Source organism: Gorilla gorilla, chromosome 19, assembly GCF_029281585.2.
Source record: "Gorilla gorilla gorilla isolate KB3781 chromosome 19, NHGRI_mGorGor1-v2.1_pri, whole genome shotgun sequence".
Lineage (NCBI taxonomy): Eukaryota > Metazoa > Chordata > Mammalia > Primates > Hominidae > Gorilla > Gorilla gorilla.
The window spans coordinates 1,349,592-1,493,770 of record NC_073243.2 but is presented as its reverse complement, the minus strand read 5'-3'; positions in this window follow the sequence as shown (position 1 = coordinate 1,493,770).

Here is a 144,179-nt window from a genome sequence, read left to right as displayed (position 1 = left end):
TATTTCCATGTTTATAGAGATAGTGGTGTAGATATTTCCATGTTCATCCAGATGGCTGTGTAGATATATCCATGTTCATACAGATAGCGGTGTAGATATTTCCATGTTCATACAGATAGCGGTGTAGATATTTCCATGTTCATACAGATAGCGGTGCTGATATTTCCAAGTTTATACAGGTAGCAGTGTAGATATTTCCATGTTTATACAGATAGCGGTGTAGATATTTCCATGTTTATAGAGATAGTGGTGTAGATATTTCCATGTTTATAGAGATAGTGGTGTAGATATTTCCATGATTATATAGATTGTGGTGTAGTTATTTCCATGTTTATAGAGATAAAAGTGTAGAAATTTCCCTGTTTCACAGAAAGCAGTGTAGATATTTCCATGTTTATACAGATAGCGGTGTAGATATTTCCATGTTTATACAGATGGCAGTGTAGATATTTCCATGTTTATAGAGATGGCGGTGTAGATATTTCCTTGTTTATACAGATAGCAGTGTAAATATTTCGATGTTTATAGAGATAGGTTTGTAGGTATTTCCATGTTCATACAGATAGCGGTGTAGATATTTCCATGTTCATACAGAAGGCGGTGTAGATATTTCCATCTTCATACAGATGGCGGTGAAGATATTTGCATGTTCATACAGATGGCGGTGTAGATATTTCCATGTTCATACAGATGTCGGTGTAGATATTTCCATGTTCACACAGATGTCTGTGTAGTTATTTCCATGTTCATACAGATGACGTTGTTGATATTTCCATGTTCATACCGAGGGCGGTGTAGATATTTCCATGTTTATAGAGATGGCGGTGTAGATATTTCCAAGTTTATACAGATGGCAGTGTAGATATTTCCATGTTCATACAGATAGCATTGTAGATATTTCCATGTTTATGGAGATATCGGTGTAGATATTTGCATGTTTATACAGATAGTGGTGTAGATATTTCCATGATTACACAGATAGCGGTGTAGATATTTCCATGTTTATATAGATAGCGGTGTAGATATTTACATGTTTATACAGATAGCGGTGAAGATATTTCCATGTTTATACAGACAGCAGTGTAGATATTTCCATGTTTATACAGAGAGCATTGTAGATATTTCCATGTTTATAGATTTAGCGGTGTAGATATTTCCCTGTTTTACAGATAGCAGAGTAGATATTTCCATGTTTATACAGATAGCAGTGTAGACATTTCCATGTTTATACCGATAACGGTGTAGATATTTCTGTGTTCATACATATAACGGTGTAGATATTTCCATGATCATACAGATGGCGGTGTGGATATTTCCATTTTGATACAGACTGGGTGTAGATATTTTCTTGTTTTTACAGATGACGGTGTAGATATTTACATGTTTATAGACATGGCGGTGTAGATATTTACATGTTTTTACACATAGCAGTGGCGATATTTCCATGTTTATGGAGATATCGGTGTAGGTATTTCCATGTTTATAGAGAGAGCGTTGTAGATATTTCCATGTTTATACAGATAGCGGTGTAGATATTTCCCTGTTTTACAGATAGCAGTGTAGATATTTAAATGTTTATACAGATAGCGGTGTAGATATTTCCATGTACATACAGATAGCGGTGTAGATATTCCCATGTTTATTCAGATGGCAATGTAGATATTTACATGTTTATAGGGATGGCGGTGTAGATATTTCCTTGTATTGACAGATAGCTGTGTAGATATTTCCATTTTTATACAGATAGCGCTGAAGATATTTCCATGATTATACAGATAGTGGTGTAGAAATTTCCATGTTTATACAGATAGCGGTGTAGATATTTCCATGTTTATACAGATAGCGGTGTAGATATTTCCATGTTTATGGAGATGGCATTATAGTTATTTACTTGTTTATACAGATGGTGGTGTCGATATTTCCATGTTCATACAGATAGCGGTGTAGATATTTCCATATTTATACACATGGCGGTGTAGATATTTCCAAGTGCATACAGAAGCTGGTTTAGATATTTCAATGTTTATAGAGATGACGGTGTAGATATTTCCATGTTTATACAGATGGCGGTGTAGATATTTCCATGTTTGTACCAATAGCGGTATAGATATTTCCATGTTTATAGACATAGCGGTATAGATATTTCTATGTTTACAGAGATATTGGTGTAGATATTTCCATGTTTATAGAGATAGTCGTGTAGATATTTCCATGTTTATAGAGATAGCGGTGTCGATAATTCCCTGTTTCACAGACAGCAGTGTAGATATTGCCATGTTTATTCAGATAGCGGTGTAGATACATCCATGTTTATAGAGATAGCGGTGTAATTATTTCCATGTTTATAGAGATGGCGGTGGAGATATTTCCATGTTTATAGAGATGGCGGTGTAGATATTTCCATGTTTATACAGATGGCGGTGTAGGTATTTCCATGTTTATACAGATAGCGGTGTAGGTATTTCCATGCTCATACAGATAGCGGTGTAGATATTTCCATGTTCATACAGATAGCGGTGTAGATATTTCCATGTTCATACAGATAGCCGTGTAGATATTGCCATGTTCATACCGATAGCGGTGCTGATACTTCCATGTTTATACAGGTAGCGGTGTACATATTTCCGTGTTTATACAGGTAGCGGTGTAGATATTTCCATGTTCATACAGATAGCAGTCTAGATATTTCCATGTTTATACAGATAGCGGTGTAGATATCTCATTCTTCATACAGATGGCGGTGTAGATATTTATATGTTCATACAGATGGCGGTGCAGATAATTCCATGTTCATACAGATAGCGGTGTAGATATTTCCATGTTGATACAGATAGCGGTGTAGATATCTCATTCTTAATACAGATGGCGGTGTAGATATTTATATGTTCATCCAGACGGCTGTGTAGACATATCCATGTTCATACAGATGGCGGTGAAGATATTTCCATGTTCATACAGATGGCTGTCTAGATATATCCATGTTCATGCAGATGGCGGTGAAGGTTTTTCCATGTTCATACAGATGGCGGTGTAGATATTTCCATGTTCATACAGATAGTGGTGCAGATATTTCCATGTTCATACAGATAGCGGTGTAGATATTTCCATGTTCATACAGATAGCCGTGTAAATATTGCCATGTTCATACCGATAGCGGTGCTGATACTTCCATGTTTATACAGGTAGCGGTGTACATATTTCCGTGTTTATACAGGTAGCGGTGTACATATTTCCATGTTCATACAGATAGCAGTCTAGATATTTCCATGTTTATACAGATAGCGGTGTAGATATCTCCTTCTTCATACAGATGGCGGTGTAGATATTTATATGTTCATACAGATGGCGGTGCAGATAATTCCATGTTCATACAGATAGCGGTGTAGATATTTCCATGTTGATACAGATAGCGGTGTAGATATCTCATTCTTAATACAGATGGCGGTGTAGATATTTATATGTTCATCCAGACGGCTGTGTACACATATCCATGTTCATACAGATGGCGGTGAAGATATTTCCATGTTCATACAGATGGCTGTCTAGATATATCCATGTTCATGCAGATGGCGGTGAAGGTTTTTCCATGTTCATACAGATGGCGGTGTAGATATTTCCATGTTCATACAGATAACGTTGTAGATATTTCCATGTTCATACAGATAGCGGTGTAGATATTTCCATCTTCACACAGATAGCGGTGTAGATGTTTCCATGTTCATACAGATAGCGGTGTATGTATTTCCATGTTCATACAGATAGCGGTGTAGATATTTCCATGTTCATACAGATAGCGGTGTATGTATTTCCATGTTCATACAGATAGCGGTGTAGATATTTCCATGTTCATCCAGATGGCTGTGTAGATATATCCATGTTCATACAGATAGCGGTGTAGATATTTCCATCTTCATACAGATAGCGGTGCAGATATTTCCATGTTCATCCAGATGGCTGTGTAGATATATCCATGTTCATACAAATGGCGGTGAAGATATTTCCATGTTCATACAGATAGCGGTGTAGATATTTCCATGTTCATACAGAAAGCGGTGTAGATATTTCCTTGTTCATACAGATAGCGGTGTATGTATTTCCATGTTCATACTGATAGCAGTGTAGATATTTCCATTTTCAAGCTGATAGCGCTGTATATATTTCCATGTTCAAACAGATAGCGGTTTAGATATTTCCATGTTCATACAGATAGCGGTGCATGTATTTCCATGTTTATACATGTAGCGGTGTAGATATTTCCATGTTTATACAGATAGCGGTGTAGATATTACCATGTTTATACACATAGCGGTGTAGATATTTCCATGTTTATACAGATAGCGGTGTAGATATCTCCATCTTAATACAGATGGCGGTGTAGATATTTATATGTTTATTCAGATGGCGGTGCAGATATTTCCATGTTCATACAGATGGCGGTGTAGATATTTCCATGTTCATACAGATAGCGGTGTAGCTATTTCCATGTTCATACAGATAGCGGTGTGGATATTTCCATGTTCATAGAGATAGCGGTGTAGATATTTCCATGTTTATACAGGTAGCGGTGTAGATATTTCCATGTTTATACAGATAGCGGTGAAGATGTATGCATGTTTACACAGATAGCAGTGTAGATATTTTCATGTTCATCCAGATGGCTGAGTAGATATTTCCATGTTCATACAGATAGCGGTGTAGATATTTCCATGTTCATCCAGATAGCTGTGTAGATATATCCATGTTCATACAGATGGCGGTGAAGATATTTCCATGTTCATACAGATAGCGGTGTAGATATTTCCATGTTCAAAGAGATAGCGGTGTAGATATTTCCATGTTCATACAGATAGCAGTGTAGCTATTTCCATGTTCCTACAGATAGCGGTGTAGATATTTCCATGTTCATCCAGATGGCTGTGTAGATATATCCATGTTCATACAGATGGCGGTGAAGATATTTCCATATTCATACAGATAGCGGTGTTGATATATCCATGTTCATACAGTTAGTGGTGTAGATATTTCAATGTTCATACAGATAGCGGTGCAGATATTTCCATGTTCATACAGATAGCGATGTAGATATTTCCATGTTCATACAGATAGTGGTGTATGTATTTCCATGTTCATACAGATAGTGGTGTAGATATTTCCATTTTCCTGCAGATAGCGGTGTATATATTTCCCTGTTCAAACAGTTAGCGGTGTAGATATTTCCATGTTCATAAAGATAGAGATGTAGATATTTCCATGTTTATACAGATAGCGGTGAAGATGTTTGCATGTTTACACTGATAGCGGTGTAGATATTTCCATGTTCATCCACATGGCTGTGTAGATATATCCATGTTCAAACAGATGGCGTTGAAGACATTTCCATGTTCATACAGATAGCGGTGTAGATATTTCCATGTTCATAGAGATAGCGGTGTAGATATTTCCATGTTCATACAGATAGCGGTGTATGTATTTCCATGTTCATACAGATAGCGGTGTAGATATTTCCATGTTCATCCTGATGGCTCTGTACATATTTCCATGTTCATACAGATAGCAGTGTAGATATTTCCATGTTCATACAGATAGCAGTGTAGATATTTCCATGTTCATCCAGATGGCTGTGTACATATATCCATGTTCATACAGATGGCGGTGAAGATATTTCCATGTTCATACAGATGGCGTTGTAGATATTTCCATGTTCATACTGATAGCCGTGTAGATATTGGCATGTTCATACCAATAGCGGTGCTGATACTTCCATGTTTATACAGGTAGCGGTGTACATATTTCTGTGTTTATACAGGTAGCGGTGTAGATATTTCCATGTTCATACAGATAGCGGTGGAGATATTTCCATGTTTATACAGATAGCAGCGTAGATATCTCCTTCTTAATACAGACGGCAGTGTAGATATTTATATATTCATACAGATGGCGGTGCAGATATTTCCATTTTCATACAGATGGTGGTGTAGATATTTCCATGTTTATTGAGATACCAGTGTAGTTATTTCCATGTGCAAAGAGATAGCTGTGTAGATATTTCCATGTATATGCAGATAGCTGTGTAGATATTTCCATTTTCATGCAGATAGCGGTGTAGATATTTCCATGTTCAAACAGATAGCGGTGTAGATATTTCCATGTTCATACAGATAGCGGTGTGGATATTTCCATGTTTATACAGATAGCGGTGAAGATGTATGCATGTTTACACAGATAGCGGTGTAGATATTTCCATGTTCATACAGATAGCTGTGTAGATATTTCCATGTTCATCCAGACGGCTGTGTAGACATATCCATGTTCATACAGATGGCGGTGAAGATATTTCCATGTTCATACAGATGGCTGTGTAGATTTATCCATGTTCATACAGATGACGGTGAAGATTTTTCCATGTCCATACAGATGGCGGTGTAGATATTTCCATGTTCATACAGATAGCGGTGCTGATATTTCCATGTTTATACAGGTAGCAGTGTAGATATTTCCATGTTTATACAGATAGCGGTGTAGATATTTCCATGTTTATACACATAGCGGTGTAGATATTTCCATGTTCATACAGATAGCGGTGTAGATATCTCCATCTTAATACAGATTGTGGTGTAGATATTTATATGTTCATAGAGATGGCGGTGTAGATACTTCCATGTTCATACTGATTGCGGTGCTGATATTTCCATGTTTATACAGGGAGCGGTGTAGATATTTCCATGTTTATACAGATAGCGGTGTAGATATTTCCATGTTTATAGACATAGCGGTGTAGATATTTCCATCTTTATACTGATAGCGGTGTAGATATCTCCATCTTAATAGAGATGGCGGTGTAGATATTTATATGTTCATTCAGATGGCGGTGCAGATATTTCCATGTTCATACAGATAGCGGTGTAGATATTTCCCTCTTCATACAGATAGTGGTGTATGTATTTCCATGTTCATACAGATAGTGGTGTAGATATTTCCATTTTCATGCAGATAGCGGTGTATATATTTCCCTGTTCAAACAGTTAGCGGTGTAGATATTTCCATGTTCATAAAGATAGAGGTGTAGATATTTCCATGTTTATACAGATAGCGGTGAAGATGTATGCATGTTTACACAGATAGCGGTGTAGATATTTCCATGTTCATCCACATGGCTGTGTAGATATATCCATGTTCAAACAGATGGCGTTGAAGGCATTTCCATGTTCATACAGATAGCGGTGTAGATATTTCCATGTTCACAGAGATAGCGGTGTAGATATTTCCATGTTCATACAGATAGCGGTGTATGAATTTCCATGTTCATACAGATAGCGGTGTAGATATTTCCATGTTCATCCTGTTGGTTGTGTACATATTTCCATGTTCATACAGATAGCGGTGTAGATATTTCCATGTTCATACAGATAGCGGTGTAGATATTTCCATGTTCATCCATATGGCTGTGTACATATATCCATGTTCATACAGATGGCGGTGAAGACATTTCCATGTTCATACAGATAGCGGTGCAGATATTTCCATGTTCATACAGATAGCCGTGTAGATATTGCCATGTTTATACCGAAAGCGGTGCTGATACTTCCATGTTTATACAGATAGCGGTGTACATATTTCCATGTTTATACAGATAGCGGTGTAGATATTTCCATGTTCATACAGATAGCGGTGTAGATAATTCCATGTTCATAGAGATAGCGGTGAAGATATTTACATATTCATACAGATAGCGGTGCTGATATTTCCATGTTTATACAGGTAGCGGTGTAGACATTTCCATGTTTATACAGATAGTGGTATAGATATTTCCATGTTTATACAGATAGCGGTGTAGATATTTCCAAGGTTATACAGATAGCGGTGTCGATATCTCCATCTTAATACAGATGGCGGTGTAGATATTTATATGTTCATACAGATGGCGGTGCAGATTTTTCCATGTTCATATAGATGGCGGTGTAGATATTTCCATGTTTATAGAGATAGCGGTGTAGATATTTCCATGTGTAAAGAGATAGCTTTGTAGATATTTCCATGTGTATGCAGATAGCTGTGTAGATATTTCCATTTTCATGCAGATAGCGGTGTAGATATTTCCATGTTCAAACAGATAGCGGTGTAGACATTTCCATGTTCATACAGATGGCGGTGTAGATATTTCCATGTTCATACAGGTGGCGGTGTAGATATTTCCATGTTCATACAGATACCGGTGTAGTTATTTCCATGTGTAAAGAGATAGCTGTATAGATATTTCCATGTATATGCAGATAGCTGTTTAGATATTTCCATTTTCTTGCAGATAGCGGTGTATATACTTCCCTGTTCAAACAGATAGCGGTGTAGATACTTCCATGTTCATACAGAGAGTGGTGTAGATATTTCCATGTTCATACAGATAGCGGTGTAGCTATTTCCATGTTCATACAGATAGCGGTGTAGATATTTCCATGTTCATCCAGATGGCTGTGTAGATATTTACACGTTCATACAGATAGCGGTGCGGATATTTCCATGTTTATACAGGTAGCAGTGTAGATATTTCCTTGTTTATACAGAAAGCGGCATAGATATTTCCATGTTTATACAGATAGCGGTGTAGATATTTCCAAGTTTATACAGATAGCGGTGTAGATATCTCCATCTTAGTACAGATGGCGGTGTAGATATTTATATGTTCATACAGATGTCGGTGCAGATATTTCCATGTTCATACAGATGGCGGTGTAGATATTTCAATGTTTATAGAGATAGCAGTGTAGTTATTTACATGTGTAAAGAGATAGTTCTGTATATATTTCCATGTATATGCAGATAGCTGTGTAGATATTTCCATTTTCATGCAGATAGCGGTGAAGATGTATACATGTTTACACAGATAGCGGTGTAGATATTTCCATGTTCTTACAGATGGCTGTGTAGATATATCTATGTTCTTACAGATGGCGGAGAAGATATTTCCATGTTCATACAGATAGCGGTGTAGATATTTCCATGTTCATACAGATAGCGGTGTAGATATTTCCATGTTCATACAGATAGCGGTGTAGATATTTCCATGTTCATCCAGATGGCTGTGTAGATATATCCATGTTCATACAGATGGCGGTGAAGACATTTCCATGTTCATACAGATAGCGGTGCAGATATTTCCATCTTCATACAGATAGCCGTGTAGATATTGCCATGTTTATACCGAAAGCGGTGCTGATACTTCCATGTTTATACAGATAGCGGTGTACATATTTCCATGTTTATACAGATAGCGGTGTAGATATTTCCATGTTCATACAGATAGTGGTGTAGATAATTCCATGTTCATAGAGATAGCGGTGAATATATTTACATATTCATACAGATAGCGGTGCTGATATTTCCATGTTTATACAGGTAGCGGTGTAGACATTTCCATGTTTATACAGATAGTGGTGTAGATATTTCCATGTTTATACAGATAGCGGTGTAGATATTTCCAAGTTTATACAGATAGCGGTGTAGATATCTCCATCTTAATACAGATTGCGGTGTAGATATTTATATGTTCATACAGATGGCGGTGCAGATATTTCCATGTTCATACAGATGGCAGTGTATATATTTCCATGTTCATACAGATAGCGGTGTAGTTATTTCCATGTGTAAAGAGATAGCTGTGTAGATTTTCCCATGTATATGCAGATAGCTGTGTAGATATTTCCATTTTCAAGCAGATAGCGGTGTATATACTTCCCTGTTCAAACAGATACCGGTGTAGATATTTCCATGTTCATACAGATAGCGGTGTAGATATTTCCTTGTTCATATAGATATCGGTGTAGCTATTTCCATGTTCATACAGATAGCGGTGTGGATATTTCCATGTTCATAGAGATAGCGGTGTAGATATTTCCATGTTTATACAGGTAGCGGTGTAGATATTTCCATGTTTATACAGATAGCGGTGAAGATGTATGCATGTTTACACAGATAGCGGTGTAGATATTTTCATGTTCATCCAGATGGCTGTGTAGATATTTCCATGTTCATACAGATAGCGGTGTAGATATTTCCATGTTCATCCAGATGGCTGTGTAGATATATCCATGTTCATACAGATGGCGGTGAAGATATTTCCATGTTCATACAGATAGCGGTGTAGATATTTCCATGTTTATACAGATAGCGGTGTAGATATTTCCATGTTCATACAGATAGCAGTGTAGCTATTTCCATGTTCATACAGATAGCGGTGTAGATATTTCCATGTTCATCCAGATGGCTGTGTAGCTATTTACATGATCATACAGATAGTGGTGCTGATATTTCCATGTTTATACAGGTAGCAGTGTAGATATTTCCTTGTTTATACAGAAAACGGCGTAGATATTTCCATGTTTTTACAGATAGCGGTGTAGATATTTCCAAGTTTATACAGATAGCGGTGTAGATATCTCCATCTTAATACAGATGGCGGTGTAGATATTTATATGTTCATACAGATGTCGGTGCAGATATTTCCATGTTCATACAGATGGCGGTGTAGATATTTCCATGTTTATAGAGATAGCAGTGTAGTTATTTCCATGTGTAAAGAGATAGCTTTGTAGATATTTCCATGTATATGCAGATAGCTGTGTAGATATTGCCATGTTTATACCGATAGCGGTGCTGATACTTCCATGTTTATACAGGTAGTGGTGTACATATTTCCATGTTTATACAGATAGCGGTGTAGATATTTCCATGTTCATACAGGTAGCGGTATAGATATTTCCATGTTTATACAGATAGCGGTGTAGATATATCCTTCTTCATACACTTGGCGGTGTAGATATTTATATGTTCATTCAGATGGCGGTGCGGATATTTCCATGTTCATCCAGATGGCTGTGTAGTTATATCCATGTTCATACTGATGGCGGTGAAGTTATTTCAATGTTCATAGAGATAGCGGTGTAGATATTTCCGTTTTCATGCAGATAGCTGTGTATATATTTCCCTGTTCAAACAGTTAGTGGTGTAGATATTTCCATGATCATAAAGATAGCGGTGTAGATATTTCCATGTTCATACAGATAGCGGTGCAGATATTTCCATGTTCATCCAGATGGCTGTGTAGTTATATCCATGTTCATACTGATGGCGGTGAAGTTATTTCAATGTTCATACAGATAGCGGTGTAGATATTTCCATGTTCATACAGATAGCGGTGTAGATATTTCCATGTTCATACAGATAGGGGTGTATGTATTTCCATGTTCATACAGATAGTGGTGTAGATATTTCCATTTTCATGCAGATAGCGGTGTATATATTTCCCTGTTCAAACAGTTAGCGGTGTAGATATTTCCATATTCATAAAGATAGCGGTGTAGATATTTCCATGTTTATACAGATAGCGGTGAAGATGTATGCATGTTTTCACAGATATCGGTGTAGATATTTCCATGTTCATCCACATGGCTGTGTAGATATATCCATGTTCATACAGATGGCGGTGAAGATATTTCCATGTTCATGCAGATAGCGGTGTAGATATTTCCATGTTCATACAGATAGCGGTGTAGATATTTCCATGTTCATACAGATAGCGGTGTATGTATTTCCATGTTCATACAGATAGCGGTGTAGATATTTCCATGTTCATCCTGATGGCTGTGTAGATATTTCCATGTTCATACAGATAGCGGTGTAAATATTTCCATGTTCATACAGATAACGGTGTAGATATTTCCATGTTCATCCAGATGGCTGTGTAGATATATCCATGTTCATACAGATGGCGGTGAAGATATTTCAATGTTCATACAGATACCGGTGCTGATATATCCATGTTCATACAGATAGCGGTGCAGATATTTCCAAGTTCATACAGATGGTGGTGTAGATATTTCAATGTTTATAGAGATAGCGGTGTAGTTATTTCCATGTGCAAAGAGATAGCTGTGTAGATATTTCCATGTATATGCAGATAGCTGTGTAGATATTTCCATTTTCATGCAGATAGCGGTGTAGATATTTCCATGTTCAAACAGATAGCGGTGTAGATATTTCCATGTTCATACAGATAGCGGTGTAGATATTTCCATGTTCATCCAGACGGCTGTGTAGACATATCCATGTTCATACAGATGGCGGTGAAGATATTTCCATGTTCATACAGATGGCTGTGTAGATATATCCATGTTCATACAGATGACGGTGAAGATTTTTCCATGTTCATACAGATGGCGGTGTAGATATTTCCATGTTCATACAGATAGCGGTGCTGATAATTCCATGTTTATACAGATAGCGGTGTAGATGTTTCCATGTTTATACACATAGCGGTGTAGATATTTCCATCTTTATACAGATAGCGGTGTAGATATCTCCATCTTAATACAGATGGCGGTGTAGATATTTATATGCTCATACAGATGGCGGTGCAGATATTTCCATGTTCATACAGATAGCGGTGTAGATATTTCCATGGGTAAAGAGATAGCTGTGTAGATATTCCCATGTATATGCAGATAGCTGTGTAGATATTTCCATTTTCAAGCAGATAGCGGTGTATATACTTCCCTGTTCAAACAGATAGCGGTGTAGATATTTCCATGTTCATACAGATAGTGCTGTAGATATTTCCATGTTCATACAGATAGCGGTGTAGCTATTTCCATGTTCATACAGAGAGCGGTGTGGATATTTCCATGTATATAGAGATAGCGGTGTAGATATTTCCATGTTTATACAGGTAGCGGTGTAGATATTTCCATGTTTATACAGATAGCGGTGAAGATGTATGCATGTTTACACAGATAGCAGTGTAGATATTTTCATGTTCATCCAGATGGCTGTGTAGATATTTCCATGTTCATACAGATAGCGGTGTAGATATTTCCATGTTCATCCTGATGGCTGTGTAGATATATCCATGTTCATACAGATGGCGGTGAAGATATTTCCATATTCATACAGATAGCGGTGTAGATATATCCATGTTCATACAGATAGTGGTGTAGATATTTCCATGTTCATACAGATAGCGGTGCAGATATTTCCATGTTCATACAGATAGCGGTGTAGATATTTCCATGTTCATACAGATAGTGGTGTATGTATTTCCATGTTCATACAGATAGTGGTGTAGATATTTCCATTTTCATGCAGATAGCGGTGTATATATTTCCCTGTTCAAACAGTTAGCGGTGTAGATATTTCCATGTTCATAAAGATAGCGGTGTATATATTTCCATGTTTATACAGATAGCGATGAAGATGTATGCATGTTTACACAGATAGCGGTGTAGATATTTCCATGTTCATCCACATGGCTGTGTATATATATCCATGTTCATACAGATGGCGGTGAAGATATTTCCATGTTCATACAGATGGCTGTGTAGATAAATCCATGTTCATAGAGATAGCGGTGTAGATATTTCCATGTTCATCCACATGGCTGTGTAGGTATATCCATGTTCAAACAGATGGCGGTGAAGATATTTCCATGTTCATACAGATAGCGGTGTAGATATTTCCATGTTCATAGAGATAGCGGTGTAGATATTTCCATGTTTATACAGATAACGGTGTAGATATCTCCATCTTAATACAGATGGCGGTGTAGATATTTATATGCTCATACAGATGGCGGTGCAGATATTTCCATGTTCATACAGATAGCGGTGTAGATATTTCCATTGGTAAAGAGATAGCTGTGTAGATATTCCCATGTATATGCAGATAGCTGTGTAGATATTTCCATTTTCAAGCAGATAGCGGTGTATATACTTCCCTGTTCAAACAGATAGCGGTGTAGATATTTCCATGTTCATACAGATAGTGCTGTAGATATTTCCATGTTCATACAGATAGCGGTGTAGCTATTTCCATGTTCATACAGATAGCGGTGTGGATATTTCCATGTTCATAGAGATAGCGGTGTAGATATTTCCATGTTTATACAGGTAGCGGTGTAGATATTTCCATGTTTATACAGATAGCGGTGAAGATGTATGCATGTTTACACAGATAGCAGTGTAGATATTTTCATGTTCATCCAGATGGCTGTGTAGATATTTCCATGTTCATACAGATAGCGGTGTAGATATTTCCATGTTCATCCTGATGGCTGTGTAGATATATCCATGTTCATACAGATGGCGGTGAGGATATTTCCATGTTCATACAGATAGCGGTGTAGATATTTCCATGTTCATCCAAATGGCTGTGTAGATATATCCATGTTCATACAGATGGCGGTGAAGATATTTCCATATTTATACAGATAGCGGTGTAGATATTTCCATGTTCATACCGGTAGCGCTGCTGATATTTCCATGTTTATACAGATAGCGGTGTAGATATTTCCATGTTTATACAGATAGCGGTGTGGATATTTCCATGTTTATACACATAGCGGTGTAGATATTTCCATGTTTATACAGATATCGGTGTAGATATTTCCGTGTATATACAGATAGCGGTGTAGTTATTTCCATGTTCATACAGGTAGCGGTGTATGTATTTCCATGTTCATACAGATAGCGGTGTAGATATTTCCATTTTCATGCAGATAGCGGTGTATATATTTCCCTGTTCAAACAGTTAGCGGTGTAGATATTTCCATGTTCATAAAGATAGCGGTGTAGATATTTCCATGTTTATACGGATAGCGGTGAAGTTGTATGCATGTTTACACTGATAGCGGTGTAGATATTTCCACATTCATCCAGATGGCTGTGTAGATATATCCATGTTCAAACAGATGGCGGTGAAGATATTTCCATGTTCATACTGATAGCGGTGTAGATATCTCCATCTTAATACAGATGGCGGTGTTGATATTTGTATGTTCATACAGATGGCGTTGCAGATATTTCCATGTTAATACGGATGGCGGTGAAGATATTTCCATGTTCATACAGATGGCGGTGTAGAAACTTCCATGTTCATACTGATAGCGGTGCTGATATTTCCATGTTTATACAGGTAGCGGTGTAGATATTTCCATGTTTGCACAGATAGCAGTGTAGACATTTCCATGTTTATACACATAGCAGTGTAGATATTTCCATGTCTATACAGATAGCGGTGTAGATATTTCCATGTTCATACAGATAGTGGTGTATGTATTTCCATGTTCATACAGATAGTGGTGTAGATATTTCCATTTTCATGCAGATAGCGGTGTATATATTTCCCTGTTCACACAGTTAGCGGTGTAGATATTTCCATGTTCATAAAGATAGAGGTGTAGATATTTCCATGTTTATACAGATAGCGGTGAAGATGTATGCATGTTTACACAGATAGCGGTGTAGATATTTCCATGTTCATCCACATGGCTGTGTAGATATATCCATGTTCAAACAGATGGCGTTGAAGACATTTCCATGTTCATACAGATAGCGGTGTTGATATTTCCATGTTCATAGAGATAGCGGTGTAGATATTTCCATGTTCATACAGATAGCGGTGTATGTATTTCCATGTTCATACAGATAGCGGTGTAGATATTTCCATGTTCATCCAGATTGCTGTGTACATATATCCATGTTCATACAGATGGCGGTGAAGTTATTTCCATGTTCATACAGATGGCGTTGTAGATATTTCCATTTTCATACAGATAGCCGTGTAGATATTGGCATGTTCATACCGATAGCGGTGCTGATACTTCCATGTTTATACAGGTAGCGGTGAACATATTTCTGTGTTTATACAGGTAGCGGTGTAGATATTTCCATTTTCATACAGATAGCGGTGGAGATATTTCCATGTTTATACAGATATCGGCGTAGATATCTCCTTAATACAGACGGCAGTGTAGATATTTATATGTTCATACAGATGGCGGTGCAGATATTTCTATTTTCATACAGATGGTGGTGTAGATATTTCCATGTTTATAGAGATAGCGGTGTAGTTATTTCCATGTGCAAAGAGATAGCTGTGTAGATATTTCCATGTATATGCAGATAGCTGTGTAGATATTTCCATTTTCATGCAGATAGCGGTGTAGATATTTCCATCTTCAAACAGATAGCGTTGTAGATATATCCATGTTCATACAGATAGCGGTGTGGATATTTCCATGTTTATGCAGATAGCGGTGAAGATGTATGCATGTTTACACAGATAGCGGTGTAGATATTTCCATGTTCATACAGATAGCTGTGTAGATATTTCCATGTTCATCCAGACGGCTGTGTAGACATATCCATGTTCATACAGATGGCGGTGAAGATATTTCCATGTTCATACAGATGGCTGTGTAGATATATCCATGTTCATACAGATGACGGTGAAGATTATTCCATGTTCATACAGATGGCGGTGTAGATATTTCCATGTTCATAAAGATAGCGGTGTATATATTTCCATGTTTATACAGATAGCGATGAAGATGTATGCATGTTTACACAGATAGCGGTGTAGATATTTCCATGTTCATCCACATGGCTGTGTATATATATCCATGTTCATACAGATGGCGGTGAAGATATTTCCATGTTCATACAGATGGCTGTGTAGATATATCCATGTTCATAGAGATAGCGGTGTAGATATTTCCATGTTCATCCACATGGCTGTGTAGGTATATCCATGTTCAAACAGATGGCGGTGAAGATATTTCCATGTTCATACAGATAGCGGTGTAGATATTTCCATGTTCATAGAGATAGCGGTGTAGATATTTCCATGTTTATACAGATAACGGTGTAGATATTTCCATCTTAATACAGATGGCGGTGTAGATATTTATATGCTCATACAGATGGCGGTGCAGATATTTCCATGTTTATACAGATAGCGGTGTAGATATTTCCATTGGTAAAGAGATAGCTGTGTAGATATTCCCATGTATATGCAGATAGCTGTGTAGATATTTCCATTTTCAAGCAGATAGCGGTGTATATACTTCCCTGTTCAAACAGATAGCGGTGTAGATATTTCCATGTTCATACAGATAGTGCTGTAGATATTTCCATGTTCATACAGATAGCGGTGTAGCTATTTCCATGTTCATACAGATAGCGGTGTGGATATTTCCATGTTCATAGAGATAGCGGTGTAGATATTTCCATGTTTATACAGGTAGCGGTGTAGATATTTCCATGTTTATACAGATAGCGGTGAAGATGTATGCATGTTTACACAGATAGCAGTGTAGATATTTTCATGTTCATCCAGATGGCTGTGTAGATATTTCCATGTTCATACAGATAGCGGTGTAGATATTTCCATGTTCATCCTGATGGCTGTGTAGATATATCCATGTTCATACAGATGGCGGTGAAGATATTTCCATGTTCATACAGATAGCGGTGTAGATATTTCCATGTTCATCCAGATGGCTGTGTAGATATATCCATGTTAATACAGATGGCGGTGAAGATATTTCCATATTTATACAGATAGCGGTGTAGATATATCCATGTTCATACAGATAGTGGTGTAGATATTTCCATGTTCATACAGATAGCGGTGCAGATATTTCCATGTTCATACAGATAGCGGTGTAGATATTTCCATGTTCATACAGATAGTGGTGTATGTATTTCCATGTTCATACAGATAGTGGTGTAGATATTTCCATTTTCATGCAGATAGCGGTGTATATATTTCCCTGTTCAAACAGTTAGCGGTGTAGATATTTCCATGTTCATAAAGATAGCGGTGTATATATTTCCATGTTTATACAGATAGCGATGAAGATGTATGCATGTTTACACAGATAGCGGTGTAGATATTTCCATGTTCATCCACATGGCTGTGTAGATATATCCATGTTCAAACAGATGGCGGTGAAGATATTTCCATGTTCATACAGATAGCGGTGTAGATAGTTCCATGTTCATAGAGATAGCGGTGTAGATATTTCCATGTTCATACAGATAGCGGTGTATAGATTTCCATGTTCATACAGATAGCGGTGTAGATATATCCATGTTCATACAGATGGCGGTGAAGATATTTCCATATTCATACTGATAGCGGTGTAGATATATCCATGTTCATACAGATAGTGGTGTAGATATTTCCATGTTCATACAGATAGCGGTGAAGATATTTCCATGTTCATACAGATGGCGGTGTAGATATTTCCATGTTCATACCGGTAGCGCTGCTGATATTCCCATGTTTATACAGATAGCGGTGTAGATATTTCCATGTTTATACAGATAGCGGTGTGGATATTTCCATGTTTATACACATAGCGGTGTAGATATTTCCATGTTTATACAGATATCGGTGTAGATATTTCCGTGTATATACAGATAGCGGTGTAGTTATTTCCATGTTCATACAGGTAGCGGTGTATGTATTTCCATGTTCATACAGATAGCGGTGTAGATATTTCCATTTTCATGCAGATAGCGGTGTATATATTTCCCTGTTCAAACAGTTAGCGGTGTAGATATTTCCATGTTCATAAAGATAGCGGTGTAGATATTTCCATGTTTATACAGATAGCGGTGAAGTTGTATGCATGTTTACACAGATAGCGGTGTAGATATTTCCACATTCATCCAGATGGCTGTGTAGATATATCCATGTTCATACAGATGGCGGTGAAGATATTTCCATGTTCATACTGATAGCGGTGTAGATATCTCCATCTTAATACAGATGGCGGTGTTGATATTTGTATGTTCATACAGATGGCGTTGCAGATATTTCCATGTTAATACGGATGGCGGTGAAGATATTTCCATGTTCATACAGATGGCGGTGTAGAAACTTCCATGTTCATACTGATAGCGGTGCTGATATTTCCATGTTTATACAGGTAGCGGTGTAGATATTTCCATGTTTGCACAGATAGCAGTGTAGACATTTCCATGTTTATACACATAGCAGTGTAGATATTTCCATGTCTATACAGATAGCGGTGTAGATATTTCCATGTTCATACAGATAGTGGTGTATGTATTTCCATGTTCATACAGATAGTGGTGTAGATATTTCCATTTTCATGCAGATAGCGGTGTATATATTTCCCTGTTCACACAGTTAGCGGTGTAGATATTTCCATGTTCATAAAGATAGAGGTGTAGATATTTCCATGTTTATACAGATAGCGGTGAAGATGTATGCATGTTTACACAGATAGCGGTGTAGATATTTCCATGTTCATCCACATGGCTGTGTAGATATATCCATGTTCAAACAGATGGCGTTGAAGACATTTCCATGTTCATACAGATAGCGGTGTTGATATTTCCATGTTCATAGAGATAGCGGTGTAGATATTTCCATGTTCATACAGATAGCGGTGTATGTATTTCCATGTTCATACAGATAGCGGTGTAGATATTTCCATGTTCATCCAGATTGCTGTGTACATATATCCATGTTCATACAGATGGCGGTGAAGATATTTCCATGTTCATACAGATGGCGTTGTAGATATTTCCATGTTCATACAGATAGCCGTGTAGATATTGGCATGTTCATACCGATAGCGGTGCCGATACTTCCATGTTTATACAGGTAGCGGTGAACATATTTCTGTGTTTATACAGGTAGCGGTGTAGATATTTCCATTTTCATACAGATAGCGGTGGAGATATTTCCATGTTTATACAGATATCGGCGTAGATATCTCCTTAATACAGACGGCAGTGTAGATATTTATATGTTCATACAGATGGCGGTGCAGATATTTCCATTTTCATACAGATGGTGGTGTAGATATTTCCATGTTTATAGAGATAGCGGTGTAGTTATTTCCATGTGCAAAGAGATAGCTGTGTAGATATTTCCATGTATATGCAGATAGCTGTGTAGATATTTCCATTTTCATGCAGATAGCGGTGTAGATATTTCCATCTTCAAACAGATAGCGGTGTAGATATATCCATGTTCATACAGATAGCGGTGTGGATATTTCCATGTTTATACAGATAGCGGTGAAGATGTATGCATGTTTACACAGATAGCGGTGTAGATATTTCCATGTTCATACAGATAGCAGTGTAGATACTTCCATGTTCATCCAGATGGCTGTGTACATATATCCATGTTCATACAGATGGCGGTGAAGATATTTCCATGTTCATACAAATGGCGTTGTAGATATTTCCATGTTCATACAGATAGCCGTGTAGATATTGGCATGTTCATACCGATAGCGGTGCTGATACTTCCATGTTTATACAGGTAGCAGTGAACATATTTCTGTGTTTATACAGGTAGCGTGTAGATATTTCCATGTTCATACAGATAGCGGTGTAGATATATCCATGTTCATACAGATGACGGTGAAGATTTTTCCATGTTCATACACAAGGCGGTGTAGATATTTCCATGTTCATACAGATAGCGGTGCTGATATTTCCATGTTTATACAGGTAGCATTGTAGATATTTCCATGTTTATACAGATAGCGGTGTAGATATTTCCATGTTTATACACATAGCGGTGTAGATATTTCCATGTTCATACAGATAGCGGTGTAGATATCTCCATCTTAATACAGATTGCGGAGTAGATATTTATATGTTCATACAGATGGGGGTTCAGATATTTCCATGTTCATACAGATGGTGGTGAAGATATTTCCATGTTCATACAGATGGCGGTGTAGATACTTCCATGTTCATACTGATAGCGGTGCTGATATTTCCATGTTTATACAGGTAGCGGTGTAGATATTTCCATGTTTATACAGATAGCGGTGTAGATATTTCCATGTTTATAGACATAGCGGTGTAGATATTTCCATCTTTATACAGATAGCGGTGTAGATATCTCCATCTTAATAGAGATGGCGGTGTAGATATTTATATGTTCATTCAGATGGCGGTGCAGATATTTCCATGTTCATACAGATAGCGGTGTAGATATTTCCATGTTCATACAGATAGTGGTGTATGTATTTCCATGTTCATACAGATAGTGGTGTAGATATTTCCATTTTCATGCAGATAGCGGTGTATATATTTCCCTGTTCAAACAGTTAGTGATGTAGATATTTCCATGTTCATAAAGATAGAGGTGTAGATATTTCCATGTTTATACAGATAGCGGGGAAGATGTATGCATGTTTACACAGATAGCGGTGTAGATATTTCCATGTTCATCCACATGGCTGTGTAGATATATCCATGTTCAAACAGGTGGCGTTGAAGACATTTCCATGTTCATACTGATAGCGGTGTTGATATTTATATGTTCATAGAGATAGCGGTGTAGATATTTCCATGTTCATACAGATAGCGGTGTATGTATTTCCATGTTCATACAGATAGCGGTGTAGATATTTCCATGTTCATCCAGATGGCTGTGTACATATATCCATGTTCATACAGATGGCGGTGTAGATATTTCCATGTTCATACAGATAGCGGTGCTGATATTTCCATGTTTATACAGGTAGCAGTGTAGATATTTCCATGTTTATACAGATAGCGGTGTAGATATTTCCATGTTTATACACATAGCGGTGTAGATATTTCCATGTTCATACAGATAGCGGTGTAGATATCTCCATCTTAATACAGATTGCGGTGTAGATATTTATATGTTCATACAGATGGCGGTGCAGATATTTCCATGTTCATACAGATGGCGGTGAAGATATTTCCATGTTCATACAGATGGCAGTGTAGATACTTCCATGTTCATACTGATTGCGGTGCTGATATTTCCATGTTTATACAGGTAGCGGTGTAGATATTTCCATGTTTATACAGATAGCGGTGTAGATATTTCCATGTTTATAGACATAGCGGTGTAGATATTTCCATCTTTATACAGATAGCGGTGTAGATATCTCCATCTTAATAGAGATGGCGGTGTAGATATTTATATGTTCATTCAGATGGCAGTGCAGATGTTTCCATGTTCATACAAATAGCGGTGTAGATATTTCCCTGTTCATACAGATAGTGGTGTATGTATTTCCATATTCATACAGATAGTGGTGTAGATATTTCCATTTTCATGCAGATAGCGGTGTATATATTTCCCTGTTCAAACAGTTAGCGGTGTAGATATTTCCATGTTCATAAAGCTAGAGGTGTAGATATTTCCATGTTTATACAGATAGCAGTGAAGATGTATGCATGTTTACACAGATAGCGGTGTAGATATTTCCATGTTCATCCACATGGCTGTGTAGATATATCCATGTTCAAACAGATGGCGTTGAAGACATTTCCATGTTCATACAGATAGCGGTGTAGATATTTCCATGTTCATAGAGATAGCGGTGTAGATATTTCCATGTTCATACAGATAGCGGTGTATGTATTTCCATGTTCATACAGATAGCGGTGTAGATATTTCCATGTTCATCCTGATGGTTGTGTACATATTTCCATGTTCATACAGATAGCGGTGTAGATATTTCCATGTTCATACAGATAGCGGTGTAGATATTTCCATGTTCATCCTGATGGTTGTGTACATATTTCCATGTTCATACAGATAGCGGTGTAGATATTTCCATGTTCATCCAGATTGCTGTGTACATATATCCATGTTCATACAGATGGCGGTGAAGATATTTCCATGTTCATACAGATGGCGTTGTAGATATTTCCATGTTCATACAGATAGCCGTGTAGATATTGGCATGTTCATACCGATAGCGGTGCCGATACTTCCATGTTTATACAGGTAGCGGTGAACATATTTCTGTGTTTATACAGGTAGCGGTGTAGATATTTCCATTTTCATACAGATAGCGGTGGAGATATTTCCATGTTTATACAGATATCGGCGTAGATATCTCCTTAATACAGACGGCAGTGTAGATATTTATATGTTCATACAGATGGCGGTGCAGATATTTCCATTTTCATACAGATGGTGGTGTAGATATTTCCATGTTTATAGAGATAGCGGTGTAGTTATTTCCATGTGCAAAGAGATAGCTGTGTAGATATTTCCATGTATATGCAGATAGCTGTGTAGATATTTCCATTTTCATGCAGATAGCGGTGTAGATATTTCCATCTTCAAACAGATAGCGGTGTAGATATATCCATGTTCATACAGATAGCGGTGTGGATATTTCCATGTTTATACAGATAGCGGTGAAGATGTATGCATGTTTACACAGATAGCGGTGTAGATATTTCCATGTTCATACAGATAGCAGTGTAGATACTTCCATGTTCATCCAGATGGCTGTGTACATATATCCATGTTCATACAGATGGCGGTGAAGATATTTCCATGTTCATACAAATGGCGTTGTAGATATTTCCATGTTCATACAGATAGCCGTGTAGATATTGGCATGTTCATACCGATAGCGGTGCTGATACTTCCATGTTTATACAGGTAGCAGTGAACATATTTCTGTGTTTATACAGGTAGCGTGTAGATATTTCCATGTTCATACAGATAGCGGTGTAGATATATCCATGTTCATACAGATGACGGTGAAGATTTTTCCATGTTCATACACAAGGCGGTGTAGATATTTCCATGTTCATACAGATAGCGGTGCTGATATTTCCATGTTTATACAGGTAGCATTGTAGATATTTCCATGTTTATACAGATAGCGGTGTAGATATTTCCATGTTTATACACATAGCGGTGTAGATATTTCCATGTTCATACAGATAGCGGTGTAGATATCTCCATCTTAATACAGATTGCGGAGTAGATATTTATATGTTCATACAGATGGGGGTTCAGATATTTCCATGTTCATACAGATGGTGGTGAAGATATTTCCATGTTCATACAGATGGCGGTGTAGATACTTCCATGTTCATACTGATAGCGGTGCTGATATTTCCATGTTTATACAGGTAGCGGTGTAGATATTTCCATGTTTATACAGATAGCGGTGTAGATATTTCCATGTTTATAGACATAGCGGTGTAGATATTTCCATCTTTATACAGATAGCGGTGTAGATATCTCCATCTTAATAGAGATGGCGGTGTAGATATTTATATGTTCATTCAGATGGCGGTGCAGATATTTCCATGTTCATACAGATAGCGGTGTAGATATTTCCATGTTCATACAGATAGTGGTGTATGTATTTCCATGTTCATACAGATAGTGGTGTAGATATTTCCATTTTCATGCAGATAGCGGTGTATATATTTCCCTGTTCAAACAGTTAGTGATGTAGATATTTCCATGTTCATAAAGATAGAGGTGTAGATATTTCCATGTTTATACAGATAGCGGGGAAGATGTATGCATGTTTACACAGATAGCGGTGTAGATATTTCCATGTTCATCCACATGGCTGTGTAGATATATCCATGTTCAAACAGGTGGCGTTGAAGACATTTCCATGTTCATACTGATAGCGGTGTTGATATTTATATGTTCATAGAGATAGCGGTGTAGATATTTCCATGTTCATACAGATAGCGGTGTATGTATTTCCATGTTCATACAGATAGCGGTGTAGATATTTCCATGTTCATCCAGATGGCTGTGTACATATATCCATGTTCATACAGATGGCGGTGTAGATATTTCCATGTTCATACAGATAGCGGTGCTGATATTTCCATGTTTATACAGGTAGCAGTGTAGATATTTCCATGTTTATACAGATAGCGGTGTAGATATTTCCATGTTTATACACATAGCGGTGTAGATATTTCCATGTTCATACAGATAGCGGTGTAGATATCTCCATCTTAATACAGATTGCGGTGTAGATATTTATATGTTCATACAGATGGCGGTGCAGATATTTCCATGTTCATACAGATGGCGGTGAAGATATTTCCATGTTCATACAGATGGCAGTGTAGATACTTCCATGTTCATACTGATTGCGGTGCTGATATTTCCATGTTTATACAGGTAGCGGTGTAGATATTTCCATGTTTATACAGATAGCGGTGTAGATATTTCCATGTTTATAGACATAGCGGTGTAGATATTTCCATCTTTATACAGATAGCGGTGTAGATATCTCCATCTTAATAGAGATGGCGGTGTAGATATTTATATGTTCATTCAGATGGCAGTGCAGATGTTTCCATGTTCATACAAATAGCGGTGTAGATATTTCCCTGTTCATACAGATAGTGGTGTATGTATTTCCATATTCATACAGATAGTGGTGTAGATATTTCCATTTTCATGCAGATAGCGGTGTATATATTTCCCTGTTCAAACAGTTAGCGGTGTAGATATTTCCATGTTCATAAAGCTAGAGGTGTAGATATTTCCATGTTTATACAGATAGCAGTGAAGATGTATGCATGTTTACACAGATAGCGGTGTAGATATTTCCATGTTCATCCACATGGCTGTGTAGATATATCCATGTTCAAACAGATGGCGTTGAAGACATTTCCATGTTCATACAGATAGCGGTGTAGATATTTCCATGTTCATAGAGATAGCGGTGTAGATATTTCCATGTTCATACAGATAGCGGTGTATGTATTTCCATGTTCATACAGATAGCGGTGTAGATATTTCCATGTTCATCCTGATGGTTGTGTACATATTTCCATGTTCATACAGATAGCGGTGTAGATATTTCCATGTTCATACAGATAGCGGTGTAGATATTTCCATGTTCATCCTGATGGTTGTGTACATATTTCCATGTTCATACAGATAGCGGTGTAGATATATCCATGTTCATACAGATGGCGGTGAAGATATTTCCATGTTCATACAGATGGCGTTGTAGATATTTCCAAGTTCATACAGATAGCCGTGTAGATATTGGCATGTTCATACCGATAGCGGTGCTGATACTTCCATGTTTATACAGGTAGCGGTGAACATATTTCTGTGTTTATACAGGTAGCGGTGTAGATATTTCCATGTTCATACAGATAGCGGTGTAGATATTTCCATGTTTATACAGATATCGGCGTAGATATCTTCTTCTTAATACAGACGGCATTGTAGATATTTATATGTTCATACAGATGGCGGTGCAGATATTTCCATTTTCATACAGATGGTGGTGTAGATATTTCCATGTTTATAGAGATATCAGTGTAGTTATTTCCATGTGCAAAGAGATAGCTGTGTAGATATTTCCATGTATATGCAGATAGCTGTGTAGATATTTCCATTTTCATGCAGATAGCGGTGTAGATATTTCCATCTTCAAACAGATAGCGGTGTAGATATTTCCATGTTCATACAGATAGCGGTGTGGATATTTCCATGTTTATACAGATAGCGGTGAAGATGTATGCATGTTTACACAGATAGCGGTGTAGATATTTCCATGTTCATACAGATAGCTGTGTAGATATTTCCATGTTCATCCAGACGGCTGTGTAGACATATCCATGTTCATACAGATGACGGTGAAGATTTTTCCATGTTCATACAGATGGCGGTGTAGATATTTCCATGTTCATACAGATAGCGGTGCTGATATTTCCATGTTTATACAGGTAGCAGTGTAGATATTTCCATGTTTATACAGGTAGCGGTGTAGATATTTCCATGTTTATACAGATAGCGGTGTAGATATTTCCATGTTTATAGACATAGCGGTGTAGATATTTCCATCTTTATACAGATAGCGGTGTAGATATCTCCATCTTAATAGAGATGGCGGTGTAGATATTTATATGTTCATTCAGATGGCGGTGCAGATATTTCCATTTTCATACAGATAGCGGTGTAGATATTTCCATGTTCATACAGATAGTGGTGTATGTATTTCCATGTTCATACAGATAGTGGTGTAGATATTTCCATTTTCATGCAGATAGCGGTGTATATATTTCCCTGTTCAAACAGTTAGCGGTGTAGATATTTCCATGTTCATAAAGATAGAGGTGTAGATATTTCCATGTTTATACAGATAGCGGTGAAGATGTATGCATGTTTACACAGATAGCGGTGTAGATATTTCCATGTTCATCCACATGGCTGTGTAGATATATCCATGTTCAAACAGATGGCGTTGAAGACATTTCCATGTTCATACAGATAGCGGTGTTGATATTTCCATGTTCATAGAGATAGCGGTTTAGATATTTCCATGATCATACAGATAGCGGTGTATGTATTTCCATGTTCATAGAGATAGCGGTGTAGATATTTCCATGTTCATCCAGATGGCTGTGTACATATATCCATGTTCATACAGATGGCGGTGAAGATATTTCCATGTTCATACAGATGGCGTTGTAGATATTTCCATGTTCATACAGATAGCCGTGTAGATATTGGCATGTTCATACTGATAGCGGTGCTGATACTTCCATGTTTATACAGGTAGCGGTGAACATATTTCTGTGTTTATACAGGTAGCGTGTAGATATTTCCATGTTCATACAGATAGCGGTGTAGATATTTCCATGTTTATACCGATATCGGCGTAGATATCTCCTTCTTAATACAGACGGCAGTGTAGATATTTATATGTTCATACAGATGGCGGTGCAGATATTTCCATTTTCATTCAGATGGTGGTGTACATATTTCCATGTTTATAGAGATAGCGGTGTAGTTATTTCCATGTGCAAAGAGATAGCTGTGTAGATATTTCCATGTATATGCAGATAGCTGTGTAGATATTTCCATTTTCATGCAGATAGCGGTGTAGATATTTCCATCTTCAAACAGATAGCGGTGTAGATATTTCCATGTTCATTCAGATAGCGGTTTGGATATTTCCATGTTTATACAGATAGCAGTGAAGATGTATGCAAGTTTACACAGATAGCGGTGTAGATATTTCCATGTTCATACAGATAGCTGTGTAGATATTTCCATGTTCATCCAGACGGCTGTGTACACATATCCATGTTCATACAGATGGCGGTGAAGATATTTCCATGTTCATACAGATGGCTGTGTAGATATATCCATGTTCATACAGATGACGGTGAAGATATTTCCATGTTCATACAGATAGCGGTGTAGTTATTTCCATGTGTAAAGAGATAGCTGTGTAGATATTCCCATGTATATGCAGATAGCTGTGTAGATATTTCCATTTTAAAGCAGATAGCGGTGTATATACTTCCCTGTTCAAACAGATAGCGGTGTAGATATTTCCATGTTCATACAGATAGTGGTGTAGATATTTCCATCTTTGTACAGATAGCGGTGTAGATATCTCCATCTTAATACAGATGGCGGTGTAGATATTTATATGTTCATACAGATGGCGGTGCAGATATTTCCATGTTCATACACACGGCGGTATAGATATTTCCATGTTCATACAGATAGTGGTGCAGTTATTTCCATGTGTAAAGAGATAGCTGTGTAGATATTTCCATGTATATGCAGATAGCTGTGTAGATATTTCCATTTTCATGCAGATAGCGGTGTATATATTTCCCTGTTCAAACAGATAGCGGTGTAGATATTTCCATGTTCAGAAAGATAGCTTTGTAGATATTTCCATGTTTATACAGATAGCGGTGAAGATGTATGCATGTTTACACAGATAGCGGTGTAGATATTTCCATGTTCATCCAGATGGCTGTGTAGATATATCCATGTTCATACAGATAGCGGTGTAGATATTTCCATCTTCATACAGATAGCGGTGCAGATATTTCCATGTTCATCCAGATGGCTGTGTAGATATATCCATGTTCATACAGATGGCGGTGAAGATATTTCCATGTTCATACAGATAGCGGTGTAGATATTTCCATGTTCATACAGAAAGCGGTGTAGATATTTCCTTGTTCATACAGATAGCGGTGTATGTATTTCCATGTTCATACTGATAGCTGTGTAGATATTTCCATTTTCAAGCTGATAGCGCTGTATATATTTCCATGTTCAAGCAGATAGCGGTTTAGATATTTCCATGTTCATACAGATAGCGGTGCATGTATTTCCATGTTCATACAGATAGCGGTGTAGATATTTCCGTGTTCATCCAGATATCTGTGTAGATATTTCCAGGTTCATACAGATAGCGGTGTAGATATTTCCTTGTTCATGCAGATAGCGGAGTAGATATTTCCATGTTCATCCAGATGGCTGTGTAGGTATATCCATGTTCATACAGATGGCTGTGAAGATATTTCCATGTTCATACAGATAGCGGTGTAGATATTTCCATGTTCATACAGATAGCCGTGTAGATATTGCCATGTTCATACCGAAAGCGGTGCTGATACTTCCATGTTTATACAGGTAGCGGTGTACATATTTCCATGTTTATACAGAGAGCGGTGTAGATATTTCCATGTTCATACAGATAGCAGTGTAGTTAATTCCATGTTTATAGAGATAGCGGTGAAGATGTATGCATGTTTACACAGATTGCGGTGTAGATATTTCCATGTTCATCCAGATGGCTGTGTAGATATATCCATGTTCATAAAGATAGCGGTGAAGATATTTCCATGTTCATACAGATAGCGGTGCAGATATTTCCATGTTCATCCAGATGGCTGTGTATATATATCCATGTTCATACAGACGGCGGTGAAGATATTTCCATGTTCATACAGATAGCGGTGTAGATATTTCCATGTTCATACAGATAGCGGTGTAGATATTTCCATGTTCATACTGATAGCGGTGTATGTATTTCCATGTTCATACAGATACCAGTGTAGATATTTCCATGTTCATCCAGATGGCTGTGTAGATATATCCATGTTCATACAGATAGCGGTGTAGATATTTCCATGTTCATCCAGATGGCTGTGTAGCTATTTCCATGTTCATACAGATAGTGGTGTAGATATTTCCATGTTCATACAGATAGCGTTGTAGATATTTCCATGTTCATACAGATAGCCGTTTAGATATTGCCATGTTCATACCGATAGCGGTGCTTATACTTCCATGTTTATACAGGTAGCGGTGTACATATTTCCGTGTTTATACAGGTAGCGGTGTAGATATTTCCATGTTTATACAGATAGCGGTGTAGATATCTCCTTCTTAATACAGATGGCGGTGTAGATATTTATATGTTCATACAGATGGCGGTGCAGATATTTCCATGTTCATACAGATGGTGGTGTAGATATTTCCATGTTTATAGACATAGCGGTGTAGTTATTTCCATGTGCAAAGAGATAGCTCTGTAGATATTTCCAAGTATATACAGATAGCTGTGTAGATATTTCCATTTCCATGCAGATAGCGGTGCAGATATTTCCATGTTCAAACAGATAGCGGTGTAGATATTTCCATGTTCATACAGATAGCGGTGTGGATATGTCCATGTTTATACAGATAGCGGTGAAGATGTATGCATGTTTACACAGATAGAGGTGTAGATATTTCCATGTTCATACAGATAACGGTGTAGATATTTCCATGTTCATCCAGACGGCTGTGTAGACATATCCATGTTCATACAGATGGCGGTGAAGATATTTCCATGCTTATACAGAAGCTGTGTAGATATATCCATGTTGATACAGATGGCGGTGAAGATTTTTCCATGTTTATACAGATGGCGGTGTAGATATTTCCATGTCCATACAGATAGCGGTGCTGGTATTTCCATGTTTATACAGGTAGCAGTGTCGATATTTCCATGTTTATACAGATAGTGGTGTAGATATTTCCATGTTTATACACATAGCGGTGTAGATATTTCCATGTTTATACAGATAGCGGTGTAGATATCTCCATCTTAATACAGATGGCGGTGTAGATATTTATATGTTCATACAGATGGCGGTGCAGATATTTCCATGTTCATACAGATGGCGTTGAAGATATTTCCATGTTCATACAGATGGCGGTGTAGATACTTCCATGTTCATACTGATAACGGTGCTGATATTTCCATGTTTATACAGGTAGCGGTGTAGATATTTCCATGTTTATACAGATAGCGGTGTAGATATTTCCATGCTTATACACATAGCGGTGTAGATATTTCCTTGTTTATACACAAAGCAGTGTAGATATCTCCATCTTAATACAGATGGCGGTGTAGATATTTATATGTTCATTCAGATGGCGGTGCAGGTATTTCCATGTTCATACAGATGGCGGTGTAGATATTTCCATGTTCATACAGATAGCGGTGTAGTTATTTCCATGTGTAAAGAGATAGCTGTGTAGATATTTCCATGTATATGCAGATACCTGTGTAGACATTTCCATTTTCATGCAGAGAGCGGTGTATATATTTCCCTGTTCAAAGATTAGCGGTGTAGATATTTCCATGTTCATAAGGATAGCAGTGTAGATATTTCCATGTTCATACAGATAGCAGTGTAGTTATTTCCATGTGTAAAGAGATAGCTGTGTAGATATTTCCATGTATATGCAGATAGCTGTGTAGACATTTCCATTTTCATGCAGATAGCGGTGTATATATTTCCCTGTTCAAACAGTTAGCGGTGCAGCTATTTCCATGTTCATAAAGATAGCAGTGTAGATAATTCCATGTTTATACAGATAGCGGTGAAGATGTATGCATGTTTACACAGATAGCGGTGTATATATTGCCATGTTCATCCAGATGGCTGAGTAGATACTTCCATGTTCATACAGATAGCGGTGTAGATATTTCCATGTTAATACAGATAGCGGTGCAGATATTTCCATGTTCATCCAGATGGCTGTGTAGATATATCCATGTTCATACAGATGGCGGTGAAGATATTTCCTTGTTCATACAGATAGCGGTGTAGATATTTCCGTGTTCATACAGATAGAGGTGTAGATATTTCCATGTTCATACAGATAGCGGTGTATGTATTTCCATGTTCATACAGATAGCAGTGTAAATATTTCCATGTTCATCCAGATGGCTGTGTAGGTATATCCATGTTCATACAGATAGCGGTTTAGATATTTCCATGTTCATCCAGATGGCTGTGTAGCTATTTCCATGTTCATACAGATAGTGGTGCAGATATTTCCATGTTCATACAGATAGCGGTGTAGATATTTCCATGTTCATACAGATAGCCGTGTAGATATTGCCATGTTCATACCGATAGCGGTGCTGATACTTCCATGTTTATACGGGTAGCAGTGTACATATTTCCGTGTTTATACAGGTAGCGGTGTAGATATTTCCATGTTCATACAGATAGCGGTGTAGATATTTCCATGTTTATACAGGTAGCGGTGTAGATATCTCCTTCTTAATACAGATGGCGGTGTAGATATTTATATGTTCATACAGATGGCGGTGCACATATTTCCATGTTCATACAGATGGTGGTGTAGATATTTCCATGTTTATAGAGATAGCGGTGTAGTTATTTCCATGTGCAAAGAGATAGCTGTGTAGATATTTCCATGTATATACAGATAGCTGTGAAGATATTTCGATTTCCATGCAGATAGCGGTGTAGATATTTCCAGGTTGAAACAGATAGCGGTGTAGACATTTCCATGTTCATACAGATAGCGGTGTGGATATTTCCATGTTTATACAGATAGCGGTGAAGATGTATGCATGTTTACACAGATAGCGGTGTAGATATTTCCATGTTCATCCAGATGGCTGTGTAGATATATCCATGTTCATACAGATAGCGGTGTAGATATTTCCATGTTCATACAGATAGCGGTGCAGATATTTCCATGTTCATCCAGATGGCTGTGTAGATATATCCATGTTCATACAGATGGCGGTGAAGATATTTCCATGTTCATACAGATAGAGGTGTAGATATTTCCATGTTCATACAGATAGCAGTGTAGATATTTCCATGTTCATACAGATAGCGGTGTAGATATTTCCATGTTTATACAGATAGCGGTGAAGATGTATGCATGTTTAAACAGATAGCGGTGTAGATATTTCCATGTTCATACAGATAGCGGTGTAGATATTTCCATGTTCATCCAGACGGCTGTGTAGACATATCCATGTTCACACAGATGGCGGTGAAGATATTTCCATGTTCATACAGATGGCTGTGTAGATATATCCATGTTCATACAGATGGCGGTGACGATATTTCCATGTTCATACAGATGGCGGTGTAGATATTTCCATGTTCATAAAGATAGTGGTGCTGATATTTCCATGTTTATACAGGTATCGGTGTATATATTTCCATGTTTATACAGATAGCGGTGTAGATATTTCCATGTTTATACAGATAGCGGTGTAGATATGTCCATGTTTATGCAGATAGTTGTGTAGATATCTCCATTTTAATACAGATGGTGGTGTAGATATTTAAATGTTCATTCAGATGGCTGTGTAGACATATCCATGTTCATACAGATGGCGGTGAAGATATTTCCATGTTCATACAGATAGCGGTGTAGATATTTCCATGTTCATACAGATAGAGGTGTAGATATTTGCATGTTCATACAGATGGCTGTGTAGATATATCCATGTTCCTACAGATGGCGGTGAAGATATTTCCAAGTTCATACAGATGGCGGTGTAGATATTTCCATGTTCATACAGATAGCGGGGCTGATATTTCCATGTTTGTACATGTAGCGGTGTAGATATTTCCATGTTTATACAGATAACGGTGTAGACATTTCCATGTTTATACACATATCGGTGTAGATATTTCCATGTTCATACAGATAGCGGTGTATGTATTTCCATGTTCATACAGATAGCGGTGTAGATATTTCCATTTTCATGCAGATAGCGGTGTATATATTTCCCTGTTCAAACAGTTAGCGGTGTAGATATTTCCATGTTCATAAAGATAGCGGTGTAGATATTTCCATTTTTATACAGATAGCGTTGAAGTTGTATGCATGTTTAAACAGATAGCGGTGTAGATATTTCCACGTTCATCCAGATGGCTGTGTAGATATATCCATGTTCATACAGATGGCGGTGTAGAAACTTCCATTTTCATACTGATAGCGGTGCTGATATTTCCATGTTTATACAGGTAGCGGTGTAGATATTTCCATGTTTGTACAGATAGCAGTGTAGACATTTCCATGTTTATACACATAGCGGTGTAGATATTTCCATGTCTATACAGATAGCGGTGTAGATATTTCCATATTTATGCAGATAGTGGTGTAGATATCTCCATCTTAATACAGATGGCGGTGTAGATATTTAAATGTTCATACAGATGGCGGTGCAGATATTTCCATGTTCATACAGATGGCGGTGTAGATATTTCCATGTTTGTACAGACAGCGGTGTAGTTATTTCCATGTGTAAAGAGATAGCTGTGTAGATATTTCCATGTATAAGCAGATAGCTGTGTAGATATTTCCGTTTTCATGCAGATAGCGGTGTATATATTTCCCTGTTCAAACAGTTAGTGGTGTAGATATTTCCATGTTCATAAAGATAGCGGTGTAGATATTTCCATGTTTATAAAGATAGCGGTGAAGAAGTATGCATGTTTACACAGATAGCGGTGTAGATATTTCCGTGTTCATCCAGATGTCTGTGTAGATATATCCATGTTCATACAGATAGAGGTGTAGATATATCCATGTTCATACAGATAGCGGTGCAGATATTTCCATGTTCATCCAGATGGCTGTGTAGATATATCCATGTTCATACTGATGGCGGTGAAGATATTTCAATGTTCATACAGATAGCGGTGTAGATATTTCCATGTTCATACAGATAGCGGTGCAGGTATTTCCATGTTCATACAGATAGGGGTGTATGTATTTCCATGTTAATACAGATAGTGGTGTAGATATTTCCATTTTCATGCAGATAGCGGTGTATATATTTCCCTGTTCAAACAGTTAGCGGTGTAGATATTTCCATGTTCATAAAGATAGCGGTGTAGATATTTCCATGTTTATACAGATAGCGGTGAAGATGTATGCATGTTTTCACAGATATCGGTGTAGATATTTCCATGTTCATCCACATGGCTGTATAGATATATCCATGTTCATACAGATGGCGGTGAAGGTATTTCCATGTTCATACAGATAGCGGTGTAGATATTTCCATGTTCATACAGATAGCGGTGTAGATATTTCCATGTTCATACAGATAGCGGTGTATGTATTTCCATGTTCATACAGATAGCGGTGTAGATATTTCCATGTTCATCCTGATGGCTGTATAGATATTTCCATGTTCATACAGATAGCGGTGTAAATATTTCCATGTTCATACAGATAGCGGTGTAGATATTTCCATGTTCATCCAGATGGCTGTGTAGATATATCCATGTTCATACAGATGGCGGTGAAGATATTTCCATGTTCATACAGATGGCGTTGTAGATATTTCCATGTTCATACAGATAGCCGTGTAGATATTGCCATGTTCATACCGATAGTGGTGTAGAGATTTCCATATGCATTCCGATAGCGGTGTAGATATTTCCATGTTCATACAGATTGCGGTGCTGATACATCCATGTTTATACAGGTAGCGGTGTACATATTTCCGTGTTTATACAGGTAACGGTGTAGGTATTTCCATGATCATACAGATAGCGGTGTAGATATTTCCATGTTTATACAGATAGCGGTGTATATATCTCCTTAATACAGATGGCGGTGTAGATATTTATATGTTCATACAGATGGCGGTGCAGATATTTCCATGTTCATACAGATGGTGGTGTAGATATTTCCATGTTTATAGAGATAGCGGTGTAGTTATTTCCATGTGCAAAGAGATAGCTGTGTAGATATTTCCATGTATATGCAGATAGCTGTGTAGATATTTCCATTTTCATGCAGATAGCGGTGTAGATATTTCCATGTTCAAACAGATAGCGGTGTAGATATTTCCATGTTCATACAGATAGCGGTGTGGATATTTCCATGTTTATACAGATAGCGGTGAAGATGTATGCATGTTTACACAGATAGAGGTGTAGATATTTCCATGTTCATACAGATAGCGGTGTAGATATTTCCATGTTCATCCAGACAGCTGTGTAGACATATCCATGTTCATACAGATGGCGGTGAAGGTATTTCCATGTTCATACAGATGGCTGTGTAGATATATCTATGTTCATACAGAAGACGGTGAAGATTTTTCCATGTTCATACAGATGGCGGTGTAGATATTTCCATGTTCATACAGATAGCGGTGCTGATGTTTCCATGTTTATACAGGTAGCAGTGTAGATATTTCCATGTTTATGCAGATAGCGGTGTAGATATTTCCATGTTTATACACATAGCGGTGTAGATATTTCCATGTTTATACAGATAGCGGTGTAGATATCTCCATCTTAATACAGATGGCGGTGTAGATATTTATATGTTCATACAGACGGCGGTGCAGATATTTCCATGTTCATACAGATGGCGGTGAAGATATTTCCATGTTCATACAGATGGCGGTGTAGATACTTCCATGTTCATACTGATAGCGGTGCTGATATTTCCATGTTTATACATGTAGCGGTGTAGATATTTCCATGTTTATACAGATAGCGGTGTAGATATTACCATGTTTATACACATAGCGGTGTAGATATTTCCATGTTTATACAGATAGCGGTGTAGATATCTCCATCTTAATACAGATGGCGGTGTAGATATTTATATGTTTATTCAGATGGCGGTGCAGATATTTCCATGTTCATACAGATGGCGGTGTAGATATTTCCATGTTCATACAGATAGCGGTGTAGCTATTTCCATGTTCATACAGATAGCGGTGTGGATATTTCCATGTTCATAGAGATAGCGGTGTAGGTATTTCCATGTTTATACAGGTAGCGGTGTAGATATTTCCATGTTTATACAGATAGCGGTGAAGATGTATGCATGTTTACACAGATAGCAGTGTAGATACTTTCATGTTCATCCAGATGGCTGTGTAGATATATCCATGTTCATACAGATGGCGGTGAAGATATTTCCATGTTCATACAGATAGCGGTGTAGATATTTCCATGTTCAAAGAGATAGCGGTGTAGATATTTCCATGTTCATACAGATAGCAGTGTAGCTATTTCCATGTTCCTACAGATAGCGGTGTAGATATTTCCATGTTCATCCAGATGGCTGTGTAGATATATCCATGTTCATACAGATGGCGGTGAAGATATTTCCATATTCATACAGATAGCGGTGTTGATATATCCATGTTCATACAGATAGTGGTGTAGATATTTCCATGTTCATACAGATAGCGGTGCAGATATTTCCATGTTCATACAGATAGCGGTGTAGATATTTCCTTGTTTATAGAGATACCGGTGTAGTTATTTCCATGTGCAAAGAGATAGCTGTGTAGATATTTCCATGTATATGCAGATAGCTGTGTAGATATTTCAATTTTCATGCAGATAGCGGTGTAGATATTTCCATGTTCAAACAGATAGCGGTGTAGATATTTCCATGTTCATACAGATAGCGGTGTGCATATTTCCATGTTTATACAGATAGCGGTGAAGATGTGTGCATGTTTACACAGATAGCGGTGTAGTTATTTCCATGTTCATACAGATAGCTGTGTAGATATTTCCATGTTCATCCAGACGGCTGTGTAGACATATCCATGTTCATACAGATGGCGGTGAAGATATTTCCATGTTCATACAGATGGCTGTGTAGATATATCCATGTTCATACAGATGACGGTGAAGATTTTTCCATGTTCATACAGATGGCGGTGTAGATATTTCCATGTTCATACAGATAGCGGTGCTGATATTTCCATGTTTATACAGGTAGCAGTGTAGATATTTCCATGTTTATACAGATAGCGGTGTAGATATTTCCATGTTTATACACATAGCGGTGTAGATATTTCCATGTTCATACAGATAGCGGTGTAGATATCTCCATCTTAATACAGATTGCGGTGTAGATATTTATATGTTCATACAGATGGCGGTGCAGATATTTCCATGTTCATACAGATGCTGGTGAAGATATTTCCATGTTCATACAGATGGCGGTGTAGATACTTCCATGTTCATACTGATAGCGGTGCTGATATTTCCATGTTTATACAGGTAGCGGTGTAGATATTTCCGTGTTTATACAGATAGCGGTGTAGATATTTCCATGTTTATAGACATAGCGGTGTAGATATTTCCATCTTTATACAGATAGCGGTGTAGATATGTCCATCTTAATAGAGATGGCGGTGTAGATATTTATATGTTCATACAGATGGCGGTGCAGATATTTCCATGTTCATACAGATAGCGGTAGAGATATTTCCATGTTCATACAGATAGTGGTGTATGTATTTCCATGTTCATACAGATAGTGGTGTAGATATTTCCATTTTCATGCAGATAGCGGTGTATATATTTCCCTGTTCAAACAGTTAGCGGTGTAGATATTTCCATGTTCATAAAGATAGAGGTGTAGATATTTCCATGTTTATACAGATAGCGGTGAAGATGTATGCATGTTTACACAGATAGCGGTGTAGATATTTCCATGTTCATCCACATGGCTGTGTAGATATATCCATGTTCAAACAGATGGCGTTGAAGACATTTCCATGTTCATACAGATAGCGGTGTAGATATTTCCATGTTCATAGAGATAGCGGTGTAGATATTTCCATGTTCATACTGATAGCGGTGTATGTATTTCCATGTTCATACAGATAGCGGTGTAGATATTTCCATGTTCATCCTGATGGCTGTGTACATATTTCCATGTTCATACAGATAGCGGTGTAGATATTTCCATGTTCATACAGAAAGCGGTGTAGATATTTCCATGTTCATCCAGATGGCTGTGTACATATATCCATGTTCATACAGATGGCGGTGAAGATATTTCCATGTTCATACAGATGGCGTTGTAGATATTTCCATGTTCATACAGATAGCCGTGTAGATATTGGCATGTTCATACCGATAGCGGTGCTGATACTTCCATGTTTATACAGGTAGCGGTGTACATATTTCTGTGTTTATACAGGTAGCGGTGTAGATGTTTCTATGTTCATACAGATAGCGGTGTAGATATCTCCTTCTTAATACAGACGGCAGTGTAGATATTTATATGTTCATACAGATGGCGGTGCAGATATTTCCATTTTCATACAGATGGTGGTGTAGATATTTCCATGTTTATAGAGATAGCGGTGTAGTTATTTCCATGTGCAAAGAGATAGCTGTGTAGATATTTCCATGTATATGCAGATAGCTGTTTAGATATTTCCATTTTCATGCAGATAGCGGTGTAGATATTTCCATCTTCAAACAGATAGCGGTGTAGATATTTCAAGGTCATACAGATAGCGGTGTGGATATTTAAATGTTTATACAGATAGCGGTGAAGATGTATGCATGTTTACAAAGATAGCGGTGTAGATATTTCCATGTTCATACAGATAGCTGTGTAGATATTTCCATGTTCATCCAGACGGCTGTGTAGACATATCCATGTTCATACAGATGGCGGTGAAGATATTTCCATGTTCATACAGATGGCTGTGTAGATATATCCATGTTCATACAGATGACTGTGAAGATTTTTCCATGTTCATACAGATGGCGGTGTAGATATTTCCATGTTCATATAGATAGCGGTGCTGATATTTCCATGTTTATACAGGTAGCAGTGTAGATATTTCCATGTTTATACAGATAGCGGTGTAGATATTTCCATGTTTATACACATAGCGGTGTAGATATTTCCATGTTCATACAGATAGCGTTGTAGATATCTCCATCTTAATACAGATTGTGGTGTAGATATTTATATGTTCATACAGATGGCGGTGCAGATATTTCCATGTTCATACAGATGGCGGTGTAGATATTTCCATGTTCATACAGATGGCGGTGTAGATATTTCCATGTTCATACAGATAGCGGTGTAGTTATTTCCATGTGTAAAGAGATAGCTGTGTAGATATTCCCATGTATATGCAGATAGCTGTGTAGATATATCCATTTTCAAGCAGATAGCGGTGTATATACTTCCCAGTTCAAACAGATAGCGGTGTAGATATTTCCATGTTCATACAGATAGTGGTGTAGATATTTCCATGTTTGTACAGAAAGCGGTGTAGATATCTCCATCTTAATACGGATGGCGGTTTAGATATTTATATGTTCATACAGTTGGCGGTGCAGATATTTCCATGTTCATACACACGGCGGTGTAGATATTTCCATGTTCATACAGGTAGTGGTGCAGTTATTTCCATGTGTAAAGAGATAGCTGTGTAGATATTTCCATGTATATGCAGATAGCTGTGTAGATATTTCCATTTTCATGCAGATAGCGGTGTATATATTTCCCTGTTCAAACAGATAGCGGTGTAGATATTTCCATGTTCAGAAAGATAGCGGTGTAGATATTTCCATGTTTATACAGATAGAGGTGAAGATGTATGCATGTTTACACAGATAGCGGTGTAGATATTTCCATGTTCATCCAGATGGCTGTGTAGATATATCCATGTTCATACAGATAGCGGTGTAGATATTTCCATCTTCATACAGATAGCGGTGCAGATATTTCCATGTTCATCCAGATGGCTGTGTAGATATATCCATGTCCATACAGATGGCGGTGAAGATATTTCCATGTTCATACAGATAGCGGTGTAGATATTTCCATGTTCATACAGAAAGCGGTGTAGATATTTCCTTGTTCATACAGATAGCGGTGTATGTATTTCAATGTTCATACTGATAGCAGTGTAGATATTTCCATTTTCAAGCTGATAGCGCTGTATATATTTCCATGTTCAAACAGATAGCGGTTTAGATATTTCCATGTTAATACAGATAGCGGTGCATGTATTTCCATGTTTATACATGTAGCGGTGTAGATATTTCCATGTTTAAACAGATAGCGTTGTAGATATTACCATGTTTATACACATAGCGGTGTAGATATTTCCATGTTTATACAGATAGCGGTGTAGATATCTCCATCTTAATACAGATGGCGGTGTAGATATTTTTATGTTTATTCAGATGGCGGTGCAGATATTTCCATGTTCATACAGATGGCGGTGTAGATATTTCCATGTTCATACAGATAGCGGTGTAGCTATTTCCATGTTCATACAGATAGCGGTGTGGATATTTCCATGTTCATAGAGATAGCGGTGCAGATATTTCCATGTTTATACAGGTAGCGGTGTAGATATTTCCATGTTTATACAGATAGCGGTGAAGATGTATGCATGTTTACACAGATAGCAGTGTAGATATTTTCATGTTCATCCAGATGGCTGTGTAGATATTTCCATGTTCATACAGATAGCGGTGTAGATATTTCCATGTTCATCCAGATGGCTGTGTAGATATATCCATGTTCATACAGATGGCGGTGAAGATATTTCCATGTTCATACAGATAGCGGTGTAGATATTTCCATGTTCAAAGAGATAGCGGTGTAGATATTTCCATGTTCATACAGATAGCAGTGTAGCTATTTCCATGTTCCTACAGATAGCGGTGTAGATATTTCCATGTTCATCCAGATGGCTGTGTAGATATATCCATGTTCATACAGATGGCGGTGAAGATATTTCCATATTCATACAGATAGCGGTGTTGATATATCCATGTTCATACAGTTAGTGGTGTAGATATTTCAATGTTCATACAGATAGCGGTGCAGATATTTCCATGTTCATACAGATAGCGGTGTAGATATTTCAGTGTTCATACAGATAGTGGTGTATGTATTTCCATGTTCATACAGATAGTGGTGTAGATATTTCCATTTTCATGCAGATAGCGGTGTATATATTTCCCTGTTCAAACAGTTAGCGGTGTAGATATTTCCATGTTCATAAAGATAGAGGTGTAGACATTTCCATGTTTATACAGATAGCGGTGAAGATGTATGCATGTTTACACAGATAGCGGTGTAGATATTTCCTTGTTCATCCACATGGCTGTGTATATATATCCATGTTCAAACAGATGGCGTTGAAGACATTTCCATGTTCATACAGATAGCGGTGTAGATATTTCCATGTTCATTGAGATAGCGGTGTAGATATTTCCATGTTCATACAGATAGCGGTGTATGTATTTCCATGTTCATACAGATAGCGGTGTAGATATTTCCATGTTCATCCTGATGGCTGTGTACATATTTCCATGTTCATACAGATAGCGGTGTAGATATTTCCATGTTCATACAGATAGCAGTGTAGATATTTCCATGTTCATCCAGATGGCTGTGTACATATATCCATGTTCATACAGATGGCGGTGAAGATATTTCCATGTTCATACAGATGGCGTTGTAGATATTTCCATGTTCATACAGATAGCCGTGTAGATATTGGCATGTTCATACCAATAGCGGTGCTGCTACTTCCATGTTTATACAGGTAGCGGTGTACATATTTCTGTGTTTATACAGGTAGCGGTGTAGATATTTCCATGTTCATACAGATAGCGGTGGAGATATTTCCATGTTTTACAGATAGCAGCGTAGATATCTCCTTCTTAATACAGACGGCAGTGTAGATATATATATATTCATTCAGATGGCGGTGCAGATATTTCCATTTTCATACAGATGGTGGTGTAGATATTTCCATGTTTATAGAGATACCGGTGTAGTTATTTCCATGTGCAAAGAGATAGCTGTGTAGATATTTCCATGTATATGCAGATAGCTGTGTAGATATTTCCATTTTCATGCAGATAGCGGTGTAGATATTTCCATGTTCAAAGAGATAGCTGTGTAGATATTTCCATGTTTATACAGATAGCGGTGAAGTTGTATGCATGTTTACACAGATAGAGGTGTAGATATTTCCATGTTCATACAGATAGCTGTGTAGATATTTCCATGTTCATCCAGACGGCTGTGTAGACATATCCATGTTCATACAGATGGCGGTGAAGATATTTCCATGTTCATACAGATTGCTGTGTAAATATATCCATGTTCATACAGATGACGGTGAAGATTTTTCCATGTCCATACAGATGGCGGTGTAGATATTTCCATGTTCATACAGATAGCGGTGCTGATATTTCCATGTTTATACAGGTAGCAGTGTAGATATGTCCATGTTTATACAGATAGCGGTGTAGATATTTCCATGTTTATACACATAGCGGTGTAGATATTTCCATGTTCATACAGATAGCGGTGTAGATATCTCCATCTTAATACAGATTGCGGAGTAGATATTTATATGTTCATACAGATGGCGGTGCAGATATTTCCATGTTAATAAAGATGGTGGTGAAGATATTTCCATGTTCATACAGATGGCGGTGTAGATACTTCCATGTTCATACTGATAGCGGTGCTGATATTTCCATGTTTATACAGGTAGCGGTGTAGATATTTCCATCTTTATACAGATAGCGGTGTAGATATGTCCATCTTAATAGAGATGGCGGTGTAGATATTTATATGTTCATTCAGATGGCGGTGCAGATATTTCCATGTTCATACAGATGGCGGTGTAGATATTTCCATGTTCATACAGATAGCGGTGTAGTTATTTCCATGTGTAAAGAGATAGCTGTGTAGATATTCCCATGTATATGAAGATAGCTGTGTAGATATTTCCATTTTCAAGCAGATAGCGGTGTATATACTTCCCTGTTCAAACAGATAGCGGTGTAGATATTTCCATGTTCATACAGATAGTGGTGTAGATATTTCCATGTTTGTACAGATAGCGGTGTAGATATCTCCATCTTAATACAGATGGCGGTGTAGATATTTATATGTTCATACAGATGGCGGTGCAGATATTTCCATGTTCATACACACGGCGGTGTAGATATTTCCATGTTCATACAGATAGTGGTGCAGTTATTTCCATGTGTAAAGAGATATCTGTGTAGATATTTCCATGTATATGCAGATAGCTGTGTAGATATTTCCATTTTCATGCAGATAGCGGTGTATATAATTCCCTGTTCAAACAGATAGCGGTGTAGATATTTCCATGTTCAGAAAGATAGCGGTGTAGATATTTCCATGTTTATACAGATAGCGGTGAAGATGTATGCATGTTTACACAGATAGCGGTGTAGATATTTCAATGTTCATCCAGATGGCTGTGTAGATATATCCATGTTCATACAGATAGCGGTGTAGATATTTCCATCTTCATATAGATAGCGGTGCAGATATTTCCATGTTCATCCAGATGGCTGTGTAGATATATCCATGTTCATACAGATGGCGGTGAAGATATTTCCATGTTCATACAGATAGCGGTGTAGATATTTCTATGTTCATACAGAAAGTGGTGTAGATATTTCCTTGTTCATACAGATAGCGGTGTATGTATTTCCATGTTCATACTGAAAGCAGTGTAGATATTTCCATTTTCAAGCAGATAGCGCTGTATATATTTCCATGTTCAAACAGATAGCGGTTTAGATATTTCCATGTTCATACAGATAGCGGTGCATGTATTTCCATGTTCATACAGATAGCGGTGTAGATATTTCCGTGTTCATCCAGATATCTGTGTAGATATTTCCAGGTTCATACAGATAGTGGTGTAGATATTTCCGTGTTCATCCAGATATCTGTGTAGATATTTCCAGGTTCATACAGATAGCGGTGTAGATATTTCCATGTTCATACAGATAGCGGTGTATATATTTCCATGTTCATCCAGATGGCTGTGTAGATATATCCATGTTCATACAGATGGCTGTGAAGATATTTCCATGTTCATACAGATAGCGGTGTAGATATTTCCATGTTCATACAGATAGCCGTGTAGATATTGCCATGTTCATACCGATAGCGGTGCTGATACTTCCATGTTTATACAGAGAGCGGTGTAGATATTTCCATGTTCATACAGATAGCAGTGTAGATAATTCCATGTTTATACAGATAGCGGTGAAGATGTATGCATGTTTACACAGATAGCGGTGTATATATTTCCATGTTCATCCAGATGGCTGTGTAGATATATCCATGTTCATACAGATAGCGGTGTAGATATTTCCATGTTCATACAGATAGCGGTGCAGATATTTCCATGTTCATCCAGATGGCTGTGTAGATATATCCATGTTCATACAGACGGCGGTGAAGATATTTCCATGTTCATACAGATAGCGGTGTAGATATTTCCATGTTCATACAGATAGCGGTGTAGATATTTCCATGTTCATACTGATAGCGGTGTAGATATTTCCATGTTCATACAGATAGCAGTGTAGATATTTCCATGTTCATCCAGATGGCTGTGTAGATATATCCATGTTCATACAGATAGCGGTGTAGATATTTCCATGTTCATCCAGATGGCTGTGTAGCTATTTCCATGCTCATACAGATAGTGGTGTAGATATTTCCACGTTCATACAGGTAGTGGTGTAGATATTTCCATGTTCATACAGATAGCCGTGTAGATATTGCCATGTTCATACCAATAGCGGTGCTGATACTTCCATGTTTATACAGGTAGCGGTGTACATATTTCCGTGTTTATACAGGTAGCGGTGTAGATATTTCCATGTTCATACAGATAGCGGTGTAGATATTTCCATGTTCATACAGATAGCGGTGTAGATATTTCCATGTTCATACAGATAGCGGTGTATGTATTTCCATGTTCATACAGATAGCGGTGTAGATATTTCCATGTTCATCCAGATGGCTGTGTAGATATATCCATGTTCATACACATAGCGGTGTAGATATTTCCATGTTCATACAGATAGCGGTGCAGATATTTCCATGTTCATCCAGATGGCTGTGTAGATATATCCATGTTCATACAGATGGCGGTGAAGATATTTCCATGTTCATACAGATAGCGGTGTAGATATTTCCATGTTCATACAGATAGCGGTGTAGATATTTCCATGTTCATACAGATAGCGGTGTATGTATTTCCATGTTCATACAGATAGCGGTGTAGATATTTCCATGTTCATCCAGATGGCTGTGTAGATATATCCATGTTCATACAGATAGCGGTGTAGATATTTCCATGTTCATCCAGAAGGCTGTGTAGCTATTTCCATGCTCATACAGATAGTGGTGTAGATATTTCCACGTTCATACAGGTAGTGGTGTAGATATTTCCATGTTCATACAGATAGCCGTGTAGATATTGCCATGTTCATACCGATAGCGGTGCTGATACTTCCATGTTTATACAAGTAGCGGTGTACATATTTCCGTGTTTATACAGGTAGCAGTGTAGATGTTTCCATGTTCATACAGATAGCGGTGTAGATATTTCCATGTTTATACAGATAGCAGTGTAGATATCTCCATCTTAATACAGATGGCGGTGTAGATATTTATATGTTCATACAGATGGCGGTGCAGATATTTCCATGTTCATACAGATCTCGGTGTAGATACTTCCATGTTCATTCTGATAGCGGTGCTGATATTTCCATGTTTATACAGGTAGCGGTGTAGATATTTCCATGTTTATACATATAGCGGTGTAGATATTTCCATGTTTTTACACATAGCGGTGTAGATATTTCCATGTTTATACAGATAGCGGTGTAGATATCTCCATCTTAATACAGATGACGGTGAAGATATTTATATGTTCATACAGATGGCGGTGTAGATATTTCCATGTTCATACAGATAGCAGTGTAGTTATTTCCATGTGTAAAGAGATAGCTGTGTAGATATTTCCATGTATATGCAGTTAGCTGTGTAGACATTTCCATTTTCAAGCAGATAGCGGTGTATATATTTCCCTGTTCAAACAGTTAGCGGTTTAGATATTTCCATGTTCATAAAGATAGCAGTGTAGATATTTCCATGTTTATACAGATAGTGGTGAAGATGTATGCATGTTTACACAGATAGCGGTGTAGATATTTCCATGTTCATCCAGATGGCTGTGTAGATATATCCATGTTCATATAGATAGCGGTGTAGATATTTCCATGTTCATACAGATAACGGTGCAGTTATTTCCATGTTCATCCAGATGGATGTGTAGATATATCCATGTTCATACAGATGGCGGTGAAGATATTTCCATGTTCATACAGATAGCGGTGTAGATATTTCCATGTTCATACAGATAGCGGTGAAGATATTTCCATGTTCATACAGATAGCGGTGCAGATATTTCCATGTTCATCAAGATGGCTGTGTAGATATATCCATGTTCATACAGATGGCGGTGAAGATATTTCCATGTTCATACAGATAGCGGTGTAGATATTTCCATGTTCATACAGATAGCGGTGTAGATATTTCCATGTTCATACAGATAGCGGTGTAGATATTTCCATGTTTATACAGATAGCGGTGTATGTATTTCCATGTTCATACAGATAGCGGTGTAGATATTTCCATGTTCATCCAGATGGCTGTGTAGATATATCCATGTTCATACAGATAGCGGTGTAGATATTTCCATGTTCATCCAGATGGCTGTGTAGCTATTTCCATGTTCTTACAGATAGTGGTGTAGATATTTCCATGTTCATACAGATAGCGATGTAGATATTTCCATGTTCATGCAGATAGCCGTGTAGATATTGCGATGTTCATACCGATAGCGGTGCTGATACTTCCATGTTTATACAGGTAGCGTTGTACATATTTCCGTGTTTATACATGTAGTGGTGTAGATATTTCCATGTTCATATAGAGTGCGGTGTAGATATTTCCATGTTTATACAGATAGCGGTGTAGATATCTCCTTCTTAATACAGATGGCGGTGTAGATATTTATATGTTCATACAGACGGCGGTGCAGATATTTCCATGTTCATACAGATGGCGGTGTAGATATTTCCATGTTCATACAGATAGCGGTGTGGATATTTCCATGTTTATACAGATAGCGGTGAAGATGTATGCTTGTTTACACAGATAGTGGTGTAGATATTTCCATGTGCATACAGATAGCGGTGTAGATATTTCCATGTTCATCCAGACGGCTGTGTAGACATATCCATGTTCATACAGATGGCGGTGAAGATATTTCCATGTTGATACAGATGGCTGTGTAGATATATCCAAGTTCATACAGATGGCGGTGAAGATTTTTCCATGTTCATACAGATGGCGGTGTAGATATTTCCATGTTCATACAGATAGCGGTGCTGATATTTCCATGTTTATACAGGTAGCAGTGTAGATATTTCCATGTTTATACAGATAGCGGTGTAGATATTTCCATGTTCATACAGATAGCGGTGCTGATATTTCCATGTTTATACAGGTAGCGGTGTAGATATTTCCATGTTTATACAGATGGCGGTGTAGATATTTCCATGTTCATACAGATACCGGTGTAGTTATTTCCATGTGTAAAGAGATAGCTGTGTAGATATTTCCATGTATATGCAGATAGCTGTGAAGATATTTCCATTTTCATGCAGATAGCGGTGTAGATATTTCCATGTTTATACAGATAGCAGTGAAGATGTATGCATGTTTACACAGATAGCGGTGTAGATATTTCCATCTTCATACAGATAGCGCTGTAGATATTTCCATGTTCATCCAGATGGCTGTGTAGATATATCCATGTTCATACTGATGGCGTTGAAGATATTTCCATGTTCATACAGATAGCGGTGTAGATCTTTCCATGTTCACACAGATAGCGGTGTAGATATTTCCATGTTCATCCAGATGGCTGTGAAGATATATCCATGTTCATACAGGTGGCGGTGAAGATATTTCCATGTTCATACAGATAGCGGTGTAGATATTTCCATGTTTATACAGGTAGCGGTGTAGATATTTCCATGTTCATACAGATAGTGCTGTAGATATTCCCATGTTCATACAGATAGCGGTGCATCTATTTCCATGTTCATACAGATAGCGGTGTAGATATTTCCATGTTCGTACAGATAGCGGTGTAGATACCTCCATCTTAATACAGATGGTGGTGTAGATATTTGTATGTTAATACAGATGGCGTTGCAGATATTTCCATGTTCATACAGATGGCGGTATAGATATTTCCATGTTTATAGAGATAGCGGTGTAGTTATTTCCATGTGTAAAGAGATAGCTTTGTAGATATTTCAATGTACATGCAGATAGCTGTGTAGATATTTCCATTTTCATGCAGATAGCGGTGTAGATATTTCCATGTTCAAGCAGATAGCGGTGTAGATATTTCCATGTTCATACAGATAGCGCTGTAGATATTTCCATGTTTATACTGATAGCGGTGAAGATGTATGCAAGTTTACACAGATAGCGGTGTAGATATTTCCATGTTCATACAGATAGGGGTGTAGATATTTCCATGTTCATCCAGATGGCTGTGTAGATATATCCATGTTCATACAGATGGCGGTGAAGATATTTCCATGTTCATACACATAGCGGTGTAGATATTTCCATGTTCAAACAGATAGCGGTGTAGATATTTCCATGTTCATACAGATAGGGGTGTAGATATTTCCATGTTCATCCAGATGGCTGTGTAGATATATCCATGTTCATACAGATGGCGGTGACGATATTTCCATCTTCATACAGATGGCGGTGTAGATATTTCCATGTTCATACAGATAGGGGTGTAGATATTTCCATGTTTATGCAGATAGTTGTGTAGATGCCTCCATCTTAATACAGGTGGTGGTGTAGATATTTAAATGTTCATTCAGATGGCTGTGTAGTCATATCCATGTTCATACAGATGGCGGTGAAGATATTTCCATGTTCATACAGATAGCGTTGTAGATATTTCCATGTTCATACAGATAGCGGTGTAGATATTTCCATGTTCATACAGATGGCTGTGTAGATATATCCATGTTCCTACAGATGGCGGTGAAGATATTTCCATGTTCATACAGATGGCGGTGTAGATATTTCCATGTTCATACAGATAGCGGGGCTGATATTTCCATGTTTATACATGTAGCGGTGTAGATATTTCCATCTTTATACAGATAGCGGTGTAGATATTTCCATGTTTATACACATAGCGGTGTAGATATTTCCATGTTCATACAGATAGCGGTGTATGTATTTCCATGTTCATACAGATAGCAGTGTAGATATTTCCATTTTCATGCAGATAGCGGTGTATATATTTCCCTGTTCAAACAGTTAGCGGTGTAGATATTTCCATGTTCATAAAGATAGCGGTGTAGATATTTCCAGGTTTATACAGATGGCGGTGAAGTTGTATGCATGTTTACACAGATAGCGGTGTAGATATTTCCACGTTCATCCAGATGGCTGTGTAGATATATCCATGTTCATACAGATGGCGGTGAAGATATTTCCATGTTCATACAGATAGCGGTGTAGATATCTCCATCTTAATACAGATGGTGGTGTAGATATTTATATGTTCATACAGATGGCGGTGCAGATATTTCCATGTTCATACGGATGGCGGTGAAGATATTTCCATGTTCATACTGAAGGCGGTGTAGAAACTTCCATGTTCATACTGATAGCGGTGCTTATATTTCCATGTTTATACAGGTAGCGGTGTAGATATTTCCATGTTTATACAGATAGCAGTGTAGATATTTCCATGTTTATACACATAGCGGTGTAGATATTTCCATGTCTATACAGATAGCGGTGTAGATATTTCCATGTTTATGCAGATAGTGGTGTAGATATCTCCATCTTAATACAGATGGCGGTGTAGATATTTAAATGTTCATACAGATGGCGGTGCAGATATTTCCATGTTCATACAGATGGCGGTGTAGATATTTCCATGTTCGTACAGATAGCGGTGTAGTTATTTCCATGTGTAAAGGGATAGCTGTGTAGATATTTCCATGTATAAGCAGATAGCTGTGTATATATTTCCGTTCTCATGCAGATAGCGGTGTATATATTTCCCTGTTCAAACAGTTAGTGGTGTAGATATTTCCATGTTCATAAAGATAGCGGTGTATATATTTCCATGTTTATACAGATAGCGGTGAAGATGTATGCATGTTTAAACAGATAGCGGTGTAGATATTTCCATGTTCATCCAGATGGCTGTGTAGAAATATCCATGTTCATACAGATAGAGGTGTAGATATTTCCATGTTCATACAGATAGCGGTGCAGATATTTCCATGTTCATCCAGATGGCTGTGTGGATATATCCATGTTCATACTGATGGCGGTGAAGATATTTCAATGTTCATACAGATAGCGGTGTAGATATTTCCATGTTCATACAGGTAGCGGTGTAGATATTTCCATGTTCATACAGATAGGGGTGTATGTATTTCCATGTTCATACAGATAGTGGTGTAGATATTTCCATTTTCATGCAGATATCGGTGTATATATTTCCCTGTTCAAACAGTTAGCGGTGTAGGTATTTCCATGTTCATCCTGATGGCTGTGTAGATATTTCCATGTTCATACAGATAGCGGAGTAAATATTTCCATGTTCATACAGATAGCGGTGTAGATATTTCCATGTTCATCCAGGTGGCTGTGTAGATATATCCATGTTCATACAGATGGCGGTGAAGGTATTTCCATGTTCATACAGATGGCGTTGTAGATATTTCCATGTTCATACAGATAGCCGTGTAGATATTGCCATGTTCATACCAATAGCGGTGCTGATACTTCCATGTTTATACAGGTAGCGGTGTACATATTTCCGTGTTTCTACATGTAACGGTGTAGATATTTCCATGGTCATACAGATAGCGGTGTAGATATTTCCATGTTTATACAGATAGCGGTGTAGATATGTCCTTCTTAATACAGATGGCGGTGTAGATATTTATATGTTCATACAGATGGCGGTGCAGATATTTCCATGTTCATACAGATGGTGGTGTAGATATTTCCATGTTTATAGAGATAGCGGTGTAGTTATTTCCATGTGCAAAGAGATAGCTGTGTAGATATTTCCATGTATATGCAGATAGCTGTGTAGATATTTCCATTTTCATGCAGATAGCGGTGTATATATTTCCATGTTCAAACAGATAGCGGTGTAGATATTTCCATGTTCATACAGATAGCGGTGTGAATATTTCCATGTTTATACACATAGCGGTGAAGATGTATGCTTGTTTACACAGATAGAGGTGTAGATATTTCCATGTTCATACAGATAGCGGTGTAGATATTTCCATGTTCATCCAGATGGCTGTGTAGATATATACATGTTCATAAAGATGGCGGTGAAGGTATTTCCATGTTCATACAGATGGCGTTGTGGATATTTCCATGTTCATACAGATAGCCGTGTAGATATTGCCATGTTCATACCGATAGCGGTGCTGATACTTCCATGTTTATACAGGTAGCGGTGTACATATTTCCGTGTTTATACAGGAAACGGTGTAGATATTTCCATGTTCATACAGATGTCGTTGCAGATATTTCCATGTTCATACAGATGGTGGTGTAGATATTTCCATGTTTATAGAGATAGCGGTGTAGTTATTTCCATGTGCAAAGAGATAGCTGTGTAGATATTTCCATGTATATGCAGATAGCTGGGTAGATATTTCAATTTTCATGCAGATAGCGGTGTAGATATTTCCATGTTCAAACAGATAGCGGTGTAGATATTTCCATGTTCATACAGATAGCGGTGTGGATATTTCCATGTTTATACAGATAGCGGTGAAGATGTATGCATGTTTACACAGATAGAGGTGTAGATATTTCCATGTTCATACAGATAGCGGTGTAGATATTTCCATGTTCATCCAGACGGCTGTGTAGACATATCCATGTTCATACAGGTGGCGGTGAAGATATTTCCATGTTCATACAGATGGCTGTGTAGATATATCCATGTTCATACAGATGAAGGTGAAGATTTTTCAATGTTCATACAGATGGCGGTGTAGATATTTCCATGTTCATACAGATAGCGGTGCTGATATTTCCATGTTTATACAGGTAGCAGTGTAGATATTTCCATGTTTATGCAGATAGCGGTGTAGATATTTCCATGTTTATACACATAGCGGTGTAGATATTTCCATGTTTATACAGATAGCGGTGTAGATATCTCCATCTTAATACAGATGGCGGTGTAGATATTTATATGTTCATACAGATGGCGGTGCAGATATTTCCATGTTCATACAGATGGCGGTGAAGATATTTCCATGTTCATACAGATGGCGGTGTAGATACTTCCATGTTCATACTGATAGCGGTGCTGATATTTCCATGTTTATACAGGTAGCGGTATAGATATTTCCATGTTTATACAGATAGCGGTGTAGATATTACCATGTTTATACACATAGCGGTGTAGATATTTGCATGTTTATACAGATAGCGGTGTAGATATCTCCATCTTAATACAGATGGCGGTGTAGATATTTATATGTTTATTCAGATGGCGGTGCAGATATTTCCATGTTCATACAGATGGCGGTGTAGATATTTCCATGTTCATACAGATAGCGGTGTAGATATTTCCATTTGTAAAGAGATAGCTGTGTAGATATTACCATGTATATGCAGATAGCTGTGTAGATATTTCCATTTTCAAGCAGATAGCGGTGTATATACTTCCCTGTTCAAACAGATAGCGGTGTAGATATTTCCATGTTCATACAGATAGTGCTGTAGATATTTCCATGTTCATACAGATAGCGGTGTAGCTATTTCCATGTTCATCCAGATGGCTGTGTAGATATATCCATGTTCATACAGATGGCGGTGAAGATATTTCCATGTTCATACAGATAGCGGTGTAGAAATTTCCATGTTCATACAGATAGCGGTGTATGTATTTCCAAGTTCATACAGATAGCGGTGTAGATATTTCCATGTTCATCCTGAAGGCTGTGTACATATTTCCATGTTCATACAGATAGCGGTGTAGATATTTCCATGTTCATACAGATAGCGGTGTAGATATTTCCATGTTCATCCAGATGGCTGTGTACATCAATCCATGTTCATACAGATGGCGGTGAAGATATTTCCATGTTCATACAGATGGCGTTGTAGATATTTCCATGTTCATACAGATAGCCGTGTAGATATTGGCATGTTCATACCGATAGCGGTGCTGATACTTCCATGTTTATACAGGTAGCGGTGTACATATTTCTGTGTTTATACAGGTAGCGGTGTAGATATTTCCATGTACATACAGATAGCGGTGTAGATATTTCCATGTTTATATAGATAGCGGCATAGATATCTCCTTCTTAATACAGACGGCAGTTTAGATATTTATATGTTCATACAGATGGCGGTGCAGATATTTCCATTTTCATACAGATGGTGGTGTAGATATTTCCATGTTTATAGAGATAGCGGTGTAGTTATTTCCATGTGCAAAGAGATAGCTGTGTAGATATTTCCATGTATATGCAGATAGCTGTGAAGATATTTCCATTTTCATGCAGATAGCGGTGTAGATATTTCCATGTTCAAACAGATAGCGGTGTAGATATTTCCATGTTCATACAGATAGCGGTGTGGATATTTCCATGTTTATACAGATAGCGGTGAAGATGTATGCATGTTTACACAGATAGCATTGTAGATATTTCCATGTTCATACAGATAGCGGTGTAGATATTTCCATGTTTATACAGATAGCGGTGAAGTTGTATGCATGTTTACACAGATAGCGGTGTAGGTATTTCCACGTTCATCCAGATGGCTGTGTAGATATATCCATGTTCATACAGATGGCGGTGAAGTCATTTCCATGTTCATACAGATAGCGGTGTAGATATTTCCATGTTCATACAGATAGTGGTGTAGATATTTCCATGTTCATACAGATAGCGGTGTAGATATTTCCATGTTCATACAGATAGCGGTGTATGTATTTCCATGTTCATACAGATAGCGGTGTAGATAATTCCATGTTCATCCAGATGGCTGTGTAGATATTCCCATGTTCATACAGATAGCGGTGTAGATATTTCCATGTTCATACAGATAGCGGTGTATATATTTCCATTTTCATCCAGATGGCTGTGTAGATATATCCATGTTCATACAGATGGCGGTGAAGACATTTCCATGTTCATACAGATAGCGGTGTAGATATTTCCATGTTCATACAGATAGCCGTGTAGATATTGCCATGTTCATATATATAGCGGTGCTGATGCTTCCATGTTTATACAGGTAGCGGTGAACATATTTCCGTGTTTATACAGATAGCGGTGTAGATATTTCCATGTTAATACAGATAGCGGTGTAGATATTTCCATGTTTATACAGATAGAGGTGTAGATATCTCCTTCTTAATACAGATGGCGGTGTAGATATTTCCATGTTCATACAGATGGCGGTGTAGATATTTCCATGTTTATAGAGATAGCAGTGTAGTTATTTCCATGTGCAAAGAGATAGCTGTGTAGATATTTCCATTTTTATGCAGATAGTTGTGTATATATTTCCATTTTCATGCAGATAGCGGTGTAGATATTTCCATGTTCAAACAGATAGCGGTGTAGATATTTCCATGTTCATACAGATAGCGGTGTAGATATTTCCATGTTTATACAGATAGCGGTGAAGATGTATGCATGTTTACACAGATAGCGGTGTAGATATTTCCATGTTCATACAGATAGCGGTGTAGATATTTCCATGTTCATCCAGACGGCTGTGTAGACATATCCATGTTCATACAGATGGCGGTGAAGATATTTCCATGTTCATACAGATGGCTGTGTAGATATATCCATGTTCATACAGATGGCGGTGACGATATTTCCATGTTCATACAGATGGCGTTGTAGATATTTCCATGTTCATACAGATAGCGGTGTAGATATTTCCATGTTTATGCAGATAGATGTGTAGATGCCTCCATCTTAATACAGGTGGTGGTGTAGATATTTCCATGTTCATACAGATGGCTGTGTAGATATATCCATGTTCCTACAGATGGCGGTGAAGATATTTCCATGTTCTAACAGATGGCGGTGTAGATATTTCCATGTTCATACAGATAGCGGGGCTGATATTTCCATGTTTATACATGTAGCGGTGTAGATATTTCCATCTTTATACAGATAGCGGTGTAGATATTTCCATGTTTATACACATAGCGGTGTAGATATTTCCATGTTCATACAGATAGCGGTGTATGTATTTCCATGTTCCTACAGATAGCAGTGTAGATATTTCCATTTTCATGCAGATAGCGGTGTATATATTTCCCTGTTCAAACAGTTAGCGGTGTAGATATTTCCATGTTCATAAAGATAGCGGTGTAGATATTTCCAGGTTTATACAGATGGCGGTGAAGTTGTATGCATGTTTACACAGATAGCGGTGTAGATATTTCCACGTTCATCCAGATGGCTGTTTAGATATATCCATGTTCATACAGATGGCGGTGAAGATATTTCCATGTTCATACAGATAGCGGTGTAGATATCTCCATCTTAATACAGATGGCGGTGTAGATATTTATATGTTCATACAGATGGCGGTGCAGATATTTCCATGTTCATACGGATGGCGGTGAAGATATTTCCATGTTCATACAGAAGGCGGTGTAGAAACTTCCATGTTCATTCTGATAGCGGTGCTTATATTTCCATGTTTATACAGGTAGCGGTGTAGATATTTCCATGTTTATACAGATAGCAGTGTAGATATTTCCATGTTTATACACATAGCGGTGTAGATATTTCCATGTCTATACAGATAGCGGTGTAGATATTTCCATGTTCATGCAGATAGTGGAGTAGATATCTCCATCTTAATACAAATGGCGGTGTAGATATTTAAATGTTCATACAGATGGCGGTGCAGATATTTCCATGTTCATACAGATGGCGGTGTAGATATTTCCATGTTCGTACAGATAGCGGTGTAGTTATTTCCATGTGTAAAGAGATAGCTGTGTAGATATTTCCATGTATAAGCAGATAGCTGTGTAGATATTTCCGTTCTCATGCAGATAGCGGTGTATATATTTCCCTGTTCAAACAGTTAGTGGTGTAGATATTTCCATGTTCATAAAGATAGCGGTGTAGATATTTCCATGTTTATACAGATAGCGGTGAAGATGTATGCATGTTTAAACAGATAGCGGTGAAGATATTTCCATGTTCATCCAGATGGCTGTGTAGATATATCCATGTTCATACAGATAGAGGTGTAGATATTTCCATGTTCATACAGATAGCGGTGCAGATATTTCCATGTTCATCCAGATGGCTGTGTAGATATATCCATGTTCATACTGATGGCGGTGAAGATATTTCAAAGTTCATACAGATAGCGGTGTAGATATTTCCATGTTCATACAGGTAGCGGTGTAGATATTTCCATGTTCATACAGATAGGGGTGTATGTATTTCCATGTTCATACAGATAGTGGTGTAGATATTTCCATTTTCATGCAGATAGCGGTGTATATATTTCCCTGTTCAAACAGTTAGCGGTGTAGCTATTTCCATGTTCATCCTGATGGCTGTGTAGATATTTCCATGTTCATACAGATAGCGGAGTAAATATTTCCATGTTCATACAGATAGCGGTGTAGATATTTCCATGTTCATCCAGATGGCTGTGTAGATATATCCATGTTCATACAGATGGCGGTGAAGGTATTTCCATGTTCATACAGATGGCGTTGTAGATATTTCCATGTTCATACAGATAGCCGTGTAGATATTGCCATGTTCATACCGATAGCGGTGCTGATACTTCCATGTTTATACAGGTAGCGGTGTACATATTTCTGTGTTTATACATGTAACGGTGTAGATATTTCCATGTTCATACAGATAGCGGTGCAGATATTTCCATGTTCATCCAGATGGCTGTGTAGATATATCCATGTCCATACAGATGGCGGTGAAGATATTTCCATGTTCATACAGATAGCGGTGTAGATATTTCCATGTTCATACAGAAAGCGGTGTAGATATTTCCTTGTTCATACAGATAGCGGTGTATGTATTTCAATGTTCATACTGATAGCAGTGTAGATATTTCCATTTTCAAGCTGATAGCGCTGTATATATTTCCATGTTCAAACAGATAGCGGTTTAGATATTTCCATGTTAATACAGATAGCGGTGCATGTATTTCCATGTTTATACATGTAGCGGTGTAGATATTTCCATGTTTAAACAGATAGCGTTGTAGATATTACCATGTTTATACACATAGCGGTGTAGATATTTCCATGTTTATACAGATAGCGGTGTAGATATCTCCATCTTAATACAGATGGCGGTGTAGATATTTTTATGTTTATTCAGATGGCGGTGCAGATATTTCCATGTTCATACAGATGGCGGTGTAGATATTTCCATGTTCATACAGATAGCGGTGTAGCTATTTCCATGTTCATACAGATAGCGGTGTGGATATTTCCATGTTCATAGAGATAGCGGTGCAGATATTTCCATGTTTATACAGGTAGCGGTGTAGATATTTCCATGTTTATACAGATAGCGGTGAAGATGTATGCATGTTTACACAGATAGCAGTGTAGATATTTTCATGTTCATCCAGATGGCTGTGTAGATATTTCCATGTTCATACAGATAGCGGTGTAGATATTTCCATGTTCATCCAGATGGCTGTGTAGATATATCCATGTTCATACAGATGGCGGTGAAGATATTTCCATGTTCATACAGATAGCGGTGTAGATATTTCCATGTTCAAAGAGATAGCGGTGTAGATATTTCCATGTTCATACAGATAGCAGTGTAGCTATTTCCATGTTCCTACAGATAGCGGTGTAGATATTTCCATGTTCATCCAGATGGCTGTGTAGATATATCCATGTTCATACAGATGGCGGTGAAGATATTTCCATATTCATACAGATAGCGGTGTTGATATATCCATGTTCATACAGTTAGTGGTGTAGATATTTCAATGTTCATACAGATAGCGGTGCAGATATTTCCATGTTCATACAGATAGCGGTGTAGATATTTCAGTGTTCATACAGATATTGGTGTATGTATTTCCATGTTCATACAGATAGTGGTGTAGATATTTCCATTTTCATGCAGATAGCGGTGTATATATTTCCCTGTTCAAACAGTTAGCGGTGTAGATATTTCCATGTTCATAAAGATAGAGGTGTAGACATTTCCATGTTTATACAGATAGCGGTGAAGATGTATGCATGTTTACACAGATAGCGGTGTAGATATTTCCTTGTTCATCCACATGGCTGTGTATATATATCCATGTTCAAACAGATGGCGTTGAAGACATTTCCATGTTCATACAGATAGCGGTGTAGATATTTCCATGTTCATTGAGATAGCGGTGTAGATATTTCCATGTTCATACAGATAGCGGTGTATGTATTTCCATGTTCATACAGATAGCGGTGTAGATATTTCCATGTTCATCCTGATGGCTGTGTACATATTTCCATGTTCATACAGATAGCGGTGTAGATATTTCCATGTTCATACAGATAGCAGTGTAGATATTTCCATGTTCATCCAGATGGCTGTGTACATATATCCATGTTCATACAGATGGCGGTGAAGATATTTCCATGTTCATACAGATGGCGTTGTAGATATTTCCATGTTCATACAGATAGCCGTGTAGATATTGGCATGTTCATACCAATAGCGGTGCTGCTACTTCCATGTTTATACAGGTAGCGGTGTACATATTTCTGTGTTTATACAGGTAGCGGTGTAGATATTTCCATGTTCATACAGATAGCGGTGGAGATATTTCCATGTTTTACAGATAGCAGCGTAGATATCTCCTTCTTAATACAGACGGCAGTGTAGATATATATATATTCATTCAGATGGCGGTGCAGATATTTCCATTTTCATACAGATGGTGGTGTAGATATTTCCATGTTTATAGAGATACCGGTGTAGTTATTTCCATGTGCAAAGAGATAGCTGTGTAGATATTTCCATGTATATGCAGATAGCTGTGTAGATATTTCCATTTTCATGCAGATAGAGGTGTAGATATTTCCATGTTCAAACAGATAGCTGTGTAGATATTTCCATGTTTATACAGATAGCGGTGAAGTTGTATGCATGTTTACACAGATAGAGGTGTAGATATTTCCATGTTCATACAGATAGCTGTGTAGATATTTCCATGTTCATCCAGACGGCTGTGTAGACATATCCATGTTCATACAGATGGCGGTGAAGATATTTCCATGTTCATACAGATTGCTGTGTAAATATATCCATGTTCATACAGATGACGGTGAAGATTTTTCCATGTCCATACAGATGGCGGTGTAGATATTTCCATGTTCATACAGATAGCGGTGCTGATATTTCCATGTTTATACAGGTAGCAGTGTAGATATTTCCATGTTTATACAGATAGCGGTGTAGATATTTCCATGTTTATACACATAGCGGTGTAGATATTTCCATGTTCATACAGATAGCGGTGTAGATATCTCCATCTTAATACAGATTGCGGAGTAGATATTTATATGTTCATACAGATGGCGGTGCAGATATTTCCATGTTAATAAAGATGGTGGTGAAGATATTTCCATGTTCATACAGATGGCGGTGTAGATACTTCCATGTTCATACTGATAGCGGTGCTGATATTTCCATGTTTATACAGGTAGCGGTGTAGATATTTCCATCTTTATACAGATAGCGGTGTAGATATGTCCATCTTAATAGAGATGGCGGTGTAGATATTTATATGTTCATTCAGATGGCGGTGCAGATATTTCCATGTTCATACAGATGGCGGTGTAGATATTTCCATGTTCATACAGATAGCGGTGTAGTTATTTCCATGTGTAAAGAGATAGCTGTGTAGATATTCCCATGTATATGAAGATAGCTGTGTAGATATTTCCATTTTCAAGCAGATAGCGGTGTATATACTTCCCTGTTCAAACAGATAGCGGTGTAGATATTTCCATGTTCATACAGATAGTGGTGTAGATATTTCCATGTTTGTACAGATAGCGGTGTAGATATCTCCATCTTAATACAGATGGCGGTGTAGATATTTATATGTTCATACAGATGGCGGTGCAGATATTTCCATGTTCATACACACGGCGGTGTAGATATTTCCATGTTCATACAGATAGTGGTGCAGTTATTTCCATGTGTAAAGAGATATCTGTGTAGATATTTCCATGTATATGCAGATAGCTGTGTAGATATTTCCATTTTCATGCAGATAGCGGTGTATATAATTCCCTGTTCAAACAGATAGCGGTGTAGATATTTCCATGTTCAGAAAGATAGCGGTGTAGATATTTCCATGTTTATACAGATAGCGGTGAAGATGTATGCATGTTTACACAGATAGCGGTGTAGATATTTCAATGTTCATCCAGATGGCTGTGTAGATATATCCATGTTCATACAGATAGCGGTGTAGATATTTCCATCTTCATATAGATAGCGGTGCAGATATTTCCATGTTCATCCAGATGGCTGTGTAGATATATCCATGTTCATACAGATGGCGGTGAAGATATTTCCATGTTCATACAGATAGCGGTGTAGATATTTCTATGTTCATACAGAAAGTGGTGTAGATATTTCCTTGTTCATACAGATAGCGGTGTATGTATTTCCATGTTCATACTGAAAGCAGTGTAGATATTTCCATTTTCAAGCAGATAGCGCTGTATATATTTCCATGTTCAAACAGATAGCGGTTTAGATACTTCCATGTTCATACAGATAGCGGTGCATGTATTTCCATGTTCATACAGATAGCGGTGTAGATATTTCCGTGTTCATCCAGATATCTGTGTAGATATTTCCAGGTTCATACAGATAGTGGTGTAGATATTTCCGTGTTCATCCAGATATCTGTGTAGATATTTCCAGGTTCATACAGATAGCGGTGTAGATATTTCCATGTTCATACAGATAGCGGTGTATATATTTCCATGTTCATCCAGATGGCTGTGTAGATATATCCATGTTCATACAGATGGCTGTGAAGATATTTCCATGTTCATACAGATAGCGGTGTAGATATTTCCATGTTCATACAGATAGCCGTGTAGATATTGCCATGTTCATACCGATAGCGGTGCTGATACTTCCATGTTTATACAGAGAGCGGTGTAGATATTTCCATGTTCATACAGATAGCAGTGTAGATAATTCCATGTTTATACAGATAGCGGTGAAGATGTATGCATGTTTACACAGATAGCGGTGTATATATTTCCATGTTCATCCAGATGGCTGTGTAGATATATCCATGTTCATACAGATAGCGGTGTAGATATTTCCATGTTCATACAGATAGCGGTGCAGATATTTCCATGTTCATCCAGATGGCTGTGTAGATATATCCATGTTCATACAGACGGCGGTGAAGATATTTCCATGTTCATACAGATAGCGGTGTAGATATTTCCATGTTCATACAGATAGCGGTGTAGATATTTCCATGTTCATACTGATAGCGGTGTAGATATTTCCATGTTCATACAGATAGCAGTGTAGATATTTCCATGTTCATCCAGATGGCTGTGTAGATATATCCATGTTCATACAGATAGCGGTGTAGATATTTCCATGTTCATCCAGATGGCTGTGTAGCTATTTCCATGCTCATACAGATAGTGGTGTAGATATTTCCACGTTCATACAGGTAGTGGTGTAGATATTTCCATGTTCATACAGATAGCCGTGTAGATATTGCCATGTTCATACCAATAGCGGTGCTGATACTTCCATGTTTATACAGGTAGCGGTGTACATATTTCCGTGTTTATACAGGTAGCGGTGTAGATATTTCCATGTTCATACAGATAGCGGTGTAGATATTTCCATGTTCATACAGATAGCGGTGTAGATATTTCCATGTTCATACAGATAGCGGTGTATGTATTTCCATGTTCATACAGATAGCGGTGTAGATATTTCCATGTTCATCCAGATGGCTGTGTAGATATATCCATGTTCATACACATAGCGGTGTAGATATTTCCATGTTCATACAGATAGCGGTGCAGATATTTCCATGTTCATCCAGATGGCTGTGTAGATATATCCATGTTCATACAGATGGCGGTGAAGATATTTCCATGTTCATACAGATAGCGGTGTAGATATTTCCATGTTCATACAGATAGCGGTGTAGATATTTCCATGTTCATACAGATAGCGGTGTATGTATTTCCATGTTCATACAGATAGCGGTGTAGATATTTCCATGTTCATCCAGATGGCTGTGTAGATATATCCATGTTCATACAGATAGCGGTGTAGATATTTCCATGTTCATCCAGAAGGCTGTGTAGCTATTTCCATGCTCATACAGATAGTGGTGTAGATATTTCCACGTTCATACAGGTAGTGGTGTAGATATTTCCATGTTCATACAGATAGCCGTGTAGATAGTGCCATGTTCATACCGATAGCGGTGCTGATACTTCCATGTTTATACAAGTAGCGGTGTACATATTTCCGTGTTTATACAGGTAGCAGTGTAGATGTTTCCATGTTCATACAGATAGCGGTGTAGATATTTCCATGTTTATACAGATAGCAGTGTAGATATCTCCATCTTAATACAGATGGCGGTGTAGATATTTATATGTTCATACAGATGGCGGTGCAGATATTTCCATGTTCATACAGATCTCGGTGTAGATACTTCCATGTTCATTCTGATAGCGGTGCTGATATTTCCATGTTTATACAGGTAGCGGTGTAGATATTTCCATGTTTATACATATAGCGGTGTAGATATTTCCATGTTTTTACACATAGCGGTGTAGATATTTCCATGTTTATACAGATAGCGGTGTAGATATCTCCATCTTAATACAGATGACGGTGAAGATATTTATATGTTCTTTCAGATGGCGGTGCAGATATTTCCATGTTCATACAGATGGCGGTGTAGATATTTCCATGTTCATACAGATAGCAGTGTAGTTATTTCCATGTGTAAAGAGATAGCTGTGTAGATATTTCCATGTATATGCAGTTAGCTGTGTAGACATTTCCATTTTCAAGCAGATAGCGGTGTATATATTTCCCTGTTCAAACAGTTAGCGGTTTAGATATTTCCATGTTCATAAAGATAGCAGTGTAGATATTTCCATGTTTATACAGATAGTGGTGAAGATGTATGCATGTTTACACAGATAGCGGTGTAGATATTTCCATGTTCATCCAGATGGCTGTGTAGATATATCCATGTTCATATAGATAGCGGTGTAGATATTTCCATGTTCATACAGATAACGGTGCAGTTATTTCCATGTTCATCCAGATGGATGTGTAGATATATCCATGTTCATACAGATGGCGGTGAAGATATTTCCATGTTCATACAGATAGCGGTGTAGATATTTCCATGTTCATACAGATAGCGGTGAAGATATTTCCATGTTCATACAGATAGCGGTGCAGATATTTCCATGTTCATCAAGATGGCTGTGTAGATATATCCATGTTCATACAGATGGCGGTGAAGATATTTCCATGTTCATACAGATAGCGGTGTAGATATTTCCATGTTCATACAGATAGCGGTGTAGATATTTCCATGTTCATACAGATAGCGGTGTAGATATTTCCATGTTTATACAGATAGCGGTGTATGTATTTCCATGTTCATACAGATAGCGGTGTAGATATTTCCATGTTCATCCAGATGGCTGTGTAGATATATCCATGTTCATACAGATAGCGGTGTAGATATTTCCATGTTCATCCAGATGGCTGTGTAGCTATTTCCATGTTCTTACAGATAGTGGTGTAGATATTTCCATGTTCATACAGATAGCGATGTAGATATTTCCATGTTCATGCAGATAGCCGTGTAGATATTGCGATGTTCATACCGATAGCGGTGCTGATACTTCCATGTTTATACAGGTAGCGTTGTACATATTTCCGTGTTTATACATGTAGTGGTGTAGATATTTCCATGTTCATATAGAGTGCGGTGTAGATATTTCCATGTTTATACAGATAGCGGTGTAGATATCTCCTTCTTAATACAGATGGCGGTGTAGATATTTATATGTTCATACAGACGGCGGTGCAGATATTTCCATGTTCATACAGATGGCGGTGTAGATATTTCCATGTTCATACAGATAGCGGTGTGGATATTTCCATGTTTATACAGATAGCGGTGAAGATGTATGCTTGTTTACACAGATAGTGGTGTAGATATTTCCATGTGCATACAGATAGCGGTGTAGATATTTCCATGTTCATCCAGACGGCTGTGTAGACATATCCATGTTCATACAGATGGCGGTGAAGATATTTCCATGTTGATACAGATGGCTGTGTAGATATATCCAAGTTCATACAGATGGCGGTGAAGATTTTTCCATGTTCATACAGATGGCGGTGTAGATATTTCCATGTTCATACAGATAGCGGTGCTGATATTTCCATGTTTATACAGGTAGCAGTGTAGATATTTCCATGTTTATACAGATAGCGGTGTAGATATTTCCATGTTCATACAGATAGCGGTGCTGATATTTCCATGTTTATACAGGTAGCGGTGTAGATATTTCCATGTTTATACAGATGGCGGTGTAGATATTTCCATGTTCATACAGATACCGGTGTAGTTATTTCCATGTGTAAAGAGATAGCTGTGTAGATATTTCCATGTATATGCAGATAGCTGTGAAGATATTTCCATTTTCATGCAGATAGCGGTGTAGATATTTCCATGTTTATACAGATAGCAGTGAAGATGTATGCATGTTTACACAGATAGCGGTGTAGATATTTCCATCTTCATACAGATAGCGCTGTAGATATTTCCATGTTCATCCAGATGGCTGTGTAGATATATCCATGTTCATACTGATGGCGTTGAAGATATTTCCATGTTCATACAGATAGCGGTGTAGATCTTTCCATGTTCACACAGATAGCGGTGTAGATATTTCCATGTTCATCCAGATGGCTGTGAAGATATATCCATGTTCATACAGGTGGCGGTGAAGATATTTCCATGTTCATACAGATAGCGGTGTAGATATTTCCATGTTTATACAGGTAGCGGTGTAGATATTTCCATGTTCATACAGATAGTGCTGTAGATATTCCCATGTTCATACAGATAGCGGTGCATCTATTTCCATGTTCATACAGATAGCGGTGTAGATATTTCCATGTTCGTACAGATAGCGGTGTAGATACCTCCATCTTAATACAGATGGTGGTGTAGATATTTGTATGTTAATACAGATGGCGTTGCAGATATTTCCATGTTCATACAGATGGCGGTATAGATATTTCCATGTTTATAGAGATAGCGGTGTAGTTATTTCCATGTGTAAAGAGATAGCTTTGTAGATATTTCAATGTACATGCAGATAGCTGTGTAGATATTTCCATTTTCATGCAGATAGCGGTGTAGATATTTCCATGTTCAAGCAGATAGCGGTGTAGATATTTCCATGTTCATACAGATAGCGCTGTAGATATTTCCATGTTTATACAGATAGCGGTGAAGATGTATGCAAGTTTACACAGATAGCGGTGTAGATATTTCCATGTTCATACAGATAGGGGTGTAGATATTTCCATGTTCATCCAGATGGCTGTGTAGATATATCCATGTTCATACAGATGGCGGTGAAGATATTTCCATGTTCATACACATAGCGGTGTAGATATTTCCATGTTCAAACAGATAGCGGTGTAGATATTTCCATGTTCATACAGATAGGGGTGTAGATATTTCCATGTTCATCCAGATGGCTGTGTAGATATATCCATGTTCATACAGATGGCGGTGACGATATTTCCATCTTCATACAGATGGCGGTGTAGATATTTCCATGTTCATACAGATAGGGGTGTAGATATTTCCATGTTTATGCAGATAGTTGTGTAGATGCCTCCATCTTAATACAGGTGGTGGTGTAGATATTTAAATGTTCATTCAGATGGCTGTGTAGTCATATCCATGTTCATACAGATGGCGGTGAAGATATTTCCATGTTCATACAGATAGCGTTGTAGATATTTCCATGTTCATACAGATAGCGGTGTAGATATTTCCATGTTCATACAGATGGCTGTGTAGATATATCCATGTTCCTACAGATGGCGGTGAAGATATTTCCATGTTCATACAGATGGCGGTGTAGATATTTCCATGTTCATACAGATAGCGGGGCTGATATTTCCATGTTTATACATGTAGCGGTGTAGATATTTCCATCTTTATACAGATAGCGGTGTAGATATTTCCATGTTTATACACATAGCGGTGTAGATATTTCCATGTTCATACAGATAGCGGTGTATGTATTTCCATGTTCATACAGATAGCAGTGTAGATATTTCCATTTTCATGCAGATAGCGGTGTATATATTTCCCTGTTCAAACAGTTAGCGGTGTAGATATTTCCATGTTCATAAAGATAGCGGTGTAGATATTTCCAGGTTTATACAGATGGCGGTGAAGTTGTATGCATGTTTACACAGATAGCGGTGTAGATATTTCCACGTTCATCCAGATGGCTGTGTAGATATATCCATGTTCATACAGATGGCGGTGAAGATATTTCCATGTTCATACAGATAGCGGTGTAGATATCTCCATCTTAATACAGATGGTGGTGTAGATATTTATATGTTCATACAGATGGCGGTGCAGATATTTCCATGTTCATACGGATGGCGGTGAAGATATTTCCATGTTCATACTGAAGGCGGTGTAGAAACTTCCATGTTCATACTGATAGCGGTGCTTATATTTCCATGTTTATACAGGTAGCGGTGTAGATATTTCCATGTTTATACAGATAGCAGTGTAGATATTTCCATGTTTATACACATAGCGGTGTAGATATTTCCATGTCTATACAGATAGCGGTGTAGATATTTCCATGTTTATGCAGATAGTGGTGTAGATATCTCCATCTTAATACAGATGGCGGTGTAGATATTTAAATGTTCATACAGATGGCGGTGCAGATATTTCCATGTTCATACAGATGGCGGTGTAGATATTTCCATGTTCGTACAGATAGCGGTGTAGTTATTTCCATGTGTAAAGGGATAGCTGTGTAGATATTTCCATGTATAAGCAGATAGCTGTGTATATATTTCCGTTCTCATGCAGATAGCGGTGTATATATTTCCCTGTTCAAACAGTTAGTGGTGTAGATATTTCCATGTTCATAAAGATAGCGGTGTATATATTTCCATGTTTATACAGATAGCGGTGAAGATGTATGCATGTTTAAACAGATAGCGGTGTAGATATTTCCATGTTCATCCAGATGGCTGTGTAGAAATATCCATGTTCATACAGATAGAGGTGTAGATATTTCCATGTTCATACAGATAGCGGTGCAGATATTTCCATGTTCATCCAGATGGCTGTGTGGATATATCCATGTTCATACTGATGGCGGTGAAGATATTTCAATGTTCATACAGATAGCGGTGTAGATATTTCCATGTTCATACAGGTAGCGGTGTAGATATTTCCATGTTCATACAGATAGGGGTGTATGTATTTCCATGTTCATACAGATAGTGGTGTAGATATTTCCATTTTCATGCAGATATCGGTGTATATATTTCCCTGTTCAAACAGTTAGCGGTGTAGGTATTTCCATGTTCATCCTGATGGCTGTGTAGATATTTCCATGTTCATACAGATAGCGGAGTAAATATTTCCATGTTCATACAGATAGCGGTGTAGATATTTCCATGTTCATCCAGGTGGCTGTGTAGATATATCCATGTTCATACAGATGGCGGTGAAGGTATTTCCATGTTCATACAGATGGCGTTGTAGATATTTCCATGTTCATACAGATAGCCGTGTAGATATTGCCATGTTCATACCAATAGCGGTGCTGATACTTCCATGTTTATACAGGTAGCGGTGTACATATTTCCGTGTTTCTACATGTAACGGTGTAGATATTTCCATGGTCATACAGATAGCGGTGTAGATATTTCCATGTTTATACAGATAGCGGTGTAGATATGTCCTTCTTAATACAGATGGCGGTGTAGATATTTATATGTTCATACAGATGGCGGTGCAGATATTTCCATGTTCATACAGATGGTGGTGTAGATATTTCCATGTTTATAGAGATAGCGGTGTAGTTATTTCCATGTGCAAAGAGATAGCTGTGTAGATATTTCCATGTATATGCAGATAGCTGTGTAGATATTTCCATTTTCATGCAGATAGCGGTGTATATATTTCCATGTTCAAACAGATAGCGGTGTAGATATTTCCATGTTCATACAGATAGCGGTGTGAATATTTCCATGTTTATACACATAGCGGTGAAGATGTATGCTTGTTTACACAGATAGAGGTGTAGATATTTCCATGTTCATACAGATAGCGGTGTAGATATTTCCATGTTCATCCAGATGGCTGTGTAGATATATACATGTTCATAAAGATGGCGGTGAAGGTATTTCCATGTTCATACAGATGGCGTTGTGGATATTTCCATGTTCATACAGATAGCCGTGTAGATATTGCCATGTTCATACCGATAGCGGTGCTGATACTTCCATGTTTATACAGGTAGCGGTGTACATATTTCCGTGTTTATACAGGAAACGGTGTAGATATTTCCATGTTCATACAGATGTCGTTGCAGATATTTCCATGTTCATACAGATGGTGGTGTAGATATTTCCATGTTTATAGAGATAGCGGTGTAGTTATTTCCATGTGCAAAGAGATAGCTGTGTAGATATTTCCATGTATATGCAGATAGCTGGGTAGATATTTCAATTTTCATGCAGATAGCGGTGTAGATATTTCCATGTTCAAACAGATAGCGGTGTAGATATTTCCATGTTCATACAGATAGCGGTGTGGATATTTCCATGTTTATACAGATAGCGGTGAAGATGTATGCATGTTTACACAGATAGAGGTGTAGATATTTCCATGTTCATACAGATAGCGGTGTAGATATTTCCATGTTCATCCAGACGGCTGTGTAGACATATCCATGTTCATACAGGTGGCGGTGAAGATATTTCCATGTTCATACAGATGGCTGTGTAGATATATCCATGTTCATACAGATGAAGGTGAAGATTTTTCAATGTTCATACAGATGGCGGTGTAGATATTTCCATGTTCATACAGATAGCGGTGCTGATATTTCCATGTTTATACAGGTAGCAGTGTAGATATTTCCATGTTTATGCAGATAGCGGTGTAGATATTTCCATGTTTATACACATAGCGGTGTAGATATTTCCATGTTTATACAGATAGCGGTGTAGATATCTCCATCTTAATACAGATGGCGGTGTAGATATTTATATGTTCATACAGATGGCGGTGCAGATATTTCCATGTTCATACAGATGGCGGTGAAGATATTTCCATGTTCATACAGATGGCGGTGTAGATACTTCCATGTTCATACTGATAGCGGTGCTGATATTTCCATGTTTATACAGGTAGCGGTATAGATATTTCCATGTTTATACAGATAGCGGTGTAGATATTACCATGTTTATACACATAGCGGTGTAGATATTTGCATGTTTATACAGATAGCGGTGTAGATATCTCCATCTTAATACAGATGGCGGTGTAGATATTTATATGTTTATTCAGATGGCGGTGCAGATATTTCCATGTTCATACAGATGGCGGTGTAGATATTTCCATGTTCATACAGATAGCGGTGTAGATATTTCCATTTGTAAAGAGATAGCTGTGTAGATATTACCATGTATATGCAGATAGCTGTGTAGATATTTCCATTTTCAAGCAGATAGCGGTGTATATACTTCCCTGTTCAAACAGATAGCGGTGTAGATATTTCCATGTTCATACAGATAGTGCTGTAGATATTTCCATGTTCATACAGATAGCGGTGTAGCTATTTCCATGTTCATCCAGATGGCTGTGTAGATATATCCATGTTCATACAGATGGCGGTGAAGATATTTCCATGTTCATACAGATAGCGGTGTAGAAATTTCCATGTTCATACAGATAGCGGTGTATGTATTTCCAAGTTCATACAGATAGCGGTGTAGATATTTCCATGTTCATCCTGAAGGCTGTGTACATATTTCCATGTTCATACAGATAGCGGTGTAGATATTTCCATGTTCATACAGATAGCGGTGTAGATATTTCCATGTTCATCCAGATGGCTGTGTACATCAATCCATGTTCATACAGATGGCGGTGAAGATATTTCCATGTTCATACAGATGGCGTTGTAGATATTTCCATGTTCATACAGATAGCCGTGTAGATATTGGCATGTTCATACCGATAGCGGTGCTGATACTTCCATGTTTATACAGGTAGCGGTGTACATATTTCTGTGTTTATACAGGTAGCGGTGTAGATATTTCCATGTACATACAGATAGCGGTGTAGATATTTCCATGTTTATATAGATAGCGGCATAGATATCTCCTTCTTAATACAGACGGCAGTTTAGATATTTATATGTTCATACAGATGGCGGTGCAGATATTTCCATTTTCATACAGATGGTGGTGTAGATATTTCCATGTTTATAGAGATAGCGGTGTAGTTATTTCCATGTGCAAAGAGATAGCTGTGTAGATATTTCCATGTATATGCAGATAGCTGTGAAGATATTTCCATTTTCATGCAGATAGCGGTGTAGATATTTCCATGTTCAAACAGATAGCGGTGTAGATATTTCCATGTTCATACAGATAGCGGTGTGGATATTTCCATGTTTATACAGATAGCGGTGAAGATGTATGCATGTTTACACAGATAGCATTGTAGATATTTCCATGTTCATACAGATAGCGGTGTAGATATTTCCATGTTTATACAGATAGCGGTGAAGTTGTATGCATGTTTACACAGATAGCGGTGTAGGTATTTCCACGTTCATCCAGATGGCTGTGTAGATATATCCATGTTCATACAGATGGCGGTGAAGTCATTTCCATGTTCATACAGATAGCGGTGTAGATATTTCCATGTTCATACAGATAGTGGTGTAGATATTTCCATGTTCATACAGATAGCGGTGTAGATATTTCCATGTTCATACAGATATCGGTGTATGTATTTCCATGTTCATACAGATAGCGGTGTAGATAATTCCATGTTCATCCAGATGGCTGTGTAGATATTCCCATGTTCATACAGATAGCGGTGTAGATATTTCCATGTTCATACAGATAGCGGTGTATATATTTCCATTTTCATCCAGATGGCTGTGTAGATATATCCATGTTCATACAGATGGCGGTGAAGACATTTCCATGTTCATACAGATAGCGGTGTAGATATTTCCATGTTCATACAGATAGCCGTGTAGATATTGCCATGTTCATATATATAGCGGTGCTGATGCTTCCATGTTTATACAGGTAGCGGTGAACATATTTCCGTGTTTATACAGATAGCGGTGTAGATATTTCCATGTTAATTCAGATAGCGGTGTAGATATTTCCATGTTTATACAGATAGAGGTGTAGATATCTCCTTCTTAATACAGATGGCGGTGTAGATATTTCCATGTTCATACAGATGGCGGTGTAGATATTTCCATGTTTATAGAGATAGCAGTGTAGTTATTTCCATGTGCAAAGAGATAGCTGTGTAGATATTTCCATTTTTATGCAGATAGTTGTGTATATATTTCCATTTTCATGCAGATAGCGGTGTAGATATTTCCATGTTCAAACAGATAGCGGTGTAGATATTTCCATGTTCATACAGATAGCGGTGTAGATATTTCCATGTTTATACAGATAGCGGTGAAGATGTATGCATGTTTACACAGATAGCGGTGTAGATATTTCCATGTTCATACAGATAGCGGTGTAGATATTTCCATGTTCATCCAGACGGCTGTGTAGACATATCCATGTTCATACAGATGGCGGTGAAGATATTTCCATGTTCATACAGATGGCTGTGTAGATATATCCATGTTCATACAGATGGCGGTGACGATATTTCCATGTTCATACAGATGGCGTTGTAGATATTTCCATGTTCATACAGATAGCGGTGTAGATATTTCCATGTTTATGCAGATAGATGTGTAGATGCCTCCATCTTAATACAGGTGGTGGTGTAGATATTTCCATGTTCATACAGATGGCTGTGTAGATATATCCATGTTCCTACAGATGGCGGTGAAGATATTTCCATGTTCTAACAGATGGCGGTGTAGATATTTCCATGTTCATACAGATAGCGGGGCTGATATTTCCATGTTTATACATGTAGCGGTGTAGATATTTCCATCTTTATACAGATAGCGGTGTAGATATTTCCATGTTTATACACATAGCGGTGTAGATATTTCCATGTTCATACAGATAGCGGTGTATGTATTTCCATGTTCCTACAGATAGCAGTGTAGATATTTCCATTTTCATGCAGATAGCGGTGTATATATTTCCCTGTTCAAACAGTTAGCGGTGTAGATATTTCCATGTTCATAAAGATAGCGGTGTAGATATTTCCAGGTTTATACAGATGGCGGTGAAGTTGTATGCATGTTTACACAGATAGCGGTGTAGATATTTCCACGTTCATCCAGATGGCTGTTTAGATATATCCATGTTCATACAGATGGCGGTGAAGATATTTCCATGTTCATACAGATAGCGGTGTAGATATCTCCATCTTAATACAGATGGCGGTGTAGATATTTATATGTTCATACAGATGGCGGTGCAGATATTTCCATGTTCATACGGATGGCGGTGAAGATATTTCCATGTTCATACAGAAGGCGGTGTAGAAACTTCCATGTTCATTCTGATAGCGGTGCTTATATTTCCATGTTTATACAGGTAGCGGTGTAGATATTTCCATGTTTATACAGATAGCAGTGTAGATATTTCCATGTTTATACACATAGCGGTGTAGATATTTCCATGTCTATACAGATAGCGGTGTAGATATTTCCATGTTCATGCAGATAGTGGAGTAGATATCTCCATCTTAATACAAATGGCGGTGTAGATATTTAAATGTTCATACAGATGGCGGTGCAGATATTTCCATGTTCATACAGATGGCGGTGTAGATATTTCCATGTTCGTACAGATAGCGGTGTAGTTATTTCCATGTGTAAAGAGATAGCTGTGTAGATATTTCCATGTATAAGCAGATAGCTGTGTAGATATTTCCGTTCTCATGCAGATAGCGGTGTATATATTTCCCTGTTCAAACAGTTAGTGGTGTAGATATTTCCATGTTCATAAAGATAGCGGTGTAGATATTTCCATGTTTATACAGATAGCGGTGAAGATGTATGCATGTTTAAACAGATAGCGGTGTAGATATTTCCATGTTCATCCAGATGGCTGTGTAGATATATCCATGTTCATACAGATAGAGGTGTAGATATTTCCATGTTCATACAGATAGCGGTGCAGATATTTCCATGTTCATCCAGATGGCTGTGTAGATATATCCATGTTCATACTGATGGCGGTGAAGATATTTCAAAGTTCATACAGATAGCGGTGTAGATATTTCCATGTTCATACAGGTAGCGGTGTAGATATTTCCATGTTCATACAGATAGGGGTGTATGTATTTCCATGTTCATACAGATAGTGGTGTAGATATTTCCATTTTCATGCAGATAGCGGTGTATATATTTCCCTGTTCAAACAGTTAGCGGTGTAGCTATTTCCATGTTCATCCTGATGGCTGTGTAGATATTTCCATGTTCATACAGATAGCGGAGTAAATATTTCCATGTTCATACAGATAGCGGTGTAGATATTTCCATGTTCATCCAGATGGCTGTGTAGATATATCCATGTTCATACAGATGGCGGTGAAGGTATTTCCATGTTCATACAGATGGCGTTGTAGATATTTCCATGTTCATACAGATAGCCGTGTAGATATTGCCATGTTCATACCGATAGCGGTGCTGATACTTCCATGTTTATACAGGTAGCGGTGTACATATTTCTGTGTTTATACATGTAACGGTGTAGATATTTCCATGTTCATACAGATAGCGGTGTAGATATTTCCATGTTTATACAGATAGCGGTATAGATATCTCCTTCTTAATACAGATGGCGGTGTAGATATTTATATGTTCATACAGATGGCGGTGCAGATATTTCCATGTTCATACAGATGGTGGTGTAGATATTTCCATGTTTATAGAGATAGCGGTGTAGTTATTTCCATGTGCAAAGAGATAGCGGTGTAGATATTTCCATGTTCAAACAGATAGCGGTGTAGATATGTCCATGTTCATACAGATAGCGGTGTGGATATTTCCATGTTTATACAGATAGCGGTGAAGATGTATGCATGTTTACACAGATAGAGGTGTAGATATTTCCATGTTCATACAGATAGCGGTGTAGATATTTCCATGTTCATCCAGACGGCTGTGTAGACATATCCATGTTCATACAGGTGGCGGTGAAGATATTTCCATGTTCATACAGATGGCTGTGTAGATATATCCATGTTCATACAGATGACGGTGAAGATTTTTCCATGTTCATACAGATAGCGGTGTAGATATTTCCGTGTTCATACAGATAACGGTGTACATATTTCCATGTTAATACAGATAGCGGTGTATATATTTCCATGTTCATACAGATAGCGGTGTATATATTTCCATGTTCATACAGATAGCGGTGTTGATATTTCCATGTTCATCCAGATGGCTGTGTAGATATATCCATGTTCATACAGATAGCGGTGTAGATATTTCCATGTTCATCCAGATGGCTGTGTAGCTATTTCCATGTTCATACAGATAGTGGTGTAGATATTTCCATGTTCATACAGATAGCTGTGTAGATATTTCCATGTTCATACAGATAGCCGTGTGCATATTGCCATGTTCATACCGATAGCGGTGCTGATACTTCCATGTTTATACAGGCAGCGGTGTACTTATTTCCGTGTTTATACAGGTAGCGGTGTAGATATTTCCATGTTCATACAGATAGCGGTGTAGATATTTCCATGTTTATACAGATAGCGGTGTAGATATCTCCTTCTTAATACAGATGGCGGTGTAGATATTGATATGTTCATACAGATCGCGGTGCAGATATTTCCATGTTCATATAGATGGTGATGTAGATATTTCCATGTTTATAGAGATAGCGGTGTAGTTATTTCCATGTGCAAAGAGATAGCTGTGTAGATATTTCCATTTATATGCAGATAGCTGTGTAGATATTTCCATTTTCATGCAGATAGCGGTGTAGATATTTCCATGTTCAAACAGATAGCGGTGTAGATATTTCCATGTTCATACAGATAGCGCTGTGGATATTTCCGTGTTTATACAGATAGCGGTGAAGATGTATGAATGTTTACACAGATAGCGGAGTAGATATTTCCATGTTCATACAGATAGCGGTGTAGATATTTCCATGTTCATCCAGACGGCTGTGTAGACATATCCAGGTTCATACAGATGGCGTTGAAGATATTTACTTGTTCATACAGATGGCTGTGTAGATATATCCAGGTTAATAGAGATGGTGGTGAAGATTTTTCCATGTTCATACAGAAGCGGTGTAGATATTTCCATGTTCATACAGATAGCGGTGCTGATATATCCATGTTTATACAGGTATCAGTTTAGATATTTCCATCTTTATACAGATAGCGGTGTAGATATTTCCATGTTTATACACATAGCGGTGTAGGTATTTCCATGTTCATACAGATAGCGGTGCTGATAATTCCATGTTTTTACAGGTAGCAGTGTAGATATTTCCATGTTTATACAGATAGCAGTGTAGATATTTCAATGTTTGTACACATAGCGGTGTAGATATTTCCATGTTTATACAGATAGCGTGTAGATATCTCCATCTTAATACAGATGGCGGTGTAGATATTTATATGTTCATACAGATGGCGGTGCAGATATTTCCATGTTCATACAGATGGCGGTGAAGATATTTCCATGTTCATACAGATGGCGGTGTAGATACTTCCATGTTCATACTGATAGCGGTGCTGATATTTCCATATTTATACAGGTAGCGGTGTAGATATTTCCATGTTTATACATATAGCGGTGTAGATATTTCCATTTTTATACAGATAGCGGTGTAGATATTTCCATGTTTATACAGATAGCGGTGTACATATCTCCATCTTAATACAGATGGCGGTGTAGATATTTATATGTTCATTCAGATGGCGGTGGAGATATTTCCATGTTCATACAGATGGTGGTGTAGATATTTCCATGTTCATACAGATAGCGGTGTAGTTATTTACATGTGTAAAGAGATAGCTGTGTAGATATTTCCATGTATATGCAGATAGCTGTGTAGGCATTTCCATTTTCATGCAGATAGCTGTGTATATATTTCCCTGTTCAAACAGTTAGTGGTGTAGATATTTCCGTGTTCATAAAGATAGCAGTGTAGATATTTCAATGTTTATACAGAAAACGGTGAAGATGTATGCATGTTTACACAGATAGCGGTGTAGATATTTCCATGTTCATCCAGATGGCTCTGTAGATATATCCATGTTCATACAGATAGCAGTGTAGATATTTCCATGATCATACAGATAGCGGTGCATTTATTTCCATGTTCATCCAGATGGCTGTGTAGATATATCCATGTTCATACAAATGGCGGTGAAGATATATCCATGTTCATACAGATAGCGGTGTAGATATTTCCATGTTCATCCAGATGGCTGTGTATCTATTTCCATGTTCATACAGATAGTGGTGTAGATATTTCCATGTTCATACAGATAGCGGTGTAGATATTTCCATGTTCATACAGATAGCCGTGTAGATATTGCCATGTTCATACCGATAGCGGTGCTGATACTTCCATGTTTATACAGGTAGCGGTGTACATATTTCCGTGTTTATACAGGTAGCGGTGTAGATATTTCCATGTTCACACAGATAGCGGTGTAGATATTTCCATGTTTACACAGATAGCGGTGTAGATATCTCATTCTTAATACAGATGGCGGTGCAGATATTTATATGTTCATACAGATGGTGGTGCAGATATTTCCATGTTCATACAGATAGCGGTGTAGATATTTCCATGTTTATACAGATAGCGGTGTAGATATCTCATTCTTAATACAGATGGCGTTGTAGATATTTATATGTTCATCCAGACGGCTGTGTAGACATATCCATGTTCATACAGATGGCGGTGAAGTTATTTCCATGTTCATACTGATGGCTGTGTAGATATATCCATGTTCATACAGATGGCGGTGAAGATTTTTCCATGTTCATACAGATAGCGGTGTAGATATTTCCATGTTCATACAGATAGCGGTGCTGATATTTCCAAGTTTATACAGGTAGCAGTGTAGATATTTCCATGTTTATACAGATAGTGGTGTAGATATTTCCATGTTTATACACATAGCGGTGTAGATATTTCCATGTTTATACAGATAGCGGTGTAGATATCTCCATCTTAATACAGATGGCGGTGTAGATATTTATATTTTCATACAGATGGCGGTGCAGATATTTCCATGTTCATATGGATGGCGGTGAAGATATTTCCATGTTCATACAGATGGCGGTGTAGAAACTTCCATGTTGATACTGATAGCGGTGCTGATATTTCCATGTTTATACAGGTAGCGGTGTAGCTATTTCCATGTTTATACAGATAGCAGTGTAGATATTTCCATGTTTATACACATAGCGGTGTAGATATTTCCATGTTTATACAGATAGCGGTGTAGATATTTCCATGTTTATGCAGATAGCGGTGTAGATATCTCCATCTTAATACAGATGGCGGTGTAGATATTTAAATGTTCATACAGACGGCGGTGCAGATATTTCCATGTTCATACAGATGGTGGTGTAGATATTTCCATGTTCATACAGATAGCGGGGTAGTTAATTCCATGTGTAAAGAGATAGCTGTGTAGGTATTACCATGTATAAGCAGATAGCTCTGTAGATATTTCCGTTTTCATGCAGATAGCGGTGTATATATTTCCCTGTTCAAACAGTTAGAGGTGTAGATATTTCCATGTTCATACAGAGAGCGGTGTAGATATTTCCATGTTTATACAGATAGCGGTGTAGATATTTCCATGTTCATACAAATAGCCGTGTAGATATTGCCATGTTCATCCAGATGGCTGTGTAGATATATCCATGTTCATACAGATGGTGGTGAAGATATTTCCATGTTCATACAGATAGCGGTTTAGATATTTCCATGTTCATACAGATAGCGATGTAGATATTTCCATGTTCATACAGATAGCGGTGTAGATATTTCCATGTTCATACAGATATCGGTGTATGTATTTCCATGTTCATACAGATAGCGGTGAAGATATTTCCATGTTCATCGAGATGGCTGTGTAGATATTTCCATGTTCATACAGATAGCGGTGTAGATATTTCAATGTTCATACAGATAGCGGTGTAGTTATTTCCATGTGTAAAGAGATAGCTGTGTAGATATTTCCATGTATATGCAGATAGCTGTGTAGACATTTCCATTTTCATGCAGATAGCGGTGTATATATTTCCCTGTTCAAACAGTTAGCGGTGTAGATATTTCCATGTTCATAAAGATAGCAGTGTAGATATTTCCAAGTTTATACAGATAGCGGTGAAGATGTATGCATGTTTAAGCAGATAGCGGTGTAGATATTTCCATGTTCATCCAGATGGCTGTGTAGATATATCCATGTTCATACAGATAGCGGTGTAGATATTTCCATGTTCATACAGATAGCGGTGCAGATATTTCCATGTTCATCCAGATGGCTGTGTAGATATATCCATGTTCTTACAGATGGCGGTGAAGATATTTCCATGTTCATACAGATAGCGGTGTAGATATTTCCATGTTCATACAGATAGCAGTGTAGATATTTCCATGTCCGTACAGATAGCGGTGTATGTATTTCCATGTTCATACAGATAGCGGTGTTGATATTTCCATGTTCATCCAGATGGCTGTGTAGATATATCCATGTTCATACAGCTAGCGGTGTAGATATTTCCATGTTCATCCAGATGGCTGTGTAGCTATTTCCATGTTCAGACAGATAGTGGTGTAGATATTTCCATGTTCATACAGATAGCGGTGTAGATATTTCCATGTTCATACAGATAGCCGTGTACATATTGCCATGTTCATACCGATAGCGGTGCTGATACTTCCATGTTTATACAGGTAGCGGTGTACATATTTCCGTGTTTATACAGGTAGCGGTGTAGATATTTCCATGTTCATGCAGATAGCGGAGTAGATATTTCCACGTTTATACAGATAGCGGTGTAGATATCTCCTTCTTAATACAGATATCGGTGTAGATATTTATATGTTCATACAGATCGCGGTGCAGATATTTCCATGCTCATACAGATGGTGGTGTAGATATTTCCATGTTTATAGAGATAGCGGTGTAGTTATTTCCATGTGCAAGAGATAGCTGTGTAGATATTTCCATGTATATGCAGATAGCTGTGTAGATATTTCCATTTTCATGCAGATAGCGGTGTAGATATTTCCATGTTCAAACAGATAGCGGTGTAGATATTTCCATGTTCATACAGATAGCGGTGTGGATATTTCCATGTTTATACAGATAGCGGTGAAGTTGTATGCATGTTTACACAGATAGCGGTGTAGATATTTCCATGTTCATACAGATAGCGGTGTAGATATTTCCATGTTCATCCAGACGGCTGTGTAGACATATCCATGTTCATACAGATGGCGGTGAAGATATTTCCTTGTTCATACAGATGGCTGTGTATATATATCCAGGTTAATAGAGATGGCGTTGAAGATGTTTCCATGTTCATACAGAAGCGGTGTAGATATTTCCATGTTCATACAGATAGCGGTGCTGATATATCCATGTTTATACAGGTAGCAGTGTAGATATTTCCATGTTTATACAGATAGCAGTGTAGATAATTCCATCTTTATACACATAGCGGTGTAGGTATTTCCATGTTCATACAGATAGCCGTGCTGATATTTCCATGTTTATACAGGTAGCAGTGTAGATATTTCCATGTTTATACAGATAGCAGTGTAGATATTTCCATGTTTATCCACATAGCGGTGTAGATATTTCCATGTTTATACAGATAGCGTGTAGATATGTCCATCTTAATACAGATGGTGTTGTAGATATTTATATGTTCATACAGATGGCGGTGCAGATATTTCCATGTTCATACAGATGGCGGTGAAGATATTTCCATGTTCATACAGATGGCGGTGTAGATACTTCCATGTTCATACTGATAGCGGTGCTGATATTTCCATGTTTATACAGGTAGCGGTGTAGATATTTCCATGTTTATACATATAGCGGTGTAGATATTTCCATGTTTATACACATAGCGGTGTAGATATTTCCATGTTTATACAGATAGCGGTGTAGATATCTCCATCTTAATACAGATGGCGGTGTAGATATTTATATGTTCATTCAGATGGCGGTGGAGATATTTCCATGTTCATACAGATAGCTGTGTAGTTATTTCCATGTGTAAAGAGATAGCTGTGTAGATATTTCCATGTATATGCAGATAGCTGTGTAGACATTTCCATTTTCATGCAGATAGCGGTGTATATATTTCCCTGTTCAAACAGTTAGCGGTGTAGATATTTCCATGTTCATAAAGATAGCAGTATAGATATTTCCATGTTTATGCAGAAAGCGGTGAAGATGTATGCATGTTTACACAGATAGCGGTGTAGATATTTCCATGTTCATCCAGATGGCTCTGTGGATATATCCATGTTCATACAGATAGCGGTGTAGATATTTCCATGTTCATACAGATAGCGGTGCAGATATTTCCATGTTCATCCAGATGGCTGTGTAGATATATCCATGTTAATACAGATGGCGGTGAAGATATATCCATGTTCATACAGATAGCGGTGTAGATATTTCCATGTTCATACAGATAGCGGTGTAGTTATTTCCATGTTCATACAGATAGCGGTGTATGTATTTCCATGTTCATACAGATAGCGGTGTTGATATTTCCATGTTCATCCAGATGGCTGTGTAGATATATCCATGTTCATACAGATTGCGGTGTAGATATTTCCATGTTCATCCAGATGGCTGTGTAGCTATTTCCATGTTCATACAGATAGTGGTGTAGATATTTCCATGTTCATACAGATAGCGGTGTAGATATTTCCATGTTCATACAGATAGCCGTGTAGATATTGCCATGTTCGTACCGATAGCGGTGCTGATACTTCCATGTTTATACAGGTAGCGGTGTACATATTTCCGTGTTTATACAGGTAGCGGTGTAGATATTTCCATGTTCATACAGATAACGGTGTAGATATTTCCATGTTTATACAGATAGCGGTGTAGATATCTCATTCTTAATACAGATGGCGGTGTAGATATTTATATGTTCATACAGATGGCGGTGCAGATATTTCCATGTTCCTACAGATAACGGTGTAGATATTTCCATGTTTATACAGATAGCGGTGTAGATATCTCATTCTTTATACAGATGGCGGTGTAGATATTTATATGTTCATCCAGACGTCTGTGTAGACATATCCATGTTCATACAGATGGCGGTGAAGATATTTCCATGTTCATACAGATGGCTGTGTAGATATATCCATGTTCATACAGATGGCGGTGAAGATTTTTCCATGTTCATACAGATAGCGGTGTAGATATTTCCATGTTCATACAGATAGCGGTGCTGATATTTCCAAGTTTATACAGGTAGCAGTGTAGATATTTCCATATTTATACAGATAGTGGTGTAGATATTTCCATGTTTATACACATAGCGGTGTAGATATTTCCATGTTTATACAGATAGCGGTGTAGATATCTCCATCTTAATACAGATGGCGGTGTAGATATTTATATGTTCATACAGATGGCGGTGCAGATATTTCCATGTTCATACGGATGGCGGTGAAGATATTTCCGTGTTCATACAGATGGCGGAGTAGAAACTTCCATGTTGATACTGATAGCGATGCTGATATTTCCATGTTTATACAGGTAGCGGTGTAGATATTTCCATGTTTATACAGATAGCAGTGTAGATATTTCCATGTTTATACACATAGCGGTGTAGATATTTCCATGTTTATACAGATAGCGGTGTAGATATTTCCATGTTTATGCAGATATTGGTGTAGATATCTCCATCTTAATACAGATGGCGGTGTAGATATTTAAATGTTCATACAGATGGCGGTGCAGATATTTCCATGTTCATACAGATGGTGGTGTAGATATTTCCATGTTCATACAGATAGCGGTGTAGTTATTTCCATGTGTATAGAGATAGCTGTGTAGGTATTACCATGTATAAGCAGATAGCTCTGTAGATATTTCCGTTTTCATGCAGATAGCGGTGTATATATTTCCCTGTTCAAACAGTTAGCGGTGTAGATATTTCCATGTTTATACAGATAGCGGTGTAGATATTTCCATGTTCATACAGATAGCCTTGCAGATATTGCCATGTTCATACCGATAGCAGTGCTGATACTTCCATGTTTATACAGGTAGCGGTGTATATATTGCCGTGTTTATACAGATAGCGGTGTAGATATTTCCATGTTCATACAGATGGCGGTGTAGATATTTCCATGTTTATAGAGATAGCGGTGTAGTTATTTCCATGTGCAAAGAGATAGCTGTGTAGATATTTCCATTTATATGCAGATAGTCGTGTAGATATTTCCATTTTCATGCAGATAGCAGTGTAGATATTTCCATGTTCAAACAGATAGCGGTGTAGATATTTCCATGTTCATACAGATAGCGGTGTAGATATTTCCATGTTTATACAGATAGCGGTGAAGATGTATGCATGTTTACACAGATAGCGGTGTAGATATTTCCATGTTCGTCCAGACGGCTGTGTAGACCTATCCATGTTCATACAGATGGCGGCGAAGATATTTCCATGTTCATACAGATGGCTGTGTAGATATATCCATGTTAATACAGATGGCGGTGACGATATTTCCATGTTCATACAGACGGCGGTGTAGATATTTCCATGTTCATACAGATAGCGGTGCTGTTATTTCCATGTTTATACAGGTAGCGGTGTATATATTTCCATGTTTATACAGATAGCAGTGTAGATAATTCCATCTTTATACACATAGCGGTGTAGGTATTTCCATGTTCATACAGATAGCGGTGCTGATATTTCCATGTTTATACAGGTAGCAGTGTAGATATTTCCATGTTTATACAGATAGCACTGTAGATATTTCCATGTTTATACACATAGCGGTGTAGATATTTCCATGTTTATACAGATAGCGTGTAGATATGTCCATCTTAATACAGATGGCGGTGTAGATATTTAAATGTTCATACAGATGGCTGTGTAGACATATCCATGTTCATACAGATGGCAGTGAAGATATTTCCATGTTCATACAGATTGCGGTGTAGATATTTCCATGTTCATACAGATAGCGGTGTAGATATTTCCATGTTCATACAGATGGCTGTGTAGATATATCCATGTTCCTACAGATGGCGGTGAAGATATTTCCATGTTCATACAGATGGCGGTGAAGATATTTCCATGTTCATACAGATGGCGGTGTAGATATTTCCATGTTCATACAGATAGCGGGGCTGATATTTCCATGTTTATACATGTAGCGGTGTAGATATTTCCATGTTTATACAGATAGCGGTGTAGATATTTCCATGTTTATACACATAGCGGTGTAGATATTTCCATGTTAATACAGATAGCGGTGTATGTATTTCCATTTTCATACTGATAGCGGTGTAGATATTTCCATTTTCATGCAGATAGCGGTGTATATATTTCCCTGTTCAAACAGTTAGCGGTGTAGATATTTCCATGTTCATAAAGATAGCGGTGTAGATATTTCCATGTTTATACAGATAGCGGTGAAGTTGTATGCATGTTTACACAGATAGCGATGTAGATATTTCCACGTTCATCCAGATGGCTGTGTAGATATATCCATGTTCATACAGATGGCGGTGAAGATATTTCCATGTTCATACAGATAGCGGTGTAGATATTTCCATGTTCATACAGATAGCGGTGTAGATATTTCCATGTTCATACAGATAGCGGTGTAGATATTTCCATGTTCATATAGATATCGGTGTATGTATTTCCATGTTCATACAGATAGCGGTGTAGATATTTCCATGTTCATCCAGATGGCTGTGTAGATATTTCCATGTTCATACAGATAGCGGTGTAGATATTTCAATGTTCATACAGATAGCGGTGTAGTTATTTCCATGTGTAAAGAGATAGCTGTGTAGATATTTCCATGTATATGCAGATAGCTGTGTAGACATTTCCATTTTCATGCAGATAGCGGTGTATATATTTCCCTGTTCAAACAGTTAGCGGTGTAGATATTTCCATGTTCATAAAGATAGCAGTGTAGATATTTCCAAGTTTTTACAGATAGCTGTGAAGATGTATGCATGTTTAAACAGATAGCGGTGTAGATATTTCCATGTTCATCCAGATGGCTGTGTAGATATATCCATGTTCATACAGATAGCGGTGTAGATATTTCCATGTTCATACAGATAGCGGTGCAGATATTTCCATGTTCATCCAGATGGCTGTGTAGATATATCCATGTTCATACAGATGGCGGTGAAGATATTTCCATGTTCATACAGATAGCGGTGTAGATATTTCCATGTTCATACAGATAGCGGTGTAGATATTTCCATGTCCATACAGATAGCGGTGTATGTATTTCCATGTTCATACAGATAGCGGTGTTGATATTTCCATGTTCATCCAGATGGCTGTGTAGATATATCCATGTTCATACAGCTAGCGGTGTAGATATTTCCATGTTCATCCAGATGGCTGTGTAGCTATTTCCATGTTCATACAGATAGTGGTGTAGATATTTCCATGTTCATACAGATAGCGGTGTAGATATTTCCATGTTCATACTGATAGCCGTGTACATATTGCCATGTTCATACCGATAGCGGTGCTGATACTTCCATGTTTATACAGGTAGCGGTGTACATATTTCCGTGTTTATACAGGTAGCGGTGTAGATATTTCCATGTTCATACAGATAGCGGTGTAGATATTTCCATGTTTATACAGATAGCGGTGTAGATATCTCCTTCTTAATACAGATGCCTTTGTAGATATTTATATGTTCATACAGATCGCGGTGCAGATATTTCCATGTTCATACAGATGGTGGTGTAGATATTTCCATGTTTATAGAGATAGCGGTGTAGTTCTTTCCATGTGCAAAGAGATAGCTGTGTAGATATTTCCATGTATATGCAGATAGCTGTTTAGATATTTCCATTTTCATGCAGATTGCAGTGTAGATATTTCCATGTTCATACAGATAGCGGTGTGGATATTTCCATGTTTATACAGATAGCGGTGAAGATGTATGCATGTTTACACAGATAGCCGTGTAGATATTTCCATGTTCATAGAGATAGCAGTGTAGATATTTCCATGTTCATCCAGACGGCTGTGTAGACATATCCATGTTCATACAGATGGCGGTGAGGATATTTCCTTGTTCATACAGATGGCTGTGTAGATATATCCAGGTTCGTAGAGATGGCGGTGAAGATTTTTCCATGTTCATACAGAAGCGGTGTGGATATTTCCATGTTCATACAGATAGCGGTGCTGATATATCCATGTTTATACAGGTAGCAGTGTAGATATTTCCATGTTCATACAGATAGCAGTGTAGATATTTCCATGTTTATACACATAGCGGTGTAGATATTTCCATGTTTATACAGATAGCGTGTAGATATCTCCATCTTAATACAGATGGCGGTGTAGATATTTATATGTTCATACAGATCGCGGTGCAGATATTTCCATGTTCATACAGATGGCGGTGAAGATATTTCCATGTTCATACAGATGGCGGTGTAGATACTTCCATGTTCATACTGATAGCGGTGCTGATATTTCCATGTTTATACAGGTAGCGGTGTAGATATTTCCATGTTTATGCATATAGCGGTGTAGATATTTCCATGTTTATACACATAGCTGTGTAGACATTTCCATGTTTATACAGATACCGGTGTAGATATCTCCATCTTAATACAGATGGCGGTGTAGATATTTATATGTTCATTCAGATGGCGGTGGAGATATTTCCATGTTCATACAGATGGCGGTGTAGATATTTCCATGTTCATACAGATAGCGGTGTAGTTATTTCCATGTGTAAAGAGATAGCTGTGTAGATATTTCCATGTATAAGCAGATAGCTGTGTAGACATTTCCATTTTCATGCAGATAGCGGTGTATATATTTCCCTGTTCAAACAGTTAGCGGTGTAGATATTTCCATGTTCATAAAGATAGCGGTGTAGATATTTCCATGTTTACACAGAAAGCGGTGAAGATGTATGCATGTTTACACAGATAGCGGTGTAGATATCACCATGTTCATCCAGATGGCTCTGTAGATATATCCATGTTCATACAGATAGCGGTGTAGATATTTCCATGTTCATACAGATAGTGGTGCAGATATTTCCATGTTCATCCAGATGGCTGTGTAGATATATCCATGTTCATACAGATGGCGGTGAAGATATATCCATGTTAATACAGATAGCGGTGTAGATATTTCCATGTTCATACAGATAGCGGTGTAGTTATTTCCATGTTCATACAGATAGCGGTATATGTATTTCCATGTTCATACAGATAGCGGTGTAGATATTTCCAAGTTCATCCAGATGGCTGTGTAGATATATCCATGTTCATACAGATAGCGGTGTAGATATTTCCATGTTCATCCAGATGGCTGTGTAGTTATTTCCATGTTCATACAGATAGTGGTGTAGATATTTCCATGTTTATACAGATAGTGGTGTAGATATTTCCATGTTTATACAGATAGCGGTGTAGATATCTCCATCTTAATACAGATGGCGGTGTAGATATTTATATGTTCATACAGATGGCGGTGCAGATATTTCCATGTTCATACGGATGGCGGTGAAGATATTTCCATGTTCATACAGATGGCGGTGTAGAAACTTCCATGTTCATACTGATAGCGGTGCTGATATTTCCATGTTTATACAGGTACCGGTGTAGATATTTCCATGTTTAAACAGATAGCGGTGTAGATATTTCCATGTTCATACAGATAGCGGTGTAGATATTTCCATGTTCATCCAGATGGCTGTGTAGCTATTTCCATGTTCATACAGATAGTGGTGTAGATATTTCCATGTTCATACAGACAGCGGTGTAGATATTTCCATGTTCATACAGATAGCCGTGTAGATATTGCCATGTTCATACCGATAGCGGTGCTGATACTTCCATGTTTATACAGGTAGCGGTGTACATATTTCCGTGTTTATACAGGTAACGGTGTAGATATTTCCATGTTCATACAGATAGCGGTGTAGATATTTCCATGTTTATACAGATAGAGGTGTAGGTATCTCATTCTTAATACAGATGGCGGTGTAGATATTTATATGTTCATCCAGACGGCTGTGTAGACATATCCATGTTCATACAGATGGCGGTGAAGATGTTTCCATGTTCATACAGATGACTGTGTAGATATATCCATGTTCATACAAATGGCGGTGAAGATTTTTCCATGTTCATACAGATGGCGGTGTAGATATTTCCATGTTCATACAGATAGCGGTGCTGATATTTCCATGTTTATACAGGTAGCAGTGTAGATATTTCCATGTTTATACAGATAGCGGTGTAGATATTTCCATGTTTATACACATAGCGGTGTAGATATTTCCATGTTTATACAGATAGCGGTGTAGATATCTCCATCTTAATACAGATGGCGGTGTAGATATTTATATGTTCATACAGATGGCGGTGCAGATATTTCCATGTTCATACGGATGGCGGTGAAGATATTTTCATGTTCATACAGATGGCGGTGTAGAAACTTCCATGTTCATACTGATAACGGTGCTGATATTTCCATGTTTATACAGGTAGCGGTGTAGATATTTCCATGTATATACAGATAGAAGTGTAGATATTTCCATGTTTATACACATAGCGGTGTAGATATTTCCATGTTAATACAGATAGCGGTGTAGATATCTCCATCTTAATACAGATGGCGGTGTAGATATTTATATGTTCATACAGATGGCGGTGTAGATATTTCCATGTTCATACAGATAGCGGTGCTGATATTTCCATGTTTATACAGGTAGCAGTGTAGATATTGCCATGTTCATACCGATAGCGGTGCTGATATTTCCATGTTTATACAGGTATCGGTGTAGATATTTCCATGTTTATACAGATAGCGGTGAAGATATTTCCATGTTTATACACAGAGCGGTGTAGATATTTCCATGTTTATACAGATAGCGGTGTAGATATTTCCATGTTTATGCAGATAGTTATCTCCATCTTAATACAGATGGCTTTGTAGATATTTAAATGTTCATACAGATGGCTGTGTAGACATATCCATGTTCATACAGATGGCGGTGACGATATTTCCATGTTCATACAGATAGCGGTGTAGATATTTCCATGTTCATACAGATGGCTGTGTAGATATATCCATGTTCCTACAGATGGCGGTGAAGATATTTCCATGTTCATACAGATGGCGGTGTAGATATTTCCATGTTCATACAGATAGCGGGGCTGATATTTCCATGTTTATACATGTAGCGGTGTAGATATTTCCATGTTTATGCAGATAGCGGTGTAGATATTTCCATGTTTATACACATAGCGGTGTAGATATTTCCATGTTCATACAGATAGCGGTGTATGTATTTCCATTTTCATACAGATAGCGGTGTAGATATTTCCATTTTCATGCAGATAGCGGTGTATATATTTCCCTGTTCAAACAGTTAGCGGTGTAGATATTTCCATGTTCATAAAGATAGCGGTGTAGATATTTCCATGTTTATACAGATAGCGGTGAAGTTGTATGCATGTTTACACAGATAGCGGTGTAGATATTTCCACGTTCATCCAGATGGCTGTGTAGATATATCCATGTTCATACAGATGGCGGTGAAGATATTTCCATGTTCATACAGATAGCGGTGTAGATATTTCCATGTTCATACAGATAGCGGTGTAGATATTTCCATGTTCATACAGATAGCGGTGTAGATATTTCCATGTTCATACAGATATCGGTGTATGTATTTCCATGTTCATACAGATAGCAGTGTAGATATTTCCATGTTCATCCAGATGGCTGTGTAGATATTTCCATGTTCATACAGATAGCGGTGTAGATATTTCCACGTTCATACAGATATCGGTGTAGTTATTTCCATGTGTAAAGAGATAGCTGTGTAGATATTTCCATGTATATGCAGATAGCTGTGTAGACATTTCCATTTTCATGCAGATAGCGGTGTATATATTTCCCTGTTCAAACAGTTAGCGGTGTAGATATTTCCATGTTCATAAAGATAGCAGTGTAGATATTTCCAAGTTTATACAGATAGCGGTGAAGATGTATGCATGTTTAAACAGATAGAGGTGTAGATATTTCCATGTTCATCCACATGGCTGTGTAGATATATCCCTGTTCATACAGATAGCGGTGTAGATATTTCCATGTTCATACAGATAGCGGTGCAGATATTTCCATGTTCATCCAGATGGCTGTGTAGATATATCCATGTTCATACAGATGGCGGTGAAGATATTTCCATGTTCATACAGATGGCGGTGTAGATATTTCCATGTTCATACAGATAGCGGTGTACTTATTTCCATGTGTAAAGAGATAGCTGTGTAGGTATTTCCATGTATAAGCAGATAGCTCTGTAGATATTTCCGTTTTCATGCAGATAGCGGTGTATATATTTCCCTGTTCAAACAGTTAGCGTTGTAGATATTTCCATGTTCATAAAGATAGCGGTGTAGATATTTCCATGTTTATACAGATAGCGGTGTAGATATTTCCATGTTCATACAGATAGCCGTGTAGATATTGTCATGTTCATACCGATAGCGGTGCTGATACTTCCATGTTTATACAGGTAGCAGTATATATATTGCCGTGTTTATACAGATAGCGGTGTAGATATTTCCATGTTCATACAGATAGCGGTGTAGATATTTCCATGTTTATACAGATAGCGGTGTAGATATCTCCTTCTTAATTCTGATGGCGGTGTAGATATTTCCATGTTCATACAAATGGCGGTGTAGATATTTCCATGTTTATAGAGATAGCGGTGTAGTTATTTCCATGTGCAAAGAGATAGCTGTGTAGATATTTCCATTTATATGCAGATAGTCGTGTAGATATTTCCATTTTCATGCAGATAGCGGTGTAGATATTTCCATGTTCAAACAGATAGCGGTGTAGATATTTCCATGTTCATTCAGATAGCGGAGTAGATATTTCCATGTTTATACAGATAGTGGTGAAGATGTATGCATGTTTACACAGATAGCGGTGTAGATATTTCCATGTTCATCCAGACGGCTGTGTAGACATATCCATGTTCATACAGATGGCGGTGAAGATGTTTCCATGTTCATACAGATGGCTGTGTAGATATATCCATGTTCATACAGATGGCGGTGACGATATTTCCATGTTAATACAGATAGCGGTGCTGATATTTCCATGTTTATAAGGTAGCGATGTAGATATTTCCATGTTTATACAGATAGCGGTGTAGAAATTTCCATGTTTATACAGATAGTGGTGTAGATATTTCCATGTTTATACAGATAGCGGTGTAGATATCTCCATCTTAATACAGATGGCGGTGTAGATATTTATATGTTCATACAGATGGCGGTGCAGATATTTCCATGTTCATACGGATGGCGGTGAAGATATTTCCATGTTCATACAGATGGCGGTGTAGAAACTTCCATGTTCATACTGATAGCGGTGCTGATATTTCCATGTTTATACAGGTAGCGGTGTAGATATTTCCATGTTTAAACAGATAGCGGTGAAGATATTTCCATGTTTATACACATAGCGGTGTAGATATTTCCATGTTTATACAGATAGCGGTGTAGATATTTCCATGTTTATGCAGATAGATATCTCCATCTTAATACAGATGGCGGTGTAGATATTTAAATGTTCATACAGGTGGCTGTGTAGACATATCCATGTTCATACAGATGGCGGTGAAGATATTTCCATGTTCATACAGATAGCGGTGTATATATTTCCATGTTCATACAGATGGCTGTGTAGATATATCCATGTTCCTACAGATGGCGGTGAAGATATTTCCATGTTCATACAGATGGCGGTGTAGATATTTCCATGTTCATACAGATAGCGGGGCTGATATTTCCATGTTTATACATGTAGCGGTGTAGATATTTCCATGTTTATGCAGATAGCGGTGTATATATTTCCCTGTTCAAACAGTTAGCGGTGTAGATATTTCCATGTTCATAAAGATAGCGGTGTAGATATTTCCATGTTTATACAGATAGCGGTGAAGTTGTATGCATGTTTACACAGATAGCGGTGTAGATATTTCCACGTTCATCCAGATGGCTGTGTAGATATATCCATGTTCATACAGATGGCGGTGAAGATATTTCCATGTTCATACAGATAGCGGTGTAGATATTTCCATGTTCATACAGATAGCGGTGTAGATATTTCCATGTTCATACAGATAGCGGTGTAGATATTTCCATGTTCATACAGATATCGGTGTATGTATTTCCATGTTCATACAGATAGCAGTGTTGATATTTCCATGTTCATCCAGATGGCTGTGTAGATATTTTCATGTTCATACAGATAGCGGTGTAGATATTTCCATGTTCATACAGATATCGGTGTAGTTATTTCCATGTGTAAAGAGATAGCTGTGTAGATATTTCCATGTATATGCATATAGCTGTGTAGACATTTCCATTTTCATGCAGATAGCGGTGTATATATTGCCCTGTTCAAACAGTTAGCGGTGTAGAGATTTCCATGTTCATAAAGATAGCAGTGTAGATATTTCCAAGTTTATACAGATAGCGGTGAAGATGTATGCATGTTTAAACAGATAGCGGTGTAGATATTTCCATGTTCATCCACATGGCTGTGTAGATATATCCCTGTTCATACAGATAGCGGTGTAGATATTTCCATGTTCATACAGATAGCGGTGCAGATATTTCCATGTTCATCCAGATGGCTGTGTAGATATATCCATGTTCATACAGATGGCGGTGAAGATACTTCCATGTTCATACAGATGGCGGTGTAGATATTTCCATGTTCATACAGATAGCGGTGTAGTTATTTCCATGTGTAAAGAGATAGCTGTGTAGGTATTTCCATGTATAAGCAGATAGCTCTGTAGATATTTCCGTTTTCATGCAGATAGCGGTGTATATATTTCCCTGTTCAAACAGTTAGCGGTGTAGATATTTCCATGTTCATAAAGATAGCGGTGTAGATATTTCCATGTTTATACAGATAGCGGTGTAGATATTTCCATGTTCATACAGATAGCCGTGTAGATATTGCCATGTTCATACCGATAGCGGTGCTGATACTTCCATGTTTATACAGGTAGCGGTGTATATATTGCCGTGTTTATACAGATAGCGGTGTAGGTATTTCCATGTTCATACAGATAGCGGTGTAGATATTTCCATGTTTATACAGATAGCGGTGTAGATATCTCCTTCTTAATTCTGATGGCGGTGTAGATATTTCCATGTTCATACAGATGGCGGTGTAGATATTTCCATGTTTATAGAGATAGCGGTGTAGTTATTTCCATGTGCAAAGAGATAGCTGTGTAGATATTTCCATTTATATGCAGATAGTCGTGTAGATATTTCCATTTTCATGCAGATATCGGTGAAGATATTTCCATGTTCAAACAGATAGCGCTGTAGATATTTCCATGTTCATACAGATAACGGTGTAGACATTTCCATGTTTATACAGATAGTGGTGAAGATGTATGCATGTTTACACAGATAGCGGTGTAGATATTTCCATGTTCATCCAGACGGCTGTGTAGACATATCCATGTTCATACAGATGGCGGTGAAGATGTTTCCATGTTCATACAGATGGCTGTGTAGATATATCCATGTTCATACAGATGGCGGTGACGATATTTCCATGTTCATACAGACGGCGGTGTAGATATTTCCATGTTCATACAGATAGCGGTGCTGATATTTCCATGTTTATACAGGTAGCGGTGTAGATATTTCCATGTTTATACAGATAGCGATGTAGGAATTTCCATGTTTATACAGATAGCGGTGTAGATATTTCCATGTTTATACAGATAGCGGTGTAGATATCTCCATCTTAATACAGATGGCGGTGTAGATATTTATATGTTCATACAGATGGCGGTGCAGATATTTCCATGTTCATACGGATGGCGGTGAAGATATTTCCATGTTCATACAGATGGCAGTGTAGAAACTTCCAAGTTCATACTGATAGCGGTGCTGATATTTCCATGTTTATACAGGTAGCGGTGTAGATATTTCCATGTTTATACAGATAGCGGTGAAGATATTTCCATGTTTATACACATAGCGGTGTAGATATTTCCATGTTTATACAGATAGCGGTGTAGATATTTCCATGTTTATACAGATAGCGGTGTAGATATCTCCATCTTAATACAGATGGCGGTATAGATATTTAAATGTTCATACAGATGGCTGTGTAGACATATCCATGTTCATACAGATGGCGGTGAAGATATTTCCATGTTCATACAGATAGCGGTGTAGATATTTCCATGTTCATACAGATGGCTGTGTAGATATATCCATGTTCCTACAGATGGCGGTGAAGATATTTCCATGTTCATACAGTTGGCGGTGTAGATATTTCCATGTTCATACAGATAGCGGGGCTGATATTTCCATGTTTAAACATGTAGCGGTGTAGATATTTCCATGTTTATGCAGATAGCGGTGTAGATATTTCCATGTTTATACACATAGCGGTGTAGATATTTCCATGTTCATACAGATAGCGGTGTATGTATTTCCATTTTCATACAGATAGCGGTGTAGATATTTCCATTTTCATGCAGATAGCGGTGTATATATTTCCCTGTTCAAACAGATAGCGGTGTAGATATTTCCATGTTCATAAAGATAGCGGTGTAGTTATTTCCATATTTATACAGATAGCGGTGTAGATATTTCCATGTTCATACAGATAGCCGTGTAGATATTGCCATGTTCATACCGGTAGCGGTGCTGATACTTCCATGTTTATACAGGTAGCGGTGTATATATTGCCGTGTTTATACAGATAGCGGTGTAGATATTTCCATGTTCATACAGATAGCGGTGTAGATATTTCCATGTTTATACAGATAGCGGTGTAGATATCTCCTTCTTAATTCTGATGGCGGTGTAGATATTTCCATGTTCATACAGATGGCGGTGTAGATATTTCCATGTTTATAGAGATAGCGGTGTAGTTATTTCCATGTGCAAAGAGATAGCTGTGTAGATATTTCCATTTATATGCAGATAGTCGTGTAGATATTTCCATTTTCATGCAGATAGCGGTGTAGATATTTCCATGTTCAAACAGATAGCGGTGTAGATATTTCCATGTTCATACAGATAGCGGTGTAGATATTTCCATGTTTATACAGATAGTGGTGAAGATGTATGCATGTTTACACAGATAGCGGTGTAGATATTTCCATGTTCATCCAGACGGCTGTGTAGACATATCCATGTTCATACAGATGGCGGTGAAGATGTTTCCATGTTCATACAGATGGCTGTGTAGATATATCCATGTTCATACAGATGGCGGTGACGATATTTCCATGTTCATACAGATAGCGGTGCTGATATTTCCATGTTTATACAGGTAGCGGTGTAGATATTTCCATGTTTATACAGATAGCGGTGTAGAAATTTCCATGTTTATACAGATAGTGGTGTAGATATTTCCATGTTTATACAGATAGCGGTGTAGATATCTCCATCTTAATACAGATGGCGGTGTAGATATTTATATGTTCATACAGATGGCGGTGCAGATATTTCCATGTTCATACGGATGGCGGTGAAGATATTTCCATGTTCATACAGATGGCGGTGTAGAAACTTCCATGTTCATACTGATAGCGGTGCTGATATTTCCATGTTTATACAGGTAGCGGTGTAGATATTTCCATGTTTAAACAGATAGCGGTGAAGATATTTCCATGTTTATACACATAGCGGTGTAGATATTTCCATGTTTATACAGATAGCGGTGTAGATATTTCCATGTTTATGCAGATAGTTATCTCCATCTTAATACAGATGGCGGTGTACATATTTAAATGTTCATACAGATGGCTGTGTAGACATATCCATGTTCATACAGATGGCGGTGAAGATATTTCCATGTTCATGCAGATAGCGGTGTAGATATTTCCATGTTCATACAGATAGCTGTGTAGATATATCCATGTTCCTACAGATGGCGGTGAAGATATTTCCATGTTCATACAGATGGCGGTGTAGATATTTCCATGTTCATACAGATAGCGGGGCTGATATTTCCATGTTTATACATGAAGCGGTGTAGATATTTCCATGTTTATGCAGATAGCGGTGTAGATATTTCCATGTTCATACAGATAGTGGTGTATGTATTTCCATTTTCATACAGATAGCGGTGTAGATATTTCCATTTTCATGCAGATAGCGGTGTATATATTTCCCTGTTCAAACAGTTAGCGGTGTAGATATTTCCATGTTCATAAAGATAGCGGTGTAGATATTTCCATGTTTATACAGATAGCGGTGAAGTTGTATGCATGTTTACACAGATAGCGGTGTAGATATTTCCACGTTCATCCAGATGGCTGTGTAGATATATCCATGTTCATACAGATGGCGGTGAAGATATTTCCACGTTCATACAGATAGCGGTGTAGATATTTCCATGTTCATACAGATAGCGGTGTAGATATTTCCATGTTCATACAGATAGCGGTGTAGATATTTCCATGTTCATACAGATATCGGTGTATGTATTTCCATGTTCATACAGATAGCAGTGTAGATATTTCCATGTTCATCCAGATGGCTGTGTAGATATTTTCATGTTCATACAGATAGCGGTGTAGATATTTCCATGTTCATACAGATATCGGTGTAGTTATTTCCATGTGTAAAGAGATAGGTGTGTAGATATTTCCATGTATATGCAGATAGCTGTGTAGAAATTCCATTTTCATGCAGATAGCGGTGTATATATTTCCCTGTTCAAACAGTTAGCGGTGTAGATATTTCCATGTTCATAAAGATAGCAGTGTAGATATTTCCAAGTTTATACAGATAGCGGTGAAGATGTATGCATGTTTAAACAGATAGCGGTGTAGATATTTCCATGTTCATCCACATGGCTGTGTGGATATATCCCTGTTCATACAGATAGCGGTGTAGATATTTCCATGTTCATACAGATAGCGGTGCAGATATTTCCATGTTCATCCAGATGGCTGTGTAGATATATCCATGTTCATACAGATGGCGGTGAAGATACTTCCATGTTCATACAGATGGCGGTGTAGATATTTCCATGTTCATACAGATAGCGGTGTAGTTATTTCCATGTGTAAAGAGATAGCTGTGTAGGTATTTCCATGTATAAGCAGATAGCTCTGTAGATATTTCCGTTTTCATGCAGATAGCGGTGTATATATTTCCCTGTTCAAACAGTTAGCGGTGTAGATATTTCCATGTTCATAAAGATAGCGGTGTAGATATTTCCATGTTTATACAGATAGCGGTGTAGATATTTCCATGTTCATACAGATAGCGGTGTAGATATTTCCATGTTTATACAGATAGCGGTGTAGATATCTCCTTCTTAATTCTGATGGCGGTGTAGATATTTCCATGTTCATACAGATGGCGGTGTAGATATTTCCATGTTTATAGAGATAGCGGTGTAGTTATTTCCATGTGCAAAGAGATAGCTGTGTAGATATTTCCATTTATATGCAGATAGTCGTGTAGATATTTCCATTTTCATGCAGATAGCGGTGTAGATATTTCCATGTTCAAACAGATAGCGGTGTAGATATTTCCATGTTCATACAGATAGCGGTGTAGATATTTCCATGTTTATACAGATAGTGGTGAAGATGTATGCATGTTTACACAGATAGCGGTGTAGATATTTCCATGTTCATCCAGACGGCTGTGTAGACATATCCATGTTCATACAGATGGCGGTGAAGATGTTTCCATGTTCATACAGATGGCTGTGTCGATATATCCATGTTCATACAGATGACGGTGACGATATTTCCATGTTCATACAGACGGCGGTGTAGATATTTCCATGTTCATACAGATAGCGGTGCTGATATTTCCATGTTTATACAGGTAGCGGTGTAGATATTTCCATGTTTATACAGATAGCGGTGTAGAAATTTCCATGTTTATACAGATAGCGGTGTAGATATTTCCATGTTTATACAGATAGCGGTGTAGATATCTCCATCTTAATACAGATGGCGGTGTAGATATTTATATGTTCATACAGATGGCGGTGCAGATATTTCCATGTTCATACGGATGGCGGTGAAGATATTTCCATGTTCATACAGATGGCGGTGTAGAAACTTCCATGTTCATACTGATAGCGGTGCTGATATTTCCATGTTTATACAGGTAGCGGTGTAGATATTTCCATGTTTAAACAGATAGCGGTGAAGATATTTCCATGTTTATACACATAGCGGTGTAGATATTTCCATGTTTATACAGATAGCGGTGTAGATATTTCCATGTTTATGCAGGTAGTTATCTCCATCTTAATACAGATGGCGGTGTAGATATTTAAATGTTCATACAGATGGCTGTGTAGACATATCCATGTTCATACAGATGGCGGTGAAGATATTTCCATGTTCATGCAGATAGCGGTGTAGATATTTCCATGTTCATACAGATGGCTGTGTAGATATATCCATGTTCCTACAGATGGCGGTGAAGTTATTTCCATGTTCATACAGATGGCGGTGTAGATATTTCCATGTTCATACAGATAGCGGGGCTGATATTTCCATGTTTATACATGTAGCGGTGTAGATATTTCCATGTTTATGCAGATAGCGGTGTAGATATTTACATGTTCATACAGATAGTGGTGTATATATTTCCATTTTCATACAGATAGCGGCGTAGATATTTCCATTTTCATGCAGATAGCGGTGTATATATTTCCCTGTTCAAACAGTTAGCGGTGTAGATATTTCCATGTTCATAAAGATAGCGGTGTAGATATTTCCATGTTTATACAGATAGCGGTGAAGTTGTATGCATGTTTACACAGATAGCGGTGTAGATATTTCCACGTTCATCCAGATGGCTGTGTAGATATATCCAAGTTCATACAGATGGCGGTGAAGATATTTCCATGTTCATACAGATAGCGGTGTAGATATTTCCATGTTCATACAGATAGCGGTGTAGATATTTCCATGTTCATACAGATAGCGGTGTAGATATTTCCATGTTCATACAGATATCGGTGTATGTATTTCCATGTTCATACAGATAACAGTGTTGATATTTCCATGTTCATCCAGATGGCTGTGTAGATATTTTCATGTTCATACAGATAGCGGTGTAGATATTTCCATGTTCATACAGATATCGGTGTAGTTATTTCCATGTGTAAAGAGATAGCTGTGTAGATATTTCCATGTATATGCATATAGCTGTGTAGACATTTCCATTTTCATGCAGATAGCGGTGTATATATTTCCCTGTTCAAACAGTTAGCGGTGTAGAGATTTCCATGTTCATAAAGATAGCAGTGTAGATATTTCCAAGTTTATACAGATAGCGGTGAAGATGTATGCATGTTTAAACAGATAGCGGTGTAGATATTTCCATGTTCATCCACATGGCTGTGTAGATATATCCCTGTTCATACAGATAGCGGTGTAGATATTTCCATGTTCATACAGATAGCGGTGCAGATATTTCCATGTTCATCCAGATGGCTGTGTAGATATATCCATGTTCATACAGATGGCGGTGAAGATACTTCCATGTTCATACAGATGGCGGTGTAGATATTTCCATGTTCATACAGATAGCGGTGTAGTTATTTCCATGTGTAAAGAGATAGCTGTGTAGGTATTTCCATGTATAAGCAGATAGCTCTGTAGATATTTCCGTTTTCATGCAGATAGCGGTGTATATATTTCCCTGTTCAAACAGTTAGCGGTGTAGATATTTCCATGTTCATAAAGATAGCGGTGTAGATATTTCCATGTTTATACAGATAGCGGTGTAGATATTTCCATGTTCATACAGATAGCCGTGTAGATATTGCCATGTTCATACCGATAGCGGTGCTGATACTTCCATGTTTATACAGGTAGCGGTGTATATATTGCCGTGTTTATACAGATAGCGGTGTAGGTATTTCCATGTTCATACAGATAGCGGTGTAGATATTTCCATGTTTATACAGATAGCGGTGTAGATATCTCCTTCTTAATTCTGATGGCGGTGTAGATATTTCCATGTTCATACAGATGGCGGTGTAGATATTTCCATGTTTATAGAGATAGCGGTGTAGTTATTTCCATGTGCAAAGAGATAGCTGTGTAGATATTTCCATTTATATGCAGATAGTCGTGTAGATATTTCCATTTTCATGCAGATATCGGTGAAGATATTTCCATGTTCAAACATATAGCGCTGTAGATATTTCCATGTTCATACAGATAGCGGTGTAGACATTTCCATGTTTATACAGATAGTGGTGAAGATGTATGCATGTTTACACAGATAGCGGTGTAGATATTTCCATGTTCATCCAGACGGCTGTGTAGACATATCCATGTTCATACAGATGGCGGTGAAGATGTTTCCATGTTCATACAGATGGCTGTGTAGATATATCCATGTTCATACAGATGGCGGTGACGATATTTCCATGTTCATACAGACGGCGGTGTAGATATTTCCATGTTCATACAGATAGCGGTGCTGATATTTCCATGTTTATACAGGTAGCGGTGTAGATATTTCCATGTTTATACAGATAGCGATGTAGGAATTTCCATGTTTATACAGATAGCGGTGTAGATATTTCCATGTTTATACAGATAGCGGTGTAGATATCTCCATCTTAATACAGATGGCGGTGTAGATATTTATATGTTCATACAGATGGCGGTGCAGATATTTCCATGTTCATACGGATGGCGGTGAAGATATTTCCATGTTCATACAGATGGCAGTGTAGAAACTTCCAAGTTCATACTGATAGCGGTGCTGATATTTCCATGTTTATACAGGTAGCGGTGTAGATATTTCCATGTTTATACAGATAGCGGTGAAGATATTTCCATGTTTATACACATAGCGGTGTAGATATTTCCATGTTTATACAGATAGCGGTGTAGATATTTCCATGTTTATACAGATAGCGGTGTAGATATCTCCATCTTAATACAGATGGCGGTGTAGATATTTAAATGTTCATACAGATGGCTGTGTAGACATATCCATGTTCATACAGATGGCGGTGAAGATATTTCCATGTTCATACAGATAGCGGTGTAGATATTTCCATGTTCATACAGATGGCTGTGTAGATATATCCATGTTCCTACAGATGGCGGTGAAGATATTTCCATGTTCATACAGATGGCGGTGTTGATATTTCCATGTTCATACAGATAGCGGGGCTGATATTTCCATGTTTAAACATGTAGCGGTGTAGATATTTCCATGTTTATGCAGATAGCGGTGTAGATATTTCCATGTTTATACACATATCGGTGTAGATATTTCCATGTTCATACAGATAGCGGTGTATGTATTTCCATTTTCATACAGATAGCGGTGTAGATATTTCCATTTTCATGCAGATAGCGGTGTATATATTTCCCTGTTCAAACAGATAGCGGTGTAGATATTTCCATGTTCATAAAGATAGCGGTGTAGTTATTTCCATATTTATACAGATAGCGGTGTAGATATTTCCATGTTCATACAGATAGCCGTGTAGATATTGCCATGTTCATACCGGTAGCGGTGCTGATACTTCCATGTTTATACAGGTAGCGGTGTATATATTGCCGTGTTTATACAGATAGCAGTGTAGATATTTCCATGTTCATACAGATAGCGGTGTAGATATTTCCATGTTTATACAGATAGCGGTGTAGATATCTCCTTCTTAATTCTGATGGCGGTGTAGATATTTCCATGTTCATACAGATGGCGGTGTAGATATTTCCATGTTTATAGAGATAGCGGTGTAGTTATTTCCATGTGCAAAGAGATAGCTGTGTAGATATTTCCATTTATATGCAGATAGTCGTGTAGATATTTCCATTTTCATGCAGATAGCGGTGTAGATATTTCCATGTTCAAACAGATAGCGGTGTAGATATTTCCATGTTCATACAGATAGCGGTGTAGATATTTCCATGTTTATACAGATAGTGGTGAAGATATATGCATGTTTACACAGATAGCGGTGTAGATATTTCCATGTTCATCCAGACGGCTGTGTAGACATATCCATGTTCATACAGATGGCGGTGAAGATGTTTCCATGTTCACACAGATGGCTGTGTAGATATATCCATGTTCATACAGATGGCGGTGACGATATTTCCATGTTCATACAGATAGCGGTGCTGATATTTCCATGTTTATACAGGTAGCGGTGTAGATATTTCCATGTTTATACAGATAGCGGTGTAGAAATTTCCATGTTTATACAGATAGTGGTGTAGATATTTCCATGTTTATACAGATAGCGGTGTAGATATCTCCATCTTAATACAGATGGCGGTGTAGATATTTATATGTTCATACAGATGGCGGTGCAGATATTTCCATGTTCATACGGATGGCGGTGAAGATATTTCCATGTTCATACAGATGGCGGTGTAGAAACTTCCATGTTCATACTGATAGCGGTGCTGATATTTCCATGTTTATACAGGTAGCGGTGTAGATATTTCCATGTTTAAACAGATAGCGGTGAAGATATTTCCATGTTTATACACATAGCGGTGTAGATATTTCCATGTTTATACAGATAGCGGTGTAGATATTTCCATGTTTATGCAGATAGTTATCTCCATCTTAATACAGATGGCGGTGTACATATTTAAATGTTCATACAGATAAATGTGTAGACATATCCATGTTCATACAGATGGCGGTGAAGATATTTCCATGTTCATGCAGATAGCGGTGTAGATATTTCCATGTTCATACAGATAGCTGTGTAGATATATCCATGTTCCTACAGATGGCGGTGAAGATATTTCCATGTTCATACAGATGGCGGTGTAGATATTTCCATGTTCATACAGATAGCGGGGCTGATATTTCCATGTTTATACATGAAGCGGTGTAGATATTTCCATGTTTATGCAGATAGCGGTGTAGATATTTCCATGTTCATACAGATAGTGGTGTATGTATTTCCATTTTCATACAGATAGCGGTGTAGATATTTCCATTTTCATGCAGATAGCGGTGTATATATTTCCCTGTTCAAACAGTTAGCGGTGTAGATATTTCCATGTTCATAAAGATAGCGGTGTAGATATTTCCATGTTTATACAGATAGCGGTGAATTTGTATGCATGTTTACACAGATAGCGGTGTAGATATTTCCACGTTCATCCAGATGGCTGTGTAGATATATCCATGTTCATACAGATAGCGGTGTAGATATTTCCATGTTCATACAGATAGCGGTGTAGATATTTCCATATTCATACAGATAGCGGTGTAGATATTTCCATGTTCATACAGATATCGGTGTATGTATTTCCATGTTCATACAGATAGCAGTGTAGATATTTCCATGTTCATCCAGATGGCTGTGTAGATATTTTCATGTTCATACAGATAGCGGTGTAGATATTTCCATGTTCATACAGATATCGGTGTAGTTATTTCCATGTGTAAAGAGATAGGTGTGTAGATATTTCCATGTATATGCAGATAGCTGTGTAGAAATTCCATTTTCATGCAGTTAGCGGTGTATATATTTCCCTGTTCAAACAGTTAGCGGTGTAGATATTTCCATGTTCATAAAGATAGCAGTGTAGATATTTCCAAGTTTATACAGATAGCGGTGAAGATGTATGCATGTTTAAACAGATAGCGGTGTAGATATTTCCATGTTCATCCACATGGCTGTGTGGATATATCCCTGTTCATACAGATAGCGGTGTAGATATTTCCATGTTCATACAGATAGCGGTGCAGATATTTCCATGTTCATCCAGATGGCTGTGTAGATATATCCATGTTCATACAGATGGCGGTGAAGATACATCCATGTTCATACAGATGGCGGTGTAGATATTTGCATGTTCATACAGATAGCGGTGTAGTTATTTCCATGTGTAAAGAGATAGCTGTGTAGGTATTTCCATGTATAAGCAGATAGCTCTGTAGATATTTCCGTTTTCATGCAGATAGCGGTGTATATATTTCCCTGTTCAAACAGTTAGCGGTGTAGATATTTCCATGTTCATAAAGATAGCGGTGTAGATATTTCCATGTTTATACAGATAGCGGTGTAGATATTTCCATGTTCATACAGATAGCGGTGTAGATATTTCCATGTTTATACAGATAGCGGTGTAGATATCTCCTTCTTAATTCTGATGGCGGTGTAGATATTTCCATGTTCATACAGATGGCGGTGTAGATATTTCCATGTTTATAGAGATAGCGGTGTAGTTATTTCCATGTGCAAAGAGATAGCTGTGTAGATATTTCCATTTATATGCAGATAGTCGTGTAGATATTTCCATGTTCATGCAGATAGCGGTGTAGATATTTCCATGTTCAAACAGATAGCGGTGTAGATATTTCCATGTTCATACAGATAGCGGTGTAGATATTTCCATGTTTATACAGATAGTGGTGAAGATGTATGCATGTTTACACAGATAGCGGTGTAGATATTTCCATGTTCATCCAGACGGCTGTGTAGACATATCCATGTTCATACAGATGGCGGTGAAGATGTTTCCATGTTCATACAGATGGCTGTGTAGATATATCCATGTTCATACAGATGGCGGTGACGATATTTCCATGTTCATACAGACGGCGGTGTAGATATTTCCATGTTCATACAGATAGCGGTGCTGATATTTCCATGTTTATACAGGTAGCGGTGTAGATATTTCCATGTTTATACAGATAGCGGTGTAGAAATTTCCATGTTTATACAGATAGCGGTGTAGATATTTCCATGTTTATACAGATAGCGGTGTAGATATCTCCATCTTAATACAGATGGCGGTGTAGATATTTATATGTTCATACAGATGGCGGTGCAGATATTTCCATGTTCATACGGATGGCGGTGAAGATATTTCCATGTTCATACAGATGGCGGTGTAGAAACTTCCATGTTCATACTGATAGCGGTGCTGATATTTCCATGTTTATACAGGTAGCGGTGTAGATATTTCCATGTTTAAACAGATAGCGGTGAAGATATTTCCATGTTTATACACATAGCGGTGTAGATATTTCCATGTTTATACAGATAGCGGTGTAGATATTTCCATGTTTATGCAGGTAGTTATCTCCATCTTAATACAGATGGCGGTGTAGATATTTAAATGTTCATACAGATGGCTGTGTAGACATATCCATGTTCATACAGATGGCGGTGAAGATATTTCCATGTTCATGCAGATAGCGGTGTAGATATTTCCATGTTCATACAGAAGGCTGTGTAGATATATCCATGTTCCTACAGATGGCGGTGAAGATATTTCCATGTTCATACAGATGGCGGTGTAGATATTTCCATGTTCATACAGATAGCGGGGCTGATATTTCCATGTTTATACATGTAGCGGTGTAGATATTTCCATGTTTATGCAGATAGCGGTGTAGATATTTACATGTTCATACAGATAGTGGTGTATGTATTTCCATTTTCATACAGATAGCGGCGTAGATATTTCCATTTTCATGCAGATAGCGGTGTATATATTTCCCTGTTCAAACAGTTAGCGGTGTAGATATTTCCATGTTCATAAAGATAGCGGTGTAGATATTTCCATGTTTATACAGATAGCGGTGAAGTTGTATGCATGTTTACACAGATAGCGGTGTAGATATTTCCACGTTCATCCAGATGGCTGTGTAGATATATCCATGTTCATACAGATGGCGGTGAAGATATTTCCACGTTCATACAGATAGCGGTGTAGATATTTCCATGTTCATACAGATAGCGGTGTAGATATTTCCATGTTCATACAGATAGCGGTGTAGATATTTCCATGTTCATACAGATATCGGTGTATGTATTTCCATGTTCATACAGATAGCAGTGTAGATATTTCCATGTTCATCCAGATGGCTGTGTAGATATTTTCATGTTCATACAGATAGCGGTGTAGATATTTCCATGTTCATACAGATATCGGTGTAGTTATTTCCATGTGTAAAGAGATAGGTGTGTAGATATTTCCATGTATATGCTGATAGCTGTGTAGAAATTCCATTTTCATGCAGATAGCGGTGTATATATTTCCCTCTTCAAACAGTTAGCGGTGTAGATACTTCCATGTTCATAAAGATAGCAGTGTAGATATTTCCAAGTTTATACAGATAGCGGTGAAGATGTATGCATGTTTAAACAGATAGCGGTGTAGATATTTCCATGTTCATCCACATGGCTGTGTGGATATATCCCTGTTCATACAGATAGCGGTGTAGATATTTCCATGTTCATACAGATAGCGGTGCAGATATTTCCATGTTCATCCAGATGGCTGTGTAGATATATCCATGTTCATACAGATGGCGGTGAAGATACTTCCATGTTCATACAGATAGCGGTGTAGTTATTTCCATGTGTAAAGAGATAGCTGTGTAGGTATTTCCATGTATAAGCAGATAGCTCTGTAGATATTTCCGTTTTCATGCAGATAGCGGTGTATATATTTCCCTGTTCAAACAGTTAGCGGTGTAGATATTTCCATGTTCATAAAGATAGCGGTGTAGATATTTCCATGTTTATACAGATAGCGGTGTAGATATTTCCATGTTCATACAGATAGCCGTGTAGATATTGCCATGTTCATACCGATAGCGGTGCTGATACTTCCATGTTTATACAGGTAGCGGTGTATATATTGCCGTGTTTATACAGATAGCGGTGTAGATATTTCCATGTTCATACAGATAGCGGTGTAGATATTTCCATGTTTATACAGATAGCGGTGTAGATATCTCCTTCTTAATTCTGATGGCGGTGTAGATATTTCCATGTTCATACAGATGGCGGTGTAGATATTTCCATGTTTATAGAGATAGCGGTGTAGTTATTTCCATGTGCAAAGAGATAGCTGTGTAGATATTTCCATTTATATGCAGATAGTCGTGTAGATATTTCCATTTTCATGCAGATAGCGGTGTAGATATTTCCATGTTCAAACAGATAGCGGTGTAGATATTTCCATGTTCATACAGATAGCGGTGTAGATATTTCCATGTTTATACAGATAGTGGTGAAGATGTATGCATGTTTACACAGATAGCGGTGTAGATATTTCCATGTTCATCCAGACGGCTGTGTAGACATATCCATGTTCATACAGATGGCGGTGAAGATGTTTCCATGTTCATACAGATGGCTGTGTAGATATATCCATGTTCATACAGATGGCGGTGACGATATTTCCATGTTCATACAGACGGCGGTGTAGATATTTCCATGTTCATACAGATAGCGGTGCTGATATTTCCATGTTTATACAGGTAGCGGTGTAGATATTTCCATGTTTATACAGATAGCGGTGTAGAAATTTCCATGTTTATACAGATAGCGGTGTAGATATTTCCATGTTTATACAGATAGCGGTGTAGATATCTCCATCTTAATACAGATGGCGGTGTAGATATTTATATGTTCATACAGATGGCGGTGCAGATATTTCCATGTTCATACGGATGGCGGTGAAGATATTTCCATGTTCATACAGATGGCGGTGTAGAAACTTCCATGTTCATACTGATAGCGGTGCTGATATTTCCATGTTTATACAGGTAGCGGTGTAGATATTTCCATGTTTAAACAGATAGCGGTGAAGATATTTCCATGTTTATACACATAGCGGTGTAGATATTTCCATGTTTATACAGATAGCGGTGTAGATATTTCCATGTTTATGCAGATAGTTATCTCCATCTTAATACAGATGGCGGTGTAGATATTTAAATGTTCATACAGATGGCTGTGTAGACATATCCATGTTCATACAGATGGCGGTGAAGATATTTCCATGTTCATGCAGATAGCGGTGTAGATATTTCCATGTTCATACAGATGGCTGTGTAGATATATCCATGTTCCTACAGATGGCGGTGAAGATATTTCCATGTTCATACAGATGGCGGTGTAGATATTTCCATGTTCATACAGATAGCGGGGCTGATATTTCCATGTTTATACATGTAGCGGTGTAGATATTTCCATGTTTATGCAGATAGCGGTGTAGATATTTCCATGTTCATACAGATAGTGGTGTATGTATTTCCATTTTCATACAGATAGCGGCGTAGATATTTCCATTTTCATGCAGATAGCGGTGTATATATTTCCCTGTTCAAACAGTTAGCGGTGTAGATATTTCCATGTTCATAAAGATAGCGGTGTAGATATTTCCATGTTTATACAGATAGCGGTGAAGTTGTATGCATGTTTACACAGATAGCGGTGTAGATATTTCCACGTTCATCCAGATGGCTTTGTAGATATATCCATGTTCATACAGATGGCAGTGTAGATATTTCCATGTTCATACAGATAGCGGGGCTGATATTTCCATGTTTATACATGTAGCGGTGTAGATATTTCCATGTTTATGCAGATAGCAGTGGAGATATTTCCATGTTCATACAGATAGTGGTGTATGTATTTCCATTTTCATACAGATAGCGGCGTAGATATTTCCATTTTCATGCAGATAGCGGTGTATATATTTCCCTGTTCAAACAGTTAGCGGTGTAGATATTTCCATGTTCATAAAGATAGCGGTGTAGATATTTCCATGTTTATACAGATAGCGGTGAAGTTGTATGCATGTTTACACAGATAGCGGTGTAGATATTTCCACGTTCATCCAGATGGCTTTGTAGATATATCCATGTTCATACAGATAGCGGTGTAGATATTTCCATGTTCATACAGATAGCGGTGTAGATATTTCCATGTTCATACAGATATCGGTGTATGTATTTCCATGTTCATACAGATAGCAGTGTAGATATTTCCATGTTCATCCAGATGGCTGTGTAGATATTTTCATGTTCATACAGATAGCGGTGTAGATATTTCCATGTTCATACAGATATCGGTGTAGTTATTTCCATGTGTAAAGAGATAGGTGTGTAGATATTTCCATGTATATGCTGATAGCTGTGTAGAAATTCCATTTTCATGCAGATAGCGGTGTATATATTTCCCTGTTCAAACAGTTAGCGGTGTAGATACTTCCATGTTCATAAAGATAGCAGTGTAGATATTTCCAAGTTTATACAGATAGCGGTGAAGATGTATGCATGTTTAAACAGATAGCGGTTTAGATATTTCCATGTTCATCCACATGGCTGTGTGGATATATCCCTGTTCATACAGATAGCGGTGTAGATATTTCCATGTTCATACAGATAGCGGTGCAGATATTTCCATGTTCATCCAGATGGCTGTGTAGATATATCCATGTTCATACAGATGGCGGTGAAGATACTTCCATGTTCATACAGATGGCGGTGTAGATATTTCCATGTTCATACAGATAGCGGTGTAGTTATTTCCATGTGTAAAGAGATAGCTGTGTAGGTATTTCCATGTATAAGCAGATAGCTCTGTAGATATTTCCGTTTTCATGCAGATAGCGGTGTATATATTTCCCTGTTCAAACAGTTAGCGGTGTAGATATTTCCATGTTCATAAAGATAGCGGTGTAGATATTTCCATGTTTATACAGATAGCGGTGTAGATATTTCCATGTTCATACAGATAGCCGTGTAGATATTGCCATGTTCATACCGATAGCGGTGCTGATACTTCCATGTTTATACAGGTAGCGGTGTATATATTGCCGTGTTTATACAGATAGCGGTGTAGATATTTCCATGTTCATACAGATAGCGGTGTAGATATTTCCATGTTTATACAGATAGCGGTGTAGATATCTCCTTCTTAATTCTGATGGCGGTGTAGATATTTCCATGTTCATACAGATGGCGGTGTAGATATTTCCATGTTTATAGAGATAGCGGTGTAGTTATTTCCATGTGCAAAGAGATAGCTGTGTAGATATTTCCATTTATATGCAGATAGTCGTGTAGATATTTCCATTTTCATGCAGATAGCGGTGTAGATATTTCCATGTTCAAACAGATAGCGGTGTAGATATTTCCATGTTCATACAGATAGCGGTGTAGATATTTCCATGTTTATACAGATAGTGGTGAAGATGTATGCATGTTTACACAGATAGCGGTGTAGATATTTCCATGTTCATCCAGACGGCTGTGTAGACATATCCATGTTCATACAGATGGCGGTGAAGATGTTTCCATGTTCATACAGATGGCTGTGTAGATATATCCATGTTCATACAGATGGCGGTGACGATATTTCCATGTTCATACAGACGGCGGTGTAGATATTTCCATGTTCATACAGATAGCGGTGCTGATATTTCCATGTTTATACAGGTAGTGGTGTAGATATTTCCATGTTTATACAGATAGCGGTGTAGAAATTTCCATGTTTATACAGATAGCGGTGTAGATATTTCCATGTTTATACAGATAGCGGTGTAGATATCTCCATCTTAATACAGATGGCGGTGTAGATATTTATATGTTCATACAGATGGCGGTGCAGATATTTCCATGTTCATACGGATGGCGGTGAAGATATTTCCATGTTCATACAGATGGCGGTGTAGAAACTTCCATGTTCATACTGATAGCGGTGCTGATATTTCCATGTTTATACAGGTAGCGGTGTAGATATTTCCATGTTTAAACAGATAGCGGTGAAGATATTTCCATGTTTATACACATAGCGGTGTAGATATTTCCATGTTTATACAGATAGCGGTGTAGATATTTCCATGTTTATGCAGATAGTTATCTCCATCTTAATACAGATGGCGGTGTAGATATTTAAATGTTCATACAGATGGCTGTGTAGACATATCCATGTTCATACAGATGGCGGTGAAGATATTTCCATGTTCATGCAGATAGCGGTGTAGATATTTCCATGTTCATACAGATGGCTGTGTAGATATATCCATGTTCCTACAGATGGCGGTGAAGATATTTCCATGTTCATACAGATCGCGGTGTAGATATTTCCATGTTCATACAGATAGAGGGGCTGATATTTCCATGTTTATACATGTAGCGGTGTAGATATTTCCATGTTTATGCAGATAGCGGTGTAGATATTTCCATGTTCATACAGATAGTGGTGTATGTATTTCCATTTTCATACAGATAGCGGCGTAGATATTTCCATTTTCATGCAGATAGCAGTGTATATATTTCCCTGTTCAAACAGTTAGCGGTGTAGATATTTCCATGTTCATAAAGATAGCGGTGTAGATATTTCCATGTTTATACAGATAGCGGTGAAGTTGTATGCATGTTTACACAGATAGCGGTGTAGATATTTCCACGTTCATCCAGATGGCTGTGTAGATATATCCATGTTCATACAGATGGCGGTGAAGATATTTCCACGTTCATACAGATAGCGGTGTAGATATTTCCATGTTCATACAGATAGCGGGGCTGATATTTCCATGTTTATACATGTAGCGGTGTAGATATTTCCATGTTTATGCAGATAGCGGTGTAGATATTTCCATGTTCATACAGATAGTGGTGTATGTATTTCCATTTTCATACAGATAGCGGTGTAGATATTTCCATTTTCATGCAGATAGCGGTGTATATATTTCCCTGTTCAAACAGTTAGCGGTGTAGATATTTCCATGTTCATAAAGATAGCGGTGTAGATATTTCCATGTTTATACAGATAGCGGTGAAGTTGTATGCATGTTTACACAGATAGCGGTGTAGATATTTCCACGTTCATCCAGATGGCTGTGTAGATATATCCATGTTCATACAGATGGCGGTGAAGATATTTCCACGTTCATACAGATAGCGGTGTAGATATTTCCATGTTCATACAGATAGCGGTGTAGATATTTCCATGTTCATACAGATAGCGGTGTAGATATTTCCATGTTCATACAGATATCGGTGTATGTATTTCCATGTTCATACAGATAGCAGTGTAGATATTTCCATGTTCATCCAGATGGCTGTGTAGATATTTTCATGTTCATACAGATAGCGGTGTAGATATTTCCATGTTCATACAGATATCGGTGTAGTTATTTCCATGTGTAAAGAGATAGGTGTGTAGATATTTCCATGTATATGCAGATAGCTGTGTAGAAATTCCATTTTCATGCAGATAGCGGTGTATATATTTCCCTGTTCAAACAGTTAGCGGTGTAGATATTTCCATGTTCATAAAGATAGCAGTGTAGATATTTCCAAGTTTATACAGATAGCGGTGAAGATGTATGCATGTTTAAACAGATAGCGGTGTAGATATTTCCATGTTCATCCACATGGCTGTGTGGATATATCCCTGTTCATACAGATAGCGGTGTAGATATTTCCATGTTCATACAGATAGCGGTGCAGATATTTCCATGTTCATCCAGATGGCTGTGTAGATATATCCATGTTCATACAGATGGCGGTGAAGATACTTCCATGTTCATACAGATGGCGGTGTAGATATTTCCATGTTCATACAGATAGCGGTGTAGTTATTTCCATGTGTAAAGAGATAGCTGTGTAGGTATTTCCATGTATAAGCAGATAGCTCTGTAGATATTTCCGTTTTCATGCAGATAGCGGTGTATATATTTCCCTGTTCAAACAGTTAGCGGTGTAGATATTTCCATGTTCATAAAGATAGCGGTGTAGATATTTCCATGTTCATACAGATAGCGGTGTAGATATTTCCATGTTCATACAGATAGCCGTGTAGATATTGCCATGTTCATACCGATAGCGGTGCTGATACTTCCATGTTTATACAGGTAGCGGTGTATATATTGCCGTGTTTATACAGATAGCGGTGTAGATATTTCCATGTTCATACAGATAGCGGTGTAGATATTTCCATGTTTATACAGATAGCGGTGTAGATATCTCCTTCTTAATTCTGATGGCGGTGTAGATATTTCCATGTTCATACAGATGGCGGTGTAGATATTTCCATGTTTATAGAGATAGCGGTGTAGTTATTTCCATGTGCAAAGAGATAGCTGTGTAGATATTTCCATTTATATGCAGATAGTCGTGTAGATATTTCCATTTTCATGCAGATAGCGGTGTAGATATTTCCATGTTCAAACAGATAGCGGTGTGGATATTTCCATGTTCATACAGATAGCGGTGTAGATATTTCCATGTTCATCCAGACGGCTGTGTAGACATATCCATGTTCATACAGATGGCGGTGAAGATGTTTCCATGTTCATACAGATGGCTGTGTAGATATATCCATGTTCATACAGATGGCGGTGACGATATTTCCATGTTCATACAGACGGCGGTGTAGATATTTCCATGTTCATACAGATAGCGGTGCTGATATTTCCATGTTTATACAGGTAGCGGTGTAGATATTTCCATGTTTATACAGATAGCGGTGTAGAAATTTCCATGTTTATACAGATAGTGGTGTAGATATTTCCATGTTTATACAGATAGCGGTGTAGATATCTCCGTCTTAATACAGATGGCGGTGTAGATATTTATATGTTCATACAGATGGCGGTGAAGATATTTCCATGTTCATACGGTTGGCGGTGAAGATATTTCCATGTTCATACAGATGGCGGTGCAGAAACTTCCATGTTCATACTGATAGCGGTGCAGATATTTCCATGTTTATACAGGTAGCGGTGTAGATATTTCCATGTTTATACAGATAGCGGTGAAGATATTTCCATGTTTATACACATAGCGGTGTAGATATTTCCATGTTTATACAGATAGCGGTGTAGATATTTCCATGTTTATGCAGATAGTTATCTCCATCTTAATACAGATGGCGGTGTAGATATTTAAATGTTCATACAGATGGCTGTTTAGACATATCCATGTTCATACAGATGGCAGTGAAGATATTTCCATGTTCATACAGATAGCGGTGTAGATATTTCCATGTTCATACAGATGGCTGTGTAGATATATCCATGTTCCTACAGCTGGCGGTGAAGATATTTCCATGTTCATACAGATGGCGGTGTAGATATTTCCATGTTCATACAGATAGCGGGGCTGATATTTCCATGTTTATACATGTAGCGGTGTAGATATTTCCATGTTTATGCAGATAGCGGTGTAGATATTTCCATGTTTATACACATAGCGGTGTAGATATTTCCATGTTCATACAGATAGCGGTGTATGTATTTCCATTTTCATACAGATAGCGGTGTAGATATTTCCATTTTCATACAGATAGCGGTGTATATATTTCCCTGTTCAAACAGTTAGCGGTGTAGATATTTCCATGTTCATAAAGATAGCGGTGTAGATAATTCCATGTTTATACAGATAGCGGTGAAGTTGTATGCATGTTTACACAGATAGCGGGGTAGATATTTCCACGTTCATCCAGATGCCTGTGTAGATATATCCATGTTCATACAGATGGCGGTGAAGATATTTCCATGTTCATACAGATAGCGGTGTAGATATTTCCATGTTCATACAGATATTGGTGTAGATATTTCCATGTTCATACAGATAGCGGTGTAGATATTTCCATGTTCATACAGATATCGGTGTATGTATTTCCATGTTCATACAGATAGCAGTGTAGATATTTCCATGTTCATCCAGATGGCTGTGTAGATATTTCCATGTTCATACAGATAGCGGTGTAGATATTTCCATGTTCATACAGATATCGGTGTAGTTATTTCCATGTGTAAAGAGATAGCTGTGTAGATATTTCCATGTATATGCAGATAGCTGTGTAGACATTTCCATTTTCATGCAGATAGCGGTGTATATATTTCCCTGTTCAAACAGTTAGTGGTGTAGATATTTCCATGTTCATAAAGATAGCAGTGTAGATATTTCCAAGTTTATACAGATAGCGGTGAAGATGTATGCATGTTTAAACAGATAGCGGTGTAGATATTTCCATGTTCATCCACATGGCTGTGTAGATATATCCCTGTTCATACAGATAGCGGTGTAGATATTTCCATGTTCATACAGATAGCGGTGCAGATATTTCCATGTTCATCCAGATGGCTGTGTAGATATATCCATGTTCATACAGATGGCGGTGAAGATATTTCCATGTTGATACAGATGGCGGTGTAGATATTTCCATGTTCATACAGATAGCGGTGTAGTTATTTCCATGTGTAAAGAGATAGCTGTGTAGGTATTTCCATGTATAAGCAGATAGCTCTGTAGATATTTCCGTTTTCATGCAGATAGCGGTGTATATATTTCCCTGTTCAAACAGTTAGCGGTGTAGATATTTCCATGTTCATAAAGATAGCGGTGTAGATATTTCCATGTTTATACAGATAGCGGTGTAGATATTTCCATGTTCATACAGATAGCCGTGTAGATATTGCCATGTTCATACCGATAGCGGTGCTGATACTTCCATGTTTATACAGGTAGCGGTGTATATATTGCCGTGTTTATACAGATAGCGGTGTAGATATTTCCATGTTCATACAGATAGCGGTGTAGATATTCCCATGTTTATACAGATAGCGGTGTAGATATCTCCTTCTTAATTCTGATGGCGGTGTAGATATTTCCATGTTCATACAGATGGCGGTGTAGATATCTCCTTCTTAATTCTGATGGCGGTGTAGATATTTCCATGTTCATACAGATGGCGGTGTAGATATTTCCATGTTTATAGAGATAGCGGTGTTGTTATTTCCATGTGCAAAGAGATAGCTGTGTAGATATTTCCATTTATATGCAGATAGTCGTGTAGATATTTCCATTTTCATGCAGATAGCGGTGTAGATATTTCCATGTTCAAACAGATAGCGGTGTAGATATTTCCATGTTCATACAGATAGCGGTGTAGACATTTCCATTTTTATACAGATAGTGGTGAAGATGAATGCATGTTTACACAGATAGCGGTGTAGATATTTCCATGTTCATCCAGACGGCTGTGTAGACATATCCATGTTCATACAGATGGCGGTGAAGATGTTTCCATGTTCATACAGATGGCTGTGTAGATATATCCATGTTCATACAGATGGCGGTGACGATATTTCCATGTTCATACAGACGGCAGTGTAGATGTTTCCATGTTCATACAGATAGCGGTGCTGATATTTCCATGTTTATACAGGTAGCGGTGTAGATATTTCCATGTTTATACAGATAGCGGTGTAGAAATTTCCATGTTTATACAGATAGCGGTGTAGATATTTCCATGTTTATACAGATAGCGGTGTAGATATCTCCATCTTAATACAGATGGCGGTGTAGATATTTATATGTTCATACAGATGGCGGTGCAGATATTTCCATGTTCATACGGATGGCGGTGAAGATATTTCCATGTTCATACAGATGGCGGTGTAGAAACTTCCATGTTCATACTGATAGCAGTGCTGATATTTCCATGTTTATACAGGTAGCGGTGTAGATATTTCCATGTTTATACAGATAGCGGTGAAGATATTTCCATGTTTATACACATAGCGGTGTAGATATTTCCATGTTTATACAGATAGCGGTGTAGATATTTCCATGTTTATGCAGATAGTTATCTCCATCTTAATACAGATGGCGGTGTAGATATTTAAATGTTCATACAGATGGCTGTGTAGACATATCCATGTTCATACAGATGGCGGTGAAGATATTTCCATGTTCATACAAATAGCGGTGTAGATATTTCCATGTTCATACAGATGGCTGTGTAGATATATCCATGTTCCTACAGATGGCGGTGAAGATATTTCCATGTTCATACAGATGTCGGTGTAGATATTTCCATGTTCATACAGATAGCGGGGCTGATATTTCCATGTTTATACATGTAGCGGTGTAGATATTTCCATGTTTATACACATAGCGGTGTAGATATTTCCATGTTCATACAGATAGCGGTGTATGTATTTCCATTTTCATACAGATAGCGGTGTAGATATTTCCATTTTCATGCAGATAGCGGTGTATATATTTCCCTGTTCAAACAGTTAGCGGTGTAGATATTTCCATGTTCATAAAGATAGCGGTGTAGATATTTCCATGTTTATACAGATAGCGGTGAAGTTTTATGCATGTTTACACAGATAGCGGTGTTGATATTTCCACGTTCATCCAGATGGCTGTGTAGATATATCCATGTTCATACAGATGGCGGTGAAGATATTTCCATGTTCATACAGATAGCGGTGTAGATATTTCCATGTTCATACAGATAGCGGTGTAGATATTTCCATGTTCATACAGATAGCGGTGTAGATATTTCCATGTTCATACAGATATCGGTGTATGTATTTCCATGTTCATACAGATAGCAGTGTAGATACTTCCATGTTCATCCAGATGGCTGTGTAGATATTTCCATGTTCGTACAGATAGCGGTGTAGATATTTCCATGTTCATACAGATATCGGTGTAGTTATTTCCATGTGTAAAGAGATAGCTGTGTAGATATTTCCATGTATATGCAGATAGCTGTGTAGACATTTCCATTTTCATGCAGATAGCGGTGTATATATTTCCCTGTTCAAACAGTTAGCGGTGTAGATATTTCCATGTTCATAAAGATAGCAGTGTAGATATTTCCAAGTTTATACAGATAGCGGTGAAGATGTATGCATGCTTAAACAGATAGCAGTGTAGATATTTCCATGTTCATCCACATGGCTGTGTAGATATATCCCTGTTCATACAGATAGCGGTGTAGATATTTCCATGTTCATACAGATAGCGGTGCAGATATTTCCATGTTCATCCAGATGGCTGTGTAGATATATCCATGTTCATACAGATAGCGGTGTAGTTATTTCCATGTGTAAAGAGATAGCTCTGTAGGTATTTCCATGTATAAGCAGATAGCTAGGTAGATATTTCCGTTTTCATGCAGATAGCGGTGTATATATTTCCCTGTTCAAACAGTTAGCGGTGTAGATATTTCCATGTTCATAAAGATATCGGTGTAGATATTTCCATGTTTATACAAATAGCGGTGTAGATATTTCCATGTTCATACAGATAGCCGTGTAGATATTTCCATGTTCATACAGATAGTGGTGAAGATGTATGCATGTTTACACAGATAACGGTGTAGATATTTCAATGTTCATCCAGACGGCTGTGTAGACATATCCATGTTCATACAGATGGCGGTGAAGATGTTTCCATGTTCATACAGATGGCTGTGTAGATATATCCATGTTCATACAGATGGCGGTGACGATATTTCCATGTTCATACAGACGGCGGTGTAGATATTTCCATGTTCATACAGATAGCGGTGCTGATATTTCCATGTTTATACAGGTAGCGGTGTAGATATTTCCATGTTTATACAGATAGCGGTGTAGAAATTTCCATGTTTATACAGATAGCGGTGTAGATATTTCCATGTTTATACAGATAGCGGTTTAGATATCTCCATCTTAATACAGATGGCGGTGTAGATATTTATATGTTCATACAGATGGCGGTGCACATATTTCCATGTTCATACGGATGGCGGTGAAGATATTTCCATGTTCATACAGATGGCGGTGTAGAAACTTCCATGTTCATACTGATAGCGGTGCTGATATTTCCATGTTTATACAGGTAGCGGTGTAGATATTTCCATGTTTATATAGATAGCGGTGAAGATATTTCCATGTTTATACACATAGCGGTGTAGATATTTCCATGTTTATACAGATAGCGGTGTAGATATTTCCATGTTTATGCAGATAGTTATCTCCATCTTAATACAGATGGCGGTGTAGATATTTAAATGTTCATACAGATGGCTGTGTAGACATATCCATGTTCATACAGATGGCGGTGAAGATATTTCCATGTTCATACAGATAGCGGTGTAGATATTTCCATGTTCATACAGATGGCTGTGTAGATATATCCATGTTCCTACAGATGGCGGTGAAGATATTTCCATGTTCATACAGATGGCGGTGTAGATATTTCCATGTTCATACAGATAGCGGGGCTGATATTTCCATGTTTATACATGTAGCGGTGTAGATATTTCCATGTTTATGCAGATAGCGGTGTAGATATTTCCATGTTTATACACATAGCGGTGTAGATATTTCCATGTTCATACAGATAGCGGTGTATGTATTTCCATTTTCATACAGATAGCGGTGTAGATATTTCCATTTTCATGCAGATAGCGGTGTATATATTTCCGTGTTCAAACAGTTAGCGGTGTAGATATTTCCATGTTCATAAAGATAGCGGTGTAGATATTTCCATGTTTATACAGATAGAGGTGAAGTTGTATGCATGTTTACACAGATAGCGGTGTAGATATTTCCACGTTCATCCAGATGGCTGTGTAGATATATCCATGTTCTTACAGATGGAGGTGAAGATATTTCCATGTTCATACAGATAGCGGTGTAGATATTTCCATGTTCATACAGATAGCCGTGTAGATATTGCCATGTTCATACCGATAGCGGTGCTGATACTTCCATGTTTATACAGGTAGCGGTATATATATTGCCGTGTTTATACAGATAGCGGTGTAGATATTTCCATGTTCATACAGATAGCGGTGTAGATATTTCCATGTTTATACAGATAGCGGTGTAGATATCTCCTTCTTAATTCTGATGGCGGTGTAGATATTTCCATGTTCATACAGATGGCGGTGTAGATATTTCCATGTTTATAGAGATAGCGGTGTAGTTATTTCCATGTGCAAAGAGATAGCTGTGTAGATATTTCCATTTATATGCAGATAGTCGTGTAGATATTTCCATTTTCATGCAGATAGCGGTGTAGATATTTCCATGTTCAAACAGATAGCGGTGTGGATATTTCCATGTTCATACAGATAGCGGTGTAGATATTTCCATGTTCATCCAGACGGCTGTGTAGACATATCCATGTTCATACAGATGGCGGTGAAGATGTTTCCATGTTCATACAGATAGCGGTGTAGATATTTCCATGTTCATACAGATAGCGGTGTAGATATTTCCATGTTTATACAGATAGCGGTGTAGATATCTCCTTCTTAATTCTGATGGCGGTGTAGATATTTCCATGTTCATACAGATATCGGTGTATGTATTTCCATGTTCATACAGATAGCAGTGTAGATACTTCCATGTTCATCCAGATGGCTGTGTAGATATTTCCATGTTCGTACAGATAGCGGTGTAGATATTTCCATGTTCATACAGATATCGGTGTAGTTATTTCCATGTGTAAAGAGATAGCTGTGTAGATATTTCCATGTATATGCAGATAGCTGTGTAGACATTTCCATTTTCATGCAGATAGCGGTGTATATATTTCCCTGTTCAAACAGTTAGCGGTGTAGATATTTCCATGTTCATAAAGATAGCAGTGTAGATATTTCCAAGTTTATACAGATAGCGGTGAAGATGTATGCATGCTTAAACAGATAGCAGTGTAGATATTTCCATGTTCATCCACATGGCTGTGTAGATATATCCCTGTTCATACAGATAGCGGTGTAGATATTTCCATGTTCATACAGATAGCGGTGCAGATATTTCCATGTTCATCCAGATGGCTGTGTAGATATATCCATGTTCATACAGATAGCGGTGTAGTTATTTCCATGTGTAAAGAGATAGCTCTGTAGGTATTTCCATGTATAAGCAGATAGCTAGGTAGATATTTCCGTTTTCATGCAGATAGCGGTGTATATATTTCCCTGTTCAAACAGTTAGCGGTGTAGATATTTCCATGTTCATAAAGATAGCGGTGTAGATATTTCCATGTTTATACAAATAGCGGTGTAGATATTTCCATGTTCATACAGATAGCCGTGTAGATATTTCCATGTTCATACAGATAGTGGTGAAGATGTATGCATGTTTACACAGATAACGGTGTAGATATTTCAATGTTCATCCAGACGGCTGTGTAGACATATCCATGTTCATACAGATGGCGGTGAAGATGTTTCCATGTTCATACAGATGGCTGTGTAGATATATCCATGTTCATACAGATGGCGGTGACGATATTTCCATGTTCATACAGACGGCGGTGTAGATATTTCCATGTTCATACAGATAGCGGTGCTGATATTTCCATGTTTATACAGGTAGCGGTGTAGATATTTCCATGTTTATACAGATAGCGGTGTAGAAATTTCCATGTTTATACAGATAGCGGTGTAGATATTTCCATGTTTATACAGATAGCGGTTTAGATATCTCCATCTTAATACAGATGGCGGTGTAGATATTTATATGTTCATACAGATGGCGGTGCACATATTTCCATGTTCATACGGATGGCGGTGAAGATATTTCCATGTTCATACAGATGGCGGTGTAGAAACTTCCATGTTCATACTGATAGCGGTGCTGATATTTCCATGTTTATACAGGTAGCGGTGTAGATATTTCCATGTTTATATAGATAGCGGTGAAGATATTTCCATGTTTATACACATAGCGGTGTAGATATTTCCATGTTTATACAGATAGCGGTGTAGATATTTCCATGTTTATGCAGATAGTTATCTCCATCTTAATACAGATGGCGGTGTAGATATTTAAATGTTCATACAGATGGCTGTGTAGACATATCCATGTTCATACAGATGGCGGTGAAGATATTTCCATGTTCATACAGATAGCGGTGTAGATATTTCCATGTTCATACAGATGGCTGTGTAGATATATCCATGTTCCTACAGATGGCGGTGAAGATATTTCCATGTTCATACAGATGGCGGTGTAGATATTTCCATGTTCATACAGATAGCGGGGCTGATATTTCCATGTTTATACATGTAGCGGTGTAGATATTTCCATGTTTATGCAGATAGCGGTGTAGATATTTCCATGTTTATACACATAGCGGTGTAGATATTTCCATGTTCATACAGATAGCGGTGTATGTATTTCCATTTTCATACAGATAGCGGTGTAGATATTTCCATTTTCATGCAGATAGCGGTGTATATATTTCCGTGTTCAAACAGTTAGCGGTGTAGATATTTCCATGTTCATAAAGATAGCGGTGTAGATATTTCCATGTTTATACAGATAGAGGTGAAGTTGTATGCATGTTTACACAGATAGCGGTGTAGATATTTCCACGTTCATCCAGATGGCTGTGTAGATATATCCATGTTCTTACAGATGGAGGTGAAGATATTTCCATGTTCATACAGATAGCGGTGTAGATATTTCCATGTTCATACAGATAGCCGTGTAGATATTGCCATGTTCATACCGATAGCGGTGCTGATACTTCCATGTTTATACAGGTAGCGGTATATATATTGCCGTGTTTATACAGATAGCGGTGTAGATATTTCCATGTTCATACAGATAGCGGTGTAGATATTTCCATGTTTATACAGATAGCGGTGTAGATATCTCCTTCTTAATTCTGATGGCGGTGTAGATATTTCCATGTTCATACAGATGGCGGTGTAGATATTTCCATGTTTATAGAGATAGCGGTGTAGTTATTTCCATGTGCAAAGAGATAGCTGTGTAGATATTTCCATTTATATGCAGATAGTCGTGTAGATATTTCCATTTTCATGCAGATAGCGGTGTAGATATTTCCATGTTCAAACAGATAGCGGTGTGGATATTTCCATGTTCATACAGATAGCGGTGTAGATATTTCCATGTTCATCCAGACGGCTGTGTAGACATATCCATGTTCATACAGATGGCGGTGAAGATGTTTCCATGTTCATACAGATGGCTGTGTAGATATATCCATGTTCATACAGATGGCGGTGACGATATTTCCATGTTCATACAGACGGCGGTGTAGATATTTCCATGTTCATACAGATAGCGGTGCTGATATTTCCATGTTTATACAGGTAGCGGTGTAGATATTTCCATGTTTATACAGATAGCGGTGTAGAAATTTCCATGTTTATACAGATAGTGGTGTAGATATTTCCATGTTTATACAGATAGCGGTGTAGATATCTCCGTCTTAATACAGATGGCGGTGTAGATATTTATATGTTCATACAGATGGCGGTGAAGATATTTCCATGTTCATACGGTTGGCGGTGAAGATATTTCCATGTTCATACAGATGGCGGTGCAGAAACTTCCATGTTCATACTGATAGCGGTGCAGATATTTCCATGTTTATACAGGTAGCGGTGTAGATATTTCCATGTTTATACAGATAGCGGTGAAGATATTTCCATGTTTATACACATAGCGGTGTAGATATTTCCATGTTTATACAGATAGCGGTGTAGATATTTCCATGTTTATGCAGATAGTTATCTCCATCTTAATACAGATGGCGGTGTAGATATTTAAATGTTCATACAGATGGCTGTTTAGACATATCCATGTTCATACAGATGGCGGTGAAGATATTTCCATGTTCATACAGATAGCGGTGTAGATATTTCCATGTTCATACAGATGGCTGTGTAGATATATCCATGTTCCTACAGCTGGCGGTGAAGATATTTCCATGTTCATACAGATGGCGGTGTAGATATTTCCATGTTCATACAGATAGCGGGGCTGATATTTCCATGTTTATACATGTAGCGGTGTAGATATTTCCATGTTTATGCAGATAGCGGTGTAGATATTTCCATGTTTATACACATAGCGGTGTAGATATTTCCATGTTCATACAGATAGCGGTGTATGTATTTCCATTTTCATACAGATAGCGGTGTAGATATTTCCATTTTCATACAGATAGCGGTGTATATATTTCCCTGTTCAAACAGTTAGCGGTGTAGATATTTCCATGTTCATAAAGATAGCGGTGTAGATAATTCCATGTTTATACAGATAGCGGTGAAGTTGTATGCATGTTTACACAGATAGCGGGGTAGATATTTCCACGTTCATCCAGATGCCTGTGTAGATATATCCATGTTCATACAGATGGCGGTGAAGATATTTCCATGTTCATACAGATAGCGGTGTAGATATTTCCATGTTCATACAGATATTGGTGTAGATATTTCCATGTTCATACAGATAGCGGTGTAGATATTTCCATGTTCATACAGATATCGGTGTATGTATTTCCATGTTCATACAGATAGCAGTGTAGATATTTCCATGTTCATCCAGATGGCTGTGTAGATATTTCCATGTTCATACAGATAGCGGTGTAGATATTTCCATGTTCATACAGATATCGGTGTAGTTATTTCCATGTGTAAAGAGATAGCTGTGTAGATATTTCCATGTATATGCAGATAGCTGTGTAGACATTTCCATTTTCATGCAGATAGCGGTGTATATATTTCCCTGTTCAAACAGTTAGTGGTGTAGATATTTCCATGTTCATAAAGATAGCAGTGTAGATATTTCCAAGTTTATACAGATAGCGGTGAAGATGTATGCATGTTTAAACAGATAGCAGTGTAGATATTTCCATGTTCATCCACATGGCTGTGTAGATATATCCCTGTTCATACAGATAGCGGTGTAGATATTTCCATGTTCATACAGATAGCGGTGCAGATATTTCCATGTTCATCCAGATGGCTGTGTAGATATATCCATGTTCATACAGATGGCGGTGAAGATATTTCCATGTTGATACAGATGGCGGTGTAGATATTTCCATGTTCATACAGATAGCGGTGTAGTTATTTCCATGTGTAAAGAGATAGCTGTGTAGGTATTTCCATGTATAAGCAGATAGCTCTGTAGATATTTCCGTTTTCATGCAGATAGCGGTGTATATATTTCCCTGTTCAAACAGTTAGCGGTGTAGATATTTCCATGTTCATAAAGATAGCGGTGTAGATATTTCCATGTTTATACAGATAGCGGTGTAGATATTTCCATGTTCATACAGATAGCCGTGTAGATATTGCCATGTTCATACCGATAGCGGTGCTGATACTTCCATGTTTATACAGGTAGCGGTGTATATATTGCCGTGTTTATACAGATAGCGGTGTAGATATTTCCATGTTCATACAGATAGCGGTGTAGATATTCCCATGTTTATACAGATAGCGGTGTAGATATCTCCTTCTTAATTCTGATGGCGGTGTAGATATTTCCATGTTCATACAGATGGCGGTGTAGATATCTCCTTCTTAATTCTGATGGCGGTGTAGATATTTCCATGTTCATACAGATGGCGGTGTAGATATTTCCATGTTTATAGAGATAGCGGTGTTGTTATTTCCATGTGCAAAGAGATAGCTGTGTAGATATTTCCATTTATATGCAGATAGTCGTGTAGATATTTCCATTTTCATGCAGATAGCGGTGTAGATATTTCCATGTTCAAACAGATAGCGGTGTAGATATTTCCATGTTCATACAGATAGCGGTGTAGACATTTCCATTTTTATACAGATAGTGGTGAAGATGAATGCATGTTTACACAGATAGCGGTGTAGATATTTCCATGTTCATCCAGACGGCTGTGTAGACATATCCATGTTCATACAGATGGCGGTGAAGATGTTTCCATGTTCATACAGATGGCTGTGTAGATATATCCATGTTCATACAGATGGCGGTGACGATATTTCCATGTTCATACAGACGGCAGTGTAGATGTTTCCATGTTCATACAGATAGCGGTGCTGATATTTCCATGTTTATACAGGTAGCGGTGTAGATATTTCCATGTTTATACAGATAGCGGTGTAGAAATTTCCATGTTTATACAGATAGCGGTGTAGATATTTCCATGTTTATACAGATAGCGGTGTAGATATCTCCATCTTAATACAGATGGCGGTGTAGATATTTATATGTTCATACAGATGGCGGTGCAGATATTTCCATGTTCATACGGATGGCGGTGAAGATATTTCCATGTTCATACAGATGGCGGTGTAGAAACTTCCATGTTCATACTGATAGCAGTGCTGATATTTCCATGTTTATACAGGTAGCGGTGTAGATATTTCCATGTTTATACAGATAGCGGTGAAGATATTTCCATGTTTATACACATAGCGGTGTAGATATTTCCATGTTTATACAGATAGCGGTGTAGATATTTCCATGTTTATACAGATAGTTATCTCCATCTTAATACAGATGGCGGTGTAGATATTTAAATGTTCATACAGATGGCTGTGTAGACATATCCATGTTCATACAGATGGCGGTGAAGATATTTCCATGTTCATACAAATAGCGGTGTAGATATTTCCATGTTCATACAGATGGCTGTGTAGATATATCCATGTTCCTACAGATGGCGGTGAAGATATTTCCATGTTCATACAGATGTCGGTGTAGATATTTCCATGTTCATACAGATAGCGGGGCTGATATTTCCATGTTTATACATGTAGCGGTGTAGATATTTCCATGTTTATACACATAGCGGTGTAGATATTTCCATGTTCATACAGATAGCGGTGTATGTATTTCCATTTTCATACAGATAGCGGTGTAGATATTTCCATTTTCATGCAGATAGCGGTGTATATATTTCCCTGTTCAAACAGTTAGCGGTGTAGATATTTCCATGTTCATAAAGATAGCGGTGTAGATATTTCCATGTTTATACAGATAGCGGTGAAGTTTTATGCATGTTTACACAGATAGCGGTGTTGATATTTCCACGTTCATCCAGATGGCTGTGTAGATATATCCATGTTCATACAGATGGCGGTGAAGATATTTCCATGTTCATACAGATAGCGGTGTAGATATTTCCATGTTCATACAGATAGCGGTGTAGATATTTCCATGTTCATACAGATAGCGGTGTAGATATTTCCATGTTCATACAGATATCGGTGTATGTATTTCCATGTTCATACAGATAGCAGTGTAGATACTTCCATGTTCATCCAGATGGCTGTGTAGATATTTCCATGTTCGTACAGATAGCGGTGTAGATATTTCCATGTTCATACAGATATCGGTGTAGTTATTTCCATGTGTAAAGAGATAGCTGTGTAGATATTTCCATGTATATGCAGATAGCTGTGTAGACATTTCCATTTTCATGCAGATAGCGGTGTATATATTTCCCTGTTCAAACAGTTAGCGGTGTAGATATTTCCATGTTCATAAAGATAGCAGTGTAGATATTTCCAAGTTTATACAGATAGCGGTGAAGATGTATGCATGCTTAAACAGATAGCAGTGTAGATATTTCCATGTTCATCCACATGGCTGTGTAGATATATCCCTGTTCATACAGATAGCGGTGTAGATATTTCCATGTTCATACAGATAGCGGTGCAGATATTTCCATGTTCATCCAGATGGCTGTGTAGATATATCCATGTTCATACAGATAGCGGTGTAGTTATTTCCATGTGTAAAGAGATAGCTCTGTAGGTATTTCCATGTATAAGCAGATAGCTAGGTAGATATTTCCGTTTTCATGCAGATAGCGGTGTATATATTTCCCTGTTCAAACAGTTAGCGGTGTAGATATTTCCATGTTCATAAAGATAGCGGTGTAGATATTTCCATGTTTATACAAATAGCGGTGTAGATATTTCCATGTTCATACAGATAGCCGTGTAGATATTTCCATGTTCATACAGATAGTGGTGAAGATGTATGCATGTTTACACAGATAACGGTGTAGATATTTCAATGTTCATCCAGACGGCTGTGTAGACATATCCATGTTCATACAGATGGCGGTGAAGATGTTTCCATGTTCATACAGATGGCTGTGTAGATATATCCATGTTCATACAGATGGCGGTGACGATATTTCCATGTTCATACAGACGGCGGTGTAGATATTTCCATGTTCATACAGATAGCGGTGCTGATATTTCCATGTTTATACAGGTAGCGGTGTAGATATTTCCATGTTTATACAGATAGCGGTGTAGAAATTTCCATGTTTATACAGATAGCGGTGTAGATATTTCCATGTTTATACAGATAGCGGTGTAGATATCTCCATCTTAATACAGATGGCGGTGTAGATATTTATATGTTCATACAGATGGCGGTGCACATATTTCCATGTTCATACGGATGGCGGTGAAGATATTTCCATGTTCATACAGATGGCGGTGTAGAAACTTCCATGTTCATACTGATAGCGGTGCTGATATTTCCATGTTTATACAGGTAGCGGTGTAGATATTTCCATGTTTATATAGATAGCGGTGAAGATATTTCCATGTTTATACACATAGCGGTGTAGATATTTCCATGTTTATACAGATAGCGGTGTAGATATTTCCATGTTTATGCAGATAGTTATCTCCATCTTAATACAGATGGCGGTGTAGATATTTAAATGTTCATACAGATGGCTGTGTAGACATATCCATGTTCATACAGATGGCGGTGAAGATATTTCCATGTTCATACAGATAGCGGTGTAGATATTTCCATGTTCATACAGATGGCTGTGTAGATATATCCATGTTCCTACAGATGGCGGTGAAGATATTTCCATGTTCATACAGATGGCGGTGTAGATATTTCCATGTTCATACAGATAGCGGGGCTGATATTTCCATGTTTATACATGTAGCGGTGTAGATATTTCCATGTTTATGCAGATAGCGGTGTAGATATTTCCATGTTTATACACATAGCGGTGTAGATATTTCCATGTTCATACAGATAGCGGTGTATGTATTTCCATTTTCATACAGATAGCGGTGTAGATATTTCCATTTTCATGCAGATAGCGGTGTATATATTTCCGTGTTCAGTTAGCGGTGTAGATATTTCCATGTTCATAAAGATAGCGGTGTAGATATTTCCATGTTTATACAGATAGAGGTGAAGTTGTATGCATGTTTACACAGATAGCGGTGTAGATATTTCCACGTTCATCCAGATGGCTGTGTAGATATATCCATGTTCTTACAGATGGAGGTGAAGATATTTCCATGTTCATACAGATAGCGGTGTAGATATTTCCATGTTCATACAGATAGCGGTGTAGATATTTCCATGTTCATACAGATAGCGGTGTAGATATTTCCATGTTCATACAGATATCGGTGTATGTATTTCCATGTTCATACAGATAGCAGTGTAGATATTTCCATTTTCATCCAGATGGCTGTGTACTTATTTCCATGTTCATACAGATAGCGGTGTACATATTTCCATGTTCATACAGATATCGGTGTAGATATTTCCATGTGTAAAGAGATAGCTGTGTAGATATTTCCATGTATATGCAGATAGCTGTGAAGATATTTCCATTTTCATGCAGATAGCGGTGTATATATTTCCCTGTTCAAACAGTTAGCGGTGTAGATATTTCCATGTTCATAAAGATAGCAGTGTAGATATTTCCAAGTTTATACAGATAGCGGTGAAGATGTATGCATGTTTAAACAGATAGCGGTATAGATATTTCCATGTTCATCCACATGGCTGTGTAGATATATCCCTGTTCATACAGATAGCGGTGTAGATATTTCCATGTTCATACAGATAGCGGTGGAGATATTTCCATGTTCATCCAGATGGCTGTGTAGATATATCCATGTTCATACAGATGGCGGTGAAGATATTTCCATGTTCATACAGATAGCGGTGTAGATATTTCCATGTTCATACAGATAGCGGTGTAGATATTTCCATGTTCATACAGATAGCGGTGTATGTATTTCCATGTTCATACAGATAGCGGTGTTGATATTTCCATGTTCATCCAGATGGCTGTGTAGATATATCCATGTTCATACAGATAGCGGTGTAGATATTTACATGTTCATCCAGATGGCTGTGTAGCTATTTCCATGTTCATACAGATACTGGTGTAGATATTTCCATGTTCATACAGATAGCGGTGTAGATATTTCCATGTTCATACAGATAGCAGTATACATATTGCCATGTTCATACCGATAGCGGTGCTGATACTTCCATGTTTATACAGGTAGTGGTGAACATATTTCCGTGTTTATACAGGTAGCGGTGTAGATATTTCCATGTTCATACAGATAGCGGTGTAGATATTTCCATGTTTATACAGATAGCGGTGTAGATATCTCCTTCTTAATACAGATGGCGGTCTAGATATTTATATGTTCATACAGATCGCGGTGCAGATATTTCCATGTTCATACAGATGGTGGTGTAGATATTTCCATGTTTATAGAGATAGCGGTGTAGTTATTTCCATGTGCAAAGAGATAGCTGTGTAGATATTTCCATGTATATGCAGATAGCTGTGTAGATATTTCCATTTTCATGCAGATAGCGGTTTAGATATTTCCATGTTCAAACAGATAGCGGTGTAGATATTTCCATGTTCATACAGATAGCCGTGTAGATATTGCCATGTTCATACCGATAGCGGTGCTGATACTTCCATGTTTATACAGGTAGCGGTGTATATATTGCCGTGTTTATACAGATAGCGGTGTAGATATTTCCATGTTCATACAGATAGCGGTGTAGATATTTCCATGTTTATACAGATAGCGGTGTAGATAGCTCCTTCTTAATTCTGATGGCGGTGTAGATATTTCCATGTTCATACAGATGGCGGTGTAGATATTTCCATGTTTATAGAGATAGCGGTGTAGTTATTTCCAAGTGCAAAGAGATAGCTGTGTAGATATTTCCATTTATATGCAGATAGTCGTGTAGATATTTCCATTTTCATGCAGATAGCGGTGTAGATATTTCCATGTTCATACAGATAGCGGTGTAGATATTTCCATGTTTATACAGATAGTGGTGAAGATGTATGCATGTTTACACAGATAACGGTGTAGATATTTCCATGTTCATCCAGACGGCTGTGTAGACATATCCATGTTCATACTGATGGCGGTGAAGATGTTTCCATGTTCATACAGATGGCTGTGTAGATATATCCATGTTCATACAGATGGCGGTGACGATATTTCCATGTTCATACAGACGGCGGTGTAGATATTTCCATGTTCATACAGATAGCGGTGCTGATATTTCCATGTTTATACAGGTAGCGGTGTAGATATTTCCATGTTTATACAGATAGCGGTGTAGAAATTTCCATGTTTATACAGATAGCGGTGTAGATATTTCCATGTTTATACAGATAGCGGTGTAGATATCTCCATCTTAATACAGATGGCGGTGTAGATATTTATATGTTCATACAGATGGCGGTGCAGATATTTCCATGTTCATACGGATGGCGGTGAAGATATTTCCATGTTCATACAGATGGCGGTGTAGAAACTTCCATGTTCATACTGATAGCGGTGCTGATATTTCCATGTTTATACAGGTAGCGGTGTAGATATTTCCATGTTTATACAGATAGCGGTGAAGATATTTCCATGTTTATACACATAGCGGTGTAGATATTTCCATGTTTATACAGATAGCGGTGTAGATATTTCCATGTTTATGCAGATAGTTATCTCCATCTTAATACAGATGGCGGTGTAGATATTTAAATGTTCATACAGATGGCTGTGTAGACATATCCATGTTCATACAGATGGCGGTGAAGATATTTCCATGTTCATACAGATAGCGGTGTAGATATTTCCATGTTCATACAGATGGCTGTGTAGATATATCCATGTTCCTACAGATGGCGGTGAAGATATTTCCATGTTCATACAGATGGCGGTGTAGATATTTCCATGTTCATACAGATAGCGGGGCTGATATTTCCATGTTTATACATGTAGCGGTGTAGATATTTCCATGTTTATGCAGATAGCGCTATAGATATTTCCATGTTTATACACATAGCGGTGTAGATATTTCCATGTTCATACAGATAGCGGTGTATGTATTTCCATTTTCATACAGATAGCGGTGTAGATATTTCCATTTTCATGCAGATAGCGGTGTATATATTTCCCTGTTCAAACAGTTAGCGGTGTAGATATTTCCATGTTCATAAAGATAGCGGTGTAGATATTTCCATGTTTATACAGATAGCGGTGAAGTTGTATGCATGTTTACACAGATAGCGGTGTAGATATTTCCACGTTCATCCAGATGGCTGTGTAGATATATCCATGTTCTTACAGATGGCGGTGAAGATATTTCCATGTTCATACAGATAGCGGTGTAGATATTTCCATGTTCATACAGATAGCGGTGTAGATATTTCCATGTTCATACAGATAGCGGTGTAGATATTTCCATGTTCATACAGATATCGGTGTATGTATTTCCATGTTCATACAGATAGCAGTGTAGATATTTCCATGTTCATCCAGATGGCTGTGTACATATTTCCATGTTCATACAGATAGCGGTGTACATATTTCCATGTTCATACAGATATCGGTGTAGATATTTCCATGTGTAAAGAGATAGCTGTGTAGATATTTCCATGTATATGCAGATAGCTGTGAAGACATTTCCATTTTCATGCAGATAGCGGTGTATATATTTCCCTGTTCAAACAGTTAGCGGTGTAGATATTTCCATGTTCATAAAGATAGCAGTGTAGATATTTCCAAGTTTATACAGATAGCGGTGAAGATGTATGCATGTTTAAACAGATAGAGGTGTAGATATTTCCATGTTCATCCACATGGCTGTGTAGATATATCCCTGTTCATACAGATAGCGGTGTAGATATTTCCATGTTCATACAGATAGCGGTGCAGATATTTCCATGTTCATCCAGATGGCTGTGTAGATATATCCATGTTCATACAGATGGCGGTGAAGATATTTCCATGTTCATACAGATAGCGGTGTAGATATTTCCATGTTCATACAGATAGCGGTGTAGATATTTCCATGTTCATACAGATAGCGGTGTATGTATTTCCATGTTCATACAGATAGCGGTGTTGATATTTCCATGTTCATCCAGATGGCTGTGTAGATATATCCATGTTCATACAGATAGCGGTGTAGATATTTCCATGTTCATCCAGATGGCTGTGTAGCTATTTCCATGTTCATACAGATACTGGTGTAGATATTTCCATGTTCATACAGATAGCGGTGTAGATATTTCCATGTTCATACAGATAGCAGTGTACATATTGCCATGTTCATACCGATAGCGGTGCTGATACTTCCATGTTTATACAGGTAGTGGTGAACATATTTCCGTGTTTATACAGGTAGCGGTGTAGATATTTCCATGTTCATACAGATAGCGGTGTAGATATTTCCATGTTTATACAGATAGCGGTGTAGATATCTCCTTCTTAATACAGATGGCGGTCTAGATATTTATATGTTCATACAGATTGCGGTGCAGATATTTCCATGTTCATACAGATGGTGGTGTAGATATTTCCATGTTTATAGAGATAGCGGTGTAGTTATTTCCATGTGCAAAGAGATAGCTGTGTAGATATTTCCATGTATATGCAGATAGCTGTGTAGATATTTCCATTTTCATGCAGATAGCGGTTTAGATATTTCCATGTTCAAACAGATAGCGGTGTAGATATTTCCATGTTCATACAGATAGCGGTGTGGATATTTCCATGTTTATACAGATAGCGGTGAAGATGTATGCATGTTTACACAGATAGCGGTGTAGATATTTCCAGGTTCATGCAGATAGCGGTGTAGATATTTCCATGTTCATCCAGACGGCTGTGTAGATATATCCATGTTCATACAGATGGCGGTGAATATATTTGCATGTTCATACAGATAGCGGTGTAGATATCTCCATCTTAATACAGATGGCGGTGTAGATATTTATATGTTCATACAGATGGCGGTGCAGATATTTCCATGTTCATACGGATGGCGGTGAAGATATTTCCATGTTCATACAGATGGCGGTGCAGAAACTTCCATGTTCATACTGATAGCGGTGCTGATATTTCCATGTTTATACAGGTAGCGGTGTAGATATTTCCATGTTTATACAGATAGCGGTGAAGATATTTCCATGTTTATACACATAGCGGTGTAGATATTTCCATGTTTATACAGATAGCGGTGTAGATATTTCCATGTTTATGCAGATAGTTATCTCCATCTTAATACAGATGGCGGTGTAGATATTTCCATGTTCATACAGATGGCGGGGTAGATATTTCCATGTTTATACAGATAGCGGTGTAGATATCTCCTTCTTAATTCTGATGGTGGTGTAGATATTTCCATGTTCATACAGATGGCGGGGTAGATATTTCCATGTTTATAGAGATAGTGGTGTAGTTATTTCCATGTGCAAAGAGATAGCTGTGTAGATATTTCCATTTATATGCAGATAGTCGTGTAGATATTTCCATTTTCATGCAGATAGCGGTGTAGATATTTCCATGTTCAAACAGATAGCGGTGTAGATATTTCCATGTTCATACAGATAGCGGTGTAGACATTTCCATTTTTATACAGATAGTGGTGAAGATGTATGCATGTTTACACAGATAGCGGTGTAGATATTTCCATGTTCATCCAGACGGCTGTGTAGACATATCCATGTTCATACAGATGGCGGTGAAGATGTTTCCATGTTCATACAGATGGCTGTGTAGATATATCCATGTTCATACAGATGGCGGTGACGATATTTCCATGTTCATACAGACGGCGGTGTAGATGTTTCCATGTTCATACAGATAGCGGTGCTGATATTTCCATGTTTATACAGGTAGCGGTGTAGATTTTTCCATGTTTATACAGATAGCGGTGTAGAAATTTCCATGTTTATACAGATAGCGGTGTAGATATTTCCATGTTTATACAGATAGCGGTGTAGATATCTCCATCTTAATACAGATGGCGGTGTAGATATTTATATGTTCATACAGATGGCGGTGCAGGTATTTCCATGTTCATACGGATGGCGGTGAAGATATTTCCATGTTCATACAGATGGCGGTGTAGAAACTTCCATGTTGATACTGATAGCGGTGCTGATATTTCCATGTTTATACAGGTAGCGGTGTAGATATTTCCATGTTTATACAGATAGCGGTGAAGATATTTCCATGTTTATACACATAGCGGTGTAGATATTTCCATGTTTATACAGATAGCGGTGTAGATATTTCCATGTTTATGCAGATAGTTATCTCCATCTTAATACAGATGGCGGTGTAGATATTTCCATGTTCATACAGATGGCGGTGTAGATATTTAAATGTTCATACAGATGGCTGTGTAGACATATCCATGTTCATACAGATGGCGGTGAAGATATTTCCATGTTCATACAGATAGCGGTGTAGATATTTCCATGTTCATACAGATGGCTGTGTAGATATATCCATGTTCCTACAGATGGCGGTGAAGATATTTCCATGTTCATACAGATGTCGGTGTAGATATTTCCATGTTCATACAGATAGCGGGGCTGATATTTCCATGTTTATACATGTAGAGGTGTAGATATTTCCATGTTTATGCAGATAGCGGTGTAGATATTTCCATGTTTATACACATAGCGGTGTAGATATTTCCATGTTCATACAGATAGCGGTGTATGTATTTCCATTTTCATACAGATAGCGGTGTAGATATTTCCATTTTCATGCAGATAGCGGTGTATATATTTCCCTGTTCAAACAGTTAGCGGTGTAGATATTTCCATGTTCATAAAGATAGCGGTGTAGATATTTCCGTGTTTATACAGATAGCGGTGAAGTTTTATGCATGTTTACACAGATAGCGGTGTTGATATTTCCACGTTCATCCAGATGGCTGTGTAGATATATCCATGTTCATACAGATGGCGGTGAAGATATTTCCATGTTCATACAGATAGCGGTGTAGATATTTCCATGTTCATACAGATAGCGGTGTAGATATTTCCATGTTCATACAGATAGCGGTGTAGATATTTCCATGTTAATACAGATATCGGTGTATGTATTTCCATGTTCATACAGATAGCAGTGTAGATACTTCCATGTTCATCCAGATGGCTGTGTAGATATTTCCATGTTCATACAGATAGCGGTGTAGATATTTCCATGTTCATACAGATATCGGTGTAGTTATTTCCATGTGTAAAGAGATAGCTGTGTAGATATTTCCATGTATATGCAGATAGCTGTGTAGACATTTCCATTTTCATGCAGATAGCGGTGTATATATTTCCCTGTTCAAACAGTTAGCGGTGTAGATATTTCCATGTTCATAAAGATAGCAGTGTAGATATTTCCAAGTTTATACAGATAGCGGTGAAGATGTATGCATGTTTAAACAGATAGCGGTGTAGATATTTCCATGTTCATCCACATGGCTGTGTAGATATATCCCTGTTCATACAGATAGCGGTGTAGATATTTCCATGTTCATACAGATAGCGCTGCAGATATTTCCATGTTCATACAGATGGCTGTGTAGATATATCCATGTTCATACAGATGGCGGTGAAGATACTTCCATGTTCATACAGATGGCGGTGTAGATATTTCCATGTTCATACAGATAGCGGTGTAGTTATTTCCATGTGTAAAGAGATAGCTGTGTAGGTATTTCCATGTATAAGCAGATAGCTCTGTAGATATTTCCGTTTTCATGCAGATAGCGGTGTATATATTTCCCTGTTGAAACAGTTAGCGGTGTAGATATTTCCATGTTCATAAAGATAGCGGTGTAGATATTTCCATGTTTATACAAATAGCGGTATAGATATTTCCATGTTCATACAGATACCCGTGTAGATATTGCCATGTTCATACCGATAGCGGTGCTGATACTTCCATGTTTATACAGGTAGCGGTGTATATATTGCCGTGTTTATACAGATAGCGGTGTAGATATTTCCATGTTCATACAGATAGCGGTGTAGATATTTCCATGTTTATACAGATAGCGGTGTAGATAGCTCCTTCTTAATTCTGATAGCGGTGTAGATATTTCCATGTTCATACAGATGGCGGTGTAGATATTTCCATGTTTATAGAGATAGCGGTGTATTTATTTCCATGTGCAAAGAGATAGCTGTGTAGATATTTCGATTTATATGCAGATAGTCGTGTAGATATTTCCATTTTCATGCTGATAGAGGTGTAGATATTTCCATGTTCATACAGATAGCGGTGTAGATATTTCCATGTTTATACAGATAGTGGTGAAGATGTATGCATGTTTACACAGATAACGGTGTAGATATTTCCATGTTCATCCAGACGGCTGTGTAGACATATCCATGTTCATACAGATGGCGGTGAAGATGTTTCCATGTTCATACAGATGGCTGTGTAGATATATCCATGTTCATACAGATGGCGGTGACGATATTTCCATGTTCATACAGACGGCGGTGTAGATATTTCCATGTTCATACAGATAGCGGTGCTGATATTTCCATGTTTATACAGGTAGCGGTGTAGATATTTCCATGTTTATACAGATAGCGGTGTAGAAATTTCCATGTTTATACAGATAGCGGTGTAGATATTTCCATGTTTATACAGATAGCGGTGTAGATATCTCCATCTTAATACAGATGGCGGTGTAGATATTTATATGTTCATACAGATGGCGGTGCAGATATTTCCATGTTCATACGGATGGCGGTGAAGATATTTCCATGTTCATACAGATGGCGGTGTAGAAACTTCCATGTTCATACTGATAGCGGTGCTGATATTTCCATGTTTATACAGCTAGCGGTGTAGATATTTCCATGTTTATACAGATAGCGGTGAAGATATTTCCATGTTTATACACATAGCGGTGTAGATATTTCCATGTTTATACAGATAGCGGTGTAGATATTTCCATGTTTATGCAGATAGTTATCTCCATCTTAATACAGATGGCGGTGTAGATATTTAAATGTTCATACAGATGGCTGTGTAGACATATCCATGTTCATACACATGGCGGTGAAGATATTTCTATGTTCATACAGATAGCGGTGTAGATATTTCCATGTTCATACAGATGGCTGTGTAGATATATCCATGTTCCTACAGATGGCGGTGAAGATATTTCCATGTTCATACAGATGGCGGTGTAGATATTTCCATGTTCATACAGATAGCGGGGCTGATATTTCCATGTTTATACATGTAGCGGTGTAGATATTTCCATGTTTATGCAGATAGCGGTGTAGATATTTCCATGTTTATACACATAGCGGTGTAGATATTTCCATGTTCATACAGATAGCGGTGTATGTATTTCCATTTTCATACAGATAGCGGTGTAGATATTTCCATTTTCATGCAGATAGCGGTGTATATATTTCCCTGTTCAAACATTTAGCGGTGTAGATATTTCCGTGTTCATAAAGATAGCGGTGTAGATATTTCCATGTTTATACAGATAGCGGTGAAGTTGTATGCATGTTTACACAGATAGCGGTGTAGATATTTCCACGTTCATCCAGATGGCTGTGTAGATATATCCATGTTCTTACAGATGGCGGTGAAGATATTTCCATGTTCATACAGATAGCGGTGTAGATATTTCCATGTTCATACAGATAGCGGTGTAGATATTTCCATGTTCATACAGATAGCGGTGTAGATATTTCCATGTTCATACAGATATCGGTGTATGTATTTCCATGTTCATACAGATAGCAGTGTAGATATTTCCATGTTCATCCAGATGGCTGTGTACATATTTCCATGTTCATACAGATAGCGGTGTACATATTTCCATGTTCATACAGATATCGGTGTAGATATTTCCATGTGTAAAGAGATAGCTGTGTAGATATTTCCATGTATATGCAGATAGCTGTGAAGACATTTCCATTTTCATGCAGATAGCGGTGTATATATTTCCCTGTTCAAACAGTTAGCGGTGTAGATATTTCCATGTTCATAAAGATAGCAGTGTAGATATTTCCAAGTTTATACAGATAGCGGTGAAGATGTATGCATGTTTAAACAGATAGCGGTGTAGATATTTCCATGTTCATCCACATGGCTGTGTAGATATATCCCTGTTCATACAGATAGCGGTGTAGATATTTCCATGTTCATACAGATAGCGGTGGAGATATTTCCATGTTCATCCAGATGGCTGTGTAGATATATCCATGTTCATACAGATGGCGGTGAAGATATTTCCATGTTCATACAGATAGCGGTGTAGATATTTCCATGTTCATACAGATAGCGGTGTAGATATTTCCATGTTCATACAGATAGCGGTGTATGTATTTCCATGTTCATACAGATAGCGGTGTAGATATTTCCATGTTCATCCAGATGGCTGTGTAGATATATCCATGTTCATACAGATAGCGGTGTAGATATTTCCATGTTCATCCAGATGGCTGTGTAGCTATTTCCATGTTCATACAGATACTGGTGTAGATATTTCCATGTTCATACAGATAGCGGTGTAGATATTTCCATGTTCATACAGATAGCAGTGTACATATTGCCATGTTCATACCGATAGCGGTGCTGATACTTCCATGTTTATACAGGTAGTGGTGAACATATTTCCGTGTTTATACAGGTAGCGGTGTAGATATTTCCATGTTCATACAGATAGCGGTGTAGATATTTCCATGTTTATACAGATAGCGGTGTAGATATCTCCTTCTTAATACAGATGGCGGTCTAGATATTTATATGTTCATACAGATCGCGGTGCAGATATTTCCATGTTCATACAGATGGTGGTGTAGATATTTCCATGTTTATAGAGATAGCGGTGTAGTTATTTCCATGTGCAAAGAGATAGCTGTGTAGATATTTCCATGTATATGCAGATAGCTGTGTAGATATTTCCATTTTCATGCAGATAGCGGTGTAGATATTTCCATGTTCAAACAGATAGCGGTGTAGATATTTCCATGTTCATACAGATAGCGGTGTGGATATTTCCATGTTTATACAGATAGCGGTGAAGATGTATGCAAGTTTACACAGATAGCGGTGTAGATATTTCCAGGTTCATACAGATAGCGGTGTAGATATTTCCATGTTCATCCAGACGGCTGTGTAGATATATCCATGTTCATACAGATGGCGGTGAAGATATTTGCATGTTCATACAGATAGCGGTGTAGATATCTCCATCTTAATACAGATGGCGGTGTAGATATTTATATGTTCATACAGATGGCGGTGCAGATATTTCCATGTTCATACGGATGGCGGTGAAGATATTTCCATGCTCATACAGATGGCGGTGCAGAAACTTCCATGTTCATACTGATAGCGGTTCTGATATTTCCATGTTTATACAGGTAGCGGTGTAGATATTTCCATATTTATACAGATAGCGGTGAAGATATTTCCATGTTTATACACATAGCGGTGTAGATATTTCCATGTTTATACAGATAGCGGTGTAGATATTTCCATGTTTATGCAGATAGTTATCTCCATCTTAATACAGATGGCGGTGTAGATATTTAAATGTTCATACAGATGGCTGTTTAGACATATCCATGTTCATACAGATGGCGGTGAAGATATTTCCATGTTCATACAGATAGCGGTGTAGATATTTCCATGTTCATACAGATGGCTGTGTAGATATATCCATGTTCCTACAGCTGGCGGTGAAGATATTTCCATGTTCATACAGATGGCGGTGTAGATATTTCCATGTTCATACAGATAGCGGGGCTGATATTTCCATGTTTATACATGTAGCGGTGTAGATATTTCCATGTTTATGCAGATAGCGGTGTAGATATTTCCATGTTTATACACATAGCGGTGTAGATATTTCCATGTTCATACAGATAGCGGTGTATGTATTTCCATTTTCATACAGATAGCGGTGTAGATATTTCCATTTTCATACAGATAGCGGTGTATATATTTCCCTGTTCAAACAGTTAGCGGTGTAGATATTTCCATGTTCATAAAGATAGCGGTGTAGATATTTCCATGTTTATACAGATAGCGGTGAAGTTGTATGCATGTTTACACAGATAGCGGTGTAGATATTTCCACGTTCATCCAGATGGCTGTGTAGATATATCCATGTTCATACAGATGGCGGTGAAGATATTTCCATGTTCATACAGATAGCGGTGTAGATATTTCCATGTTCATACAGATAGTGGTGTAGATATTTCCATGTTCATACAGATAGCGGTGCAGATATTTCCATGTTCAAACAGATATCGGTGTATGTATTTCCATGTTCATACAGGTAGCAGTGTAGATATTTCCATGTTCATCCAGATGGCTGTGTAGATATTTCCATGTTCATACAGATAGCGGTGTAGATATTTCCATGTTCATACAGATATCGGTGTGGTTATTTCCATGTGTAAAGAGATAGCTGTGTAGATATTTCCATGTATATGCAGATAGCTGTGTAGACATTTCCATTTTCATGCAGATAGCGGTGTATATATTTCCCTGTTCAAACAGTTAGTGGTGTAGATATTTCCATGTTCATAAAGATAGCAGTGTAGATATTTCCAAGTTTATACAGATAGCGGTGAAGATGTATGCATGTTTAAACAGATAGCGGTGTAGATATTTCCATGTTCATCCACATGGCTGTGTAGATATATCCCTGTTCATACAGATAGCGGTGTAGATATTTCCATGTTCATACAGATAGCGGTGCAGATATTTCCATGTTCATCCAGATGGCTGTGTATATATATCCATGTTCATACAGATGGCGGTGAAGATATTTCCATGTTCATACAGATGGCGGTGTAGATATTTCCATGTTCATACAGATAGCGGTGTAGTTATTTCCATGTGTAAAGAGATAGCTGTGTACGTATTTCCATGTATAAGCAGATAGCTCTGTAGATATTTCCGTTTTCATGCAGATAGCGGTGTATATATTTCCCTGTTCAAACAGTTAGCGGTGTAGATATTTCCATGTTCATAAAGATAGCGGTGTAGATATTTCCATGTTTATACAGATAGCGGTGTAGATATTTCCATGTTCATACAGATAGCCGTGTAGATATTGCCATGTTCATAACGATAGCGGTGCTGATACTTCCATGTTTATACAGGTAGCGGTGTATATATTTTTGTGTTTATACAGATAGCGGTGTAGATATTTCCATGTTCATACAGATAGCGGTGTAGATATTTCCATGTTTATACAGATAGCGGTGTAGATATCTCCTTCTTAATTCTGATGGCGGTGTAGATATTTCCATGTTCATACAGATGGCGGTGTAGATATTTCCATGTTTATAGAGATAGCGGTGTAGTTATTTCCATGTGCAAAGAGATAGCTGTGTAGATATTTCCATTTATATGCAGATAGTCGTGTAGATATTTCCATTTTCTTGCAGATAGCGGTGTAGATATTTCCATGTTCAAACAGATAGCGGTGTAGATATTTCCATGTTCATACAGATAGCGGTGTAGACATTTCCATGTTTATACAGATAGTGGTGAAGATGTATGCATGTTTACACAGATAGCGGTGTAGATATTTCCATGTTCATCCAGACGGCTGTGTAGACATATCCATGTTCATACAGATGGCGGTGAAGATGTTTCCATGTTCATACAGATGGCTGTGTAGATATATCCATGTTCATACAGATGGCGGTGACGATATTTCCATGTTCATACAGACGGCGGTGTAGATGTTTCCATGTTCATACAGATAGCGGTGCTGATATTTCCATGTTTATACAGGTAGCGGTGTAGATATTTCCATGTTTATACAGATAGCGGTGTAGAAATTTCCATGTTTATACAGATAGCGGTGTAGATATTTCCATGTTTATACAGATAGCGGTGTAGATATCTCCATCTTAATACAGATGGCGGTGTAGATATTTATATGTTCATACAGATGGCGGTGCAGATATTTCCATGTTCATACGGATGGCGGTGAAGATATTTCCATGTTCATACAGATGGCGGTGTAGAAACTTCCATGTTGATACTGATAGCGGTGCTGATATTTCCATGTTTATACAGGTAGCGGTGTAGATATTTCCATGTTTATACAGATAGCGGTGAAGATATTTCCATGTTTATACACATAGCGGTGTAGATATTTCCATGTTTATACAGATAGCGGTGTAGATATTTCCATGTTTATGCAGATAGTTATCTCCATCTTAATACAGATGGCGGTGTAGATATTTAAATGTTCATACAGATGGCTGTGTAGACATATCCATGTTCATACAGATGGCGGTGAAGATATTTCCATGTTCATACAGATAGCGGTGTAGATATTTCCATGTTCATACAGATGGTTGTGTAGATATATCCATGTTCCTACAGATGGCGGTGAAGATATTTCCATGTTCATACAGATGTCGGTGTAGATATTTCCATGTTCATACAGATAGCGGGGCTGATATTTCTATGTTTATACATGTAGCGGTGTAGATATTTCCATGTTTATGCAGATGGCGGTGTAGATATTTCCATGTTTATACACATAGCGGTGTAGATATTTCCATGTTCATACAGATAGCGGTGTATGTATTTCCATTTTCATACAGATAGCGGTGTAGATATTTCCATTTTCATGCAGATAGCGGTGTATATATTTCCCTGTTCAAACAGTTAGCGGTGTAGATATTTCCATGTTCATAAAGATAGCGGTGTAGATATTTCCATGTTTATACAGATAGCGGTGAAGTTTTATGCATGTTTACACAGATAGCGGTGTTTATATTTCCACGTTCATCCAGATGGCTGTGTAGATATATCCATGTTCATACAGATGGCGGTGAAGATATTTCCATGTTCATACAGGTAGCGGTGTAGATATTTCCATGTTCATACAGATAGCGGTGTAGATATTTCCATGTTCATACAGATAGCGGTGTAGATATTTCCATGTTCATACAGATATCGGTGTATGTATTTCCATGTTCATACAGATAGCAGTGTAGATACTTCCATGTTCATCCAGATGGCTGTGTAGATATTTCCATGTTCATACAGATAGCGGTGTAGATATTTCCATGTTCATACAGATATCGGTGTAGTTATTTCCATGTGTAAAGAGATAGCTGTGTAGATATTTCCATGTATATGCAGATAGCTGTGTAGACATTTCCATTTTCATGCAGATAGCGGTGTATATATTTCCCTGTTCAAACAGTTAGCGGTGTAGATATTTCCATGTTCATAAAGATAGCAGTGTAGATATTTCCAAGTTTATACAGATAGCGGTGAAGATGTATGCATGTTTAAACAGATAGCGGTGTAGATATTTCCATGCTCATCCACATGGCTGTGTAGATATATCCCTGTTCATACAGATAGCGGTGTAGATATTTCCATGTTCATACAGATAGCGGTGCAGATATTTCCATGTTCATCCAGATGGCTGTGTAGATATATCCATGTTCATACAGATGGCGGTGAAGATATTTCCATGTTCATACAGATAGCGGTGTAGATATTTCCATGTTCATACAGATAGCAGTGTAGATATTTCCATGTTCATACAGATAGCGGTGTATGTATTTCCATGTTCATACAGATAGCGGTGTTGATATTTCCATGTTCATCCAGATGGCTGTGTAGATATATC